We start from the raw sequence: 144179 nt of genomic DNA on the forward strand, positions 1-144179 counted from the left end.
GTCATGTCTTACACATTATTCAAACATGCACTGTGGGCTTCATCAATCTTCCCAGTGATGGAGGGGTTGTTGGTTAGCTTGAAACGCCCTAAACTCGACTTCCTGGAGCCTGATAAGCATGTTAACTTTGGGTACAAAGAACATGTTGTCGAGTAGAGGCAGCGATTTAGTTATTGTGGAAATAAATTCCAAATATCTAATTCATGCAGGCTAAGTAAAGTAAAAAGGAAATACATTTTAGAGGAATGGCTCAGTGCAAATGTTTCATTTATGCGCAGAGTAATGTGGTTTTCAGGGAAGATGAGGCACTTAAATATTGGTAAATTCGATAGATGGTCCTATCCACTGTGGTCCCTATGCGAAACAAAACGCAGAAAATTTAATTACATACTGTAGGTTTTTGTCTTTATTTCCTTAATGTGGGCCTTTAATGGAATTACTTCACTAAGAGCAGGATTTTCATTCATCATTTGAAATTCAGATGGGTGCATTATGGGGAAACTTGCTGACAAAATTGAAACACATAAAAGTGAAACACAAGGCTGTTTCACCCCATTTAATTAGAGACAGCAGAGGAGGACAGAGAGAGAGAGAGAGAGAGAGAGCATAAAGACATTTAGAGTGTGCTTACAGAGGAATATTAATAATTACTGTTTTTTTAATTTAACAATGCTGTGGGAAATTAAGACTAAATACTCTGCTTGATCTCTATGATGTCACTATCATTTATGTTGGGCCAATCGCACACTGGCGGACGAAGCTTTTGCATTTATAATGTCTCAAGCTAATATATTAGCACAATCTAATCATTAAAGAAAAAGCTTTGACGTGGTGATCAATAATGACTGATGAATAATCAAGGATTATTCAGGGTTAATGTGTCTGCTTTTCCCTCCACCATTCTTCATCTGTATATATTTGATCGGATTTGAGTTGATGTGAATGAGTCTCTTTCTGTCAGTGCAGAGTTTATGTATTTAAAACATACATCATCACAAATAGTTACGTCCAAAAATGCCTTTTTATGTGTGCTATTCCCCATATTCACGGGGCCGCCACCTTCCTCTGAGGTCACACCTCTGAGGTGGCAAGTCATACAGACGTAGGGAATCTGACAGATCTTTATCATTTCACCGCTTCCCGATTGATCAGCAACTGAAAAGACAATGGATAGTGAAAATCCGGACGGACATCGGGTCATAAACCAACATAGGCTCTTGATTACCGTTAGGCAAAAGCAGTGGTTGAATGCTAACGTTAGCTGTTGTCTATAACGTTAGCTCATGCATTGTCAAATATGTTGCTTTACCTTGAAATATGGCCTGAATATGGTGAATAAAGGTGAATTCTGCCATATACAAAACAATCCTGTCTCTGTATGGCGGCTAGAACAATAAACAGCGGATGTGGTTATTTATACATGGGGGGGGGGGGGGGGGGGGGGGTTGTTGGATTTTATTTCAAGGCAAATATAGTAATTTAAATGAATAGTTAAAAATAATATCCTATGCATTTTCCTTTGGTCACCAGTGGAAATGACATACTGCAGAAGCACGCTCATCAATAACATGCTCCAAACGATAGCACTAATAATAGTGCTCAACATTAAATCATACTTACTAGACCTTGTGAAACACACACACACACACACACACACAGATACATTCTTCACAGGACAGCGTGAAAACTGATTCTGTTCTGAAAAGCAGTGTGTACGGAGAGCAGCACACTGCAGAGACAGGAGCACTTTGCACACTTAGCCAATCAGTGGACGCTCACTTCAGTTCTGCTCTGCCGCCTGGCACACCAATTCATGGCACATTCTGCAGTCATCTAAGTAATCAGTTAGTACCCCCCCCCCCCCCAAACCAAACCCCCTGCCTCCACACTCTCCCAGAGCTGTATTTAGAGAGAGTGTGCCATTTAGACTCTGAAGAACACAATTACAATTTAAATGTGAAGCTAAACTCTTTGTGCTTCCTTATGTGTCACTTAGTCTTGTGCAATGATCACAGTGATGAACATTGTAATCTAGTCTGAAATCAGTGTTTGCTAGAGTATCCCCCCCCCCCCCAGCTTTGGACAAATCATGGAATTCATCAGATTTCCTCTAAAAAGCAATCAAACTGCAATTATCACAGCTTCATGTCATGTTAGTGGTGACAGGGCACTGATAGGGAGTCGATAGTTGACAGGAAATCCACGGAGATACGAACGCGCCGAAGTTTAGCTTCTAAATGTTTTGTGCAAATATTAAAGCTAATATCCAAAAACGCTGAGCGAACAGTACCATCAACTAGTTTCATATTAGGAGAGTATATGAAAATACACTAAGAACCTTGGTACAGTTGTTGCATTGCTACGTGGTATTTAGTAGTTTCCTCTATGTTAGATGGCATGTATTTCCTCTGTCCACACACGCTATGTGGTGTTTTTTTTTGGTTGATTTCTTCTTCTTTATGTTTTGGTCTGTGAAGTAATGTAACTGCGGGGAGCAGCAATAAACGGATGCTGTGGCTGCAGTAGAACAAACTGAAGCAGGTCCGGCAACATCATGGTTTATCTGGATGTTGTTTTGTTTTTTTTTAATCAGCATTCACATTTTTATTGCGTTGCTTTTTATTCGGTTATTTCTGCGACATCAGCACCATACCCAACTAAAGTAATGATTGAACGGTTAAGGTTATAATTCTTCTCCGTCGCAAATGAACCTAATAAACGTTAAGTCATGAAAGGGAGTTGATATGAGATCCACATAGATACAAATCCGTGTTTCGCAATGTTTGGAGAAATGCAGAACTATAATAGAATCACAAATGGGGTTCGATATGATGTAAATTGTAAGGATTATAACCCGGAGGCATACTAAAACCATACGAAGTAGTAGTGTATATAGTGTAACAAGATAATAATATAACAGTAGTAAAACAACGGATGCTGGTGCTGAACTTGAATGCTTACGGCCTGCAGAAAACACCGACTCTATTCACCTATGATGGTCACACTAATTCCCGCATTGGCACTGAATGTTGTGGCTGGCTGTTTGCCCAAAACATAATCGCTGATGCAGAATAGATGTGAATGTGACTTTTAAAAGACGCAGGGTTTCCTGGCTGAGGCTACAGAGGCAGCCATCAAAAGCTGCAAGTGGCTGTATGCATGCAGCATGTTAACTGTTACATTTATTTTTTTATTTTTATTTTAGATTAAATCAGTGTGTAAATACCTAATATCCGCAATAAGTACTGTAAGTGGCACCAACATCAATACCATATTTTGCTTTTGGAATACAAGTTGAGTTCTGTTATTTTCCCAAATAGATAAGCTTCTGCTTCGTTTAAACTCTTTTCAAATCTGACTTAGATCCTGGATGGAGAGTCTTTTCAACTTGCAGAAACCAAGAACAAAGTAGGGAATGTGTTACAGATGGACACAGCGTATCATCACAAAGGTGTCATGTTTACACACGACGATCACCATCTCACACTCCTATTACTCATAACAGCACGCCAAATTGGCGTCTGTTGAGTGTGAGCGCCACTTCTCGAAGTTTAGAGGGGCCCTGTGTGCCTTTATTGCTGCCTTGAACTGCGAAGAAGAGAGCATGTTTTATTCAGATTTCAGGCTGAGGTGGAATCAGGTTCCCTTCATTTTCATCTGCAGCTGAGAGATAGCCGGGGATTGATGCACAATCAAGGGAGGACGGTTTCAATGTAGTGGAAATCATTTCTTTCTCTATTTTGGTCTCCCTTTCCGTCTTTCTTTTTTTCCCCCTTTATTCATCTCTGTTTCAAAAATCGGCAATGTCCATGTAGTTTCCTACTGCGTGTCTGCCTGTCCTTACCTCTCCCTCTCTCTCTGACTCAGGTTACTTGGGGAAAATGGTCTGTAAATGCATGCGGCTCATGTCAAAAGAAAAATGAATCTAGTGTCTATTACCTGAGAGAGAGAAAGAAAGAGCCTGGGGGTGAGGGTGGGGGGTAGAGTAAGAAAGGAGGAGGAGCGGAGCATGGGAGAAAAAAATGAGAGGACAGAGGAGAAAAGGGAAAAAGGTTTTGAGCGAAGAGGAGGAGAGGAGTGCCGTTGTCCCCAGGGACATAATTAGGTCTAAGAAGGCTAATCATTGGACATAAAATACAACCTCTCTTCCTGTATTAACACATAACCTCCCACTTCACTGCCAGGGGGGATGGAGGACCCCATAATCATTTATCCGGTGTCACATCACTTCCAAAGAGCACTGTGCGGAGGGCTGGGACAAGGCGCTTTGAGGCAAAATTCATCTGCATCAAAAGCTTCCAAGAATCAAATGCATTTCCATGGGAATGCGTAACTGAAGTGCTCTTTCTTTCTTTCCGAGCTCCAGCTATTAGAGAGGGGGGGGGGGGGGATGGAGAAAGAGTGAGAGAGAAAGGAAGGAGAACCCTATATGCCTGGCAAATTAGGAGGCCTCATATGTTCTGTCTTCCTATGAATGAGTTTTATATCTGGCCGCCGTTTCGGTTCCTGCGCTCCCCCGCTGTTCCGATGCGTGGTAGGTATCAGCCATTTGCCAGCTCACCGGGGTGTCTTTAGATCTGTCTCCCAATGGCCATATGGGGAAATAAATGATCTCGGGGCGAGAACATATTTGTAATGATTAAAACATGCAGCGGTTATAAAAGATTCAAACAAAATTTGGGAACTTTCAATCTGTTTCGTCAATCCAAGGTTGTTTGAAGGAATTCATTGATTTTAATGATGCATGGATCGGAGATTAGTCAATAATAAAACGAGCTGCTGTTGACCTGAATACTGTATGCCGTCGGGGGGTCAACATAGCAAGAGAAGTGTAGATTTGACAGAAATTCAGCTCAACCAACATTCAGAGTCTCTAGACAACAACATTTGGCCTGAAACAACCTTAGTCCTATTCCCTTTTTCCCCGCTATCTCTTCGTGTCTGCCTCATTCTCTCCTTCTTCAAATACTCCTCTTCCTCGCTATCCTTCCCGATATCTCACCTCCCGCTGACTCCGTGTCCCTCGGCCCTGTCGCGTCTTTCTCTCTCCTTCTCGTGGAATACAATATTTATCTCAGTCTGTTTGAGTTCACTCACCCTTATCATTGGGTGAGCTCCCCCTGGCTCCGAGGTGGATTAGTCTAGGACTCATTGACATTACATTGGTCATGAAATATGTATATCACGATCAAAGGTGATGGCGGGAGAGATGGCATCTCTACAAAAGCTCACAACCTGGATTTGATGTGCTCCTTGAGACCATAAGTGGAGGGTTAGGGTTAGGGGCGGATCGCGTTGTGCAAAGCCGCAATGTTACGAGTAAATTACTTATAAAAATAAAAAGATCATTGGAGTGGATGGACGTGTGAGGGCTCGTGTGCGCGGAAGGTGACATGTGAAAGAGAGAAAGAGGCAATGAATTGATCTACTTTACCCATACACATGTGCGTAACGCTTTGGATCTGGATACTCTGATTCTGATTTTGATTTAATGGTATTGATCGTTTTTTAACAGAGCTCAGCTGGAGTTTAGTTCCAGTCATCTTTTTTTTTTTACCTGAGGCTTTGGATGGAGAAGCCTGCCAACTCTTTCATTTCCCACATCAAAACATCTCACAGGATGAATAATACATTTGGGGGAGAGCATATTAGGTTTAAACCAACAGGATTACAAGCCAGGGAACATCAATATATACATAAAGCTTGTGAAAATAGTTTCTACAATTTAGTATACAAGAGTTGACATGTAAAGACAGATTTACCATAATAGTTCATATCCCTTTTTCAAAACTTAATACGTGTACAGAATGTTCAGGCGAGATTTAAGCAGTTTATTAAGGAATAATACTAAGAGTTTACTGCCTACACTGGTGCTTTGAGCTTAATGCTAATGTTAGCATGATAACATGCTCACAGTGACCATGGTAACATGCGGATGTTTGGCAGGTATAATGTTTACCATCTTCACCATGTAGCATGCTAACATTTTGTACAGCTGAGGCCGATGAGCCGATGTCATTAGTTTTGCAGGCAAAGGTATTTGGTCAAGTATTGAACAAATTAAAATGAGCTGACGATGATGAAAAGTAAGAAGATCCCCAAAGTCATTAGGACTCATCCTCTGGGCACCATGGATATCTGTACTACATCTCACGCCAATCCATCCAATAGTTGTTGGGGCATTTCAATAAAAAAAGTCAATCAAAGATGGCAAACTGATGGCGGAGCGGGAGGAAATGACGGGATCACTGAAGTCAGGAGAAGTCATCCTCTGGCGACCATGAATGTCTGTACATTTCAGTCTGAACAAAAGTCGTGGAACATTTCTAACCCTCAAAAACCCCCAACAACAGAACCATTATGATCCTTTGATGTGTGCTTGAATACAGACACTTTGTTGGATATACACATCCATGACTGTATTTGATACTTATTATTGTTCAGCTACTCTAGTTTAATAGTGTCACATAAGTCACCATGCAGAAGAGGCATTTTTGATATGTTCACTCTCTCGCTGTGGAGGTGTAGTGAGCACAATGGGGCGACTGTCTCCCAGACATTCACAGACATCCTGCAGAGCTGATTCTTCACTTTGAGGAATGGGTGGGGGTTGAATAAACCTTTTTTTTTTTTCTGAGACTCCTCCGGATCTGTAAACTGACTTCTCACTTCTTAATAGTAAAAGTGTCAATCGGACACTTGCCAGACACGACACCAGGACTTGCCACCCCTGAGAAATATGTCTTGTCAAGATAACGAAGTAACAGCAAGATGTGAAGACAATAAAATGACTCTTTGGATTATTTTTTGCTGGAAATCAAGTCAAAGAAGAGACTGGACAGGTCCCCTCTTATTCCCCCCCCCCTTTCTTTCTTTCTCAAACACACACACACCCTCCCTTTCTCTTTCTCCCTCACTTCTGATCTGATCAAGCCTGTTACAAAACTGATTATTATAAAAAGTGCATTCCTGAGATAACACTGTAACACTGTTATATTCTGCTTTCCAGCCTAAGTCTGAATGAATGTAAACGAGTTATCCAATCCGTAACATGTTCTACTGAAGAATAGTCCGACTGCTTTATGCGAGTGCAAAGATTGAATTTTAAAGTAGTTTATACCACTACAGACATGTTGCCCCATACAGCAAACTGAACCCATCTGTCACATAAGTACGTTAAACTAAAAGCATAAGGCGTTTCTAAATAGTTCTCTGGCAAAGAGCTTCACACAAACAGACACTCCAAACACAGGACATCACAGTTTGAAGTGACAATGTGGGTCCGAAGTGGCTTCATTTAGTCTATTCTAACTTCAGATCCTAGTAAAACGACAACATGTTGCATATACAGGATGTTAGAAGCCACTTGTTCCTGAATAACTCTGAAGACTACATACTATGTTAATGAACCAGTGTCACATGACTAGTCCCTATACATCTGTGTATCTACTGCTGGCCATGAATCTTTCCTGAATATTAATACAATCAAAACATTAAAACAATAACTAATCTTTGCTTCCTTTAGTTACTTTTTTGTGTGCGTACCCTTCAGTAAAGTGGTGCATTGTACTGCGCTGTACTGGCAAAGTGTCTTCATGATTACCTTATCATTACTTACCGTATTTGCTACCCCTCAAGAGTGCCACCCACACTCGTTCCTATGCACTTTAATATGAAGTGTTACCAAAAAAATTGAAATATAAAAGTGATAACCCACATGCACCCATCATGCACCACGGTATTGTTCCCTCAAACAACCTACCAGACACCATGAGTTTAGACTGCAGCTGTAAAGGCCCTAACTCTATTGCCACAGTATCACTTTAGCGATAAAGACTAACGTTTGTTTGTGTGGAAACTCGCAAGATTACCATTTTAAAATCCAATTAAGGCTCATAATGATACCAAGGGGTCCTTGTCTCAGGTTTGTTAGATGAAGGACAGAAATGAAAATATTGGTTGAGGCTCAGAAAGGCAGTCTTAAAATGAAGACTGATTAACACATGATTGGGAGTGTTAAACATTTGTGTGTGGTAATTGTAATTTAGCCCATTAAATAGGGAAGCCTGCCGGTTAACAAAATCGGAAAGCACTGGAAAACTGTACCACAGCTTACTGCTTCTACTATTTCACAACATTATGAGGTCAGAGCCATTCATAAAATAAAATAAAAAAACGTTTTTATCCAAAGCAACTGATATATTTCCCTTACATAGTTAGTAAATTCATTTGTTTATTCATTTACAATATGGCACAATGCAAGTAAAGCTTCCACCCTGGCCATGCAGAGCGTCTCGAAAAAGATTTTTAGAGACACTCTAAGCTAAGCCTCACTTCCATGCAGAATTGCATTTTATACTAAATGGGGCATCATAATGTGTAGCCACAACGATTATGAGTCTACTGAAGTGTTTTGCTTTGTCACCAACATGTAGTTTCAATGAGGTCAGGGCACCTCCGTCAGAGGTGTACCTTTTATGTTGATATGGCCAACGTGTTAGCACACACCTGTGTACACGTCCAGCAGATGCGAAGCAACGTAAGTCCGGCATTCCTTCTGCTTTTAGCTGTGTTTTGATTTCCACCAACTCCTGACGGAGTATATGACTCTTCGGCTGCTAGATGATCCACTCTCTCCACCAGCTAGTTGCTTACTTTGTTTGTCTGGTGTTCTGTGCTAGACAATAAGCATACAGTGGGTTTTATTTTTTTTATTTTTTTTAAGAACACTTTGGCTGCCTGCAGTGGTACAAGCGTTGGTCAGAAAACCAAAAAATAAGGATGAGGGTGTGTTTGTGGTTACTATAGCACCAGCATTTATGTGTATACCATTAATCTGCCGTGTCCAGTAATATGAAATATTCTCGTCCATTTATAGCATGTTGGACATTTTTGAGCAAACAAAGCAATTGGATTCAAATAGAAATAACACAACATAATCACGTCACTGTATAAAGCCTCATATTCTCGGGGTTTTCTCTGAAAAGATAATGAAAAAAAGAAACTCATGATGTTGCTGTAAAGTAACCAGCTGTAATAACTTCCAACAGAGTAGTGTCAAACAAAGATAATCCAAACACAGCCCCATGCATCTGCTCATAAGATTCGCCCTGTAGTCCAGCAGGGCCAAACTTCCTTCATCCCATGAGCTGCTGTGAGGGTACCGGCTGGCTCAGGAACTGATTTAGGTCTCAGCAGTTATTTGGCTGAAACCGAGACAGCGGTGCACCGCAGAAACGGCAGGACAGTTATGGTGCAATTCTGCTGGCTGTGCTGTCTACCAACAGAGGTGCTAATTAATGCTAATTGCTAGAGGGGGTCAATTATACACTCCATGGTGCATGATTAGGACCACCGTGTTAGCGACCAATGAATCAAAACAACAGCTATCCTCTCCTCCGCTGAAACCAGAACGCAAAAACATATTGGTGTTGAATTAAAGGTATAATAAGAGGGATTTCCTCTCCTGGAAGGATAGAAATGTAACTTGAACCCAGTTATTTAACAATTACTTGGATTTGTGCACAGATTGCTGGCTTTCAAAACGTACTTTGCAGCCTGTACTCGTGTGGCTTGGAACAATAACTTTACACGCACTGCAATGCCAACAGTGAAGTTCCTACTGGCCCCAGCCCACCTGCATTTCCACCTGCTTGGAAGCTGAGGATGCTGGGACAAAGATTCAGCATGCAGACACATTGTCTTTCTACTAGACACTTCTTTTGGATTTCTGGTGTAGCTGGCTTCTTTTCACCTCTGCATTATGAAAACCATGGCTTTATGACCTTTTAAATACGGGTTGCCAATAGGTCAAGCGAGGGATGCGAGAGAAGTAAAGTTCTAACTATGGCTTGACTGGATGGCAAAGTTTGCAGGATTAGCTTTGGCCATGCAGTCCTTCATGTCAACGAAAATATGAAAACTGCTAGCAGAATGAATTAGAGCAGCAGCTGCGACCATATGGTGTTTACGTGGTTTGGCGGTTCAGTGACCAATGGTGAAAACACAAGATTGGTTAGACCATTTGTGTGATTCTTTTCCAGTGCAGGACATTTAATGGGCCCCCAAATTCTTTGCCCACTTCACAAACAAACTTTGAGAAAGCCTGCCTTTAATCTTTGATGATTTTCATTATCCTTTGTTTCGAGTCCACTTACTCCACTACATATAGCTGCACCTGATCACTGTGTGTACTTTGATTTTCTTTTGTAGTGATGCTGCGGAACACTCCTTGCAGCAACCTCAGAAGATGAAAGTGGACTAAATTAGACATGTAAACACTGTTTGATGGAACTTAATTAAAAAGTTACAGTTAAGGTTATTCTGCCTGAATAAGTTCAATCATAATGAGGGAATAAATTCATATAATAAAGAAATGGGTTTATTTGTGAATTCTGTTGGGACTTTGTTATTGAGAGGAAAGGTAAGAAGACTATTTGTCTAAGAGAAATTGCACTGGGCTTATTTTTTTTTAATACAGTTATATGTATGTGTTTGTAGAGGCTAATGAACTAGTTTTAACTAATACAAAGCCTTTTTGTGTGCTGTGAATTAGATTACAGATCTATAATTATAGCCATTTCTGAATTCTAGAACACCAGAGTGGGATATGTTGTAATACATTTTCCTATAGAAGGACCCTTGACCCCCCAGGCCCAAATATGACTTCTATGACATCTGGAACCTCTCAGTTCATTTGCAGTTTCCAAGGAGCATTATCAACGGGCCCAGACCAAAATGCCTCTGGACACTACGACCAATCAGAGCAACGAAACATGTGACGTAGCGGTAGGCTGCTAGGCTTGGTAGCTAGTTCCAACATCCAATTCATATGGCTTCTAGTTCAACGTAATACACAGACGTTTGTCATGACATGATTTAGAAGGCAACGCTTACCATTTGTACAAAACGTGAACTACCATCCAGCTGGTTTAATACTGACGCGACAGCTGATTCAGAACGTTCCGCATCAGCAGCAGCCATCTTGGTTATTTATGAAAAACGCCTCAATGGCACTTACATCGCCCCATATTAGATAAACGGTTGCGATTGGCCCAACCTGAATCAGGGCGGCCAGACATCAGCTTGCAGATCTGTATGGTTCAATTCAGTGTCCATTTAATTTGTGCAAACGCGTTTGGTAATATGCATCATGTATTCACAATTGCAACTAAAATGATAAGGACCTTAAAAGAACAGTTAACTCAAATCACAAAAAGATGTATATTGTCCCCCTCACCACAAATGGTATCTAGTCATAGAGAACTGAACTTCATTTGCTGTGGCTTTGAGATTTTTATCATTGAGATATGGGAATATTACACTGAATATGAGCTATTTAAGTGTTACACTGGGAGTACTTAGTACAAATACAATATCTTTTCAGAGGACTATGTTGATTATCTTTACCACAACCAGTAAGCAAACATGGTTGATGAGTGAATGGCTGGTCAGCGGCAGGAAGGAGGGTAGGGAGGGAGGGAGAGTGGCTGGTCGGCGTGGCGGCAGAGGAAGAAGAGGGAACGGACTAGCGGGCAGACTACCTGGAAAGCCGGGGTTCATATACTGTGAGTAGATGGGCTTGACTGTAGACAGGTTTGCAGATAGACGGGCAGCAGGTGAGCGGCAACACGCACACACACACACACACAAAACACAGAGAGGCAAACCGGGGACAAGGAAGACACGGGAGGAGTGGGTGAACACAGGGAACACAGCTTTTTCTGAGAGTCATAACTAAGTCAAAGCAAAACATACCGACATCATACACACCTTGTTACCATCAGTGAAACTGTCAACGGGTCACAGATGTCCATCAAGGATAGATATTAATAAATATTATGATAATAAGTCACACCTTCATCAGATCTTGTCACATAATCATCACGCTCAGACAACTTTTTCTTCTGTACCAGAGTAACCCAGGGGATTGTTGTCTGTACAGATGCAGATGATGCAGTTGTGCCAAAAATGTAATCAAACTATCTTCATTTTCATTGCATGCACAAACTCCTTTTAAAAAAAAAAGGGTTATTTTGGCAGCTTTTTGTCAATAAAAATAAAACATTATTATCAACTGTTCTGTAGTTGATTAAACAGTTAACAGGGAGGTTGGTGAATTGTCCTGAGTAACTGCCACATTGTTTCTGGATCAGCTCTGCTTTTGATTCACTTTGCTAATGTAATGTTTTAATGCTTTGATGAACAAATCAAATTCACTCCGGCCAAAACTTGAAATGCAAAAACTGGAACTGCTGGATATCACTGGAGGTAAGTGGTAAAATATCCAAATACTGCATTATTAACTAAACTGGGGGCTCTTATGTGTAGAGGGCCCATCTAGTTTTGCAACATTTATTACTTTGGTGATGCTGTGCTTACATGGTGCATATTGCTAAATAAATTAGGGTTTAATCAAATTCCCACAAACTAATTGGAGCACAGCAAACCTGGGGCCAGGTAGGTTTCCAGTAGAGGGGGACTCGGTCGGTTTCTGGAGCTTTAGGCAAAATATACTTAATCTGTCATGTGTAGTTGAAGGGGTCTGAGTAAATATGTAATACACAGACTGGTAGAGACAAGGGTTCATGAGGGGGTCCACTGCTCATTTTGCCCTCGCAGCCCATAAAGGGGTTAATCATCCAGCCATGAAAACAGTACAATGGTAAATATGAAAAAAATACAACATGGGGTGCGACATAGCAACCCATGATATCCATATCTCAAAATCCAGAACAGAAAGCGACTTTCTTAATTTGTATGCACCAAAGTTTGTTTGTAATTGATGGCATCTCTGCCAGGCAACAGTAATTACAGTTTCTACACCACGCGAGCCGGAGCCACAGGCCTGCCTTATGAAATCTGGCACATATCAGCAGGGAACAACGAGTGCAAGGTTGTCACCCGAGGGACACTTCCATTACGTGACAAAAGTGGGAAGATAATTTGATTCACTGTTTAGTTAGGCAACCTCTGTCAGACCCGCAGCCATACACAGTAGTGGGGGTGCACGAAGATTGACTACAAATGAGTCTGCTGACCTGCCGGGGTCGCACATTCCGGTAAACAATTTGTGCTATCATTTAGCGGGAGATATCAGTTGGTAAAATGTGTTCCGTGGCTGATTTTTGACTAATGGATCAGGTGCATAAAGATAGCAGCCTCCAGGTTTAACATCACACCCAATCCCAGAGGGCAAAGGCATCTGAAACACCAACACCACTTTGGCAAGTTTGGAAAAGGCACATGCACGTTGCAATGTGGAATCAGACGATAAGACGACTGATATTTCTGATTTCTGTTTCTTTCTTTTTTTTTACATCAAATATATCTAATCTTTGTGACTAGTATCCATATTGTTTTTATTACAAGAACATTATCAAGTAGAGCAGCTCCCTGTCTTAATCATGTGTATGTGTACTACAAGCTCTATATATAGGCATATGTGCAAGTGGATTTGTGTGATTGTGTGCCTTTCAGTTCAGCGAGGCACAGCCGTTAATTGATACGATCAAAAGCTTTTGATATTCATGAGAAACCTCAATATCAGATAAAGCTGAACAAAAGTCTAATCTTTCAACAAGATTAACAAAGAGGAGACAATGTTCAGAAAGATTTGAATAAAAAATAAATAAATAAGAAAAGGCAAGAAAAAGGGGAAATTGCATTATATCTAATCTCCTTTGCTCATAAGAAAAATAAAATAAATAACAGGGACAGAGTATTACTGTAACACAACACCACAATTTACATCCCAGACTAATTAATATAATGAGAGCCTTTCTCGTGCAAAACTTTTATCTCCCTGGGTACATACTCTCTGAGATGGGAATAATAAATCAGGATTAATACACAGTGGTCTCCAATCCTTATTTTTTCCCTTTGATAAGACATTAATAATGATAGGCAGCAGATTAGGTTGTATTAATCTAATTATACAGTGTGTTAAACGAATGTTCAGAATGACATATGCTGTCTTAGATGGGGACAAACTAAGTGACAAGAATACACACATGTACAATGCTTGTGGATTTATTTTTCGGACCATATTTTAAAGGGCTGCGATGTTCTAATCAGTTTGACAGAGCCGCGCAACGTCCAATCCTGAAAGCTATTTGAACAGCACTGTCGGCTATATCCCTCGAAAAGTTGAATTGTCCCAACTTCATAATGTCAAACTGATAAGACATATTCTTAAGACAGCATATTTTCTGAACAAGCAAAACGGCAACTTTTAGGGATGAAAGGTTGCCTTTAACATCAGAAACATTTTCAAGCCAAGGAAAAGCTGCTGGAAGGGGAGAATGATAAGCATTTGACTTTTTTTTCCTCTCCCTGTTGATGTGTTTTCCTATCTTGTTGCTGTTTTTTAGGGTGCAGGTTCAGTGTAAAGCTGTAATAATAGAATGTTGAGTCAAGTGGGTTAAAAGTCCATTTTTTGCTTTCCGCAGCATCAGGAAAGACAGTGAAACAGACTTTTATAGCATACAAGGAGTGCAGGGCCAGAATATGCTAGGTGACTAAGTGAAGAACAGTCTGGGAAATATAATGCTACAGGGCTGCTTTTGTCTTTATCACACTGTTTGATGACGCATAAACCTTCCAGAAGCACTTTTAGAGATTCAGCACAACCGCCCTGTTGTTTGGAGGATCGGTCCAGTTGTGGTTCCTGCTTTTTTTCTGTTGTTGGATATTATCGTGTGTTGTTCGAGGCTTTCCAGTGGCCGTGACTAAAATGTTGTATTGTACCTATTTGGTGTATCCACTCAGTCAAACTGCTTTCACTTTTCTATAAGAAGAAACAGATCACCAAACACCAAAACAGACCCAGGAATCCATTGCAGGGCACACTGCTAACAGCTTTTTTAAAGGGGCAATTTACAGTAGTATTGCACTTCTATAAAGTTGAGGGAATTGCAAGACACAAATATAAAAAAAGAATTCAAGCAGCAGAGGCAGAGGTATCGGAGGTTTTATCCCTAGTATGGGTCAAGCTCCAAAAGCACTGGATCCTACATTTCCCATAATGCAACCAATAGGACATTTTGTTGGTCTCTCCATGCCTGGTAAACTCCTGTGTCTTCATCTGAGTTATTTTCTCAAACTTTAGAAATCTCCCTCCAGAGCTACAGAAGACATTGGAAAACCATTTTCACAGGCTGAGAGGCACTCCTCATAGCAAGTAAACTGACTCTCATGTGTAAAATTGGCCCCTTTAACAGACCTCTCATCTGCATAAGAAAAGCACACCAATTCAGCAATATTTATAAAAATATATTTCACAAAGTAGGAAACAATACAGGGTATCTTAGATTACAGTACAGGGAGTAAATAATTGAACATACACATTTATAAGCATTAAAGCACAGTAGAAAATATGATCTGCATGTAGGACTATTCCATATATATTGTTTAGTCTACCGAGAACTGCCATAATACTGTATCAGTACAAACTGAGTATGCACGCAGCTGTAGTGCCATTGAAATTCTCATTATGTGCAAGAGCTAACGTGCAGAGACAAAACCTACCACCTCATTGAAAGCTAATGACGTTAGCAGTAACTCTATGTACAGTACAAGTCTTTTTTTATTGATATCATACAGTGTAAGCACAATATGCAATATGCACATGGTCTGGATTTGTATCTTCATTTTTCTTGGGCTAATGCGAACTGTGTTCCCTAAATGAGACTTGATGTTTGGAGGGAGTCATGTACTCAGGTATCAATTGGACTATTGTGCTCAGACGCCCACTGGCTGTACCTCAGAATATATTATGAGATATACTTTACACAGAATTAGCATGTGTCAGAAAGGTCCCATTCCTGCAGTCCCAATTAATTAGATCATCTATATTGTTAAAGTAACGTAGAGCTCTTGTTTGCCTGCTTACATCTAGTCTATATCATATCATCTGCAATAAATTCATGGTATGGTTTGGCTGTTACGAAGTAGTGTTCAAGTGGTTGAAAAAACGGCTGAATGTGAAATAATCTAAACACACTCACTTCAAATTGTCAGCACAGAAAAAAATGATTTAAGAACAAAAAATACAAAAACTCATAGAACAATAATGAAGATCTCAACACGTCTCTTGTCAAAAAACAGTAGATTACAATTGTATTTAATGTTGCTTCTGTAAAAAGAAGGCCTCAGAGTTTCTACATTTCTCTTTTTTGTCTTCATGTCAGTCTTTTATAGGCTAGTAACACTTGCGACCCACACGTGTAGCGTGTAAATACAAAGAGTTGTATAAAGCAAGCCGTCCAGGGCTTTAGATAGTTTATAAATGTGGCCACCAGAGAAGATATAACAAATTCAACTTAAAGCCAATACTGGGTTGTCTTTTTGCTTTTTTCAAATCATACATACATTCATCGTTGTAATGTAGACCATATATTGCTTTTTCATTGTCATTTTGTCTCAGATCACCAATCAGCTGGGTGGCTTAGGGACACATGAAACAAGAGTCCCTCTGCAGCTTCTGAGGTCCAGCTTGCTGTCCATGGAGTATGTTGTCCGCTCAGAAAACCCAACGATATTCATTAACGCCTTTCATCGGACAACTACCGGTAATCCCAGGGTTTTTCTGCTACTGGCAGTCACAGCAAATGACTAACACCCAAAATACTGCTAGACACTCCACAACGGAATCTAAGTTACACTCCACAAGAATCATAGATCTCCTAATAAAGACATTGTTTGGCTCAACAATTACAATGCGCTTGACGTAGTGGATGACGACTGCTATACCTCACTCTAAGAAGAATACAAAAAGGTGGCCTCTCTTGTTATTAACAGTTTTTTCTTTTTAAACACCTGTTTCTAAAAGCCAGCAAACCCCCTAGTGTTTAATACACAATTATGTGGACGGAAAAACAAAAATCAGAAAGGTCTTTTTTTCTAACAAACCAAAGGTCAGGTCTCGCGGTCGCTCTCACCCACTGAGTAGAGCTCCCCAAGTCTTCTGAAGCGTGGGCCCCACTCTCTGAGATAGTCATAGTTCTGGTCCGAGTCTGATGACGCCGTCTCCAGTGAGCTGAGGGAGCCGGCAATGGATCCCCGGCCCTCGTATCCGTAGATCTGGATGGAGTCGTAAGGCGGCGCTGTGGGGTCATTGTCTGCCTCATGGAGCCGTACGTTGATGAATTCGTCTACGTCCACGCCGTTTGGGCCAGAGTGCTGGCCCGCCCGGGGCATGAACTGCAGGTCAGGCTTGATGTCCTTGCGTGGCAGATAACCATTGATGCCATCCGGGTTCTGCAGCGTTGCGATGTCGAAAGCCTCCGTGTCCTCCTCGCCGCCTCCTTCGTCGTCGTAACGGATGATATTCTCCCTCACGTCTTCGTCATCCTTTATAATCAGGGGCTCATTCTTGTGTCTCCTCAGGGTCACAAATAGTACTACTATTACTGTCAGAAAGAAACATGGAAAGAAAGGAAGAAGGAAAGAAAGAAGAAGTCTAGGTCAAGCTTTGACGTGGATTTGAAGTGGATTTTCTGTCAGTAAAAGCAGATCATTCATCGAGTTCAGATTATTATTATTATTGTTTTATCATTCATTCGTTTTTTAAGTTTCCATCTACATCTGTTATACAACTTCATTGCAACAATGTCACAATGCAAAAAAGAAATACCTCACCTAACAGTATTATAATGCACGCCAGGATAGCAATGAGAGCTCCCATACTAAGGCCGATGGGTAAGACGTAGGCCTCCACGTTGCAGGACTGGACAATGCCGTCTTTACTGCACCCGCAGACTCGGATGGTCAAGGTGTTGGTGCTGCTCATCGGTGGATTCCCATTGTCCGTCACGATGATTGGCAGGAAGTACATCTCCTGTTTCTGTCGTCGGAATGTATCATGCTTGGCTAGAACGCTGATTGAATTGTCTGTCAGAGAGAGGTAAAGCCAGAGATGATTTTTTTTGTGTGAAAAGACCATTATTATTCATGGTGGCAACAGACTGAAGTTCTATTATTAAATTGTGTGAAGATCAGTGCAGCATGAGGGTAAACTAATTTCGCATCAATCGTCACTAGGCTTTCTAGCACTCTCACATTCCAATGCTTGCAGATGGATTTCAGCCACCTTCCCTTTTCTCGACTGTCCAATTTGGGAATTCTGAAGGAAGGCAAGCCCGAGTTTGCTGTCCCCCTTTGAAAGCTGAGGAAATGAAGGGACCACGGCAGGCGACACTGACTTAGAAGATGGCACATGTCGACCCAGAAAGGTGCCAGCTGCTCTTTGATGACACTTCTGTGAAGCTGTCTGCTCATTAGCTGCCTCTCCTTACCCTGCTCACATTATCAAACACTTGCATTCCCATAAGAATCTACTCCTGCTGATCATATGGAAAACGTACAAGATTTTTGATAGCCTAACCTTTGCCTCTTTGCTTGAGGGTGCACTGAAGAGTGGGGGGAAATGGAGATATATTTATATAGATTTTTATATATATATATATATATATATATATATATATATATATATACGCCATAGAGAGACGGGCCATGTTGAAACATTCGTGTTGACAGAGCAAACTTAATCAAAAGATGGAATGCATCATGATAGAATTATTTGCTTTGTACAATCTGTAATTGATGTGAACATATGCTCAGATTTATTTTCTTACGAGTGCTGCCACAAAGTGGTACGCTGTGCTTTGTGAGCACCAACATGTCCTATTTCATTTGGATCATTCAGCAGTGCATAGTGAGTATGCAAGTATCTAATGTACTGTAGTAAACCATCAGGGCTTGTCCTCGTATACAGGTCATTTTCATTTTCTTGGCAACTATTGATGGTAAAAATAGAACTAAACATTTCCTGCCCGTCAGCCCATCTACAAAAAAAAAAAAACTGTGACTCAAAGAGAAAGACAGCTGTACAGATAACCTTCAAACAGATTGAACTCCGAATGCCATTTTTATTATCTTTTATATATTAGGGCACATTATCGTGCTTCATCAAGTGTTTCACCAAGCGGCTGATGGGTTATGATAAAAAGCGGTGTCCATTGAAATATTAATTGTCACTGTAACAAAAACAAAAGCTCATTTGAATTCATTATTAGCTATAAATAATTGAATGTGGGAGGTTCCAAATGGCAGAAGTGACAGCAGAAGTGACACTTACAGTCGCTAACTTTCTGAACTTCTGAAGTCTCTTAAGATGAGCAACTACACGCAGCACATTCATCAACGTCAAACCAGCAGGACTTGAATGCTTGACAGTAACATAATACCAAAGGACTGGAAGAAGCAAAAGAGGTCATGTTGGTAGATCCAATTTTGTATAGACACAAATACTCGCTATTGTAAAGATGACAATTTGTATCGCTCCTGTCCTACTGATGGAGGAACTTTCCCACCACTGGCCACATTAAGCGTGTCTGATTTCTTCACCCTGCATACTAAATAAATAAATACAGTGTTGTTGCATGTAAAAGTGACGGATGCTGACATTTTGCATTTTTAGTAGGATTTTAAGCTGTTCAGTGTGCTCTTAGCTAACTGGCCTAGCATTAGCGATCCCCTTTCCCTAGATGGCTGTTTGTCTGGTCGCTCGTTCAGCAAGCCAACACAAGACACATCTCCGTGATTGGGAGGCATTTGCTACAAAGCAGACAGTTGCGGTTCTGTGTCTGCGGCTATTTTTGTGTTGTGTCGCAGCTGTTGACTCGCTATTAGTCAGTGTCGCTGTCAACCAGTAATTGAACAATGACGGGTAGTGCCTTATGACTATATGAAGAAGGCATTCGGTGTTGTTTCCAGCAGCAAACTGACTGGCTCACTGTATACCACGGTGGCCCCGTCATGAAACCAATAAATGTGAAAGATTAATTTCTCCCTCCTTGGGTACAGATCCCAGACCTATAGGCTGTAACAGACTCATTTTAAAGTCCAACTGAAATTGAATTGTGGGATTTTTCCTAAACAGCAGCCACAAATTACAATTATGGGATAACATGACGGGATGGGATTACACAAAACATAGTCTAACATTAGCATCAGTAGAGAGGCGTCATAAGGTCACTGAACTGACTCTGTAATAGCTATTAGAAATTTGCTAACATTAGCCACCACAAGGTACTGGTCACACCAGACCAAGTAAGGCTGTAGCTGCAAAACCCCAGAGTGTATTGAATTGAGCAAGGGTGCATTTTGCTAATGAGTTTAACATCACTTTAACTACATTTGTAAGAGGTAGGCTGTGTAATTTCTTAACACAATTATAACGTTAAGCATGGAGTCTGAAAAGAGTTTCTATCAGCATAATTTCATTTTTGGCAGTGTGGTGAATGTGTGTTGTCTCAATTACGGAGAATGGGATGCTCTGCTCTGTTGCAACCCCGCCTCCTGAGCACAGAGTGCTCGATATCTTGCATACAGCCGGTCAGAACCTTAGCCATTTTCCACAGTGTGGACAACCCCTAACCTCTTCACTGTTCAATCCCTACAATTAGACTCATCATCGCAAACAAAAGCAGCACACAGAGGCTCACAGGAGCCTGACGCTCTTCACTGAAGTGTCTCCCACAGCTGCCGATTCAGATAGAAATAGCCACTGAAGTGCTGGAGGATATGGTGCGATGGGCTTCTTTTCTCTCTTCGGAATTAGCAATACCATAGACAAGTGGCTGGTGCGGTATGTCATACATAGAGCCGAGCCACAACACATTTACTTTGGTTTCAGACAAGTGAGAAGAATGCAGACCTTTATGTTGTTTGGACTAACGCAGAGCTGTGCTTAAGGTGGTGAAACATTCCTAGTGAGGGGTTATATATCTGTTATATCATCTTAAGAAACTATTAAATCTCCTCTTAACAAAAGGGCAGGGTTCAGGAACCCGCATGTTAAACAGCTCTTCACTTTTGATTCAGACAGGATTTTTGCACATACAGTATGTGACAGGAAAAATATATATTTCCTTCCTTTAGTTATTGCTTAATGTTGTCAAAAGAGATATGAAATAATTTGCCAAGGCTATTTTTCTGTTGCCTGTGATTATAACACTGGCGTCTCGTGTTTGCTAATGTACCTGTTTCAAAAGTAAAAGGTTTTTATTTTTGTCAAAAGACGGCTAGTCCATTTGATGACCTGATTTTTATGGACTCTTCCTCCGTCGGAGAGAGGTTGCAGTAAGTTAGCCTGCAGCCTCTGCGTCGAAACAGAAGGCCAGTACCATATGAAGATTTTTTTGCCCCAAGCTGAAAGCATTACACAATGTCATCATGAACACAGCCTGTTCAGAGCCAGTTATGGAGGGGAGGCAGGAGAAGAGGAATGGAATAAAGACGGAGAAAAACAGCAAATAAACCAATCAGAGTATTTAGCAAATGAATTTAGTACCATCTGCCATGCGGCAACAGCTCCTGAGGAGTCACCCTACATTGAGCTGCAAGACTACCAGGAAAAGCCATTTGGATCCCATTCATTTAGTTTCTCTCAAAACGCACTGGGGAGTAAAAAGAAGCTGGTGTCCAGACAATTTCACATCTGCTAATTGTGAGCTACACTGATCCACCAGATTTCATCTCGAGTATGGCTAACATGCCGCGGGTTAGAGATTAGACTGGAAAGCCATTGGAGAAATTTGCAGAAACTTCACTCACCCTGCCACGGAAGAGTTACTTCTCTGTGATTTCTTCCGTTACTCACCTTGGTTGTTTTTGATGGTGAAATTGGGGTTGTTGAGCATCTCCGGGACGAGGCGATAGTCAAAGTAGTGGCCCTGGATCGGGTCGTCTTTGTCCACCGCGCTGACAGTCTGGATCACCTGTGTTGAAAACAGAGAGACAAGAAGATATACAGAGGAGGGCTCGAAGCCATTAGAGGAGGCAGCCTATTCATTACTCTGTTTTTGCCACCGCAGATTGCCTCAGTCTAATACTGGCTGGATCACACCTGATGAAATATAGGCCCTATTCATTCCTGGAGTTTGAGATTATTATCAATGAGGTCCTGTCTAGTCTGGCACACTTTCAGGCTCCTGGCTCTATCTGTTAATCTGTCATCATGGGTCTTATCGTGCTGTATGTCTTATGATTGATTGGAAATTAGAATTCAGGCCCTGCAGGACAGTTTCCCTTTTTTTTATTTCAGTACCCCCCCCCCCCCTTCTTTCAATAAAGCTCCCTATTGTACGCAAGCAGGTCCCCTGAATGAGGTCGATTGATGAGAAGGAGAATGCTAAGTACTTGTCCAGAGTTTTTGGCTGGGGGAAGCATTGTGCCATCTGGAGGAGGACATGAAAGACAGTCTTGAATTATGATCCACTCTGATCAATCCTGACTGCTCTCATTTCCCCTTTGCTCTGCACACACTGTGTCAAGGGAGGACTGTTGCAGGGAAAAAAGGGCCGTACTCCCACCTCTGTAGTTTCCCAGTGAAATAAATAGGCTATAATTCACTGTGGCCAATCATTACAGGGGAGGAGAGAGAGAGAGATGGAGAGAGAGAGATAGATCACTGGTTTGATGAATGAGCCACTTCTTTCCTTACCTGTCCAGGTTTTCCATTTTCACACAGAAAGGCCTCGTATTCGGTGGCAAATTCAGGGGCATTGTCATTAATGTCCATGACTCTGATGGCCACAATTGCCCTGGATATCTGACTGTGGTTTCCTAATATACGGTGTGAATTAAGGATAGGTAGAGAGAGAGAGAGAGAGAGAGAGAGAGAGAGAGAGAGAGTAAGGAAATCAAAAAAAAAAAGAGATAAAAGGAGGGACAAGAGCAGATCAATAAGAAAAGACGATGAGCAAAATTGAAAACTGGAAAAAAAAAAACAAGGTTACACATGAAATCCCAGGTAAATTCTGTGACCTAGTTTTAATTTCCTTTGTTTTCCGTCTTTATTTCTCCCTTAATTTCCTGAGCTGATGGGAGGACAGATGATAAGCCACATCAATCTACATTTCAGCCGGCATCAGTGATGCAAAACAGGATTCTAGGCAACAGAAAAGAAAGAAAGAAAAAAAAAAAACCCTCCCATTCTACGTGCTTTTGAAAATCCCCTGTACACTGTAATGTTTAAAACATGAGGGTTAAAACATGCATATTAATGAGTCACTGGTAACTGAAGTCTAAAAAGACAATAAAAGGCAGTTTAATTAGATTAGATTTTGATTGGAATTATTCATCACTGGCAATTGACAGTCCCTTTCGAGAGTCCCCACAAACGGTTATATTTATTAATCAGTAGTGCAAATGCCAACTTTTAAAGCAATTATCTTTTAATGTGGGCCCCAGAGGGCTGTGTCACTGTGGCCAATGACACTGGTATGTTTTTATTTTTTTAATTTTATTCAGGGCCATGCAGTTTGCCCCCTCTTCACCTCATAAGAAGAATGACGCTATGTGACGACAACGGTGAGTGCATTGTCTTGATGTTGTGGGACAGGAACACAAGCAGAAAAAAAAAAAAGAGTCATACAGTCAGCAAATGTGCTGGTTAATGTTGGCCAGAAAGCACATATCTACAGTTAGCTACCACAAGCTACTGGTCATACCAGACCATGTGAAGCTGTAGCAGCAAACACCCTGAGTGTCATGAAGCTAGGCTGCATTTCATTGCACCTGAATTAAAGATTGTGGTATGTCTTCTTTAAAAAATGACATAGTCTCACTTTCACTGGTATTATGAAATTGAACAATTGCCTGAGAAGAGTAACAAAATATGCATTTATTTGCATGAAAATGTCATAGGATTTCTTTTACAGGCAAATATATCAATATAGCCTCTCTTCATTTTGACGTATTTTTGATGAAACATAGAGAGCAGTGGACAGGATGCCCCAGAAATCCAAGGCCAGCAGACAGGCAAAGGAGACGAGTTGAAAAAGAGGTAAGCAGTGAGGAGAGTGGAAATTGACAGTCTGATAGACAGTGATAGATGGATTAGAGCAGAGGGAGAGAGGGAGACAGAGCCCAGCCGCCCCCCCCCCACCCCCACCCCTACAAAAGTGACTTTCCCCCAGCAGCAGACAGGGAATAGAATCTGATTAGTCAGATGTCAACCGGTGCGAGGCGGCAGAACGCGCCTCCGTTTGGGTGGCAAATGGCATCGGGATAGAACTGGGAACACATCTATTCCTCTTCACGCCAGAGAAGACACCGGCTTTCCCCTCCCCATCCGTGAAGAATAGCAAAACTGCCATATTTATTTTGGCAAATTCCTATTAGGTGTTTTCAGAGATGCCACTATCTCGAGCCACAGTTACTTTGCCAAGAGGCATGAAGGCACACTTTAAATATATGGGTGCAAGAAATGACAAGGCAACCGGCTTATCAAATGAGACACATTCAATTCCTCCAACGGGCTGCTATGACGGTGGGATTTGTCTGTGCTGCACGGCCAAAACATTATGACAGCGTTTGGGCTTTCATTTATTCTGACAATTAATGTGTTCCCTTTGATTAAGGAAAGAAAGGGACAGATAGAGGGTGAGACAGGGAGAGAAGGAGAGAGAGATAGAGGACAGGGGGAAAAAAAAAAAAGTTACAAGCTGTGTAAATTTCTATTCCAATAGCTTTAAGGGGTACATTAAGCTTTATCACAACATACAGCCCCCCTGAAACAATCTGTATGCAAATAAAGCCTTACATATGGTTTGAGCTGTTTGTAGCTCTGCCGGCAAGATTTTCTACGTAGTCAGTGAGTTCTTGCGGTCTCGCAGATGTTCTTTAATCTGTAATGGATGCTGGCGTTGGAGCAATCCACTCTGGAGCATGTCTTTAAAACTGTTTATTTGATACGTCTTAATGTTCTTGCACTTCCACAAATTGACTACTGAGCTGTTTAATTCAATCAAAACTCAGCAAATCAACGTATTTAATGCCTCCGTGGATTCAAATGCTAATTGTTTGTGCCATACTCTCGGAGCGATTAAAAGCACCGGTTTATGCTGTTGAACAGAGGATTGCGTGTAGCAGGTCAGTGATTCCTTTGACTGGGACGGCGAAGTCGCTCAGAGGGAGAAGATACGGAACGTGTCTCCCTCCAGTTCTGAGTTAGTAAAACTTGCATGCCAATGAAAGCCTAATAGTGTGTTGATTTCGGAAAGGGGACATTACAATTCATGAGGAAGTGGGGAACAGAGCCAGGAGAGGTCACTTACTGACTTCTGTGGCGGTTACTGTGATGTTGTGCCACATGTCCGTCTCCCGGTCCAGCGGTTTGGCCAGGGTGATCTTCCCATCGTCCACGTTGATGTTGAACTGCCTCTCCAGGTCTGTGTGCCGATCGATGAAGTACCTGCAGAGACAGTCGATTGTCAGAAAGTTTGAGCCACAACTCTGAAGCGACCCCACCACTGCAGCATCTTTTCACAATCCGTTGTGTGTCGTTGGCTAACAGGGCCTTACCCGTCAAGAGAAAGCGGCAGATTAATGCACATTATAAACAGTGGGGAATCAATAATGATCTGAGGAATAATTACGGCCTTCACACGAGCGGCAGGGGGCATTAAAGCCCAATAAGGTCTGAGAAGCCCTCCTCCCAACCAATCACGGCGACGCCTCCCTCCTGCGAAAAAAGACCATTAGCACATGTTGTGTCAGGGTAAGAGATGGGGTGTTGTTAACCCTGTTTGGGATCTGTCAACACTCAATGGCTCCCAAAGGCTTTGCATTAATGAGTTAGGACAGCATTGTGTCACACATGAGATCTAACAATGGGGGGGGGGGGGGTAATGGATGTAATGGAGATGAACCAATGACCGGCCTGTTATGTGTGACCTTGTCTGATCTTAGGCAAAATGATTTTGTTTTCCTTTCAAACCAGTAGCCACTTTTTGGTCCTTGTAAAGCAGCACACTTTTCAAATGAATTAAACGATACACTTGTGAAACGTTCCTTTCCCTGTGACACACTGACTTTTTCCAGATTTGTACAGTCTTCAAAATACAGTGGCAAGACATAAAACTCACCAGGAAAAACTCCAGCTGTGGTTACGAAATTGGAATGCACATAAAAGAGAATTTTCCGATGCCACTTGAAGCTGTGAAATCGCTCTTTCAAGTAGCGACGAGCGCGGCGCCAATCCATGGGACGAGCCCACACGAAACGGACTGAAAAAGAATCTGTCATTATGGGTCATCTTTGGTTTCACATGCTTAACTTGCCATCATGTGTGACTGTCGCAAACATCCTACTCACCCAAAACCCAAGGCCCGCAGTGATTCACGTGAGCTAATTACACCATGTACTGCACAAGTGTTTCCGTGGCTCCAGGACAAACTGTCCCCGCGTCCCCTTTCTCTCTCTCTCTCTCTCTGTCTCGCTCTCACATCTTCCCTCACAATCTCTCACCCACTAACAGTCAGAAAGCTGGGTCTCGAAAGCTCTTCTTAATCCAATTCCCCTATACAATTCTTCGCAGACCCCATACCCCGCACAGACATCCCTCGGCCACCAGGCGCCCCGCTCACCCTGTCTCCCTTCCTTCCTAACCCTGGGTCTTGTAACCATCTCGCAGTGGAAGCGCTCATCCCTACCAGTCCAGACCTGTCGGCAGGAACCCTACGGTGTTTGTACGAGAGAGAGAAGGGAGAGGGTGGAAATGGAGGGATACAGACGGAGGGAAAGAGAAATGGAGAGAGTGCACCAGAAAAAAAGACAAAGTCGCAACAACAACAACAACAATTTATATGAAGGAGGATGCTGCTTATACAAGAATGGTGGGAAATGAAATAAATAAACCACTGGCCCAGATTCCAATTGTTGGGGAGATGTACCGAGCCGTGACATTTCCATTTTTGAGATGAAATGGTGTAAAATCCTCTAGACGCCGGGCTGGGAGAGGTCCATGAGGACCCCCTCCCAACCCCCCCGCCCCCCCCTCTCTCTCTCTCTTTCTCTCTTGCCCTGCAGACGCAGAGCACTTTCAAGACAGGCAGACAGCAGCGAGCCACCTGGGAGCAGCCTCTCTCCCGCAGACTGAGTGGATTCCCAGTCAAACTCTGACAGCCTCACGTGGAAGCGAGGAGACAGACCCTGAAATGTTCTGCCACCTGTCACTCAAGCTGACACCGTGATGTGAAAAGAATTAAAAGCAAATAATAAAAAAAAAAAAAAAAAAAAAGGGAAGATATCCAGCGTTATGTGTGCGCCGTTTTCCTGAGTGTGATGTGGGAATGCTTCGCTTTACTTTATCGCGGGCCTTTAAGCGCCACCGGGCTGACCTCGGTCTAACAGTTAAACATCACGTGCAGGCTGTTCGTGCCAAGTACTTTGGAGCTGTGAAGCATTCGTACAACTGACGCAACATCTACAACCAGATATGTTAAACGCTAATCAAAATTCATCAGTGTGGCAGAAGCTGTTCTGTGCGCACACACACACAAAAAAAAAGAAAAATATAAGATGTAATCAGTGAGAGCATTCATTTATGGTCCTTTTGGTGCATTGGTGAGGCGTCTCTGCGCTGCATGCCTCACAGATCACCTGTCAGTCAAAACCGGTACGGCCATGTTCTCTGTGAGAGTTTCTGTGGGTGGCAATCTTTTGTCTCCTCAGCCACGCCGGCTCTCATTACTCACGCTAACTACCCAGTGATTTCTCTTTTCCTTCACTTGATGCGTGTCAGGCGCCTTTTTCTCCAGGAAAGATGTACCAGACACTGGGCAGCGAGTGTAAAAGGCTTCATCAACTCAATGTACAACAATAGCTCAGTCGGTTACAGGCGCCAGCAACGCAGACTTTTATCTTAAACGTGACGTTACAATTAAGAGCAAAACATATTGAATCAAAAATGTTTTTGTGATTGATCTTGAAACCTCAGTGGGAGCAGACAATGATCCAAGGTGGGAACACACTCACTGTGGCAATCCACATCTGTCACCATCTAACCTCGAGCCATGTTGCTACAGTGTGGCTTCTGTATCACAATGAGACGGTGCAAACAGACTGATGATGGAATCCAACAGAAAAACAGTGAATTATCCAAGAAATCCTCTGTGACCTCCAGGAACATGGATTATTGTCAACAAGAGACACTCTTGTTGAGTGGTTCCTTATTTCCAGGAAATAGGCAAGTACAATTGCTAGTGCATTCAGCATCAAATTGAATTGTACGTATGCATGTCTATGTGAGGGAGACAGGAGCGGCACTCCACAGATTTTACAAATGAAGCTTGTCCGTTTATTGTTAATGTGCTCTGTCACTCTGGGGGGAAAACAACCCTCATGACATCACCAGGGTCATCGGGTCTAATGAAAACGTTTTGGGAGATGTGGGATCTGGTGTTTTTGACTAATCTTGACCCATACTAGGGATTCAAAGTAAGGATATCTCAGTCTCTGCTTCGTCAGTTTTGAACATTCTTGTGATTCCCAAACTTTATGAAAGTGCAATACTAAATCGCTGGAGTACCCCACTGATGTAAAAAAAAAAAAAAAAAAAACTGCACTGTGCTGCATGACCACAATACCAATACTAGATTTGCGAGGGCCAATATCGATATTTGAGAGTTCTGACAATTATACATTTGAGACTATGTGACTTTTGATTAACATCACTGTGGCCACAAGTGACAATTACATGATATGAATAAATGTTAAACACTGTGAAGCCAGGAAATGGACGCAGCGATGTCAGTCACGCAGGGAGGCGGTATTAGCGCGAGTGCGTTTAATGGATTAATGGTGTGTTTTACTGCTTGCGAATTCAAGCTTTCATTTGTAAGAGGGACATTGTGATATAGTATATGTCGTAAGTCAAATGGCATATATGTGACAGATGTACAATATTGACCATGCCAGTGTATCATGCTTTGGTTGGCATTGCTGCAAGGTATGCATCATCCCAAAATTAGAGGCCGAAAGGTTAAGCAGCCCAAGGAAAGGTTTCTGCGTATGTGTGTGTTTTATCTCCCTCAGAGTGTGAGTGTGTGCGTCTGAGTGACTGAGTGCCTGCAAGTTGGAAAGAGAAGGGCTTTTCCGCAGAGAACAAAATGCCTCTGTGACATTCCTGCTTGTTATTAGGTCGGTGATTCCACTGGGAGGATCACAGATGTAGAACTAATTTTTTGCCGTCCCCTGAATGCTGACCAGTTGTGTTTTAACACTGCATTTTATTCAGGTTGGATCCCAGGCCCTTTTAACCGGGAAGGTGATTTTTCTTTGAGAGTCAAACATCAAAGTATCAAAAAAAAAACGAACAAAAAAATAAAGTAAATCCGTCCTGCCCGAATAGGCCTTCCTGGCGTTAAATTCCCATTCATTTTAAAACGACTGCTCGTATTACCATATGCAGCACGTCAGCTGTCAGCTGTGCTAAAACAACATAAGGAAGCCTGCAGAAAGAAAACAAGCTTTACAGAAGGCCGCTATGTCCCTGCAATTTCCCTCAACAATAAAAGAAGAAAAGGAGAATGAAGACAAAAAAAAAAAAAAAAAAATGTTAACCAAACTTAAGCTTAAAATCCAAAGCACATTTTGCGAATGCTTGTCACAGCATCAGTACTTACTGGAGTAAAATACAGTCACAGCTATTCTATGAAATCCAGCAGTTCGTGTCAGACAGCCACAGTGACTGCCAGATGTCACATTGCTTCTTATCTGTGATCAGTCAGGTAGAAAACAACAGAGCACAGGCTCCAGAGAGAAGCAATACTGAGGCATTTTTTCATGGAGTGCACCTGAAATGTTGTTGGTTGGGTGCATTAAGTACAGCTAAGGGGTTGTTTGTCTCCTGAGTGCAGAGGACATGGCAGCCCACCAGAGCACTCGCCCCAAGTGGTTCAGACTCAGACTAGTTTAGTCTGGTCTGGCTGGAGGGGGGGGGGGGGGATTGAGACGGAGAGCAAATTTTAATCAAAGGGGTCGACTGGAGAGCTCGTTCAGATGGTGGTCAGGAGAAAGTCCCCTCCACTGCTACAGATCCACCTTCACTAAATGCAGCTTTCTTTCAGGGCGCCTCTCCCCTCAAACAATTTTTGAAACAGAAAGAACAAGAGACTGCGAGGGGGAGAGAAGAGGAGACAGAAAGTGTGTGTGGGGGGGGGCTTTACACTTATTTCAAGTGTAAAGCTGCATGTGTTACATTATCGTTTTCACAGGAATACTAACTGCTTATGTATTTTAAATCACCTTCAAAGCCCTGTCCATGTCTGGTTCCTTCCCCGTCAGCTGATTAAGCGATAAGTGACATTAGAAAAATAATCAGCAGCTATTTTGATAATGTATTAATTATTTAAATCAGTTTTCAACCACAAACTCGAGCAACTTACAGCCTTTCTCTGTTGTATATCATTGTAAACTGAACATCTTTTGGGCTTTGGATGGTTGGTTGAACAAGATGCCACCTTGGATTAGGTAATTGTGACAGGCATTTTCACATGTTTTAAAGGCCAAATGATTCATCTATTCATCCAAAAAAGAATTGGCAGATTAATCAATAATGAAAACAATTGTTACTTGCGGCCCTGCATGCATTGCGAACAAACTAAGTTTCAAAGTCTAATTATCGAGCCCATCGGCGAGTGAGGTTTTTTCTCCAGATTTCCCACTATTTAGAACATACCTCTGATCTTGTAAGAGGCATTACTGAGGCTCCAGCCTTCTGTCAGCCAGAATATCTGGAGGGATTAAAAGCGTCCATGCTGTAATCATTCTATCAGCCCAGAGCGCAGAGTCACAGGCTAACACCGACCCTGGCTGGAAGTAACATCAAATGGTCTTTGGTGAGGGGGTGATGCATCATATTAAGCCCTCCATGACAATAGTTTGTTTCATCTCACCCCCCCCCCACCACCTAAAAGAAAACACTAGACGTCTGTGACAGATCACGCTCATCTTGAGGATTTGTGTGTGTGTGTGTGTTGGGGGGGGGGGGGGTGCGTAAAAATGTACATTTGGACTTCAAAGAAAATCACATGCTGCGGTGCATCAATTTGTTTAGCGACAAAATGCAAACTGGCAAGAAAGCGTCTGGTGGTGTATGTAATCTTTGAGCAGTTACCCCCCCCCCCCGGATGATCAGTGGCCTTACAGGAGTTTGGCAGATGATTAATACTGTACTCTAATAGCCACTTACTGCTTCTTCTTCTTTCTCCCGGAGAATTAAATTGAAAGTTTGAGAATGAGCTTTATTAAAAAATCTAACAGCTCTTGAGAACATTTTCAAAAGGCTCCATTCTGTTTCTCTCTGACTGCAGTGGATTTTTTTTATTTTTATTATTTTCTTTTTTTTGGCCTGACAGTCACACAAAGCCCTTGAGCAACAATCCATTCTGAAAATAACGAAAATTACTTCTTGGCGAAAATTGTAAAATGGGTGATTAAAAGCATAAAGAACGCTGCGAGTGTAAGTGAATGACCTGAGGGGGGCGCACAAAACATTTAACAAGTGCCAAGACAGGATGTTGATTTCTGGACAGTTTCATAGCAGCAAATGTGTGAAGAGATCATACCAGCAGGGTGCTGCCATTTGCATGCACACTCATTCATTATTTAGTCACTTTTTCTTTCAATAATGATGCACTGAAGGGGGGCGAATAACAAGGAAGTAGGCAAACATAACTAGCTCTAACAGCTGCAAATAATTCAGAGGAAAATGCTATTTTGAGATTATCAAATCCAATGGACTTCTATGCACTTACGATGTAAAAAGAAATCAGTAATTTACAAAACTGGTCTCTGACTTTGTCTCTCTATCTCCCTCTAATCCACATATAAAACAAAGACTTGCTCAACATGACACGAAATAAGGACAGACAGAGGCAAAAGATGCCATTATACGTGAAATATACTTCTCTTTCTACCAGGGGAGGGACATCATGCAACCTCAGGGCTCAATTCCTCCTGGCAATCTCATCACTAAACATGAGGATGCCACCAGAAAAGGGGGGGAAAAAAAGAAGTAAAATGAACCGGCCCTGCTCTATAGCCTCAGCCAATCTATGAAACCCAGCCTGCTCTCCGCCCGCCATGCAATTACACACAACCTGTTGAGTGTTGTCCCGGGAATGCGGTCAGCAAGTCGCTGGAGAATTAATGAAATGCCAAGATGGAGGGAGAGAAATTGCCTGTATAACCTATCCTCAAGGTGCCCTTGTGGTATTTCCAAGATTAAGTCACACAAGAGGAGAAAATATAGCAGCGCCGGTCACACATTGAAAGAGAAAGTTGTGCTGTCTTCAACTCATAATCTACTTTTTTTTTTTTTTTGTACATCTGTGGAAATGAGAGCAATCATCGGATTGCTTCCTCACTGCCAACAGCGCTACCGCAGTCTCCAAAGGTCACAGGCATGAAAGGATTTAATTGCATGCCTCAGTGTCAACCCTTTTATTAAAACAACTCATTATAGCCTGAAAAGACTCATTTGTTAACCTATACTCTCCATCACTTCTTGAAGTTACACTAAAGAGCGTCTTTCTTTTTTTGAGTTTTGTTACTGAACTGCTCTGGTCAGTCAGCAGCAGATGGTTAAGCAGTAAAGGATGAGGTTTTTCCTCAGCAGCTCACTGTTTACTGCAGCCACTCTCTTACCTGACAAGGCTCCCAGTCAAATCCGGATCCCTGGCGGTGACGGTCCCTATGACCGTGTTGATGGGGGCATTCTCGTTCACCTCCAGTAAGTACACTGGTTTGGAGAAAACAGGAGGTTCGTCGGAGTCTTCGACCACAATCTTAACTGTGGCGGTATCCTTGAAGGGCCCTCCGCTGCTGGGCTCAGAGCGGACGTTGGTGGCTTCAACTTTCAGGGTGTAGGCTCTCTTGCTCTCGTGGTCTAAAGGCTGCGGGGAGGACAAAGAGAGACGTGGTCAAGCTTCATTGCCAGGATAACACCCATCCAAATGAGCAACTTATCATATTAAGATGCACTGTTATAGATTAAAGGGGTTTCATTGCGGGGGTATGTAGGTTCCAGTGTTTTTAGAGCTTGACTGACGACAATACGACAACCTAAAAATGGCCATTCTGCGTAATGAACGCGTTTACTTTCGATACTTTAGGTGTATATTGACGAAAATGCTTCTGTACTTTTATTCAAAACAATTGGAAACAAAGGATTTTTAATTGTAAGTCAGAATTATTGTGTTGTTATGTACATATCTGAATATTTCATTCATTTTTAATAGATGCTACACCAAGAAGTGAATTGATTGTGTGAACGGCCACAATTAAAGTCCACACTTAAAGCCCCTATGCGTAGATTTGAAAATGTCTAACTCTGGCGCCCCCAGTGGTAGTATGGAAACGCTGTCTGACAGCAGACTCTGAGCTCAGTGAGCGTCCATACTGGTTGACTAGTTTTGTCATTTTTCTACTAAAATGATTCATTCCATCATAAAAAAAAGACGCTGCAATCGCACACATATTACACCTACAGGGAGCTTGTTGATTTGAAGAGATCGTTTGTGAGTGACTGTGATAATGTCTATGGTGTCTGTCTACTGCGCAACACACAACCCCCTCCCCCAGAATTTACTTGATCATCATTTTGACTTAAATCAATAGAAGTGTAATTTTCAAAGTTGGACAACCTGAAAATATTTCCCAACCTTTATCGGCATGAAAGAACATAAATCTCCCTGCTAATGCTCTCAGTGACAGCAGATTATTAGAGCTTACGTACTGCTATCACAACCAGATCACATTAAATAAATGGCAAAACCGGTGCTTATTCAAGACTATCAACGCAAGGTGTAATTTTCCTAAGAGGAACAAAAAACATTTTGCACATGACATGTCGTTGTGTGACTGACAGGTCTGTTTAAGCGCTACTTTCAGCGGCTATACAGCATTTCCTTTACAGATGGCTCGTCATTAATATTTAAAAAGAAGAGGAGAGTCACAATTTCACTCTCTTGGCATCTCCGAGGACACCCCAGACTGTCACAATTTCATTCTGAATCACCTCTGGTCGAATAATGGGATCAAGTCACTTCCTCGCTCCATAACCAGGATTTATAGGGAAATCAAAACTGGGCCTTGCCGCTTGAGGGGATAGGAGCTGGCTTGGGGAGAGGAGCAGGGCTAAGAAGAAGGGAATGAACAAAACGAGAAATGTATTCAGTTTGAGAAAAGGGGGAGAGAGTGAGAGGAACTGTCCCTGAGGTCAGACAGGGCCAGTGTTGAGAGCTCTGGGGGCAGGTGGGTGGAGGGGTGAGACAGTAGCGAGGGGGGGGGGTGACCTGGGGCTTTGACGTCCACATTCCTACACTCCTGGCATCAGGGCACGAGTAGACAGACCGAGGCCCCTGAAGCCTCTCCAAGCCCCACTCCTCCGTGGACAGAGAAGCTATTTGGAACACTTTCATTATTAACCTCCCCTCCTCCTCCTCCTCCTCCTCCTCCTCTTCACTCCTGACACCAAACCCCTCCTCCATTCCTTCCTTTTCTCTCTCTCTGATCCTACCGTCTGTGCTGAGAAAGTACATAGTGTGGCTGGAGCACGAGCCAACAGATTACACTTTAATTCAGAGGGTACGGTGGAGTAAGAGCCTGTGTAAGACTGTGGCTGGATATTTAACATTTTTATATGGAAATGGAGAAAAAGGAAAGGCCTGAGTTTTAATGTGAATTATTATTTGAAAGTCATTTAGTGGTACAAACACTGGGCTAACTTTACTGTAATGTAATGACTTTTTTTAAGTATGTAAATTAAATTTGCCATTTACATCTGAATATTGTAATTCTAGCCCATTCCCTTGGCTTATTGATATGAACCAATACCGGGCATGGGATACTGGAAATTGTACAACATTGTGCATAATCACAGGAAACAAATGAATGCACTGGCATATCAAAACAAGATTCTTTTTGGGGGGGCCATTTCAGGGGCAGTGGATACAACATTTAAAATACTATCATTAAATTGTTACGGGGAATGTGTTAGCAGTTACATCCAGCAGACACGGAGAAACATTAGCATTCGCTTGGAGTCTCGTTGAGGCAACCTGATCAATTTAAGTCCAACAGTCTCTTTTTTTAGCTTTGCCTTGTGACCTCTGTCTCTGTGGCTGCTGAATGAAAGGTTGTGTGCCCTAAAACAATGAACTGAAAGATGCTAAAATGTTCCATAGCTGAGGGGAGATTCAGAGCCGCACGCTAAATATTAAAATAGTTCATATCAAGATATATAGATGAACGCAGCATTAAGAGTACTAGTATTTTTTTTGGTGACCTGCCTTTCACCTGTACATTAGTTACACAGCAGATATAGCACGCCACATCCACTTCATCCAGGAAAACTGGCTCACATTGCTTTGCTTCTCCCTCATCAAAATATGCCAGTATCATTCCCACTCGACAGCATGTAAAAAAACAACTTATTATATTTGTTTCCGGTGTCCGAACACTGTTGCTGGCATATTCAATTACACCAAATCCATTTCTATGGTTTGGTAAACAGCCACACTGATTAGCCTAGTTAAGTTTGATTCAATATTTGCAATATCAATTACAAAATCAAAAACAAGCATCCGTGCAAGCTGCTCTTTTTAAATACTGTATAACATCCTAGCCATGGAATCAGAACGCAAGCCAATTTTGACCCGTTCAAATTATCAATTCAATAAGCGCACACAGCGCTTTGACTGAGTAATCCAGGGAGAGCCACTTTGATTTTTATTAGTATGCATGGTGGTGCTGTTGTACGGCTACTGTTGATTATTAAGAGATTCAAGAGTGCAGAAGGAAAACAGTAGAGCTCTGTACCAGACATTTTGGAGTCAAGGTTGCACGGCCCGTTTACACTATTCCTGCTGGACAACATGGCTTACCTGAGTGAGGCTGAATTTCTAAACGGGGGACAGCAGACTTAAACTAGGCAACAAAGAGACGTCCTTGTGTCTCCTGTGTTCACCCCCACCCCCATAACCCCGCTGTGTCATTTTTCGGGGTCTCTCTCAAGCGTTAGCATCAAATCAGTATGTACACACAGGCCATTTAGAGACTTCAAAGTTCAGCGTTGGCTGCAGGGGTGAAAGCTCAGCATCCCACTAACATCCCTCGACAGGCCTGGGGGCTGACAGATAAAAAGCTTAAAAACCCAAACAGCAAAGGATCTCTCCCCTGGTTTGTGCCTCTCCAGCCTCAGATAGATCAATGTGTTTTAACCTTGCCGCAAAGAATTTCATATCATTTGAATTCCGCGTCAGATGGCAGTTTATAGACCCGTACAGCTGTTGACAGGGACAGGGTGCGTTGGGGTAGGGGTGGGGGGGGGAGTTACACCGAATCTTTTATTCTGTCACCCCGGTTGGAGGATAACACCGGTGAGGATACAGAACAAACGAGGAAAAAGCACAACAACTGCTTCTTTTAACTCATCCTGACTGGAGACGCTGCCGTCTGGAGGGATGCAAAAACAGTAAGTGTGCGAGTGCCTTGCTACTTTCCCGGCACATTATCATCTTTCTTGCTTTAGTGATGTAGGCAACCGACCCAGGACCACAGAGAGAAGGCTGAGCAGACATGGGAAGCGCGAGTGGGGCCTGCGGAGGTTGCCTAAAAGACTAACACATTTGACATTTGCTTTGTCAACAGTTGGAGATTTTATGACTTTGTGTCGAGTTTGTTCTCCAGCACTGATGTTGTCTTTAGTGGCAGTGAATTGTAGTCCCCGCAGATTGCCTTAGCTCTTATACATTCCACCTCCCACGCAGTTCATTGTTCACACTTTGACAAAGTCACACCACATGTCCTTGGGGTAATGTCATTTTACATCACGACACAATGGCATTCCGCATTTGAGTGATGTATAGCGTTTCTCCGCGAACACTGAGCCAACCGTGACTCAAGACTCAAGAACGCCCATCCATCAATCATGTGTATGATTCAATATATGCGAGCATATTCCACCAAGCAGAGCATCTACAGACTAAAGACTGTGGAATACATACATATATAAATAGCATGTGCTTTGGCATCTTTGATACCATGTGTTGAAATCTCCGTTTGATTTTCAACAGATGTCCTTGAGATACGGCTGCGCCCAAACTTGCTTGCAGGTCACAGTGTTATTAAAATGCATTGCGGTTTTCAAGTGGAAAAATTTCACACTTTCCGTATTGAGCAAAATATGGGATTTGGTTCTCCAAATGTCTACAGGCAAGAAATGATATCCAGGCTCAAACCTCTACAGCTTTTATCCTGGAGGACTTATTAATACTGCATTTGCACTGCATATCTAGAAACATATTACATTGTGTGAAAACCACTGAGATCCTGGGATACTGTCAACAGCAAAGCATGTGGCCAGCCTTTGCCATACTTCCATGTTAGCTGGTGAATACTATGCTATTGATACGAGCACTTGCTTCACCAACGTCACACTGTAGCATGCCGCTATATGCCATTGTGTTAGAGATTCAGGTTTTGTGGCGGTAATGTCGTTAGCTTGCTTTCCACAGGACCATACGCATGGGAATATCTTGATGAACGAGCTTAATGAGCATTGTCTTGTCTTCTCTCAACAGCGACTGCTAATGTTCCCTTGAGCAAGGCAATTAACCAGCAAGTGCTCCACTGCTTTGGGGCCAGCGGTAGAACACGGCGGCTCTCATATGTGGATGTGTTGGCATTGAGAAGAACATCAGGCAACTTTGCGTTCAGTCCATCTGCAATCATGGTGATGGTAAAAAAAAAAAAAAAGAAAGAAAGAAAGTCCAGCTAGAAAACTTAGCAATATATACAAAAAACCAAATGCTCCTTTAGCCTTCAAGGTACTCAGGGGGCAGGCCCCAGTGTTAATATTTAATATTTAATAGTCATACTACTTAACTTAAAAAATGAAGGCAGTATTTGCCCTTACCTGTATAGTTTGTATTTCACCTATTTTATATTGCAGGTTTGCTATTGGTTAACAGATAAAAACGGTGAAAAGGTTAAATTTGCAGCATTTTACAATGCTGTTTTAAGTGTAACTTTACAGTAAATTACTGGCCACTGATTCAACTCACGCAACTTTTACAGCGTGCTGTAATTCTACAACAGCATGCCGTTACATCACATTAATGTGATGTACTGTATGATGTATTGTATGACATTTTTCAGATGTATTGTATGACATTTTTCAATCAATCAATCAATTTATTTGTCACATGCAATCATACAAGGTACAATTGTAGCATATGCAATCCCACCAGTTCCTTCAATTAGTCTATTAAAAAGAGTTTCCAGTAAAGTTCAATACAGTGATGAGCATTATACTGCTCTCTCACAGCTCTATTAATTAATGGCATAGCTGACTGCAAAGTCACAGCATACAGCTGTGATTTTTACTGTGAAAATGGAACAGTGCGTTGCTGAAAGTAAAGAAAACAGCAGCCAGTGCTTTACTGTAAACTTAAACTCAAATATTTGACAGGGAAAAGCGCTGAATTTCACTAGAAGTGGTACAGAAGAGGCAGAGCAATCTGGCCTCATGTTAGCACGCCATTTAAATTTTGAAAACGCAATTTTTTTTTAATACACTTTCCACTTATGTGTTCAAGAAATGAGCTGTAGCAGCTTGATGCAGTTCTAGGGTCAATGGAGATCTTAGTCAAGGCTGAAATCTTTGAATCAATCTGGGGTCATGCGTTGATCGATACATATTGCAATATCAATAATTGCTATATCAATAAATGGTTATTATTATTATTACTATTATCATTATTACTAAACTGCTAAATGAATACCTCTCTGACAACATTAATCAAACATTATATTTGTATAGGTAGAATTAAGGGCTGAGTTGTTGCAGTGATTGCATCCTAATCAAGTGGCCACCACAATTTCATGGCAAACATACTTACACATACTAAATGCTCCATCCAGCTTTGCACAGACATTCCAGCCACTTTGTGTTTGAAACAAGAGCTAATGCGTGAACGGTTATTATTAGCTGCCACTGGACGAACAAACTGGGTGATGTTACGTACTCTACGTTATGTAGGATCATCATTATCATCATTACCAGGGACAAAGTGCATCTGTTGGGTCTTTCAGAGACATTTTAATGTCCAAGACTTTGCGTTCGTAGACACACAATCTGAGCACACACAATATGTGCTGCCAACTGTAACACTATGGTGAGGTCACCAGTTGTTATATTGTTGTGTATATAACTGACTTTCAGAGCATAAGAGCTGGCCTTTAAACTGTAAAGTGTCCTTGGGTGATTTGAAAGGCATTTTTATATATAAAATGTATTACTATTATTATTATTATTATTATTACATGTTTCAAGATTCTACATGTCAGATTTCATATGTGTACTTGAGCATTGGCATTGCCTTTGAGGAAAGAAAGCAGTGGGAATGCTTAAATTGCGCTTGGGCATCGCTGCGCTGCCAAAGTTTTTACTGCATCAATTGGAAGCATGTTATCATATTGTGAAGGACAGACGTACATTCAGGGATGTGCTGACAGCATTGCTGTTGATTTGGGGGGGTCTGACTCAGGACCCTTGGGCACGGATAAATCACAGGCGTTCGCGTCCTTTTGCCATCTCTGGTAAGGACAAAGCTGAAGTAAATGGCTACGACGATATTCAGTTAGAAAGGTAAGAAGTTAGACTTTACTTTTAAACCATTGGATTAACTGAAAACATTACAAGATCATTTATATTATTAGTTGAAGGGAAATTTTAATAAAATGTTAGCTACAAAGTGTCAGACTCAGGACACAGTTACCCGAGCTATTTCCATCCATTACCGTCCTTGGCCTTGTTGTGTTTGACTGCGAGAAAGAGTGCAAAGAGTTGACATTTCCTGCGAGTTTCCAGGTCTTACCCTTTTCAGTCGAAGAATGCCTTCTTGCGTCTGCGTGTCCGTAACAATCTCAAACATGCCTTGGTCATCCCCCTCCACGATGTTGTACGTCGACTTGGAATTCTCGCCGATGTCTCTGTCGTTTGCTTTCACCTTGCCACCCATTTTCCCCATCGGTAGGTCTTCAGGGATCACAAACTCATACAAACCTGGGGAGGGACAGACATAGCTCTCTTTTTGGTTTCCAGAAATGCTGATCGAATTAAACAAAATGATGGGAGCATATTAAAGCACTGCATCATCATTAGCCATTACAACAGTTCGAGGCATTCGTTTCTGAGCAGCCTGTTTGATGAAATGTGCTAAATAACATTTATTTTTTCCCAATTATTACCAATCAGAGAAACACTTATTTAGAGCAGCAGTCATTTGTTTCTCTTCTTAATTCGATTTGGGATGTTCAAGGTCGTGAAGTTCCTTACTTTTGGAGAACTTCGGCGGATTGTCGTTGATGTCCGTTAGCGTGACGGTGACGGTCGTGGTTCCAGACAAACCCCCCATGTGACCTCCCATGTCCTTAGCCTGAATGACCACCAGGTACTCCTCTCTCATCTCCCGATCCATCCCGTGGAGAGCAACTTTTATGGTCGCTGCAGGTTGAAACAGTTCATAACACATTAGTGCAATTATAAACATGACTGATATACTCTGCACATCATTTTAATGACACTCATGCGACTATGCACCAGCAAGCACAAGAAAAAGCGAGGCATGCGAGGTAACCTTCACGCCCACCATACCCACCCACCCACCCCCCCCACACACACACACACACACACACACACAGTTTGCTACGCGCATTATTTTAGACCATGACTTTACAAAACAAGGACTCCATACCAAGCAGAGGTAAAGACTTCCCTGCAGCACAGTCTGTGTGAGCATGGCAAGGTGGTCATGACTGAGCCAGTACCAGCACTGTGTTTGTTTTGGAATGTGTTGTTCCGCCGTCTGCAGTCATTTGTATTCTGATTGAGTGTGAATTATGCTGTCTGTCTTGTATAATCTTGAATATTGTATGCAGAATGGACCTTATTGACTCTGCCACGGCGCTGAATATAAAAAGGGCTCAGCACCGGCATATAGGGATAATCCACTCAGGAAACAGAGGCCCGCAGGATCATCAAATGAATATAAAACCCCTCATAAAAGCCAGGCTTTGGCATGACACCCTGCCTTGGTCCTGAGCCGCCTCAGACAATGAGAATATGCTTCGCTGTGATGAAAAATGTGGGAGGGGTTAGGATGTTGTCTGTGCCTGCATTTTCTATTCTTGAGATAGATTTACCTTAGAGATGTAGCACAGTTTCAGGGTCAGTTTTGCTTTTTGGAGGTCACACACAAACACTGATGATCTAAACAACTAGAGCATGTGAAGCAGAAGCTAAACAAAATTGCTACCTGACCTCATCAGCAAAAACTGCATTGAAGGAAGGAGCAATAATCTTGTTGTTGAGATCATTTAATGAATCGGTATATCAACTGCAACAAGCTTTTTTTTGGGGCATTTTGTCCTCCACCTCAAGCAATACACGTTGCTGTTACCATCATTCCCCTAGCCCAATGTGAATTATTAAACGCCTTCACAGTAACGACTGAGCAGGAAACTTTCCAGACAAACACACAGTGCATTTGGTGACCATGGGAACAGCACAACAAATCGATTTGGACCAGTTGGTCACATTAGTGCCGTAGACTGGTACTCCTACCATCCACTGTCTACCGAGTGTGATGTCCGTGTTTGACCCTAGTTTATTGTTGACACTGGCTTTACTTCCTCATTGTTCGGGGTCCCACAGGCCTCACCGCTATACGCATTTAAATAACAATAAGAATGAGTATGTAAGTGTTAAAATGGTAACCTTTTCAGTTTGCCACGAACTGGGCTTGTTGCGTACGTTCGTGTAGATGATGAAATATGGAAAGGAATGACCATAAACCTATAAAGCATTGATATTTCACCAAAAAAGTCAATATTTCCTGTTTAATATGTTGTATGGGCTATACGTGGACAAATATATATATCCTTTGTTTGCCACAAAGGCATTCACTGATAAAGAAATTGCATGCGGCGCAGTGGTTAGCACTGTCGCACGGGAGGGAAAGCTGGTTAGAGCGGGTTGGGGGTTCCCTTGAGCAAGACACTAAACCCTAAGTCGCTCCCGATGGAGACCAGCACCTTGCGTGGCAGCTCGGTCGCCATCGGTGTGTGAATGTGTGAGTGAATGGGTGAATGAGACTTAGCTGTAAAGCGCTTTGGGAACCGTGAAGGTTGAAAAGCGCTATATAAGTGAGATCATTTCCCATTTATGTTATGTCAGACAAAATCAGGTGTTATTGGCATACATTTAGGAAAAAGCCATTCAATATCAATAAGGAGAGAAGAAAAATCTAACGAAATTATTTTAGGGGTTGAGATTTTGTTTTCGGAGGATGTTCACTTACATGATGCTCAATTTTTGTACCCAGGTTATTTGAATGTCACGTAGATGAATAGATGCTGGGACCGATTGCATAACATTGTGAGTGCAGTAATAGGTAAGGAATCCCAAAACACAGTGACCCATTTTATTTAAAATGATAAATGAACGTCCTCATTCAAAAGGCAATGCAGTGTTAACACAGGGATAGTTTAGCATATTTTTAATTTGACCGATTTTACGACTTCTACTCCTGCGACCAATAATAATAATAATTACAATAATGTCATTTAATAGAGCACTGCACCACAGAGCACCACATGCAGTATGTAGTATATTGACTCACTTGTCCTTGTAAATGCACATGGAACACACAAAGAGCGTCTGAAGGACAGAGTGAGCGAGCACAGATACGCCTTAAAACAAGAAATCGGCCACCGTTTTAGACCATGAACATGTCCAATCAAATTAAGGATATGAATACAACTCATTCTGATTCTAATGTCTGCTCATGGAAGTACTCTACTGTACACTGTATTATGTCACTGGTCCACGCAGTAAAAAAAAAAAAAAAGTGCCTGCTGAGTGTGATTTTAGTGCGAGCTCCGACTGGCATCAGAAAGGTAAGCCTGCCTCTCCTCTAGTCACGCTGACAAATGAATCGATAAATAAAAAGAGCAACACAAACAAGTCACTCATACTCCCTCTCCCACACACACACACACACACACACACACACACACACACACACATAAACATACTTCAGTCATCCTGCTAGAAGCAACACTCTCATCTCTGTTGATCATCGTTAATTATTCAAATTAATTCCTAATCACTGAAAAGGGAGGATAGACAAACACTCATTTCCATAGATATTTGCCTCAACGTTTTTTTGTTGTTGCTTTTTTTTTTTTTTTTTTTTTCTCAACAACTATTAACCAAGTGATGAATTGGGGCATGATGTTTATTTATTTATTGAATGCTTTTTCGTTTCCAATGTGCCGTTGCAAGTGTCAAACGCATTCTAATGGTTGTTTTCCCCCCTCACCTTTTATTTTTCATTAACATTCATTAAAACATCTGGCTCACTTGAATGAGCCATCTGCACTCGCAGAAAGCATGAATGCTAATCCTTAAATTGTCCGTTCAGTGTGTCGTCTATAGCCACGTTCCGCTGCAGATGCTCCGAGTTTGTGACGCCTATGGCGGGCGAGGACGGGCCCCGTGTCTATGTGTCGAAGTGAGCGTTCGCCCTAATTATGCACATAAATTTTGAGACTCCCTTTCTTGAAGCTTGTTTATTGTGCGCTGTTTTCCAAATTGTGAGCAGTCGATTTCCATCTCATTTCTTATTAATGTCATTTCACCATTATTTAATCATATTGCTTACAGACACATGTTAAAAAGTCAGCTGGAAAAGCAATTAAAGATCCAATCTGGAATCTGTTTTGAGATAACTTTATGCATGATGACGCTGCCGAAGAGTTTGCCTTGTGAAAGGAAGAAGTAATTATTGTTATTTTGAATTCATAACGCAATGATGTTACGCAGCAGCGTATGAGCGCTGGCCCATTTAGCATTTTAGGACGACCGATGAGCTAAATGAAACATGCCGCTCAGTGATGTCCAGCTCTGCTCATACGGATCTTATGGTTTTGTAGTTTTAATAAGGACTTTCATGCAGCCCATTGTTGAACCTTACATTGTATCACTCGCATCAGTTGACCTGGCTAAACCAGGACAAACATAATAGAGAAACCACTGCATGTGTGTTGATGCGTCCCACTGATAGAGGCATACTTTTTGTCCTCACCCACCTACATGTGTGGCCTGTACTTCCTGTCGTGAGTATCAGCTTTATTTAGGGCCAGGGTGATTTTTATGAAGTAATATTGTGTGTGTGTGTGTATATATAATACTTTCCATTTGTGATGTCATTAACTGATCTGACAAGCCTGATGAAGGTGAGGATCTTATTTCTGTTTCACTCAGCCTGTCAGCTGTGTGGGTGCTTTTTTTTGCTCATTTTTCTCACCGTGTGGCTGCATTATTTAAATTTAAGCTATACACCCCTCATTTTAGTTATGGAACCCCCCCACTTATACATATTTTTTTAAGCCCCAGCGTGCTGTTCATGTGCATGAGTGCGCAGCTGCAGAGGGAAGTGGTAGAGGAAGGGAGCGAGCCTGGGAGCCTGAGTTAACAGCAGCCCCATGCAGCGATGATCTACAAGCATTTCAGAAAACAGATGGGCTGAGTTACCTGCAGTCCTTTTGTTGTTACACAACTTTTTAAGCATTAACCAACACTGTCAGCTCCCTTTTAGCGTGCATTTGCTAATGTTGTCCCTCACGGGCTTGCTGGAAAGAGGCGAGGTTACATAATAACAGACATTTACATAGTGGTGAACAGCACACTCGTTAACATAGTTGCCATGAGGTCTGCTGAGGAGGTTCCTTTTTCTTTTTTCTTTTTTTACTATAAATCCATTTTTTTTGTCCTTTCAGAAAATGTTTGCATTCTAAGCATAATGCACAGCAACAGAGTGAGATTTTCTCAGATGGGCCAGCAGGTGGGGAAGCTGTTGCAACTCCACTTGCTGGAAACTGTTCAACCTGTAGCACCTGCATGTACATTAAATACACTTCTCACTTACAGCTGTCACCTCACCACGTCTTTCTTTTTCCATTTAAAGGTCCCATATTATCCTCATTTCAGCTCTATATTTTTATTCTAGGACTCCACTAGAATAGCTTTGTCAGCCTGTCGATGTACAATAAGTCGGACCTTTCTAAGGTAAAGATATTCCTCACATTCAGTTGGACGTACTTACCTGGAGACTCAGTCTGATAGCGATAGCCCACTACTTGACGTGAGGTGACTTTGTGAGCTCATTTATCTAAGTTGAAGCAGGTAATGAAAAAGGGACAATGTTAAAATACTAAAAGGCCCTGGCCTGATGTGGCTGGCCCCCGTCTAGAGGAAAAAGGCTATTGGAATAAACCTTAGATGTGATCTCTGTTGCACTGTAAAGCCTGTTTCTTTCCTTTTTGTCCCGTGATGGGCGTGGCGTTCATTCATTACATTTTGTAATACACTGTGCTCTCCATTGGTTGGAAACAGACAAAGGATTTGCACACTGTATTAATAGCTCCCATTAAAATTAATGACGCAACGTTTTCGATCTCACAGAAATCTTCATGTCAGGCTTTGTCAAGGCAAACAATGAATAACAGCACAAAGGGCTTTGTCTGCCTAACAGAGGTGTCCTCCTTTTATGTCTCCTTTTCTCTTTAAGTCATGGTGATCACAACCGGACCTCCAAATTATTGTGCATTTTACTTTGTACAGATCTGCATGCTATTTGTAGTGTAATACTTAAGCAACTCGAGGCGGCCATCCCGCACAGGTGCCCCTTGAATCCGATGTGTCAAACGTGCTCCGAAATGGCCTCCAGTGTGTGTTGCTTTGTCTTCGAATTACATTTGTGGTGGAGGAACACAACCCTCACAGCGTGTGTGCCCACGGAATAGAGATTAAGCTCAAAATCCTAAAACACCAACAAGCACAGAACCGCATTTACCTGAGTTGGGGTCTATGGAGAAATATGGTTGTCCCTCCAGTATGCTGTAGACTAGTTTAGCGCTGTTCCCGTACACTGGATCGTCGGCATCTGTGGCTGTTACCCGGGTAACTGGGGTACCTGTGGGGCAGGAAAGACAGAGTTATGAACTAAAACTCCATAGGCAATCATCTCGACAGAGCTCTGTGCTAAGAAATCTGGAAGTGCTGAGCCAATCAGGATGAAACTATTCTGCCCTATGTGGGGTTGATTTGCTGGAAAATCCGGTCCCATCTGTATCAGACATGCTTGATATTTGCCCTCCCCTGCTCTTCAAAACATGTTGCACTCTCTTCAGCAGACAGGGAAAAAAAAGACCCCCACCCCTTTTGACCCCACCAATCTGCAGTGAAATAATAAACAAATGTAGTGTTTTCGGGGTCTGAACTCAAAAACAACATGATATTTGAACAAGCATGCAGGTACACATGCACACAACTCTATCTTGTACTGTGCAACCACATGCCCTTAATTTGCCTCCTGACCGTGTGTGTGTGTGTGTGTGTGTGTGTGTGTGTGCGTGCGCAGTTCTGCCATCAAAATGCCAATTACTTTAGGCAAATGTGACGTGACTACAGATGAAATATGTTATAAAGGGTGTTTGGCCCAACTGAGCAAACCAGCCGTGTCAGTGTGGATTAGTCGTTTAGCCTCTTGTGATGCTAGCGTCTGCTGGATATGTTAGCTCGAGTGCAAATCAACATGACAGTGACGGATGCGTCGCATGCTCATTGTAACACAGCAGGAGAAAGTAAATGTATGTGCCGGTGGCCAAACTTTACTTTACCATGCTTTTTATTGGTCCCTAAAAAAAATGCAGACCAAAATGTGCGTCGCAAACACTTAGATAGATATTATAAGATAATCAAATGTATCACTTAAAGAGTCTAACAAACAGGAAGGAAACGCTTAACCTTCTCAAATGAGTTTGCCCAATTAAAAGTTTGGCTACATTAATGTAACTGTTGGCCCGAGTATATTTTAAAATGCTATATCACTATTCCTTTAACACTGGAGCAATGTGCCATTACCTTCACCCCAACAATACTCAATGTCGCAGAAATTAAGTCCTTTATTAAATGAGGTTTGCAGAAAAAGTACGCAAAGACCTTCATCAATACACCAACTCTGCCAAACGCTCAAGGCCAATCAGAGAATAGATTAGTGACAATTCAATCCGCCATTCATAGCTCTATTAGAAGGTATCAGGGAAAAACGCACTGAGAAAGGGAATATAAAGAGACTATTAACGCAATTAAACTCATCCATTTTAATTCACAGTGACCTAGCTCCTCATCAGTCTCAGCGTGAGGGAGTGTGTGTGTGCGAGAGAGGAAGACGGAGGGAGAAGAGGCTGACATGCTGACAGTGAGCAACACGCTGGCAGGAAGCTACAGATGGTATGGTAATTGTTTCTGTGAAAGATGTTAAAGAGGTATTGCGACAACAAAGGGAGGCGTCCCTCGTCGCAGACGGCTCAGGTCCCGCCACGGGCACCTCAGTCTGTCCACTGCAGACGGAGAGGCTTGTCGTGAAGACCCGCGCCGAGTGCGAGCGTGGTGATTCAGAGGTTTTTCGGTCATGAATTAAAAACATAAAAAAAAAAAACCCGCCAGATTTGTTGTGTCCCTGCAGCGTCTACAGGGTGTAACCTGCAAATCAGACATCTGTATTCTGCTGGCATGTTGTCTTTCGCTGCCACTGCAGGGACTGAAGCAATCTCCAACTGACCAATGTGCAGCACAGAGATGACTTAAGATACATCTGACCTACAAGAAGTTCAAAACAAAACTCTGGGAATACATATTTTATCTCCAAACCAAAACCAATTCAGCATAACCACTGCAAAAGCAGAAAAGGGGCCTTTTCATAAATAGCTTTTCATGTTTTTTTTTTTTGAGATCCAGTTTTTTATCTCCTGCATCTCCTTCATGACGTCAGCCACACGTGTCAAGCGTTGATTAATGGTCACCGCCGTGCCTGTGGTCTTGTAACAGCAAAACAAAGCAAAAGCCACCTTTGCACTCACAACTAGAGTAGCAGTTCCACTGTTGCAACCCAATTATTTCACAGTGAGAGAGCCTCAAGTGGTCCTCTGAGACAGAGGTGTTCTAGTAATTCATAGTCTTATGATGACCCACGCTGTTGTGTTGCCAAAGCTTACCTTGTAAATTTCACACTGCTTGTTACACCCCATGTCTTTTTGCAGTTTTTAGATCACAGCAGATCAATGAGCTCTCTTTCTGTCTGTGTTTCTGCTTGCTGTGATAGCACTAGCAAAAAAAACAAAAAAACAAAACAACAACAACAACTAAAACAGCATGTTATAACTTGATGTCAGCTGCTGATAGACTCGAAATTGTGTCTACTTGAATCCACTGGTGCTGCCGCTCAGGTCACTTACTCCCAATTTAAATGAAATAAACGGTGAGCGTGATATTCCAGTTATCACATTTCAATGGCTATTAACACTCATCATTGCATTGAGTCTACTCTCCGTAGACTGAATGTGAGATGTTGAAAATGCTCACATTACCTCAAATCTACACACCATATAGGATAACATCATTAGCATGAGGCTATCCCTGTGTGCTATTCACAGTTCTGCCTACAAACCCGGCATTATGTGGGAAACAAACGCGCTTGGTAAGGAAATAAAACATCAAATAAATTGGTTGACAGAATGTAAGGAAACATAATTATATGAATTATATTCCACAGATGTGTGCAATAACCCAAATTGGTGCGCTCATGCAGTAATGCTGGGAAGCAAATTATATCCCGTGTGCCATAGGTGTTTGCCAATTGTCAAATGAATAAAATGAGAGACAGCTAAGGAAATTGCACCTCCTTTTTTTCAGAGATACAGAGCCTTATCTGCCTTAAAGTTAAATTACTACTACTACAGAGGGAGAAGGCAGCCATCTACACATGCCTAATTATGAAAAGTACCTTCGTACTTTTAAAAAGGTGTCTGACTATTGCAAACAGGTTTTATAAATTCAGTTACACTATGGATTGAAGTGGAGGGAAGCAGAGGGTAGGGGAAAAAAAATCTTCATAAAAACAGTGGAACCGGTGAAGCATGAAATAGCTCCTCTTTCTTTCCCTCCCACAGGGTAAAATGCTCCTCACCACCCCTGATAAAAAAAAATGAGGGATTAGGAAAGCCAGTGTTTTGGTCCTGTTTCAAATCAGTGCAGATTAGCTCGTCCTTCCCCTTGATAATGCGCAGAAATTTCAGGGACACTGCAGAAATGGATGCAGCTGTAGGCCAGGCGATGGGCACAGAAACTCGATTGTAGGAGGAATATTGTCTCCGGCTTTCATTTGAAGCCTGTAGCATTGTGGCGATTACAATAATAGCAACACAACACCTATAAACTTCCAGGGATGGAAAAAAAAAAAAGAAGCTGAATGGCTGCAAGAAACAAAAACCAGCCGGGGAGGAATTAGGCATGTAAAAAGCCTACAACGGAAAAAAAAAATATGCAACTGATGTCCTGTGCACTCCACTGCTGTGGCAACTTTCTACCTACAAAACTGTTTCTTACGCACCACTCTTTGTCAAACCTGTTTGAAATGTGCAAGTGGGTGCAATCATGCTACTTCCTGTCTAAATGGATTAGTCTCACTTTTCTCCCGCTGTCTAGCAGATGCCCAGACACTGAAGGATTGCGTATAACCTTTCCCTGGGAAAGCAAATCTCCCTCTGTTGGTTTGGGCAGTAGCCCACAGAGTGACACGCATTAAGCATGTAGGAAAATACGGCCCGCATTAACGGTTGTTTTCCCACGCTGAGTGTAATCTCATTAATCACGTCCCAAAGTTCACAGGATTTAAAACCACACCAATAATTTAAACGCTTCACTCATTTCAAAGGATGCCATTACTGCGTATGAGGCATTTCCGTCAAATTTACAGCTGTTGTTTTTTTTGGTTGAAGGGCGCGCAGTTTCTAAAAGGGCCTCAGAATAAAGACATGGGGGTCTAGCCTCCTGTTTTATCAACCGACAGAAATAATAGGGCACCCACTTCCTATTTACTCTGTACACTGGCTCAGTGATAGGAAATCAATAGGAATCTTCCTTGAACCAGAGAGAGGATAAATTGGGGGGAAGGGGGCGGGGGTACAGCCCCGATGTGACACACAATGGCTGTGGAAGGACATTGCAGCTTATTTATGTAACACATTATCCCGCAACACGGCTCCGTCCGTGTGGCCTGCTTATTTCCTTGGAAGTATTGCAAAGATAATCAGACAGTGGCGGGTCATGAAGATGTGGCTTTGAGCCATCACGAGATGCTCGTTTGCAGACACTTACTGGACACTGCAGGGTGGCAGGAACAGGAAATGAATTTGAAAATGAAACGTAGCACTTGTCTGCAGCTTTGTCTACAAATAGGGATTTTTCATTTTTTTGATTTTTTTTTGGGGGGGGGGACTTGTCAGGAGTATGTCCACCATTCAGACATTTCAGGTGACATAAAGGAAACACGTAAGCAATGAAGTGTCCACAGTGTTCAAAAGTAAGATGTTCATTTACCCCCAGCTAAGGGCATCAAAGACAGCTGCTGGGCGATGACGTGAAAATGAGGAATATTGTATATTCTTGATAAATGAACACCATTGTTTGAAACTGTGTGTGATGGGACTCACAATTAAGTGTCTTGAACAAACTGGATGACAAAAAAAACCCCATCAGACTATTGTACAACTGTATAGCTCACTTTATGAGATATTCCGCAAAAGTGAAAAACACTGCATTGCACAAAACTATTACTACGCCTTTTTTACAATGTTTATATGCGCAGAGGCTCTATTTTCCAGTTGATCTCACAAGAATATGAGCTGCCCCCCCCCCCCCCCCCCCCCCCCCCCTCCACCCCCTGTTGCCCAGAATTCACCCTCAGCATGCTTAGCACAACTCAGCAAACCGCGCCACAGGGAAGCACTCTCAGCGCAAGTACCATCATACCTATAATCACTCGAAAAGAATGTGTCATTACAGTTCATTTACCATTGCTGGGATTGCTAGACTTCTCCTCCACATCCCTCCGTCCAACAAGCATGACAGCTGCGTAACATCTCAGCTCTGCTCGGCTTGGACCGGCTCAGAAGCGTGAAGGGTAGAAGACAGGGGGCATTCATATGTATGCAGGCACTGAGCCATAGAGAAGGGATATCACTGAGGCATGGGGAGAGCTGTGGGCTGCATGAGGCGTGGGGCTAACAGTGCCCTGCTGTGAGCCCTACCCGGGTAAAACAATACTGTTTATGTCTGACTGGCTTTACACCGTGGGGGTCGAGAGAGAGAGGGAGAAATGCAGGGATAAATAGAGGGGCAGAAGTGTGCATGACAGCACATACTTTACTTTTGCTGGTTTTTTGCAACAATAAGGTATGCACAAAGCAAATATTACATATTAGAACGTTTTCTTATATTAGAACACGCCGCACTCTTTTAGCAGCCATGTTTGAGGTCTACAGCTAGTCAACTGACAAAGTAAAATGCTGCCGTCTCAGAAGAACTTAACAGATATGGCTGTTTTTGATATTTTCTTTACAGTAAAAAAAAAAAAAAAAAAAGTTTTATGAAACGTCAGCCTGTTAGCTATAAAGCTACATGCTGCAAACAAAATTGCACACTAACTAGCCGCTAAAAGCGAGCAGCTAAAACACTGGCAGTTAGCTTTGATAGAGAGCCGAAGCCAAAACCTCCCGGGATTTGTTCCAGAAGTAAGAAAAGCTCATTCAAAATCCCACTGACATTTGCAGCGACACTTGCACCGCCTTGGAGCAGAGCCTCTCTCAACAGCGTGTCCTGTGGCCCGCTTCAGATGTCTACGCAGGGGCAGCTCAATCGGGAGAGACTGAACAAATATTTCTTTCACACATGCATGATAAAGATAAGACATGCGAAAAGTCTGGCGATTAGGCCCCATCATGACGGCATCATGTTTTAGTCCCCCCCCCCCCCCCGATGGAGACTAGACCATGGTGGTGGGGGTGAAAGGATGCTGAAGATCTGCATGTGGTGAGGAGTGGTCATCTGATGAGCTCACGTGATGACAGCTGACAGCGAGCGACAGGAGAACAGATTTAGGTTTTGGCAGCAGCAATGTGATTGGCTGATGGAGATTGCGGCAAAATCTCATTGGGTAGTGAGAGAGTAAACGCCCATGATCAGCTGATTAGAGAAACAGGAAGAGGGAGAGAGGGATTGTGAACGAATGAGCAAAAGATAGTCTTCCTGACTGGACTTACGCTGAGCTTCATTTGTTGAAAAATCATCTAATATGGCGGGTTTCTTTAATATTGGCGAACATTTCCCATAAGCCCTACACCTTTGTGGGCTAAACGTCACAACTCGACAAATGAGGCGAGTCCATGTCAAGGGGCCTCTGGCAGAGAGGACTGAACGCTGTAAAGCTTTTTAGACAGCCGAGATCACAACAAAAAAAATAAATGGAATCATTGGAATCACTGTTTGACTTTATTAAAACCAGAAAGGTGTCACTTTTCTCACAGGGACTGCTGTAGTGGATGCTGATTTGTCTTAGAATATGCAAAGTAGACGCAGTCGTGGTGCACCATACCTGCGTCCAACGTGGCGTTAATGCTGCATTTATTGGGATCGTTCACCAATCCCTTTCCTCTCACATTCTCACACGGTTTTATAAATGTCTTACTTCACAACATCCTGTGATGCTGTGCTGGCCCTATCCCCGACATTTCAAAGTCTAGAGAAAGACTGCTGAGCCTCTGACTGCCGTTATAACGTCTCTCATGCGCTCAGGCAAATCTTTGAATCAGGTAAACTCTTCACAACCAATTTGGCTAGTATCAACAGAAATAGACTTCTTGACTGTGATAAATGAATGTGAAAAGGTGGTTCAATATTCAGAAATTGCAACTCACCAGCCAATTAGACAACTGTTCAACTAAGCCACGGAACAAATGATGTTAACGGCGTGCTCGCTGTAGCTGCTCCCCCTGTCATTAAGAATTAGACAGTCGTCCGTCTGTCTGTTGGCCAGTAAATATTTTTTTCTGCTCTCATAACTGTCACTTCTACAACGGCACATTGCAAACTAATGTAATGAACCCAAGCGTAGTGACAATGTAATAATGCATCCCATGGCAATGACTGTTTAAATGAGTCCAGCCTTCACTTAGCCACTGCTCATCCTCCCTCCCGCTTTTCTAGGTCAGAAAGATGGCGTGCCAAACCCTTTTTCTAAAATGGCTGGTCTGTCCCCTGATAGCGCCATTGCAGTGACAGCAAAGTGATTATGTATTGATCATGATCACATAGACACTGGTGTAGCTCTCCCTCCTGTCTGTGGGCAGAGAGGATAATAGCTCATGATCAGACGGGGAGACTGACAGCCCATCTCTCCAGGCAGTACCACCAGCACTATTTTTGGACAGTGCCACCTATTTGATTGAAATGCACGCGCACGGATGGGGGTATAACGCAAGAATTAAGAGGCGATTAGCGCTGTGAGGCAGAGTATTGTCAAACACAAAGTGTAGCGCTGTGCTGTAGTGTGGCAGGCCAAAAGCTCTTGATAACACAGAAACGGTTGTAACGAGGTGGAGAAACAAGCGTGTCGAGGCATCCTTTCATCCGTCCATCCATCCCCGTCCGTCTATTCTCTCAGAGGAGAAGATGACATACTTGGAGCACCGCCAGTTGATTTTCCTACAGTAGTCAAAGCCAGTTTTAGATTCCTGGGCTGCAGATGGGCATTTATGGCAACACCGCAGATGGGCATTGAGGGAAACCCTTAAACAAATAAGCACGCTCATAAACAACTGGCATGTGGGAACTTTTTTGTCATTTGCCAGTGCAGCCTCAAACCTCCCATCTCTTCATTTGTCACCATTTTCCACCAAACTCTCATATGATCTACAGCCCAGGCTGTGACTAAAACTGGTGGCTGTCCTCTACCATGATGCTTTATATTTGTATCAGATGTAAGCATTTCAGATTACAGAGAGGCGCGGTGAATAATTGCGAGGCAGGAGAAAAAATAACTAAATAAATAAACGTGGTCTCCCTAAGCCCATCAGTCTTCATAACGGGACTAAAGCATACCCATGCTAAACTGCCTGTTTCAGCAGGGCCGCCGAACGCAGCGGAGGAACAGGGCAAATGAATGAGGAACACCCTGCGGAGGCTGAAAGGATCGGGATATACGTGTGTTTATTTCAGGCTGTAACACACTTTTCAAAATTGGACTTGACCAAAGACAACATGGGCCAGAGGAGGGCTTTACAACAGGAAGAAATATCAAGATATGGTTGTCAGCATCCAAGAAATTGTTCCCCAGAGCCAATGATGGATAAGGGACGCTGCGCTTTTGAGGAGTAAGGGACCGTCACACTTAAGCACTTATATTGTCATTGTTGTAGTACAATTACTAGTCTTTTATAAGACAGAGGGGGAGCCGTCACAGAGAAACTGGGGACAGTGTTTGTGTGTGTGTGTGTGTTCATGTGCTTGCCTATGTTTGCGTGTGTATACAATACGTGTCTGTGTGTGTGTGTGTGTGTGTGTGTGTGTGTGTGAACATGACATCCCTATTTCAAGGAGTCGGGCTACTGAGTCCGCCGCCTTGACAAGCCGTTTACAGGAACGGCAGGAACAAAATAATTAAGAGGGTCCTTTGTTCCCCACTGATGGCCGTAACATATGCCGCCATTTTAAAGGGTTGTGTCATTGATTCACTTTAATTAGTTCATGGGAAATGTGTGCAACACGCAGATAGAGTTCAGGACTGGAAGTCGAGGACGGAAAATTGGGCACTTCACATGTTTAATTGCTCCCAAGGCATTTACAATGGCAAGGTAATAACAAAGAATAAGGCAAAGCATATTGTCTAATGAACAACTTTATCATGGCTAAATGAACAAAATGCAGCTTAATTTGAGAAGTCTGCCACGGGGGCGAGGGTGTTTAATGTGAATTATGCCTCTTCAATAAAAAAAAAAAAAACAACAAAAAAAACAAAAAAGAAAAAAAAAAAAAAAACAAGTTTCAGCATAATGCAAAACTGTGGTGGGAAATGAACTTGCGGTTAATATTTTTTGCCGCACTACATCAGCACTAGCTCCTGAGAGTAGTAAACCAGAGATCAAAGTTATTACTTAATACCAGAAATGAATTACTTATGTATACGCTGTTGCCAAAATGCCCTTAACGAGGCGTGTAGCCCAATGCGGTTCCAGCTGAGCTGCTCAGTGGCCAACAGCAGACAACTCCCAGTGCGTGTGTTTATATACAGTGTTTCTGTGTGAGTGGAGAGCTGCTGTGCACCACGGAATAACACAACTAGGCGAAAATAATAAAACGCCCCGTAACAGACAGCGACATAGAACAAGAAGGGAATTGGGATGAATGGACTGATAATAAAACGCCACGTCCGGCCCACTTCACCTTCCTATTTTTTAACCCCAAATCGTGCGGCTTTTCAAGTCCAAGCTTCTCGCAGCAAATGTCCCCAGCATCGAATCCCCCTGCGAAACCATCAGGCCTTCCTTGATACCTGGACAGGAAAAACAGACCGCACTGCATGGACGGGGAAGAGGCCCTGTCGGAAGTCGACTAAGTCAGTACATTTTCAATTGCAGTGTTGATGTTGTTTTTAAAGACCCTTTAAAGAGACCCTGTTTTTTTTCTCCAATGGGCTTCTAAGTGTGAGTTTTGGCGTCCTAGGTGGAAACAAAAGTTGGAGCAGTTTTGGGGGATTTCGTGTGAGAGACTTTCTGCGTTTGAGTTTCTGTCCTCTTATTACTGGTTTGAAGTGGGCGGGGCTCAATTATAAAAAAAAGGTGATGTCATCGTTGCCCTGCGCCGATCAAAATGTAGAAATATTTGAATCTAATTCTGATGACTGTTGGTGGGTTGTTTGCTCATGTTACCAGGAACTGTCAGTCTTTCAGTGTTATACTCTTCATAAAAACAAAAAAAAACTAGAGATGTAGTTTTTTTACTTATTTATTTGTTGCTTATTTAGACATTAATATTTAATGTTATTGTGAAAAACTTAAATACTGGATCACCAATACAATGAGGAAACATAAGGTCTGAGTCACTTGACCTAATTAGGTGTGTATATGAAATAAATGAGTATGTTTTAACATAAATTGAGCATTACAACTTGTTGCAAAATGAACACTGTAATGTCCATATTACATCATATAATGATCCACAGTCCTCTCCAAATGTATAGCCTGAGCCTACAGGTAATAGTCAGGGGAGTCCGTCAGCTGTCTGTAACAGAAAAGTAAATTTGCTTTAGGTGCCAGTGTGAACATTCAGTGTGCTATTTTCATATTCTGGGGGCAGCAGCAGCAGCAGCCCTGGGGATGACGTTGCATTAAAAACAAAGGACGAAACATCGCCGTCCCTCATCCTCATCGACGACTCCCCCAGGCTGCTGCAGTGCAAGAAGATGTTCTCAGTAAATTACATGTTTTCCATTCTTACAGCCTGCAGAGATTAAAAAAAAAACAAAAAAACACATACACACACACACACACAGTCACTCTATGACAGCGGTAGCACACAGTCTGTAGCCTGTAACCCCAGCGTTTGGCCTATCTAAAAGCAAGGCGTGACATGAGGTCCTCCGCCTCCCACACAACTGCATTAAGACACTGAACTCCAATGAATCCGGCCATGTGGTTTGTTTCAGCGCCGAGCACCTTCTAAGTAACATTCTCTGTCATCTGACAGCCGTCCTGGATTGACAAGGGTTAAAGTGTTTTTTTTTTTTTTTTTCCCCAGAGGAATGTCGAAAAAACCCGCTACGTGACCGGTGACTTAATGCCTCCGTCAGCCGGTGAGAGCGGTGCTATGCCGCCGCCTGACAAGCAATCCATCACGGAGAACACACAGGCCGAAAGCTGCACGCCGCCACGCGACAGACACGCTAAAGTACACGCCTACAGCGAGCACCTCACTGACGCATGCACGCACGCATACCCACGACGAGATGGACACGCTCACTGTTAAACATGCTGACAGTCATAAAACACAGGAAGACAGACAGATGTCCGAACACAGTCCAAATACTGAGCAAACACCTAACCGACCCCTAAACTGTCAAAGTAGGTGGCCAGCAGGAAAAAAGAAAAAAAAAAAAGGGGGGGGGGGGGGGTTGTTAGAGAAGGAGAGCAATGGTGGAATGTGGATTTACACCCCTAGTAATCCCAAGGTTTGTTTACACTCCCAGAAGTGAAGTGAAATTTTAAAGGGCTATCTCTGTAGCGTGCCGGAGAGCAGATTCACCCAATTACACAGCAGCCCCCAGTGTGACATAGTAAACCTGCTGTAGGATTGACTGTGTGTGTGTTTGTACACGTGGGCTTTATGTGTGTGTGTGTGTGTGTGTGTGTGTGTGTGTGTGTGGACACCAGACTGTGACTGCGGTAAAACCACAAACTGACTAAATCCATACTGCAGTGTGTGTGTGTGTGTGTGTGTGTGTGTGTGTGTGTGTGTGAGAGAGAGAGAGAGAGAGAGAGAGAGCAATACAGCTGCCAATGCTCCAATATACAAATACACAAACAGCCGGAGCAGGGGGAAGGCTGTGTGATGCCACAAATCAGACGGGCCCGCATGACAAGCAAGACAGGAGGGTAAAACACACAGTAACCAGGCCTGGATTTGGTGTCGGGCCCTGTGATAAAATACAATAAAAACCAGAGCGTTTAAAGTAATGTCTGAACAAGAAATAAGACCCCCCCAAAAAAAAAGAAAGAAGGAAAGGTTAAAAAACTAAATTACAAGCAGACCCATAAATTTTGGTGACAAAATAAAAGCAGTAAAAGCACGGCGGGCGAGTCTTCTTCTTCTTCTTCTTCTTCTTTTTTTACTTTCCCTTCATTGTATCAGACAGCTGAGGCGTGGCAGTGAGTGTACCAGCCAGGCGAGGGCTTTAGTTAATGGGGACAGACATCAAGAGGAGGGCCTCGTCCGTACTGGAGATTTGATCCCTTCGTCTTATCAGCCTCTTTTTCAAATGACCTTGCTGTGTGGACTTTTATGCCTCTCCCCCTTTATTCTCCGCCGGTGATTGGATGGGCCTCTCCAGTCTCAAATCTCTGCCACCTTGATGAATGTGTTCCACCCTCATTTATGTTGCTTTGACCAATCCCCCCCCCCCCCCCCCCCACCCAACCCCCTCCCGCCACCAGCTACAGTATGGCACATGAATCTTGAAGGTGTACTCTCACACACACACACACACACACACACACACACACACACGACAAAAAAGCTAATAAAGATATTTGCTAAGCCCTCATTTTTGCTTCGTTTCTCTTGCAGTTAAATCAAGTCTACACAGTCTTTTGTGGGAGCAAAACGTAACTTTGAAGAGTGTTATTATGTCTTTCAAATGGGATGCAATCACTGCTTTTAATTTTAGGTACCGGGTGCCTGCAGCGTCCAAATAGTTATGGTTGGTACCACAGACAATTAATAATGCAGACATGGAGGGATGAGAGTACAGGGTATCCTGTTCTCGCTGCTCGACACTGTAAAATCACCTGAAGCATGAAAAGGGAGCACACACACACACACACACACACACACACACTTATGTTGACTTTTGGCCGCACAGCCACAGAGCAAAGGTTCTTGCTTTTTTTGCAAAAAAAAAACAAAAAAAGCAACGAGTGAGTGGGAATGACGTGCTGCACAACACAAGATGCAGCATGAAGGCGACGCAAAGGAGCAAAGAGGGATGAATGCCGAGCAGGAAGAAGACAATAAACAAAAAAAAAGGCCCAACAACACAACATTAAATATCCACAACTCTCCTCCTGAATAAGTAATAGGTGAGCCACGGCTGTGCGCTGAAGTATGCGTGTTAGAAAGTGTCCTTGGCATCTTAGCAGACATGAGTAAGCATTTGCCAAGTCGGCGAACTGGAGCCCTCCTCATTTTGCCTGTTACAGCGATGATGATGCAGCGAGGACCTCCCACTCACCAGCATGACTTCAAGCAGTCCCTCGTCACTTCTGGCTGATATATGACACAGCTGATAAGGACACACACACACACACACACACACACACACAGGCAGACACACTCGCAGGAAAGTTAGACTACTCCCACAGACCTCTGAAATGGAACTTTTTCCTGAGTGTCACATCGAAGGATTCACCAACAACATCCACAAATGCGTTGCGTCCCAATCAGCAGAAATGGATTCCTCCAGAAGTTAATAACCAAAGCTCTGAAATTACAGAGCTCTGTTGTGCGCGCATAAATAAATGAGGGGACGTCGACAACAACATATATTTTTTTTTTTTTTTAATTTTAAAGTCTGTCAAACGGTGTAAACGCGAACGCGTCGTGAAGGCCGGCAGCGCGGCAGAGAGAAAGCGCAGTGAATGATCCCAGCTCAGTGTGTCATCTGTAGAATGAAGGGGCCCGGCAGGCAATTAGCGAGCAAGTGTGGGACTGAGTGAGTGAGAAGATGACTGTTTCAGCCGAGCTACACCCGATCCGTCTCCAGTACGACGTTCTATGTAACCCTGGCCTAATGAATGCAGCTGGTGGCGCTGGCAGCAAACTCCACTGATCTATTGTGCAGGTGCGGTTTGCAGCCCGAGCTCTCTAATGACACGTGGCTTTTATTAGTGACAACCACACACCTGTTGAGCCCACTGTGTCGTATAAATATTTGGACTTTTTTTTTTTCTTTTTTGTCATGACACGTCAAAAGATATATAATCACAGGCACGGCAACGTGTTTGCCGTCGACACATGTGCAACTTCTGTTGAGCATTAAGAATTATGTGACTAATCTCCCGTGCTGCAGTGAGATACAAAAAGCATGGGGACACAAAGGTTCCACATCTGTGGCTGTGAATTGTTGTATATTGCATAAAGCAACAACAATATCAAGGCCATGCTATATTGTGTGGTGCTGGTGCGCTGGTGGCCATAGAGTCGCAGGCTGTTGCAGATCAGCGCTAGTATAATTCATCTGGGTTATACTGATATTGGTGCTGTTTAAAAAGCATTATATATACTACACAAGCAGAGATGGGTGACATAGAATAGATTAAATCCCTTAAAGAAATGTTCCACCATGTCTTGGTCACAACAACTCTTGGCTGTTTCCGCTCCGCGTCTACTTCCATGTTGCAGTCGCACCCACTCTTGTCACGGTGAGAACTTCACAACCCGTGACAACAGTTGTATAATGTCTTCTGTGGCTCTGGAGGAGTTTGGAGTTCGAGGCCTGAAGAGAGGGCCTGCATTACGGGGAGGTGTGAGATTCAAAAGACGTGGGCATTTACTTGTCAAGTGGGTGGAACAAAAGTCTCCATTGACTTGTATTATGGGAATTTTAAGGATTCCAGTGTTTTCCGGAGCTTGAACCAAATTAAGTGAGAATATCGCCTTCTCCCCTGCATTGATTTTCACGACTCCTTTTTAAAATCAAATCTGTCTCCAAGCCCCCAACTTCATGGAAGCACAACGCCACATTGATGCAGGAGTCATTTAAAATGAAAAGTGCTCATAATAACTGTTCCCTTCATAGTGTGAAATGATTCTTTCCTCGCGCACAAAAGCTGCCTCTGTTACTGCCTTACATCAGGTGAGAAGATTCAAATCAAAGCCAAATAGATACCAAAGAACACCCAAAAAAAAAGCCAGTGATGGTTACAAGGGCTGCAACTCACAATTGTTTTCATTATTGATGAATCCGCTGTTTATTCTCTCAAATAATCCATTCATCAGTTCATATAATAAAAGGGTCAGAAAATAGTGAAAAAATGGCCATTACGATGTCCTAAAGCACAATGTGACATCTTCAAATTGTGTTTTGGACAGCTTTGGTTTCAACAGCGCTAGCTTGTACAAGTCCATCCTGCATCCAGAGACAGCGTGAGACAGCCTGACCGCAAGCCTGTCTACACTTGGACTAGTTTTCAGGAAGTAACTCCCTCAAATGTATTCGCTCACTCGCTCACTCCCTCACACACCCACAGTAAGCCCATCCGCCCACTAGTGGCCATTAGAGGGCATTGCAGTGTCTTCAGCTGACACACTGGACCAGGATCAGTCCCTCTCCTCCCCTGCAGTGCTGCTGAAGGGAGGATGCTGTGTCCTTGTTTTCTCTCCCAGATTGATTAACTGACCTTGATACAATGATCAGCAGTGTGTGACAGTGTGACAGCGAAAGATGAGTCCTACATGCATTTCAGGGCTGCAAAAACTTCCATTACAAACACTTAATTAAACAGGACAGTAACGTGGGACATGACAGGTTGTGCGTTTTTGACAAAAGGCCTTTTTTTCTGTATTGATTCTAACAATTCTGCAGCCTTGCATATATTAAAAAAAAAAAAAAAAAGTCATTCAGCCAAATAAATTTCATTTTTAACCTTTACCTCCCTCATGTCCCATTGTACCACTGTTGACCCTCCTGCATGAAATCCATTTAATCACATCCACTCAACGCGACAGCACAGAGGGTGGCATTTGTGGCAGCCAGGCCGGCAAGGGAGGCAATCTTATGCAGATCACATTGAAGGGCTTCATTACCTAGAAGCCAGCTACTTTTTTTGTTCTCCCTCAAGGGAAGAGTGAGCGAGAGCATTAGCTTAGCAAAAGAGAGCGACGGCAAGCAAAAAAAAAAAAAAAAAAAAAAAAAAGAGGGGGGCGGGGGGTGAAGGAGTACAGAGAAAGAGAAAAAAAGGGTGTACATGAGAGAAAGAGAGGGGGTGAGTTACAAACAGAGTGTGTCTCGGCGGGCTACACGGGGGAGCAGGGACAAATTACACCTGAACAATAGCATCTTTACAACTGCACGGTGGCTTGATGCTTATACGCGCGTTGTGCATGTGTGATCTGCATGCGTGTGCATGAGATACACATGCATTTGCGTGTAGTGTGTGTGCACATATGCCTGCCTGCGTGCCCCAGGAGGCTCTAAAGGGCTTATATTACTGTATCTGGACCAATGACTGATGATGTTACATACATAATTCAGAGGTACATTGGATAATAAATAACATTTGATGAATTAGTAATACGCATTTGTATGTGATATTGAGCAGCTGTGACTGTGCGTATGTTTTGTTGTGTTTTAAATCCTGAACAACATGCGTTGGCTGGGGAATGTCTGACTTTTTCTTACAGAGGCTATGTAATGGCTAAGTGTGAAACAAAGGGATGCTGAATTAGCAATGACTCTCTATCATCTGCTGGGTGTAGCTACAGGCACGAGCAGTGAAGAAGAATGGGAAACGGCGTTGCTGGGTTATTGACAGGTGACAAGTATAAAAGACGTGAATGAGAACAAGCCTACGAATTAACCCACATACACGGGAGCATGCGCGCACACACAGATGTACAAGTGCAGATGCTGTTGCCAAATGAGGTGAGATAGATAGGAGTAGCAGGTTATTTACAGAGAAGCTCTAGCATGTCAGTTAAATCCTCTCTGCCTCGGAGGCCTGTCCTATCCCCATTTAGCACGGCCACAGAAAAGGGCAGGCTGGCATGCACGTTGCCTGGCAGTTAGACAGACCTAAGAGAGTCAGAGCCTTGGCCAGGTTCACTGCTCTGACCCCCTCTCACCCCAGCTCTGCCTGTGAGCCGCCCACCACCATATCACCACAGCCCCGGTCTGGCGCGTCTCTGCCCAGCCCAGGAGCCTGCTCGTCAGATGTGCCCCGGGCCAGCACTGGCCCAGCTCTGGCCCAGCTCTGGCCCAGCTGCCCACTATGTTAAAGGGCCAGGGGCCCCCTGCCACTCAGTCCATCTGCCAAGCTGCAGACCAGAGTCTGGGATCAGAGAAGAGAGAGACACAAACACCAGACACCCTCGCTTTTAGCTCTCTGCTCAAAGCTCAACAGAGAAATGCCAGATAAAAGATGCACTATAAATGTGATTCTTTTACTTATGTGGGTTGCTGTGACCCTGAAATGCTGCTAGGGTTTATCCAAGTTAAACTGCATTTAATGCATTCACACTCATACTTTTCAAGACCAAGATATGTTCAAAATTTACTGGCAGATCAGCATGGTACAATAATATTTTTAGGTATATCAAGGAAGGGGATTTTTATAGAACATCTGGCCCAAGTGGAGCATGAAATGCTCTCAAAATAGCTCAGCTTTCCCTGTATTGATCTGAAAGATACCAACGTGTGGAAAAATAAGTGAAGAGCAGTACGAATCAGTGATAGATAGATGGATAGATAGACAGACAGATAGATAAATAGACAGACAGTCAGACAGACAGACAGACAGACAGATAGATAGATAGATAGATAGATAGATAGATAGATAGATAGATAGATAGATAGATAGATAGATAGATAAGACCCACACACACAGACACGTGCTTTGATGAAACATACAGCAGTATTTCACAGTGTTATCCTTCATGTAGGATTATGTATCAGTGTATCACTTCACAAAACTGTGGGTATTAAATCATCTGTGATCACAGTGAGCTTTCTGCTGTATGTTGGAAGCGTGAGACGATCGGCTCTGATAAAGGTCTGCATCTTGCTCATTTCCATACGTCTCCCCTTGATCAAGTCGGCTCATTTATCGTCCAAATCTGTGATGACAAGCCTTTACTTATTTTCCCAGCTGCCGGTGGTGATGAGAGCGTAATCAGAAACATCATTAAGGCCCTACATAGACGGCTGTGCCTGTTAGTCCCGTTACCCACACCCATAATAACTCTGAAAATGCAAATCAACTCCAGGTAATCTATTAATGTCACTTCAATTTTATGTCTGCGCTCCAATTTAGCAGATCTTGACACATTTGGCGAGGATCCATCCTTCCATACAGGTATTCATTTTGCTCGGGTTCCAGAGAGCACGGCCCGTGCGAAGAGGAGACGGGGCCATCTGTCTACGCGCCCGTTTATTAATCGCCCTGATAATGAAGCACACTCACAGCCTAACACTCCCGGGGCATCTCTCGCATGAGTTCCATCCGGCAAAACAACTTTCAGCAAGTTTGTTTCGCAGTGTAGCAATTATTGTCATTCGCACCCCCCCTCAGTGCAGGGAGGACGGTCTAGCGACCTCCTCCTAATTACCTGAAGCGTCACTTCAAGCAGACTTTGTAATTCCCAACTACATCACAACCCTCTTGTTAGCTGCAGAAGGGTAGCAGAGCCTCATAATTCCAGCATATGGTCGACAGACATACGGGGGGAATTTGTCAGCTTGTACTGGCCTTAAAGTCGAAGACCCCATTAACAGGAGAACAGGATCTACTAATCCTGGGAGATCTGTGAAATCCGTGCAAATGAATTATAACTCTAATCATGGCCAGGCTTGCACAAATAAGCAACGAACTCACTTTAAATTGAAGTGACAGTGAAGCATAATTACATCATGAATATTCCCATAAAAACTAAAGAGTATAGAGGAGATGTGGAGAGATAAAGTATATCACTATATAACTATTATTGATAATGATTAGAATGTTTGTCATTCAATTCAAAGAAAACATCAGAAATGACACATAAAATGCAAAACACATACAACAAAGTCAATCATATGTGGTTAAAGCTGCACTAGCTAATATTTGTAGATTAACAGCGAATCAAAAATGAGTAGGTGTAACGTGCAAAGGGTTGCTCATAGTAATGAACCAACAGGGATCCAACTCTGCAGTTCCCCACAATACACAACCCTGTCTCCCAGGGATCACATTTATGTGCTACTGATTTGAAAACAGCAAATACGTGAGTGTATTGCTAATGTCTCTGAATCATATCATGTTACAAGTGAAAATAACATGTGCTCTAGATATTAATCAATGTGTGTTTTCTACAGTTGCAGTGTGTTGAGCTCTCCAGGCCGCCGCACTTTAGCGTCTCTTCATTCACTGTCTTGGTTTTTCCAGCCCACAACCTCATTTACGGCCATGGCAGGGCCGCTGTTTTTAAGCGTAGACCATTTAGCTTTGTTTGTTTTTTCAGGTGATGGTGCATAGAGTGTAAAACAGAGACAAAAGAACAAGAAGAAGAGGAGTGAAAGTGGACTCACACCTGTCAGGTGGCCAGAAACACGACTCCGAAAGTTAATGTTGCCCTGTGTCTGCTGAATGTCTAAATATGCCACTGTTTGCTAACACGTTCACCATGATAACTTCATAAGGTAATGTGTTAATGGTGTGTTCCACTGCCCTCGTGAAAGTGGCCCAAAAAAAAATGCAGCTTTTAAACACGCTGCTGTTTTCCCTAGTTACTCAAAAGGTGACATTTTAGAGATGCATTTCTTCCCCCTTGGCACCAGCAGCATCTAGTAACACCCATTCAAGCCCGGCGGTCACAGAATCTCTACTGGCAGCAGACTAATCCTGGCTCCTCACGCTAATGAGATCAAACTCCGTTCTGACTGGCCGTCTCTCCTCCAGCACAGAGCCATCACCTTTGCTCTCGACTTTCTCTCGTTGTTGCACTGTACTCGGAGAGACGATCCTCTAAACAATTAAAATGGTATAGTCACCTCCATTCTCATCCATTCAGGAAAATGAAAGTCAGAGAAAAGTCACAGAAAGCCACACATCTTATCCGACTGGCCCTTTTAAAGGAAGAACAAAAGGTCTTCCTCCTTCATTTCCCATTAACCTCTATGCTCCTCCGCACACAGGAAACATGGCGACCCCAGTGGCCCATGTCACATATATCTCATCCGGCTGTAGGGGGCCGCTTCCTATGGGGGATGGTGACATTCAGCGAGGGGGTTTTTCTATCTAGCCCTAGTCCTTGACAGATAAAAGGTGGGTGTTGATATTCGTCCCTGGTCTCACTGATACGGCGTGGATACACTCTTGATAAGCGAGCAGCCGGTAAGACATTGATGAAGTCTGGAGTGGAACTGACAAGCCCTGTAAGTGGATAACATCGTCAAGAGAACTAGCCCGTTATGGTCCGGATTAGATTTGTTGATTATTCGACGCAGGTGGCTTCTCGCGAGGCAGAAATACACCAGCACACTCAGCATTGTCTGAACTCAATACCCGACGTAATGCGGCATCTCTTAGCATGTGGCATGATTACATGTTAATGCTCCCCAGTTTCACTCGAAGATTTGCTCATGTGCAGTCGACTCCACCAACATCCGTTTATTTTCCACTCCCTTTCCTGTGGACTTTTATTAGTTACCCAGTGCTCAGCACACTTCCAGTAATCCACTGAGTCCTGCACAAATTCCCATTTCTGGCGCGATAAAGATGAAACGCCACTGTAAAGAAACCGGTGATTTATGAATATGAGGCGAGAGAGATGAATGACTTATTGTTTGTTTGTCCGGAGCGTCTGATTCTTCCCATAATGCCGCAGCACATGAAAACTTAACAAGAGGAAAAACCAGCCGCTGAAAGGAAAGCCTTTCAAGCAAACAACTGAGCATTCGTGAATGTTTAATTAATCAGTAGTGACAAAAGGGAACAACAATCAACAAAGAGACGCCGATTTCCATTTCTTATGCATTATTCCCTCTGGCAAATCACAGAGTGCTGTCAACTACCACTTTGCTCTCTACCCCATCACTATGGCTGTCCCTGCACTGCACCGACAAAACCCTTGGAGAGCTGCAGCACATTTCAACCGAGATCCAAAACAATGAGCAGCAGGGATCAAGTAACAGAGTTCAGACAACAAGAGTTCACTGTTATTCTGTGTTTACATGGAATCCTTTTGCGTTGTGTTTTGTTCCTTTTTGCTTCCGCCGCCGCAGCAGCAGAAGAAGAAGAAGAAGAAGAAGAAGAAGCAGCTAATAAGAATCGGCGGCAATGATCTTGAGAGGCTGGAGCGGAATCACCGTTACCTCAAAGAACCGACGCCAAGGGTGCAACCCTACAGATGGGATTCACCAAACAGATTCCAATACATTCCGGACGCCATCTGCCCTAGAATGTTATGTCAGCCTTGTGACAGGTAACAAGAGGAAGCTCGATGAGGAAACACAATAACAAGCGCATACCGCCCAGCAACAGACCCTCGGCACCCCCCTCGCTGAGCTCCTCCAATGTCAAAACGGCATAAAGACGCACTCTGATCTTCTTTCTGCTGCTGATGGAAACATTTTCTACAAGACTCCTACTGCTCTGGGGTCAGTGTTAAGGCTCCCCTGAAGGAAAAAAAAAAAAAAAAAACACACACAGTGTACCGATCCACTTTACAGGCCTCTGCCAATCGTAGATGAGCAATACATTTGAATTATGTGATCATCGCGCAGTGGTCATTGAAATGCATGGAAGGAATAAGAATGGGAATATATGAATATATTAGCATACAGTGAAATGGAAAGTGTTTGCAGTGGTTTGTGTACCAGTTTGCAGTTTGTGGGGGACTGAAGAATGGGAGCTGGGGGCAATTAGCATCAGTCAGTGTTGTCGAGCTAAGCGACAGTGTGGCGCTAACAGAGTGTAAATGCAAACTCTTTATGCTTTTACTTGGCTTCTTTTGCTTCCTCTATGATTACACTAAAACGCTTGAATCTTAAATAAAAATAAATAAATAAATAAAAAAACTGTCCATGTACAGATCTTTCTAAAGTGAGGTTTGTTAAGCCTTACCGCCGTGTGCTAAATGCCTCCGATACAAAATAAGGTAGTCCACAGTGGTTTCTGCTCCACAGTTTTTGTCGTCTGTAAAATATTACACTCTGAGCTTTCCAACGTTTTCCATAAATATTTGATTGCGGTGATCATCAGCTTATATCACATAACCGACTGCACACATGGAAATGTTAAAGAGTGCAATAACAATTCCACACATTCTCAAATGGTCCACATTCTAAGAGAAGCGCGGCCCTTGACCTATGCGATGTGGAGGATAGCTTTTTTTTTCTTTTCACGTTTGCCAGAAGGGCAAGTGTTGCAGCATGTCTGAAGTGGGCTTCTGTGTAATTCCAGTTGTGTGTGAAAGGATTTCAGCATGGCATTTTCTGCTTTCCTGATGGTGGACAGAGCTTGCCTTAGTTAGTTGGACTTCTTTCTTTCTTTCTGGTTTTGCAGAAGATGTAACATTAGCATTACGCAGCTTTGCTAAGTGTGCGTTGCGCTATGGGTGAAGTTCTAATGATTTGATTTCGATTCATCATTCTCGTCATTTCCATTTGCCAAGATAATCATAGATAGTAAGCATGCAAATAGGCATTTCCTCTTCTTCTTCTTGATCACTCATTATTTTTATGCAATAGCCCAATAGAGATCAACCGTCTCATTGTGACTCACCGACAGCGGACATTTCTGGAACAGAGGCTCGGTACGGGCCTTCGATGAACTGCGGCGGATTGTCGTTTATGTCCTGGACTTTGATGATGAACTCGGACGGTGGCTCCAAGGGCTCGTCCGTCTCGGCATTAATGACCTGGGCTGTTAGCGTGTACTCGGCCTTCTCCTCGCGGTCCAGCCTCTTCATGGCGTGGATGTCGCCTGTTAATTCGTTGATGGCGAAGATGGTGCCTGCCCCCTCACCTGCTAGCACGTACTTGATGCTCTTGCCACCCACGTCCAAGTCCGTGTGTAGCTGCAATCAAAAGGAAGAGAGAGAGAGAAAAAAGAAAAGAAAAGGAAAGATAAAGTTAAAAAGGTGCGGGAGAGTCCTCAGTTTGATCCCACTGTGTAAACAGAGACGGGGTCGGCTCTAATGAATGCAAGTTGATATGCTCAGCAGATTCTAGAAGTTCTCACCGTGTAAATGCAGATAAGTGTACAGTATAACTGTAATGGGTTGTTTTTTTTTGCTGCTGTGCTTTGCGCCACATAGTGTAACAGGGATACCAAACGTGGCTCAACATGGCCTACACTTTGCTAAATGAGGCCTGCTGGGGACAATAACTTTATAAGTAGCACAGGAAATGGACCTTAGCCTACATTGTTCCTCGTTATACATCGCAAATACATCATACAAACACACATTGTGGGGGATATTGCTCCCTACAGTCTGAAATCCACAGAACGAAGCAGTGCTTTGAATGTGCCTTCCATAACACGGCAAGAACAGAGAAGTATCAGAATCCATGAAAAATTAAAGAGGAAGCGCTGCACATGATGATTCATGCTCGCAAATAACTAGCCCCAAAGTTACTGGACGACGCGGCGTGTTCCTCATTATTTTGGTAATTACAGTTTCATTAGTTCACCAAAGTGGCGTTACGTGCTAGGCTGAGTGGTTGGCTCCCACTCGCCGCATGGGCTGAGTATAACTAATGAGTCTGACAATGCTACATAAGTCTGCTGAAACATCTGTGGACACAAGAGCAGAGAAAACCTTCTGCCGTTTCAAGTTAAAAAGGTAAATTGGAAGGGCTAGGGGAAGCAAGAGTGCGGAAAGAAAAGAGGTCAGGGAGGGAATCGCCGGGGCCTTGACACGAGGGGAGAAAATAAGTTTTGTTTTTATTCACTGATAATAAAAGCGCTTCTTTTTTTTACTGTAAGTCACCTTTCCCATAAGCCTCTTGATCCTCAAGGTGAGTGACTTCCAGAGGGGAGGAGAGCGGCACCGAGTGGAGCATTTACAAACCCAACAATGCTCAGTGCTGCTGTGGCACGGCTGGCAGCCCTCTTCCTTTTTGCAGTTTGTGTTTTTGTTAATGTACGCGCAATCTCAAAAACACACACCGAGCATGCACGCACACACACACACACACACACACACAACCGAGCGCGCGGGCATGCGTCGAAACATCTGTATTCAGCAGCTTTAATTTCATTTCCTGCCACAGTGTTTCAATGGAGATTCCTGTGGGAGCGCAGTTGGGTGCAGAATAGCAAGGTAAAAATCTGTCGGTGAAAATCACGACCTCTATACCCCCCCCCCCCCCCCCCCCCCCACCCCGCAATGTTTTTATAAGCCAGCTTTTATGCATATACTGTCTCGGAGGTGTTGTTTGCAGACACTGACAAAGCACATTCACTTAAATTGTCACACCTTGCACTTTTGTTTTCCTAATTGTGCCATCATTTCACATGAATGATGTAGCTCATTAACACAAATGCCTCGCAACATCCTGCACACTGAGAAACTCTTTAAATGAGCTAAAATTAATGATGGTCTGTCATTGCTTTTTTATCCTATGTGCGACTTCCTGTGTGTAGTGGTATGCCTGCAGCTCGGCACGTATGACTGCACGTTTCCCTCGCAGGGGTGCAAACTGACTATTTTAGCCTGCATATGGGTTTTGGTTGTGCCATATATCACACATGTTTTTAGCAACGCATCAATGATTTAACCCTGGTGCGCTTGGCACTGACACTTCTTCACTTGGCACTAATAGGTGAGGTCACTCATGCACAAATGTATATGTATGTAGAAATAGTCATAAATATGTTCATTCCGGACCACTTTTCAAGGTCAAAGTGAACTGCCAAGCTCAACGCTGAAGTCAGTCAGGGAACGTTTGAACACCTACAGTTCCAGGGCAACTGTGCAAAGGTAAGCTGCCTGATGAGGACCATGTGAGATAGTCAAAAGCTCCCTCTCTCTCCCCTCATTTCCTGTCATCTCTCTACTTTCAACTATCACATAAAGGCACAAAAATGAATCGATTGTGAGCTCAAAAAAGGCTCGTAACTGTCACCTTGAAATGACAATACTTTACCACAGTTAAAATGTGTTGGTTTATTAATGAATGTATTCGAGGTGTCAGTTGGAATGCTTCGCCCTCTATTGATCAATCATTCAATCAGGCTTGCGTTGCACCCTTTATGCAGGGCAGTGCAACTCAAAAATGGTTTACAGGTGACTGACCGGCCGATGGTAAGACAGGAGAAAATGTAAACATAATCGAGGACCAGTGGACACTTACAAAAAGAGATGTAGATAGAACTGATAAAAGCGAAGCGAGGAAACCAATAAGATATGTCAATATGAAATCAAACTGAAGAAGTATAGTATATTATATAGTTAGATATCAGCAACTGAAAGACTTAATGGTTCATACATTGCAAGTAGGTCAGGCAGACAAGAAGGCAGTGTGGTGCTTTATAAACTGGTAATATCACGGCTCTTTATATCCACATACCATGGCTTGGGTCATTTAGAGGCCTTGTACAACTATGAAACCAAGCAGGATGGTCATGTACCAATCAAGCTCTGTGCACACTTGCTTACATGACTGAAAACAACGCCAATGCACATCTACCGCCCAACGGGCTTACTGCTTTGAATTTGTTTAGGGGATTGATTCCTCCTCTTGTGGACAGTTGATGTGACGTTGCCACATTGCGTAGCTGTCCAGGCAGGCAGCACAAGCCACGGGTGCATCCTGGCTGACAAGTTAACAAAAAATTGCAGGTGGATGAATGAGTCCTCCACTTCACATAAATGGCACACTGTGTGCTTTCTCTTAAAAAAAAAGAAAAAGTAATGCAAGCAATCACCACTTTGCTGGAAACTGTCACTTTAACTCTTCACTCCCTGAAAATTGAGCCCAACCGGCTGCAACCAGCTGCAGTTCTCAACGCTGATGTCTCCTCTAAATGCCCGGTCGCCCACTTCTTAGACAGCCTTCGCACTGGAGTGCACAAATGGTCATCAGAGTGTACAATTACTGAAGGAGGGGAGGGGAGGGGGGGGTCTGTCACAGGTCCCTGTCATTAACTGAGTTGCCTGGGCAACTAAAACTGTGGCATTCAGGAAACAAGCAGATAATGGATAAAAACATACTGTAGTTGATTATGTGCCACAACGCAGGCAGGAGTCACAAAACACCAATGCTGAACACGGGGTGATGGTTGTGTGGACACATACATCTTCGTAACAGAGGTCATAGAGTTGTTAATAGCCTGTTTTCCCCCAGCTATAAAGTCTGAGGAAACCTTTACAATCCCTTGAATGACACTGAAATGTACCACAGCCGACATGTGTAGTCCCGTTCTACTCGTAACCAAAGTAAACAGTGCGACTGCATTATTGTATGAATGTAAACAGAAACAGAATCTATCCTGAAGAGGGAACTAATGCCATCAGTGAGTGCAGCGTGTGTATACATACGGTGTGTGGGGGGGGGGGTTATTATCACTCTTGCCTTTGCCGCTGCACTCTGGCTGCTGAAAAGGCCGACATCCATGTATTCTGAAGCTGCGGTTCAGAATGATACAGAAAGCGTTGGTCGACTGACAGAAGTATCCTGTGGCAGTACTTTGCAGTGCACCCCCTGCTACGTGCCAGCACTGTTGTGCACGCCCATGCGCGCACATACACACACACACACACACACACACACACACACACACACACCAACATTTGCCAACTCTCAATCAGGGGCTGCATGGGACTGCTTATCCTGTCAGCGGAGGAGGAAATATGTCAGTTGCTGCTGAAGATGAGCTTTTACGGCAATCACTTGAACAATCACTGTGTCCTAATGAGGAAGATTCTACAGATTCTACTCCCACCCTTCAAACCCCACCACCCGCCCCCGCCTCGGGCCTGGGTTCCACATACTTAAGTGTAGTCCTACAGAGGGAACTAATGATTTTGCTCCTTGTCAGGGCAAATGGTAGATAGGACATGCGCTCCTCCTATGTACGTACCCGCAGGACTGGAGAAGGAGAGGGAGACTGAAGCGAGGAGCGGGAGGGAGGAGACACTGTCACTGTGATGCAGCTTGTCAGCTAGTGTCTGCTAGAACAGACTGCACACAGTACATCAGACTGCCTTCTCCAGACTCTGCCTCGGCTAGTCCTTGGTGAGGGTCAGAGATGGCTTCTTTTGCTGGATTTAAACGTGAGAAAACACTGTTACACACATGTACTTATTATTTGTATTAATACTACTTATCAGTGGAGGAAGAAGTGCTCACATCCTTTACATGTCACCAGTGCAGCAATGTAAAAATACTCTATTATCAGCAAAATATGAGTAAAAGTACTAGAAATAAGGACTCATGTATATATGTATATATGTATATATGACATTATTAGATTGTTACAATGTAACAATGTGTACGCAGCATTGTACTGTTGTGGCTGGTTAAGTTGTACATTGTTTTGATTATTTTATATACGCAATTAGGTGGTTCAGGCCAGTGCTTAACTACCAAGGGGCCAGTTCCCTCCAAAGGGTCACAAGATATATTTGAGGGGTCTTGAAATCCTTTAAGGGGTTGGAAAGAAGATAAAACAAAGTTCAGCTCCATAAAATGCGTATACATTCTTCTGACTTTTGTCTCACCTTTGCCTTTTTCTTTAATTAATTAATTTATTTGTTTTAATGAAATGAAAATTGGATATTTTTTTACCTCTCTGAGCTTGAAACAATCATTTAAATGGAACCATCCGAGACGTTTGGAGGGGAAATGTCTCTTTGGTGAAACTGATGACGACCAACACACATCTGAAACATATAGCAAGGGACGCCAACTACACACTGCCTCGATGCAAGCGGTCACAAGCCAAAAAACGCTGAAATATTCACGCGCTTGTTATGTTTTTTCATGTACAATCTTTAAGTGAAAAGTAACTAGTAAGTGTAGCTGTCAGATAAATGAAGTGGAGTGTAAACTATTAGTAGCACTATATTTCCCTCTGAATTGTAGTCGAGTATAAAGTAACGTAACTACAGTACCTGAGTACTTAGTTACTTTCCACCACTGTTATTTATAATAATATGCAGCGTTCCAGGTTGTTTAATGGAGCAAATGATGCAAACTGGCAGAGACGCAGAGCAGCATTAAAACGTGCTGTATAATGCATCACTGTGTCGGCTCTAAATGTCATGTTTAGTGGGATCCTGATGTGGCGAAGATGGCAGGCTTGTTTAACCCAGGCTGCATGGCCAGACCAGGTGATGGAACTGGAGGGGAATGGGGGGGGGGGAGGGTCATGTTACCCATTAAATATGCAGTGTATTGCATGTTGTTATGTAAAATGTATGTGCACCCCTAGGCCATGCGCTGCGTGGACTAGTTTACACAGCACCTTTTGTAACAGCCAGATGTTAACCTCTCACTAGTCAGTTGTTATGGCCCAGTTCTCCTCATCTGGTCAATGTGACCCAGTCTCACAGAATGAATCCAAAGAATCCGTTCAAGAGGGCTTCATACTGCAATGAGGGATCAACGGGGGGTAATTCATTGCCAAAACTGGTAAAATTAGAGCTACCATTTTTTCCCCCCCATCTGTACAGCCTTAGGCAACTGTAGCCTAAATAGTTACTCCAGATAGATTCTGCTCAAACATGTCTGGAAACTAATTGTAGCTTCCTCCCATTTGTTGGATTTCGACTCTGTTAATTACACCTACATGAATAATCTGTAATTCTAAATATTGCAATAACATTTTGAATGTACGGAGCAGATGGCGCAATGCATGATATATGATACACTTAGCTATTCTTGGGAACATTTTCCCTCCAGTCTGTCTCGTGGCACGTAGCGTTTTATCAAATTGGACAGAAAAAGTTCCCTTCTGGTGTGAGCCACAACAGACTTTATTGGAGGAAATCAGATAGTGAACATCCGTGGTGCTGGAACATTGGCAATGAAAAGTTTCATTGAGAAATACTGCAGCCTAAAACTTTACAGGCTCCTCGGACACAAATTAGGCTAAATTTAAAGGTAAATGCTTTAATAGCTGTAAGATGCGTTCATTTGTACTTCTGTTGGGCGACACATGTAGATTTTTCTCATAACTCAACAATAAACGCCAGGTTATCTATTCGTGTCCCCTTGCAGTGGCCACAAAGGAATTCAATCCATGGGGATTTGTGGGGCATCTGTTGCAATTGAACAACAATCAATATTGCTCTTCTGAGAGGTCAAACACGGTATTCAGGGAAGCCAAAAAGGGGAAAGAGTGCCTCGCATGTTTTCCTGTTCATTTATTATCACTGCAGACACTCTGCCTTCATTGAGACAATGGGGAAAGAGATGGTGTCACGACCCACATACAAGCAAAGGTTACGGTTTGTAATTGAAGCCAGCTCCACTCAGGAAAGGTACTGTAATTACAATCAGTAGAGACTCCCAGTGTTATACCTTCTCCACACTGCCATTTCCCCCCCCCCCCTTTCTTTTTACAGAGAACTGAATCATCCGCAAGCCTCCACCTTCCGCTTTCATTCGGTTTTATTTTCCTCTCGGAATTACTTAATTAATTAATGAGACAAACAAAAAGAAACAAGACCATTTGTTCTGGATTTGTGTGCAATCTGCACCAAGGTCAATCAGGGCTAATGCGTTCTGTGTCCATCCCTGCACTTTGAGCAATGGCACGTGTGTTGCATTCACCGCCACCGGTGCATTATTGCCTTCTGGAGAATAAGTCAAAGTCAAAGCAGCTACCTTTAGTACAAGAGGGCAACACAATTAGATTTAGTCACCCATGAAAAGCCTTTTGTTTGCGAGTGTGGATGCATGGCAGGATGCATTTTAATCATAGGAGGGTACAGTGTCGCCGCCGAGAGAGAGAATGAGAAAGAAGACAAATAAAAACAAGTCTGCATAATGCATCCAGGCTGTCGGCTACATCAGCTCTCACTTCAAGAATGACCTATTGTATGCAGGCAATCTTCAGTATGGATTTCTGCCGCCTGCTCATTACATGCTGTTGTTACAAGAGAGCATTAGACAATCAGCCTGTTCATTGGTGTGTGCCCTCACACCAGCCCTCGATGCCAGAAAACAAAGGTAAATAATGAAAAAAAAAAAAACTAGTTCTGGTATAAAGCATTTTGTCCAATTCGTGGCAGCTCCACATGTGTCCCGTGAAGAGCTCTGCAGCCAGAATTAAGCCGGCAAGAGAAACCAGTGATTTGAGCAAAACAAACAAACAAAAAAAAAAAAAAAAGAAAAGAAAGAAATGTTCTAAACAATAAAGAGACAGAGCCGTGAAAGAGTGTAAATGAGCCCTGGCTACGGGGGCTGTGGCGCACACGCTGAGTGTTAAATAGAGGGAGATTTTTTAGCATTAACCTCGACTACTGTCATTACCCTACCTGTGGGCCCCAGAACTCATCGGTATACACAGCATGCCGAAGGTGGGTTCGTGCGGAGGGGTGCAAAGCAAAACAAGCTTAATCAAGGAGCACAACAGTTTTCTCTTTCTTCTGTGCGGCTGACCTAATCAAATCAAGGAATGAGATTGATTTCACGAGGTGCAGATGGATCCCGTAGCAAGTCTAATTCAATGTGCCGGCTCTCCACTATGATGTGTGTTTTCTCGGTCCAGATGGTGCTGCTCGGGTTTGTAATTCATATTTCAACATTTTACCCTCCCCTCCCCCTCTTTCTTTTTCTCTCACAGCCGTTTTTTTTTTTCTTTTTTCTTTTTGCTCATAGTTTCGCCGCTGAGCAAATGAGTGTTGATGTGGGTAAGTATCACAAACTCATCTGTCAAACATGTGATCCTGTGATCTTGTTAAATGTCACACACGCCGACTGGTGAGCTTCACGGCGGAGATAGTCGTAGCTCGTGTTTAGGAAAGTGAAGCAGAGAAGGAGAGCCCAAGTCAGCATAGAATGAAGATGTATGCTGACTTGGGCTGTGAGGAACTGTACTAAAAGGATTTGGACTGAAGGTACGGCAGGGTGCGTACATTGGTGGCGCGTATTAAAAGCTCCATTAAGGTACTGAGTTTTAAATTGGGGTACATGGTTAAACAAGTTTCTTTTCTGTTCAGTCCCTAAAAGCAGCAGTACCAACAATATTTTCCTAAAGTATCAACAGTATAAGCACTCATCGTGCAGGATGATCGAAACATGTAAAAAAAAAAAACATGTTTTAACTTCAGTTTTTACTTTCTGCGCTGTTGTGGTTGTTTAGCTTATAGGAATCATATTTCACAAGCTGATCATTGGTTTTGTATGTGAAATGTGTATTATCTACTACTTTACTTTAATGAGTAGGAGTAAAACTAATAATTCTTTTTTTTTTTTTAAATAATAAAATGGAAAAAGTAGCATCAAGCTGTTCTTAAGTGCTTGAATAAATGTACTTGGTTACTTTCAACCTTTGAAAACTGGCCTTGCCTAACTGTGAGAACACACATGTGCACACTGCACCACACGTGAGACACTATGGATTGGGCATTCTCCTGTGAATCTGGGATAAATTAAACTTTAAATAACAATAATGAAAAAAAAAAAAAAAGCTAGTATATGAACAATTAGCGAACGACCCTGCGGGGGGAACAAGAGTCATAATTCAGACTGTCTTTGCATTCGAATCAGCGTGTTTTCAAGAGGTGTTTCACATATAGTATATATAGACATGCGCACATTTCCATAATTGGAAGACATGCAGTGCCGGAGCCATTCTTCGGGGCTTTTCCTGTGGAAAAATGCAGATGTACTCCACAGTGCCTGTTCAAGCTGTCAAAGTCATTGTTCTCAACCCGAGAAGACTTGCAAATTAGCCAGTTTCAATGCCAACTGCCAGTGCTGAAAAAGGCATGCATTGCTGGTGTCGGAAAAATTCCTGCAGGTATACAGTAAGTTTCCTGTATGGGAACTTGAATAATTGGCTCCGACAGCTTTTGCTAAGCACTTTTGTTTGTCCTGTAGCAAGTCTCTACTGTAGGTCCTTTCTTAGAATGGTTTCATCAATTGTTAACGCCCCATAAAATTGCGGGTGACTGGTCATATCTGCGTAACTCTGAATGCCAAAATCTGCTCCATCGTGTTGGGACGGCTATCAGATATATGAGCAACTGACGGAGCCAGACCTGTATGTGGAAAACATCTTAAGACTAGGGACGCTGATCTCATCTCGTGTAGGATCAATATCCCGGCTACATTATTTTGACTAAGTGTCTTTTTTTTTTCGTACATCAGTAAGCTTATGCCTGCATCCACACTTACAAAGCGAGACGCACAAAGGCTTCGCACGTATCGGCGTTAGTTTTTCCACATTCAAAGCCAACATACCTCTCTATGGGATACTGCTTTTTAATAGGCAGGTATTGGAAAGCGGTATTTGCGCAGACCAAAGAACAAAAGGCAGTATAAACGAGGGCTTCATTGGCTATATTAATAATCATCTGTGCCTTCTCCTTTGAGAGGCCTGTGATATCGAGTATCATTAGACATGCAAATAACAGCTCCATTTTCCCGTCCCTGGGATTAGGAAGGAAAGAGAGAAAAATGAAGAAGAGGCATGGCTGTGGCAGAAACAATTAAGCCATCCTCCTCGCGGAAGCACTTGGCAGCCGGCTTCAGACTGGTAAGGGGTGAGGGGGGGGGGGGGGGGGGGGGGGTCCTTTGGCTAGGCGGCAACGTCAACATGCTTGTCTGAGTGAATGTGCAGTTGCGCCGAGCATCGTTTTAAGATGTCAGATCACCTTGGAGTGGACGGCAGCTACAAGCGCGAGCACTCCTTCTGTGTGTCATGATGCCACTATACATGTTTCACACTCTGTCTGGGACACAGACCCGGAGACGGAGGGAGGGGGGAAGGAAGGGGGGTGGGAGCGGGACGAGGACAAAGGAGCAAGGAGCAGAGAAACAGTAGACAAGAGAGAGGAGACAGAGTAATCTCTGCTGTCTTGCGCGGCGGACAGTGATGACATGTTCCTTTTATCCCTTCCGCTCGCCCCACACACGGGCGACCGCCGAGTGCATGCCACGTCGCTCGGAGAGACACAATCCCCCAGCCTTCCTCCGCCACATTAGACAAATATCCAAGGCCGTCTCTCGCTTACATAATCCCATCCTTTGGCTAAACAGGGCCAACGTTTACATCCCGTTGCACCACTCCAACAGCACAAAACCAAGAAGCAGCAAGGGAAAACGACACCAAAGCCCTCCTGGAATGCCGCACTTGAGATGAAATACAACTAAATATTTTCATACACTAAAGCAAAAGTGATTTACTCTCCCCTTCGGTGCTTGGAAAGGGGGAGTGGGCATGGAAATTGCCTCTCATAACCCATTTCCCTGATTCCCTTGTTACCCTCATTTCATTTCCAAGCTATCTTCATCTTTCCACTTCTTGCTATCACATAACAAAGCTACCAGAGCTGGGGAAAAAGAAAAAAAAATCTATCTTTGTCTGTTAAAAGGTTACCGAAAGAAAAGTAAGAAAACAGGTTAGGTCTGGAGGGTATTGTAGCTGTAAGATCTAGCGGCTGAATTAAAAGTGCTTTTTTAAGACCAGTAAAAACAGGTAGTTTTTTTTTTCTGTGTCCGCCTATAAAAGAGAGAGAGAGAGAGAGAGGGGTTGAAAAAAAAAATCATTAAAACATGCCAAATCTCAATGAGAGACTGGGGATGAAAGCGCGCAGCCCACTGAGTTCAGTCCATCATCCTGGAGACAGAGACAAGAGAGTGAGTCAAAAAGTGAGAAAGTCAAAAGTGACTCCCTGAAATGCTCACGTCTTCTCACATCTCTCTCTCTCTCGCTCTCTCTCTTTCCCTCTTTATCACTCTCTTCCTCCTCTCCTGCTCTCGCTCCGTGTCTTTTTCTGGAATCGCCCGTCGGTAATGTCAACAGAGATTTCACGGCACAGTGCCGGTGCATCAGCCAGGCTCACATTTCCCCTACCTGTGATTTACATCAGAGAAGAGGCTCATGGGGGATTTTCCATGCCAGCGAAGGGAGGGGAGGCGGTGATGGTGATGGTGGGAGGGGGGGGGGGGGGGTAGTACCCTGGGGCTTGACGCAGTAAGGCACTCTAACAATGGTGGCATAGACCACCCAGCTGAGAGATGCTTTTACTGCAAAGAGAACCTGCATGACTGCATTCAGGCCCTGCTCCTTAAATGTCACCGTCCTCCTCACACAGCTCGCAGCTCGTCGGACTTATTTCCGGCATATTTCGGGAACAGGAGCACACACACACGTTTGTGCTTGTCAGCCTGCATGTTTGCACGCATGTATAAAATGTACTGAAGTTGCAATGTGTGTGTGTTTTTGAAGGCTCAAATTGTGATGTTTTGACCACAGGCACAAAAAAACAGGTCAGGTTTAGTGGTGTTTATTCATATTTTGGGATGGAAAGAACCCTTTCCAACACCATCGAGACCATCATGTAAAAATCAAGGGTGATGAAATCATTCATGATTAACACACATTACAAAACCCCCCCCACAGATAATACATACGAGATTCAATTATAGGGAACACATTCACTATTCTTTGCTGTATTACTAACAGAGGCAACAAGCGTCCCCAAACACTGATTTCAGGTCGCTTTACTACACTCTCCTGTATTTATTGAATTATATTTGAGTTATTTTCCCTTTTCCAGAGAAAATCCAGTAATTCCGTCCATAAAACAATCACAAAAAGGAAAAGTGAAGGAGCCACGTTCAAGCTGAAATGCCGTGCTAAGTTGCTCTTCAAGAATGTTACACAGGCTGCACCCATGAGCTGCTGTTACAGGGCAGGCTGGGCTTCAATTCAGCTCAACGTGCTCAACGTCATTTCAACTTTTTGTTTTTACGGAAAACGTACCGGGACACGGACATTTTGGGGAGAAGTGAAAGATGAAGTGGTCACTTTGATCGGATATGATATCATCACCACCCCTTCAGTGTATATTAGCAACTGAAGTGGACAGTGTTCAAAATAACGAGATTTCTAAAGATGCTCCTTCGCTGACAGGCATAAGGAGGTGTTGCGAATATTCATTGATGGAAACCAGTCAGACACCTCTGGGCTGGAAGTAAGTGTGTGTGTGTGTGTGTGTGTGTGTGTGTGTGGTTTTGAGGTCAACAAACCTCAATAAAAAGAGATGTTCTTGCTTACCTGTAATCACACTCAGTCATGCAGACAGCTTTGGTTTGATTAGATTTTTAGATATCTCTTTTTTCTTTTTTGAATGTAACTCTTCAAAGCTCTGAAAAGGCGGAAGTTAGAATGAAAAATATGTGTCTTTGACACTGACGGGCTAACAGCTATTTAACTGAAATATTTAACCCTAAATCAGCCCGATAAATCTGTGATTACATTTCTGAGCATTTCTCGTGATCGGCCAACACAAAGGGGACACAGTTCAGTGGGATGCGTTTGCGATGGCTGTCATGTCGAGAGCTAACGAGTCGGGACGCGGCGTTAGCGCGACATGCCATTTGTCTCCCGTAATAGGACATGAGAGCTCGCAGACGTTTGAAGGAAGTCAGCATCGCAAAACGACTCCTTCCTGGAAAGACACACAGTGAAGCTTGCCAGGAAAGCAGTCAGCGTGTGTGTGTGTGTGTGTTTGTGTGGATGAGTGTGTGCATACTTGCCTCGTTTACTGGCTCGTGTGTGTGTGTGTGTGTGTGTGTGTGTGACAGATACACACAAGCATCCTTGCTTGCTAAAATTGTGTGGAAAAACACAGGCTGTAGTGTGCGCATGTGTTTGCCTTTTGTGGGCGCGCGCCTGTGTTTGTGTGTCCCTGTTCAAATGCCCCCTCCCCATTACAGCTGACTAGTAGATGGATGCTGGCTGTCACACCTGCCTGACTTTGTTCCTGCCAGATGCGGTGGGGTCACAGGGAAAGCGCCCAAACACTCATCAATCTCACCCATTGTCCAACATTTCTTTCGGCTCCGGCAACAGCTTCCAATATCCATTTAGTCGCTGCAGATGCTGGGGGAAAAAAAATGCTTACGTACACAGAAACGGGGTGGCCAAACCTATTGACCTGCGCTGTCTGCACGGGTGGATGAAAATAAAAATCAGAGGACGTCACGGGATCGGGAATAATCTCTAAGAGCTCGTGACAAATAAAAAGTTTAACTTTGCATTTACTCTGCGAGGTCGTCATCGTCATTAGGCTGGCAGTAAAAGAAATTAAATTTGGTGTGTTCCCAAATGCTGCTGTCGAGTGCGATGCTGTGAGCGAGTGCCAGTACACTCCCCGCAACCCGAGGTCTTTTCATTTAATAACATCAAAGCCAAATGGAGGAGCCCGGGAGTCGCTTTGGGAGGAGAAGCGGGGAGGACCGGGAGGTCTGAAAGGATGCGGGTATAAAACCAAAAAAAAAAAAACAATCATGGGACACCGCCGACTGGTTCCAGGTGGATTTTTGGAAGGAGGCGAAATGTAGCTGTGCTAAAAGTTTGGCACGCACATCCAAAAGCGGAATGTAACGTGCATCGTTGTGGTCACAAACACACACTTTCGCCTTTGTGGAGGCACCAAACTCAATTACATTTGAAATACACTCCTGGCCTTACACTAGCGCTGCGCAAAGAAGCCAGAAAAGTAATTTCCATCATTCTGGCTGGAGTTTTTTTGCAGCTCCCTTGATGGGAAGCAGCACTTTGAGTAGCCAATCCGCTAATGGGAGGGAGGGAAACGGAGACAGAAAGTGTAAACCTGACAAATAAATGTTATACTGCATTTTTTTTTTTTTTTTTTTTTGTTGCTTCCTACCTCTCCCTGAAAAAGTTTGAAATATTTATGGCAAAAATATGTAACAGGAGAAAAGACAGAGACAGAGGAAGACACTTAATGCCACTGAGCAAACACAAGCTGTAATGTCTTTACGCATGGAGAGTCATTCCAGTTGTGTTTATAGTTTGTTGGTCAACTGCTATCGCTGTGGGTCACACTGTCGTATTGGAGAAAGATGTCTGCATGCAGCAGCACATCACTTTTTTTGACGTGGCGTAGTTACTCAGGGTGCTAAAACGCTTCACAAACAGTAATGGTGTGAAAATACAGCCCCCACCCCTTCCTGCTCTGTCTCCCTCTCAGCAGCGTTCCTCTTAGTGTCTTTTCTACATTTTCACTCCTCAGCTCTTTTCTCTCCCTTTCTAATTCTCCCTCTGGGCCTCCTGAGGGTCGGGAAATAATGTACACAAACAAAGCAGGCGAACGGGATAAGCACTCATGTTGTTTACCGGGAGGGAAGAGGAAAAGGAGATAGACAAAAAAAAAAAAAAAACAGAGAGAGAGAGAGAGAGAAAGGAGGAAGAAATCATCACAGCGTGCGTTTCCATTTCCCCGCGCCCACTTTAATTGTGAAGAAATCAGAAAGTTGGGAGAATTCCCCGCAGTATGCAGATGCACTTTGATGCTGTCACTCACACGGTGTGGGGCCTTTGATTAAGGCCTTGTCTGTGCACTGGAGGCTCATGGCCACACTTGGCAAGCAGGAGCCATTAAAATCCCAGCAACTCTGGCTCCCCCCTCCGTCTCTCTCCCTCTCTTTGTCTTCCTCCCTCTCCCAACTGGGTCACCCACTGCGAGAGACTGGATACGGAAGGCAAGCGCCATCAATAGCTAGCGCTCGTAGCACGGAGAGCACGGAGGACTTACCCTTTGAACCCAGTTGATCCCTCAGATACACACTGAGGGAATCAGCGGAGACCTTAAAGTACATTTACTCAAGTACTGCACTTTAGTATGTTTTCGAGATACTGCACTTTGCATGAGCGTATGCAATTTATGCCACTTTGTCCTACTAATCCACTACATTTATTTGACAGCAGCAACTTATTTTGCGACACTAAAATGCAACTTGCACGTTAATGCACCAATAATAATATTCCAAATAATATAACACTCTGAAAGGGGCCATTCCGCAAGGAGACACACTATTGATATTTTAAGTTCATTTTACTGCCAGTACCTCTGCACATTTACTTCAAGTATAAATTTGAGAAAGACAGAGTCATTGGCAAAGCTTTCGGTTTACCAGACGATCTGCGTTCCAACCCTCACCTATTGTCACGAGCTTTGAGTAGTGACCGAGAGAATGAGATCGCAGATACAAGCGGCTGGAATGAGTTTCCTCCACAGGCGTGGTTGGAGGTGAGGGTGAGCCCCTCCGAGATAGGGTAAGAAGCTCAGACGTCCGTAGGGAGTGCGGAGCAGAGCCGCTGTGGTTCGGGCACCTGATCAGGATGCCTCCTGGGCGCCTTCCTTTTGGAGGTTTTCCAGGCACGTCCACCCGGCAGGAGACCCCAGGGGTAGACCCCAGAATGCATACATCTCATCTGGCCTGGGAACGTCTGGAGTACCTTGCTTAGCCACCGTTGCCACCGTGACCCAGCATCCATGGACAGACGGATAATACAAAAAAATATTTTTACACTGTAGTAGTACTGCTGTGACTAAAGTAAAGGATGTGAGTACTTTTTTTCAGTCCCATACAACATAATCATCAAATTTAGACATGTTCTTCGGTATAAAAAGTGGTTTACTAAAGCTACGTGTTGGTTGCTGAGGTGGAACCCACAGCCTACTCACTGACTTCACACTGAACTTGCTGTTTACATCACCTAAAGCATGATGGGAACCCTGGTTGTATAAAAGTACATATTTATCTCACATGGAAATAAAAGAAATATAAAACAAAAGGCGTGACAGGAGATCCTGTCTTTGTTGTTTTAAGAGTATGCCATTTGACGGTAAACCTCTGGACCTTTGTTGCACGTCATCTCAGGGCTCTTTCCCTCCCCCATGTTTCCCATCTGTGACAATAAGGCTAAACAAAACAAAACAAAATCTATAAAAGTGTCTTAGAAGAGTTTCCCTTCATCATACCCAGTCCATAGATGGGATGGCCTTCATGGAATTGTGTTTGTTGGGGTTTTGTTATGCCTCCCAAAGACTCACAATGATGTAGATCGCTCCTTTCAAAACGTCTGCTCTGTTACTTTAGACGTCCTGTTCCGTTCATTGAAAATGAGACGTGTCTACCTTTGTACCTGATGAATAGCTAATTTTTTTTTTAACTTTCTGCAGAGTTGCGAGTCCTTGGAAGGCACGATTATAGTTTTGGACAAGAGAGGATGTGGCAGTGTTTTTAGTGGTTTCACCGCAAAGAAAACACAGCGGCTGTGGTGCGTCTGCATGTGCATCCATACAAGACACAGTGACTGTGTGGAACTATCCACAGTGCTTAGGCTTGGTCTCTTTCTTTTTTCCAGTAGGTTTTGTCAAGTTTAATTTGTACTACTGCCGCTTGGAATAGCAAAAGCTGGACATTTCACCTATTCATCTGTTACTTTTAGCTATCCATTGTGTCTTATTTTCAAGTCTTCTCATGCTCAACAACCGGTGTTGAGATGTCACAAGTGACAATATGTAGCAGTCTTACCTAAGGCATGCAGTCACTATGGCAGAGGCCTGGAGAAAAGGAGTGCCAAAAACAGCCCAGGGTTTTTCTTTTTTAAATGCATTTGTGGGGTCGAACATTTGGAAAGCGTCAGCGAGTGCGAAGCAAAGATACAGCGTCCGTGTGCGACAGACAGGGAACCAGAGACGGAGTGACACTTACAGAGAGGATGACACTTCCACTCTGCCGCCCACTCCTCTGCACGACCACACTTCCTCTCTGCCTTTGCCGAGTCCCGGGGACATCTTCCATGCACGCTGGGTGTCACAGCAGACGGATGACTAGCTTCAGCAGCACCATGCCATTTCCCCTTCTCACACTAAACTGTCACCCCCACCCCCACACCCTCCTCCACGCCTTCCCGGCCTGCCGGGCCTTACTGCTTCTTGGCCCGGGCTGAGATTCACACACACACACACACACATAGACACACACTGACAACAATGAGGGCTCACCCACATCCATACACGCACACTCACACATGTACAAGCCTCTCTCTTTCTCTCTGTGATTTACACTCAGTGGGAAACTGCGTGGCCAGTCACAATCGTCCCACTAACCGGCTCTGGGAGCCTCTCCTCCCAGGCTAAGTGAGTACCAGATTGGATTCACACTGTAATGCTAAAGGTCACGCCACTCGATCCTACCACGCAGCCCTTATGGCTCAACACAACAGCAACTGGTCATCAACGTTGGATTGTAAACTTTTTTTTGTTTGTTTGTGCTAAAGGATAAACAGCATACTTTTTTTTATAAAATTGTTTTACAAACTGCACTCTTGACCCAACATGACACCACAACAGTTTCTGAGGTATGAATGATAGATGATGCAACAAAAAGACTCTCCGTCCTGCACGCACACACACCCTTAAGCTGTGTGCCCGAGCCCACTACCAGTTATTATTATTAGGACAGTAGCAACCACTGCCAGGAAATTATCATAAGCAGCTCATTGCTGTTTCCTCTGCCTTCAAATGATTGGAGAATACACTAAAAATTGGGCATAAAACAATTGCTACCTCCAAGACAGCACACAACAAACTGAACATTCAAGAGAGGGGAAAGCTATGGGAACGGATAAAAATGTCTCGCCCACAGAATTCAAGATTCACCAGTATGAAAGCAGCATGCTCTAACAAATCAAAATTTGCCACCAATTTGCTGTTGTTCAGATTTCTGGAGGGGGCGGCGTTTTGTTTGTGCCCACCCTCCCCTCGACCAGCGCTGCAGAGCGCCGGTTATTCCTATCAAGACTCGTGCTTTCGAGTTCATCTGCAAAACTGCATTAACACCTCTGGTAAAAATCTACCCCTCCACTGTCGCCCGTTTACATCTCTCATAAATCTCAGAGCATCCCTTTCGTCCACCGGCGTCATCGCAGAGAGCCACACTTTTCAATTTCTGGAGTGAGAAAAGGACAGGGGGTAAAAAGCCTCTTCCAGTATTACATCTTTTCTACTTTATTACCAGTCTTCTGGGAAAATGGGGGCAGCTTTGCAGCCCGGCTATCTGTTTACATTTTCTTTACAAGACTATATTGGAATTATAATTGTGTTCTATGGCGCCTTCTTTTGGTGCCTTGCTCTGTTTAAAGGTCCTGTGGACCTGGGGAGATGAAGAAAAATGGACCCCTTTTGAGGGATTCGATTACTGAGGAAGAAAATGCAGCTGCACACTGGCCCTTTTTTCTCTCCTTCCCCTTCTCTGTTTTCCTCCAGGTGCCAATCTCTCGGGATGCTCAATATTAGAGCTGGAATGGCTCTGATGCAAACAATGGTGTCAACGCGCTGGGAAATCATTTCTTGCTGCAATTAAGGTGGAAACAGACAAAAGGAAATATAACTGTGAGGTAGGTCATTATGAATTACGTAATTAAAAAAGAAGGCCGGTGTTTCTGCGACTGACCACGGCTGGATGCTGCTGGAGTGAGATCCATTTGGTTTATTTATAGACTTTGGGGGACTTGTCTGTTTTTGTGGGTGTTTTTTTCCCCCCCCCCTCAAGGTTAGCAGAGGTCACAGTGTTGAAGTGCTGCATCTTTTTTGCTCGCTTTGATGTTGCCTTAAAGTTGAAATAGCACCGTGCTGCAAACTGGCCTTGGAAATCTAAAAAAAACAAAAACATTCAATGCATTTACACAGTTTTCGAAACCCAGCCTTTGATTTATAATTCAACAGAGAGAACCTTGTGCTGAGACAAACTGAGCACGGTGTGTAACCTAAAACACGAAGTCCATCTAAATAAACCCACATTGAAAAGTCCCCCCCCTTTTTTTTTTCCATTTGCCAGTATGTGCTGTGCTGTAACCACAGTCGTTGTTTTCTGTTTCAGCGTGTTAAGACCAGAAAAAAAGAAAAGCTTTATCACCGGCCACAACACAATGTGACAAGCAGGTTACACAAACACAGTGTAAATATTCCATCACAATATGGTTAATTGCTGATATTCCTGCAGCTCAACTACACTGCGTAGTGCAGTGGAGTGAGACAGTGAATTTGTATCCTTAATAATGTTTGGAATTAATTAAAATGCAAAGCCACAAGCCCAGAGTGCAACCACAGGTGGCGTTGAGGAGAGCGCGGTGAAAACAGCCGTGATGAGTGTGAGTCTCCATAACTCATGTCCATTTAACTGATGATTTCTAATTTTATTACTGTTATTCTTATTATTTTCTTTCTTCTTTTTTTTTTGCCGCCGTTTCAATGAGATGGGTTTGCCATTTTATACAACAATTTCCTGTGTAATATCATTCTATCAATAAGTAATTACTTGCTTGGCAAATTGCTGTGCAAAATGTTCATCGGGAGGGGAGAAGATCCATATCAATTGTTCATTTGCATAATGCAAATGAATCCACGGAGAGGAAAAAACAACTTTGCTGCCATCGCTGACAGTTGGATACCAGCGCTGCTGCTGGAAAAGCATAAGTGCCTTCACTGCAGAGCAGCACAAAGGTCTACAGCATTTTGCTGTTAGGAGCAGGAAAGTAAACCGAGTCCAAGCCCCAAGCTGATGGAACAGTTTTTTTTTGTTGTTGTTGTTGTTTTTTTGTTGTTTTTTTTACAGACACAATTTCAACTGGAGGGAGAAAAAACGCCACCAATATTTGACAAGTGGAGCGGGGGGGGGTTTGTGAGCAGTTGTCCAATTGTTGGAGCTCAGGCATTAGCAGAGGATGAGCTCCCCGCTACTCCATTAGGCTCTCCCCTGATAGAGTAACACCATTTTAGCCCCCTGTTTACTTAATATGCAGGATCCGGCCCCGTCTATTTGCTTCTAATCAACTGATAAGACGAAAGGCCTTTTCTACGGCCCCCGGAGGATGAAAACCAAACTCCTAATGGTCATTAGTAGCAATTATGTTCCGTAACTGGCACACCCCTCTTTTTGCTGTGTCGGCTGCTTAGGCGCATGCGGATTCCGGTGTGGACGCAGGGAATCCTGAACGCAGCTCACGATACCCTTTCACATGCTGAGGCTCCTGGATAAGTTTAGTTTCCCGTCTGGTTGCCTGCTGCGGTCGGGATCAGTTGCTATTCGTGCTCACATGTACACAGTATTGAGTGAGTGAGTGAATGTGTGTGTGTGTGTGTTTGCTGGATTTGAAAGCATGGTCACAGCGTGTCAATTGCTGCATGACTCAAAAACACCCCTCCACTCGCCTCCACTCTGAAAGCATCATTAACACAGCACTCCGACTTTACTGTAATTGCGGCGTTGTCAAAGGCATCTTGAGGACACCACATGAGGCTACAGTCCGTCCATTCCCGGCGTGCAGCAGCACCTCCCAATTAGCTAACTCAGCTCCTTTGCCACAGGATTCAGGAGACTTGTGATTTTTATGCAAAAACCACCAAGATCAAACGGCCTCTGCCCTAATCCCCGGAGTCGAACCTGGGGAGTGTGATCCTTATCGACAAAAAGCTGAGCCGATGCAGAGTAGGATCCCATTACATATGCACAGAGACCTTTTTGACATGCATTCTCCCTGCACACCAGTGATGCAACAAAGGCAGGAATCCCGCTCCTGTTTTTGCATTGTAAATGCTAGCACACATATAAAAAATCCTGCTCGACACACCTGATCCGAACTCTGCCTCGATCTGATGTGGTATTTGCTGAAGCAATACAGCGCGCTCAGGTATCTGCTCAGTTAAATCCCTCCGTCCTATTTCCATCTACGTGCTGGACTGGATATGATCCATTTATGAATCCCCTGAGATCATTTCCAAGAAGCTCCTGCAGATGAATGACTAGATAACAATTGGGATATTATTCCTGCATTTGAGCTAAACTGACATATAAATAGAAGCAACATCACACGCCCAGAGACATCGTCTTCATCAGACGTATGTGAGCGGCAGCGTTTTGCTATGAGGACTGCTAGTGCTACTGTGGGATTCAGCCGCGTGGACAGGTCAAAAGAAGAGCCCCAACACACACCAAAACATGCACGGAGCGCTCAGCAGGTGACGAGGAAGGCCGCTGTCAGAAAAACTAATAAAGAGGCAGTGTGTCGCTGCGGTGCGGTAATTACACATCCCAGGATATCAGCGCGGTATTTATAAAAACACCGGGCATCAACAAAGAAGGAAAGGTCATCAAGACAGATATGACATTAGCATTTTGACTGCACGCACGGACACAAACCCGTGTGTGTGTGTGTGTGTGTGTGTGTGTGTGCGTGCGTGCATGTGTGTGTGTGTGTGCCCAGGTACACAGACGAACCAAAAAGATAATGTCATGTTTTCTTATCTGGTCCACTCAATGAGACACACAGACAATGTGTGTTTGTGTTTGCATGTGCATCTGTGTTGATGTGCCTGCGCGTTGCTGTGTGCCGAGAGAGAGAGAGAGACGCTGATCAACACGCCACATCTTGGCAAGCAGCGATTCAAGCGGGCGCCGGCTTCTGTAAACACCGGGAGCGCCGCGCAGATTGGGATGGAGGGAAATGAGGACCTGTGCGACTGCTTCCACCCAGATGGAGGCTACAATGGTTTTGGGGTTGGCCCAGGTCGCCCCCCCGACGACCAACCATTCAAAGATCTGCGAAGCCATTAAAATGTTGCAGCCTCACCACAGCTGCTCCTCGTCTTCATCAGCTAACAGCAGCAACGGCGGCTCGGTGACGCAGATGAAGCACAGAAAGTAACATTAAAAGGGCACTGTGCCATTTGGCAGAGTGCTCCTCTTCTTAGAGGCGAGGAGACTCGGAGGGGGTTTCCCCTCCAAGACACGGCTCCTAATTTATGTGAAATTTAAAGTATCTTTACACTTCTTGTTTTCACTGCTCAGTGCTTAAAGAGAATTTCCTCAAAGGATAATATTGTTGACAATGTTGCATTTTTTGGGATTTCCAATTCGATGCATTGCTCGAATGGCATTCTTAATCGCACACGTGAATAACAAATCAAGCTTTTACTTTGTCTTTCAGCAAAGTCTTTCTTTAAAAGCATGTTGCCAAAAACATACACCCCCCCCCCCCCCCCACACAAAAAAAAAAAATGAATTAATGAAGGCAGCTCAGTGGTGCTGTGTGTTCTTTGCATGATCTCCTTGCGTCCGCTCCAGTGTACGCCCACAGACGCGCAGGTCTGGTGAACTGGTGAACTGGAAAACTCTAAATTTCTGAATTGCCTTTAGGTGTGAATGTGAGTGTGAATGTGTTGTCCTGAATGCATGTTAGCCCTGCGATGGATTGGCAGCTTCTGAGGGGTGTACCCCGCCTCTTGCCCACTTGCATGCTGGGATAGATGCCAGCCCCAGGATAAGCTTAGAAAATGAATTCATAGCCGAGTCACGTGTGCATTTACACATAATTATTGAAAAAAAGATATTGAAATATTCGATTGTGTTGACTTGTGTGCTCTTTTCAACAGGAGGAAATGTAACCTTTATTTATTCGTCTGCAGTGACAGTTCCCGTTACAATAGTGATTTTCGGTTATATCATATATTGTTAGCCACTGCTCCGTCCCACCTCTGTATGTTCATTTGCCATCATCACAACTGGACCCATGAAAAACAAACAGCTAACGGTAGCTGCAACGTGGGGTCAACACAACGCCAGTTTATATTTCCTTCAGTTCGACTTTAAGTCCTGTTAAGAATAACGTCATTGCGCCTAATTCTCGATGAAAGCACTCATCGGTGGTTAAATCTTGCGTGAATTCATAAGCAATCAACCTACACCTCCCCACCACGTTCAAAACACTCTGACAGCTTAACTAAATGTTCACAGTCCTCCAGCATCACACCCGTCCAGTCTTTCATCACACTCATCTGCGATGATGTTACACTAATTGGATGTTCTATTATTCATAATGGCAGAAGTTTTTCTTGGAACTCTTTCATTAAAGCACAATAGAGAAGACCGGGTGTTAGCAAAGATTTGTTAATATTTCATCAGATGGACCATCGGTGCATGTCCAATCCACAAGCACAACAACAGGCAGTTGCGGCTGGGATAAAGGCAATTAGCCAGACTTCGATAACAGACGGCCTCTACCCCCTAAAAGCTTTTCACATGTTTCTGGCATCCTCCATTCAGCGTCCCTCAACACCTCATCTCGTTGCCATCGAGAGAGGAGAGAGAGGAGAGAGAGCGCGGCTGAGAGGGGCCACGTAACGCGCCGTGTCCCTCGTTGTGCACGTGGCAGGCGACGCACACACACACACACACACACACACACACACCAGGATTCTTTGAGAACAATTTCAACATCCTGCACGCTCGGCCCTGATTCCCATTAAGCATTCATGATTCATCTGGATTTTATATTATAACGTTTTGAATTTTTCATGCATCTGCCCCCCCCCCCACCCCCCACCACCCTTTCTTTTTTCCCTCCACTTCCCACCCCCTTTTCTGATCTGACAGAGAAAAAAAAGAAAAAGAATTAATCAAACATTGGAGGAGGAAAGAAAAAAAAACAAAAAAAAACTCCAAAGTGTCACTTTCACACACACAAAGAAGTATGTGTTTCCATCAACACCACCTGCTTGTTACATCTAGGGTATTTTTTTTTTTTTTTCTTGAAGTCAGTTCATTTATAAGGTTCCGGCTAGATGTATCACATGCACCTTGGAGACACAAACACAAGGAAGAGGCATTAGAGGGATACAGGTGTCTTCACAGGTAGAGTGTAAGTAAGGTTGCAGAATAAAGTACGGGGTGTGTGTGGGTGCTGCCCTTTTTACGTTCCCCGCGCCCCCCCCCCCCTCCCCTGGCTATTAATTCAGCTATCTTTTTGTTCTTCCCGCAGAAGGGATCATTAAACCGAAATAATTCATTTGTGAGAAAGGTCAAAGCCACAGTCTGTTGGCACCCAGATACCAGAGTTAGGAGTGGTTGCATTGAGACAGAGAGAGAGAGAGAGAGAGAGAGAGCAAAGGACGGAGCCATTGATTCTCCTCGTGTGTGTTTTTTATTGTCAACTCGGTGATTGAGGTGAGCAACCCTCTGCCTCGCGCTCAGCCGTGATGATAATCATCATCTTTAATACCTGTTACAGGTGAAGACACCGATCTTCATGTAAATGTCACATCCGCTGTTTACTGAGGCCGCTTTGTTGTTATTGTGTTGCATGAGGCGGGTGAGGAAGGTAGAGGGAAGCTAGGGGAAGGACTGAGGAGGGGAAGTGAGGAGGTGGAAGAAGAGGGGTTGAGGACTGTCATCTTTTAAGTGCCAGAAATAGGAACTCATCCACCCCCCTCCGATTCAAAACTCCCTCCCCATTGTCTTTCCTGCTCCAGCCCACGTGTGCTCCCAGCTAACTGTGGAGCCAAATGCACATCCAGTCGCACAATAACAACATCCATTCTTAACAAGATTACTCCGGCAGTCCCAGTTTGGCTGATGGGACGTGTATGGGAGCAGAGGCGCAGGGATAAGCCGCCTGCGGACGCCTGCAGCATTTCACACACGCTGGGTCTCGATCCATAGGAGAGGAGCTGCCTAGGGAGTTGAGCCAAACATCGAGCCCACAAGAGCACACTGGCACGGGGAGCAGGAATCTTTAGCTGCTGCTGCTGCTGCTGCTGCTGCTGTGGCTTATGCCCACAACTACTATGTCAGAGGCAAGGGCCAATTAGCAGGTTTCAGATAATCATAATCTTTTGATTTGAATAATCAGATTTGAATAATTGTAACCTAATTTACTGCTCCTGAAGCTGGGCCAGCGTTGTGACTGGAAAACACATCCAGATTCATAAGTAAGCAGAATGTCCGACATCAGGCTCTTTAACGGTGCCTTAATTTAGTCGTCTATCCGTGCTTTTGTGAAAACGTGATTATCCACGGCCCTGTGTTTTGTCTCAGAAATCAACAGTCATTTAAATGTCAGCACAAGACAAAGACCAAGAGGCTTAAGACTGTTAAATTGCCAATGCATGTCTTGATGCTTTGAGAGAGATATAATCCAAACAAAGCAAAATCCCCTGTTTTGAAAAGAAACTAGACTAATTTAGCCAAAGCGGCGCGCAAGCCAAGCAGTGGAAGTGAACCTGCTTTAATTCCTATAAATTAGTTAGAGCAAAGTTCAAGGCAGAGTGCCAGATGATTTAGCCTGCTAAGCGCTCCACCTCCGCACAGCCAGTCCAGGCCAAGCCCGGTGAGTGTGAGGGAGGCAGGATGAGGTGAGAGAGGAGGGGAAGGACTGCAGCCTAAAGGGGGCTGGGGATGGGGGTCGGGGAGAGTTGGACTTTTCACTGGAGTTTGACACCGTTGACTGACAAACACCGACATGGGCGAGAGCTAATGGCAGCGACGCAGTCCAAGGTGAAACCATAAAGAGAGCCATTTGCTATGAATTAGCACCGGTGTAGAAGCTCGGGAAAGAGGCCCCCGCGCAGAGCTACTCACTGTACAGCATGGATTTAATCACGCTGAGCCACAGATGTGAGTGATAGCAGCAAGCTTGTTATTTTGCTCGGGGACTCTGAAGCCGTGTGAATGGATGTGCTTTCCTGTTAAATTATAATTGCAGCTGATGCATGTACACAAGAGAGCTTCCAGGGATCACGGACGAGACGCGTCATGTGCCTCCTTACGATACACTGAGCTGAAACATGATTTCAGCTCCCTCGTGGGAAACGCACGGGGAGAAAATGCAGCATGTGATTTAATGCTAGGTGCATGCGAGAGGAAAGACGGGACATTGTGAGCCGCGCATGGTCCATGATTATATGTGTGTGGGGGCGTGTTTATGGAGAAGGAAAAGGAAGACAGAATGAGTGATATTTCAAAAATGACACATCTGCCCTTGGTAAAATTTGAACAGACTCTACAGTACTTCCATTAAATGACCACTGACAGGCTGATATATAAAAAAAAAAAAAAATTACTTGGCAATAACATTTAAGATACAAGCAATGACAATACGCTTGCTGGGAAAGTAATAATGCCGGTTGAGGATGAGGTCACCTGTAGATTTGAAACACCGCAGATTTCAGACTGCCATTTCTGCTCAAAACACAAATAGAGCAGTTTGGAGAGAAATCCTTCACATATATGACTGTGCTGACACCCCCGGCAAATGTTTGCAAAGATACACCAGCTATAAAACTACACGGACACACTGTATTTACCATTGCACACATAACCCTCGTGTCTAAATATACTCCATCCAAGCATGCGTCCGCTCACCTCATTTTAGTCCATAACACTCCCAAATAGACTACCATACGACACACACATGCACATACACATGCGCGGCTTTGTTAATGGGAACCAGGACGACAACACAGAGCCATAGACAACCTGTCAAGCTCTTCGAGGGCAGCACTAATGTGATCCCACAGCTCTATCAGAGCCACCGCTGGGCCCAGTGTTTTATTACAGACCGGGAGGGACAGACAGAGGGAGAGATTGGAGAGGCAGAGGGAGACTGTGACCACGGTCCATTGATATAATGGCCCCGCCGGCATTAGTGATATACTGTACAGGTGAGCCTCGGGGAAAGAGAGGAGCGCGGTAACAGAGCGGGGAAAGGAGGTAGAGGCAGAGGACAGAGGCATGTTAGCATGTTTCTTTCTAAATTACACAGGAGGAGGGAATAGAGATATAAGGGCTGAGAGACTGAGGAGCTGCCGCTAGACTGCAGCTCAATACGGATCTTTGTGGCGCTGCCTGAAGAGAGATTACAGAGCTGTGTATTCCAGGAGCCGTTGTGGGTGTGAGAAACCGAATGGAATGAAACGAAGTCCAACGAACACTGATAGGCTTTCCTCTCCTGGATCCAATGACAGCTTCTCGATTCAACCCTCTCACTACGGCACTATGTCTAATTTGGGCTATATTTTGGAATTTATTATACCCGAGCCAATGCTTATAATTTATGTGTCAAATTGGCCATCAATCACTGGCAATAATTCGGCTAATATTCTCGTTAACTCCCACTCCTCATCCATCAATCAAAGGCAGTGCCAGATATCCGCTCAATTGTTGGAGCCGGGGTAAATGCAGATTAAGGTGGAGGGATCCCTGCTAATCAGAGGCCACATCGGCACGAATGAGTCAAGAAGGGGGGGGGGGGGGGGGGTGCTGTTACATTTTGATCTGTTGTAAGCCAGCCCCAGTAAGGCCTCTGGCAGGACCAGGACTCAATCTCGCCTTAGCTTTGCCTCGCATTGCCAAAGCCAAACACTTGGAGAAATTTTAACAATGTCGTTGTACCACACCCCGTCGGCCCTGGAGGCAAGCTTACTCGGGCTCAAGAGTCACTCTCTCCATAATCACCCCGTCACAGACAGAGAGAGAGAGAGGGGCGGAGGTGGAGGTGGGGGACAGAGACGAGAGGCAATCCAGCCGAGCAGAAGTAGCTCGCATCAGTATTTATAGACTGATGTCCCACATCTTGTACCAGCAGTCCAAAGTGCAGAAAGCAACAAAAGCAACAAAAAGGTCTGAATTGAAAACTCGGAGAACCATCCCACATAGAGGTGGTTTACTCAAGTCCAGATCGAGGTGGCAAACAGACATTTAAAAAAAAAAAAAAAAACCTCCAATCTTAACTTATGTCATAGCGGGTCATGAGAATTTCACTTCATCAGATACACCATTCAGCACATAAATAAATACATACTAGAGGGCTGCCTTTTTCCAAGGAACACACTGAACCAATGAGTCCACGCTGTGATCTCTTCTCAGCTTCACCTGAATGTACCTCCAAAGGGGGAAAATAAGAAAGAAGGATTGAACCATTTCAGATAGGTCCGTACTCGCAAAAGGTCTTCAACTCTTCAACAAACATCACTTATATTGCAGAATATCACCTCTGCTTCCAGCAAAACGCCCTGTGGACTTTCATTACACCACCAATCTGATGCTGCTGTGGCTCCTCTTGTTGGGAAGCCTGTCAAACAGCTTGTTTGTAAGAATGAAGCTTGTGTTTCTTTCTCCCAGCACACACAAAGTCAAAGCTGTTTTATTTTATTTTTTTCTTCCACAGAACATGTCCGCTTTCTTTGCCGAATCAATAATCAAAGCCTTTTTTTTCTTTCTGTGTGGATGTCAGTCCTTGCAATCTTAGGTTTCAGCCTGAATTGATGAATATTAATGGTTGATTATCAATTCTCTTTGTGCAAAAAAAACACATACAATGCCGTGGCGGATAAAAGTGTTGGACAAACGGGACGAGGGATCAATTTACCACATCTGCACTGCAATTCAGCAGACCGGAATCCATCATTATGAATCCTCACACACCATATGCTAAATGATCGCCAGGAAGTACAGGAGTCTAGGAAAGTTACTTCTGAGGCTGTGAGATATTCCAGCGCTAGCTGCCATCAATCTGCCTCGCACTACAAAGGAAACACATTCTGATTTCTCTTTTTGCTGCAAACACAGCAATTTGTTCACTGTTTGTCTTTTGTTCTAAAGGCAATGTTTTGCCTTTAATGGCCTGATGTAAATGAGTTGCTTCTTTGTGTGTTTGAATAATTGAAATGGCTTTGATTGAAGAGGCAAAATGGCAGACACCGCAGAAGGTTTGGATGGGCCTCGTGCCAAAACGAAGAAAGGTCTTCGACAAGAGTACAACAACCAACAGAACTCTCGTTTTATTTTAAAACCCCGGCTACACTTTTCCATTCTGGTTGTGCAATGGCAAATCAAGAGATGCTTTGCCTAAAATTACCCTCCGCTTGCCTTCCAATGGTCTACATGAGAGTCTTTACTCGTTGAAGTGGTATCTCCCACTCGCCGTCAACAATGAGCAAACGCCCGTCCCCGAGCTCAGTCCGTGCGAGCGATACTTTCGAGCCTATCTACCTTCACACTCCATTTGCCTATTGCTATTCTTAATGATGGGTTATTTCTGAACCGTCCCTGGCTCATGATGAGTAATCCTAAAATCCCTTCCAACACCGTGTTCGTTTTAAGCTACAGCCGAGCAACAAGCTTTTCACAGCTGTCTCCCCGGCTTCACTTTAACAGGTACTGCATGTCTGCCTCCCCGACGCCAACGGGACTGACGGGGGCTGACGAACGCGCCGCTCAGTGAATCACAATGTCAAGAAACGATGCGCTGAAGAAGAACAGCAAAAGGGAAGGGTGCTGTCACGCCTTATGGCCGTCCTTCTCACTCTCTCTTCCACACCTCCGCCTCCCCAACCCTCCCTCCCTCCTCCTCCCCTGCCTCCCTGCATTTATGCTAATAGTCTCTGCTGAGAGAGAGAACACAGAGAATGACGCACCGTTAAAAAAATCTATGGCACAATCTCTCTCTGTCTCTCACCCACTGTCGGTGTAGTTGAGGGGAGCCCGGTCGCAGACAGAGGTTGGGGATGCACGTGTAATTAAAACTCATATAGGCCCACGACCACGGACACAGGCTGTGAAATTGTGCAAAAGATGGGTCTGTATGACCCATTTGAATCACACCTCCCGCCCATTTGATTCATTTTTTTAATTAAGCGTGAGAAACACAGGGAAAGGGGAAGAAAAGGAGAGGCAGGGACCGAGAGGGAGAGAGATTTATCGTCTTAAACCAATACAGTGCCATCTTGGTTTAACATAGGACTTATCTTAGCACTGCCAGGCATACTCATGAGCACTTAACCTTGCAGTGAACGCAACCCATCATCATCGCCTCGCAAAAAAAAAAGCAAGCCAAGTTCTTCTTCTTCACCCCACCCCCCCACCCTACCCCGTGCCAGATCCTTGCGTGGCCTTCAACAGGCGGATGCTTACACTTATGACTAACCTCTCCTACAGCCATGTTTGTTGCAAAGCGAAGTGAGGCCTTGAGAGAAAGCATCCGTCATGACCAGGAACACAACTTGATTTTGCGCAACCAACACTCTGTTGACAGTCTTGAAGAACATTTCACTCTCAGGCGAAGGCACACACCAGCACCGGTATTCCAAACAAGAGAGTGTGTGTGTGTGTGTGTGTGTGTGTGTGTGTGTGCTTGGAATTATGAACTCTTGTTATCCCACTTATCCCCACTATTAAATGATATATTTGGCATGTGTGGCTTTTTTTTTTTCTTTTTCTTTTTCAAGGAGCGTTTTCAGCTTCAATATCTATACATGTAAAACTGCTTGTCAAATCTTTAACGCCCAACATCTCACAGCAGCGATCTAACCTTCAAATTCCACGCTCACGTGGGGGTCACTGTGGCCCCCCGCGTGAGCGTTTTGTTTGCTTCAGCATTCTGATGAGCAGCCGTTGTCAAACCCGGCAGAGGCTGCCTAATTGACTCGCTTGAAAAATTAATGCATCACTTAACCGCATTTTTGTGTTCGTATGGTATTTAGAAAGCACAGGTGCAAATCCCACATGGTGGCAAATGTTTAATTGATGCAGCCATATGACAATGCTTGGGAAGGAGAATGAAAAAAAAAACAAGAGGAAGTGAAATTGAAAGTATTTACTCGGGCCACAACTGACATATTTTTCTTGTGCAGCAAAAATGTAACCAGCCTTTTGCTTTAGCGCTGTCAGGTCTCACATCTGAGGGTTTGAACAAAAAAAAAAATTATTCAATGGCAAAACCATGGCAATATGTCATAAACAAGAAAGGCATACCCACCAATTATCAAATATTAGGCACTGAAACACTGTTTGCAAAAGCTATTACTGAACAAGATCAAATATTATGCTTGATGGCATGCATTCCTGCCCATGCCAGAGTGGCTGGGGGAAGGGAAGCGAGCGTGGCTGCCAGGCTGACTCTCCCCAGGTGAGTCCCAGCAATGAGCTGTGAACAAGCTGCTTTGGCTGGGCTGGCCAGCAGCCTTCCCCTACCCCTGAAACCTGCCTCCGACACTTCCACGCAGGCCAGGGAGCAGGTGGCCCTTAGCCGCAGGATTAGCCCGCAGTTCTGTTCATTACGGAGCCGCAATAGAAAAACCAACCGTAGCTAAAATAGCCCTCTCTTATCCGTGTTATGCACAGTGCGTGAATTGTGCCTTTACAGGAAGGAATGGGTGTGGGCGAAAAATTGGTGGATTTAAACTGAAAAAAGAAAGACATCCTTTCTCATGCATCTGTACTCTGTATGAAAGTAGTAGTAGTAGTAGTAACTGTGGTAAAAAAAAAAAAAAGAAAGTAACATAACGTAATAACATAACATAATTCTGTGTGTCTGCTACACAATTTCTCGGATTTCAAGGACATCCAACACAGCAAGAAATGTTGCCACCATTATTTGATGGGAGTTTAATTATTTCCAAAAGCATTTTTGTGATCGCCACCCCCCCCCCCCCCCTCCCGCCTTCCTCCCCCGCCTTCCTCCCTCCCTCCCTCCCTCTCTCTTGTCCCCATATCTCTGCTTCCCCTTGACAACTAAAACCCTCCCACTGCCCATGGGAAGGAAAAAAAAAAAAACGGAGGGAGCATTCAAATGGCCGAATTAATGTTTCCACACGATAAGCAAGCTTAATATAATGCTGACAATCACAGCACTCACCCTGCCAACTAGAATTGGATCGGGTCCAGAAAATTCCTCCAGCACAAACATTTGATTCCAAACCCATCCTCTCTTGGCGCGGCTCAGTAATCTTTGTCCTTCGCCAAGACCGCTCGCCACCGCTGCGGACCCACCAGTTTGTGTAGTTTTGGACTGGCCTATGATAGGAGTCATAGACACGCAGGGAACACAAGTAATCCACACCAGCAGCAAGGACATCCACAGATCCACGAGCATCTCCTCGGACCGCTTTGGCATCCTGTCGTTGCGTGTTTGTGTTTTCTTTTGTTTGTTTGTTTTTACGAGACTCTTCTCTCACGGTCTCCCCCCCCCTTTCCAACTCCTGTCTTCAGATCAACAGCTCCTTCTTAGATAACAAGAAAAGGTTACTTGTGTCCTCTTTGAACGGCAGAGCTTGCATTCATGGTGCGATAAAGGTCACTTGCATGGCTTGGCATGCCTCCATAGCAGTTGGTGAGGGGGTGAGGCGCTCAGCACAGCATCCATTTGGCGTTATTCCGAGGGGGAGACCTATAAGGGAGCAATCACAGTTTGTTAGTTGTCTTTTAGTGTTGCGAGGAGTTGTCAGGAGGTGGGGAAGGAACGAGGGAGGCAGGGATACGAAAGCAGAGTCAAATAAACATTGGAACAAATCAGACGAGACAGCCAGAATGAGAGAGAGAGAGAGAGAGAGAGAGAGAGAGAGAGAAGAACAATCTGTTTCTGAGGAAAGCAAAAGGGATAAAAAAAAAAACATAAAAAAAAACAGGAAGTAAATTCTCATTTTGGTATAAGAAGTCAAGATGTCACTTCATCATTACAAATGATCTATCTGTAGCAGCCGTGACCCTTTATTCCAATCTTGTTTCCACATTATCCTGCTACAATTGAACAAATGGGTACGTCTGTACTCCGAGGCTATTCAGCCCACAACATCAGATTGCCGTGCTTTAATCTGTTGTTCTGGGGGATTATCCTGGAAAGATTTTGAGCAATTACATGTACCTTATGATGAATGCTTTGACAATACATTTTCGGGTGGAAGTGCTGCCAAAGACTGCCATCACATTCCTTGAGCATCCGTGCACGAGGGCACACAACAACGGTGTCAGCTTCAGCTAGAGAGGGGTGGCTGCAGGTGAGCTCTACAATGTCAACAGCGCTGCGGCTCACTGATATCACAGTAATCCAGAGGAGACGATTGTGAAGGTATTCAGAGACGCGTTCAATCATCGAATCAAATATGTAGCCATTACGTTGGAGCTGCTGTTTTCTGATAAGCATGGACATGAACTTTTATGTTTTTTTTTGTTTTTTTTGTTTGTTTTTTTTTAACAGAAAGACAGGGATCAAGTAGAAATAACCACGTTAATCACAACAGAGTGTGACACAACTGTAAAACAAGACAGAAAGGATGCAGCCTGGTGTAAATTCTGTCTTTTAATCAGAGACAGTTTTAGCTTTAACACCCATTTCGACCAGCTCAGTCGTTTCAGTGCACAACACACACATTCATTTTTCACCAGAATGCAAAGAACCGGATAATAAAAATAAAATTAAAAAAAAAAAAAAAAAAAAAGCACAGACACACAAGGGTTGGCTTTGACTTGTCCTCTGCTAAGACTGATGCAGGTGGACATGCTACCACAGCACCGAATGGCTGGATTTCAGCCACGGTTATCAGCGTTAGTTCTGGGTAACTTTTTTTCTGTTTTCTCTTTGAAACCACACGCAGCATGTCACTGTGGATGACCCAAGGACGACAAACAACAACAATTCCACCTGAAGCCAACTGCAATATCACAAAGTGTGGAGTGATCCGAGTTACTGTGACATTCTCCAACTGGAGACTAACAGATGCAGGACCAGGTTAATAAAAATTAAAAAAAAAAGGGAGGGGGGGCACGGGGAAAAAAGAGCAGGAGGAGAATATAAACCAGTAAAAATGCAAAATTGTAGACTATGTCAAATTTAACCATAAATAACTGTCCCCCCCCCCCCACTATTTTTTTTTTTTTTAGCGCGTTTTAAGTCACTGTGGTGCGTGGTGACTAAGCAGGCGGTTTCAGCACCACGGGGGTAGGACAGCTCCCCGCAAGAAAGCAGCCGGTCCAGACAGCTCAGCCGAGAACCGAGGCGCCGGCAGCGGAGGAGCTGTCCAAGGTAGACCGTCAGACACGGGGGCTGATGCATCTTTCCCCGTGTCTGCTCACCAGGTGTTAGACAAATACAAGCCACGAATTCGAACCCGCAAAGTTTGGAGCTGCTACTTGCCTTTTGCGCCTCTGCAATAGCCTGCACCACATACCCCGATTACCCCAAATTCGCGGCCCCCTCTCTCTCTCTCTCTCTCTCTCTCTCTCTCTCTCTCTCTCTCTCTCCGAAGTTTTACCCTATGAGGAGACACGGTCCATCTCCGGTGCATCAGATTTGGCACCGGAGCGCACAAGCGGTCCGATTTACGGGAAAGACACCACAACAACAGGCGGCGTATGCGCGACTCCTGCCGCGACAGAGGCAAGTGAGATGTGGATAAAGAAGGCAGCATAAGTTGCGAACCCCCTCTGTGGACTTGCTCTGTCGCTCCTGGAAAAAACAAAAAATGTGCCGGGTACAAAAAAAATAGAAAAAATAAAACACCGTATAGATGGAGAAAAGGGGGCTTTGAGAAGTCTTGTTTAACCCCCTCCACCCCCTCCACCAAACACCCGGTGTAAATCAGCAGTACCTGTTAGGTCTGTATATCATGGTGGCGGGGCTATACTTACTCGTGAGACTTGCATCCTTCCCCGCTGCTGCATTATTGCTCTCCTTCAAAACAGGCAAAAGAAAGTCCAACGCGTTTCGTGCGAGGCGGCGGAGAGGGGCGAGGGGCGAGGGGTTAGGGTGGGGGGAGGCGGGGGGGAGGGGGGGACAGCGAGAACAGCGGAGAGGGCGAGCGAGGTAGAAATCCTTCCTGCAGTTTTGTCGAGGCGGAGTGACTGAGTGTGTCGGGGCGCTGGTTGGGAGCTCCGACAGGCTTGCCGGCCGACTGGAAAAGTGAGGAGGAGACGGAGGAGAGACGCACGGTGGCGAAGAGAGCCTCCCCTCCGCGGCGCTCATTGGGCTGATGAGGGGCCGGGTCAACAGGCGCGCAAATGAACGCACGCCGCTCCGCCCGGGAACGGACGCGCAAAAGGTTGTCGTCTCGCTATAGCCGGAGATATTTACACAGGTGTGTGCAGGTGAAATGCTCTCGTTGCTATATATTTTATTTCCCACCCATCAATATCCTTCTTCCTTTCTTTTGTTGAGCCAAACGACGCACGACTTGCCCCCCCCCCCCCCCTCCTCCTCCTCCTCCTCCTCCTCCCGGTTATTAGTGAAATGAAACAGGTGAAGCGATCAGTGTAACCGAGGATGCTCATTTATACTGTCATTTGATAGGGTTAAGCAATGGACAGATGGACTGTGAAGAAATTCTGTGCATAAACCCCCCCCCCCCCCCCCCCCCCCCCCAAAAAAAAAAAAAAAAAACTAAAGCCTAGGCTATTAAAAGACAAGGAGCAGGGAGAGTGTTACACGGGTCTTATTAAGACGTTAGTGAAAAGGCCATGCTCATCATTGCATGGCTGAATGTGAGTGTGTGTGTGTGTGTGTGTGTGAGAGAGAGAGAGAGAGAGAGAGAGCCTTATGAGTGACAGCAGAGGGGGCCCATGCTGCTGTCCATGCAGAGAGCCCTCTAGTGTTTGTCCGGCTACTTGGCAGCAGCCAGGCAGGCCTTGGGGGAGCAGCCTTCATTAGCGCAGCAGGAGAGGAGGATGGTCAGTGGATATACTGTCTGACACACATGGCTTCTCTTCTGATACCACCAGCTGTCGAACGCACCCCTTTGTTCCAACGACAACACTTCCAGTGATGCTAAGTCTGGAAGAGTTTGTTCCGTGAGCGCATGGCTTTAGTCCTACCTTAACACAACAGAGCCGTTCCTCCTATAGGCTTTGCCTAGCGGAGGGCCCCTTTGACCCAAGTGCCAGAGATCCCAATTAGCAAAGACATCAAGTCTACCATTATTTATTTCTGTACCATTTAATTTTCCTCCCACTCGTGCTTTGATGTTGCAGCTGCGTTTCAGATGGGGATTCTCCAATCATCTTTTTTAAGACTTCTGCTGCATAATACATTAGACTGTAAATGTTGAGCCATGTTTCTCTTGCTCGATTACGAATGAAGACTTCACAGACGGACACTCGGAGCACATCGCACATGTGTGGATAGAGTTAAATGCATATAAAAAAAGGACTGCTTGGGGGGAGGAGGGGGCTGCTCATGTAGAATCACTGTCAATGTTTAAGCAAATAAACAGCCAAGAAAGCACGTGACGTTAACTGAACCTGTTGGCATGGTGTATGCCCCCCCCCCCCCATCTCTCTGCCACACACACGCACTGCCTAACACATCACCAAGTGTCAAACTTCATGCTTAATACAACCACATGTACTGTTCTCAGACTGTGCATTAATGTTATTCATGCCACGTTCTTTTAAAAGGTAGGGTAAAAGCTCCATTGACATCAGGTGAATCTGAAGCTAACTAATCATTCAAAACCTCCTTCTGTGAGTGGAGTTCGGAGCAAATGAGAGGGTTCCCGCTTTAAATTAGTGATTAATTCCACTGACGTGGCCCCTGCCAGTGATCAAAATATCAGATGGCTTTGAAAAAGGCAAAGTAAGTGAAGGGGAAATGGTCTTTAGAACCCAAGCATCCTCAATCGATCATTAGTTACTGCTTTGTCAGTGGTATTAATCAGAGAGCTGTTGCAGTGTGCGCCGACTTCCACGTCTGGAGCTCCGCACAACAAGCCCACCACCGCAGGGGCCGTTGCTATGTGGAGATTTGGTTGCTTGATTGAGATTTTCTTCTACGTTATTTGTTCACTGGCCAATCATTTAAAGCCCACTCGTATGGACATTTCGCACCGGGGTGTCCTCAGCTGCAAGTATATCAGCCTGTTAAAGCAGGTGCAAATGTCATCAAAGACACATTTTACCAAATAACCCCACCACCACCACCACCACCACCGCTGCTGCCCCTGTCCGACTTACAACACCTATCACTCATTTTGATAAGCAGTCTGCCTTGAAACAGCATCCAGGTAACCACTGAGGTAACCAGCAACGCTTTTTTTGCTTGATGTGCTTGTGCTGCAGAATATTTCAAGGGGAAAACTGTCAGAACGAGAACGCTTCAGTTTTTCTGACCAGCGACCCCCAGTGGCCATGCAAATAATGACTCTTCTCTGAAACCGAGAGGTCATTTTTGGCTCCCAGATAAAAAAACATCTGAAGTCGGTTATTCAGTCCTGTCAGTTTTAATGAATAAACATTGACAACTCTTCTTATCTTTCCAACAGCTCAAGCAAATCACACATTGTTTTGTCTCCTCACATCTTGACTGTTGTGATGCGCTGTGTTCTTATTTAAGCCAAAGAAGCTGTAGCACGTCTACAAGCAGTTCATTATTCTGCCGTACGATACTTATTACAACTCCACGGTCTTCCCATATTACCCCGCCGCTGGTCAAACTCCTCACACAGTTTGGCTCCTCCATATATCAGTGTGTAGCTGAGTCCATATTGGTCTACTTGATTAAAACTGTTAATGAAAAAAGGTTCGCATTCTGTCCCCCAACCAACAGTCAGTGTTGCTGTCTTTGAACCATGGCCTCAATCTTTCCCTAACCTAAATCAATTAGACGGCAGATCAGAAAACGCTCACATGAATCTTCTTTCTTTTGTTGGACACGTTGGAGGCCTTCTTGGTCCTGTTATTGAGGCATTAACCCGCAGGATCGGACACATCCTGGACCTGTGTAATATAGCTTGCTCATCTGGCGCCACTTTATTGTTAAAAAAAAAAATAAAAATAAAAAAAAATCTCACACTGCAGCTTTAAAGGAAGTGGGACCTTTGGGAGCAATGCTCATTCACTTCTTCCTCCCAGGATTTCCCAGGAGATCAAGAGATTGAAACTACTGTAGTTTCCCCCGCGGTTATAAAGGTGTCTCGCTAATGTTTGGGCTACTGCAACAATCATTAGGGCAAAAGAAAGGTTACAATGACAATATCAATGAGTTACAATGCAGTTCAGATGTTAGGGTGATGTGGGAGATGGAGGTGTGGAGGGGGGGGCCTCATTGTCTTTTTCCTCCTCCTCCTCTTCACCTTGTACCCTTGTCTTGGTCACTAAAACATTAAAACAGATGGATAGCAAAAGTGCTCAACACTCAATAGGCATGTGGCTGGTGGACATGAAAGGCTCGGCAATGCTCATTGTTCTTCATTGTCAAGTGCTGCCCTCTCCATTTGACAGTGTAAGATTAACAGCACAATCGAGTGCCCAGGCTGGCTCCTTCCATTCGGCTCCTTCAACGCCCCCCCCCCCCCCCTCTTTTTTTAGCTACTCTGAATTGTTTAAAATGTCAAAATATGCAAATCACTCCTGAAATCAAACTTTTATTCGAGTTGGGTATGACGAAAATATGAAAATAAAAAATCCCTACCGCTTAAACAGTAAGTCTTCCTGTCCAGACAATTTCAAACCCCCCCCCCCCCCCACCACCCCACCCCAACACTTGAAGTCGCAGAGAAATTTTGGGGTGACGTCTGTGTTTCAGCAGGCCAAGATATAAGTACAGCATGTGGCACATTAGCATTCCAAAAAGTCACACTTTAATTGGTTGCAGATTGAAGTTAATTGATTTAGCTGATGGTTTTAAAGCTCCCGAAGATAATTAAGTGCAGTGTTGAGAATTCTGATATGTTGACATTTTGGGGAATGAACAACCTGTAACGTGTGGGTACAACATAACGTTAACTAACATCTTAATCATGCAAATTGAAAAACACGGCAGATTTAATTATCACCGGTCGAATCATTGGTCCTCATTAATTACATTGGGCTTATTTATTCACATTCACATATCTATCCCACTTACTTCCCAATTATGCAGGACAGTCCTCAGACCCCCGCTGATATAACAAACAGTAATTCCATTCCTGCTTCATTAGGGGATGCTTGTAATAAGACGCTGAGGGGATGAAGGGACAAATGAGTATCCAAGGTTGAAGAGCTGCAGCAACAAGAATCCAGGACATCAGCCTTTCTTAATACTTACATATTTATACATATTGAGTCTGCAGCAGAGGTAATGAAATGTGTGACGAGGAGCCTCAACTTACATCTCCAGTGACACACGTGAATTATCCCACATTACACTCAGCCCACCCACAGATATTAAAGAAATAAAGTTAATCTGCTGTTGTTACATAGCCAGTTGACTCCACATACCGGGCGAACTTGATATAACAAGGCTCATCAGCCGATGTTAAATTAGGCCACGTAAAGCATGAATTAACTGACTAACCCAAACATTTAGAGACAATTAGGTCAAAGGGTTCAAAAGGTGATGCAAAAATGCGCACTTTAATATCACTGTATGAAACCAGGATTGTCATAACCTCCAAAAGGACTCCAAGAAAGTTAAATACTAAGGCGGTCCTGAGAGCTCAGCGCACTGCAACATGCAACTTGGCATGTTCATCAGCTTTTAGTGTCCCCTGGAAACAATTTCCGCAGTCCTCTAATTTGCTCGTGTTTTGTCTGTTTGCATGTGTTTTCTCAAGTTGCAGTGCACTCTCAGGGCCACCGTGAAATACAGTGATGGGCACAGTTTTGCTCACAGTCAGGACTCCACTTTGACAATGTTTCAAATCTATTTATCTCCACCGTTCTTCTGATATGGCTACCACAAAGTAGCGCCGGCGCCTGTGACAGTGAACGTTTTGGTAATACCGTATGGTCATTCAACTCAAGATTCCAAGTTCGAAAGTAGCTTTTCAGACAGCACCTGTAAGTTGAAATGGACAAACCCATTAGTACACATCGATTCAATCACGGGAGCACTTTTGTTTCGCTGAACTTGAACTTGAACATTGAGTTTTTGAGGCAGTTCTTCATGGAAACTTTACATGAACCGGCTCTATGTATTAACATCAGGCTGTCTCTCCATATCCATCAGCCTCTCTGATCGCTGTGATGATTTATGGGCATGGGGATACAATAGCAAAACGGAATGTGGCGAAAAGGAAGCAATTTGACATTAATCTGGTGTAATGTGAGAGGGAGGTTATAGATGAAGTGCTAGCAGAAGAGTTCTATGATTAGATGAAGACAGACATCAATAGACATTGATGGTTGTAATGAATAGACAGAGTGCTGCGGTAATGACACTTTACCTTTAATAGTGCTCATTAAGAGGACTAGCCACTTGGTTAACGAGGATGAGAGATGAGCTCTGCCATTTGTCGTCAGGCCATAGACAGAAGACAGGTCTTCTGAATTTCATTGCTGATAAGAGGAAAAAAAGAAAATATAGGAGCCAGAAGGTTCTTGAAGTCAAATGTAAACCAGGAGCAGGTCTACAACATTTTTGAATGGGGGGGGGGGTGGGGGGGGGGGGGCCTGACACTGTTTACAGGGAACACGAAACTGTACATTATTAGTAGTTCAAGACGCTCGACTCGCCTGAAGCACTTTCGGGCAGCCGCACGCCACTGTAGTCCCGCCGCCGTTAGCTTAACAGTCCCTCAGGGCTGCCACAGCAAGCGAACTGTTGTAGCTACCTGTGTAGTTCTCAATTTGCACGTTATAATTTCTTCTCTGATATGCTACTGTATGAAACGATGAATCTATCTCTCGCTTTACCGCCAGTTTTCCTCACACTCCCTCACGTACAAATACAGTGGCAGAGAACTGAGGATGAAGTTAGGAAATGATCACTGGACCAACGTGATGTCAATATTGTATTCTGGTTGTTGATTGGTAAGGGAGGACAAATGATTAAATATAATAATATTATTCATTTACTTCTGATTTATAATAATGATTTATTTTTGTTTCAAATTTGGTAATTCATTCCAATTTGAAGCTGACAGTTGAGAATTGGCGCAGCGTCAGGCAGTTAATCAGAAACAACTAAAATCTCACTGTGTGTATATACACCTTATAATATGAGTAAAGATGTTTTTATTTATCTATCTATACATCTCTTGTGGATACTTGGCAGCACACCCTACATTTGAAGACAGACTTGAAATGGCTTGCAGCTTGGCAACTATGGGACTACCTAATTCTTTTTTTTTTTCTCGCACCAAGACGAGATCTCAGAGGGATTTCCAGTTTCTAATTAATAATTGGTATATGTGGCTGACACTCTGTGAGATTATTTGAAGTCATTAGAAAACACCCCCTTCCACTGAATCTTAGGAGAGAAAGAAGGCGACCAGCAATCCTACAGGGATCCCACAGCCGCACCAAAAGTGTTTTGTTCAGGAAATTTAATTGCGGCATCTACAAACTTGTTCCTATGAGTATTACAAAATAATGACTCTGTTCCAACATGAAATTAAAAGCAAAAATGTTTTTTTTCTCCAGGCTGGAATAATCTTAATGGAAAAAATATTAATGCTTACACCCTTAGTCCTGTTGTTCTCAGTGACTTACTTCATTGTTTGATGATAAATTGCCACTTGTCCCGGCTCTCAATCAAATTCCCTCTGTGTTTGGTTTTCCATATCTTGTAGCTTTCACAGTCCAAAAAGGCTTCTCCCTCGGTGCAGCATACAGAAAGTTCCCTTTGTTCTCTATAAAATTAACCAAAACAGACAGCCAAGTGTGAAGTGGTGTTTGATGACAAACACTGGGAAATACTGTGAAATACTGTATCATGACAAATTAGCAGACGGCACAATTTGCAACAGCTTTTAAATCGTGTCTAACAAATTAGTTGAAAAAAATAAGATGTAGGAGAAGAAGGGGCGTGGATATCCAGAGGAGACGTGTCGAGAGTAGCAAAAGGAGAGAAAGGTACTCCAGGACAGGAGCGCATGGAAAGGGCTTGAGGAGAATGGAAAGCACCAGGACAAACACATCTAGGCTATCGATTTATTGGAGGGTATGGTCTTAGAGACGGGTGCAAGATTGATCAAATGGAAGGTTATCCTTACTCACAGAGGCAAGCTGTTTGCCAATATCCATCACTGGAAACTCAAAATGGCTCAAAGGATCCTTGACATTCCCCAACACTGCGGAGGCAGGAGCTGGCCAGGTTAGGAGATCCTCTGTGCGAGGAGGGATTGCTTTGGACTTCTCACCGAATGAAAGGATGTACAGTATATCCTTCATGGAGGTAAAACCAAGGCCAGGGCAACTGTCTTTTTTTGCATCAGAGCAAAAGTTAGTCTTGTCTGGAAATACATTGTATACATACATATAACTCTACATATCCATATTCTTTCATTCATATCTACTCTAATAATGCATTATTTATTTATTATTTGCATCAGTTGATATACAGTACATAATTATGATGATATAAATGAACTCGATATTTCTGTTGGGATCCCTTAGTAGTAGATTCAGAACCGTTGGGAATTGCTGTATGAGCTGCTTGCATATGATCTTTTTAAGTAAATGAATTGTACAAAAAAAAAAAAAAACTCTTACAACAATTTGTTGAAATGTTTGCAGCCATTTATCTCATATCTTGGTTGAGGTACTTTTGGCAGGGTTTGCAGGTACTTTAATTTCTAACCATGTGAATAGATCTTTTGTGCCTTTTTTCCATTAAAAAAAAGCAACGCAACAACACGATTTAATTGCTGGTTGTGCACAGTGTGTGTGTGTATGTGTGTGTGTGTGTGTGTGTATGGGTGTTTTATTGGACAATTGGATAATGAAGGTAATAAACTCAGCCTCGTTTGCACAGATTTTCACTAGAGTTAATGAAGCTTGGCCATGTGGGGGCAGCGGAAACAACAACACTGACCTATTGCCGCTTTTTCAGTTGCTCAGGCTAACTTGTCAAGGCCAACTGGCAAACAGTTGCTTACGTACGCATCAAGCAGACACAGACCACCATTAACATTCCATTGGCGTTTGTGTTTTTGGCCACCTGATGAAAAGGAGGTCCATTATTCACTCTCCTTTTAGTTCTGTTTTGGTCTCCACCAACTCCTGAAGGAAATATCTGGCTCTTTAGCTGCTAGATTTTCCACGACGCTCGCTAGCAAATAGCTGGTAGCGGGTAGGTTACAATTGGATTTTAGACCTTACTCACTGAAAATGAGAGCCCTGAAGATAAGTTGGGGCCCGTAAAACCACAATTAGCTAAAATCAAACCGCTCCATAGAGCTGAAGGGAACTGCTGATTCGGGTGATAATTATCTTTGGCTTTGACCGTACAACCTCTTTCACGTACACAAGTCAGTACCCCTGCCCTGTTTAGGACTATCTGATCCCTTTCTTGGCCAAGGTAGTTCCACACCACTGATGTCCTGCTACTGTGCCTAATTTATCCACTATAGCTCTTTACATTTAAGGTTGCTGTGACTGTGGAGCTGTGGTGTGTTTAGCTATTTCAACCAACGCTGCTGTGTCTGCTTTGGGAAGGGAAAGGTCTGTTCCTGCAAAGCTGCCACACAGTATGGTCGGTTAGAAACAGCTTTGTTTCTGTGACGCGATTGGTTTTTTGGGACCCTGTCAAGGAATGTTTCGATCGCAGTAAGTGCTTACTATCCAGGGTTTCTATCAAATTAGTAAATTGGAAAGTAATATGGTGCTTGTCTAGTCTACTAACAACAAATACCAGTTAACAGGCACTGTCCAGTGTTATCATTTTGAAATTTCCACCAATGAAGTGAAGTGAAGGAACAGAGTTGTTTTGTAGAGGTTGCAGTGCACGTAGAGACATGAAGCTGATGCATGCGCTGTGCGCAACACTTTGACCCCAACTGTGGGAACAAGTGAAGGAGAAAACCAACAAAACAATGTTTTAGTGCTGCAACGCTGAAAGGGCTTTGTGCATATCCACTATATCCTGAACCTGCCCAGACTGCTCGGGGAAGTTATGGCCTGTTGAGCATGTATTAATTTGCATCTGCACTCGTGTTGACAAGAATCACCACCAGGTTTACTGCCCTGATTGTTTCATCTGTCGGGGCAGGGGAGTAAAATGAGACACAATTAATTCCTGTGAACCAAAATCCACCCTGTCCATTAATCTTGTAATTGTAACCGAACACGGCAGCGGAAGCAGCAGTGGCAGCTTGTCAAGTGGGAAACGTGAGGTGAAGGAGATCCAGTCATCCTGCAGACTGACTGCGGAGAAGCTTTAGCACACCGGTGATCTTCCTAAAGACGTTTTAGTTCATCACTTTTTGTGGGTTCCATGTGAATGAAATCAAATACAACATACAGCAGTACATGAACTCAGGTTTATACACATTCATTCTGCAAATACATTGATAGGCTGCCTAAAACGACTAATTCTTTTTAATTATCAATGATGCAACCGATTTGTCATTGTTTTGTCTGTAAAAATGCAATACGTTGCATATTCTTACCACATAGATGCTTCACAAAATGAGTTAAACTACATTAATAAACATCACATGTCTTTATAACATACAGTGTGTTAAAATAAATGTTAAAATACTGCTTAATGGATTATTAAAATTGTTAAAATATTTAATTAAATGATTGACCAACTAACGAATATTTCTTCTACCCGAAGTTGCTTGTTTATTATTATTCAAAACAAAAAAAAAAACAAACAAAAAAAAAAAGAGACAGAGAGAGAGAGAGATGAAAAGTACAGTATGAGGATGTGTAAATATATTTCATTTAATTATATTTCAATATTAAAACAATTTGATCCTTTGAAGACACAACAATTGTATTGGCAATGAAAATCAGGTTAGAACATTTCACCTGACTTCCGGTATAAACCACGCCCAATTCCGCTCTTCTATCCAAAGACAGATACACATAATGACGTCTCTGTACACCTCTACTATTTACATGCATTACATTTTCAATGAAATGCTGCCCAGATTACATTTTTTTCAAACATATTCACAAGTATGAAACAGTGTCAAAGACACCCTTGTTGAATGCAAACTTTAGCTGTGTCCCAATTCTATACGCCATACTAATTTTAAACAGGTTATGCAGTGTTTACACTGGAAAAGAGCCGCAAATTAAGTATCCTAAAAAAAAAAAAATCATTATGCATACTAAGAGCATTTGATTTTTAAAAGTGCTGTTGATGTATGTGATGAATGAGCTGTTGACTATTCCCACAATGCAATGCACAACTTTCCTGTCATTTCCTGTTTGTTGATTTCTTGTAAACCAACTGCAAAAACACATTCAAGATTAGCAAGTAGTACATACTGTAAATAATTAGTATGTAAAATGTGCTACATGTATTCCACGTTGCCGATGAAGATAAGCCACGAATGCCAAGTAGTTGCATATGAACATAGTTTGAAAGGCTCAATGGATGTGCAAGGAACTGTTCCTTAAGGGGAAAAAAAGGAGTTCCAACTAACACTGTCCTCTGTGGAGCACCCAGAGTAACTGGAACACCGTTTCTGGAAGGATACACTGTTGTCGAGTCTTTCATATGTAATTTTCCGAGGCTTTGAGCACCACAAACAAAACTCCAGTCACCTCCATTGCCTTTGGGGGTGGAGGCATAAATCTCAGAGACAAAAATCTCAGCACACAAAACCAAAATGATCTGCTTGGGTAGATACCACAAAAGGTGAGTGGTGTGGGTGAAGGGACCCTTAAAAGAGACAGTGTTGTCATGGGACATCTGCTTACAACCAATGACATAAGGATTGAATGCTTCATATACAAGGACTCTGTTGATTTGCGTTAGGGTCTCTGGTCCACAGTAGATATAAGCTGACATAAAGCTGCATGTTTGATTGCTTTGTTACCATTATTTTGAGTCATCTTTGAGTTGTTATACTTACTTTACCTGCGTATGCTGCATTTGATTAAATTATAATTCCTCTGCACCCTGAGTCTCCTCTCAAAGAGGAGTGCCAGGTGTTTCACAGATAGTGTGATTTGTCATCTGGTATGTTCCGTTGGTGTGTAGGCCGCTATATCATAGGAAGAGCCCCCCTAGTTTCCACTGCAGGCGCTTGTGTCACGCTCATCACGTTTGACAGCTGTTCAAACTTCACCGCATCTGCTTATTTGGAGGAAAAAGTCTGCTGCTATCATTAGCGCATTTACAACATTGCCATATTGCCCCCTTTTTGCATCTGTTCTCAGAAGTAAACTGTAACTGATGGTATTATCTAAAACCGTGATTCAATAATCTGGCTAATCCTTTGGGACTTCTTAGAACTGGATGCTGTGGCACTGAACACTTGCTGTGCTCTTAGAAAAGTAGGGAGCCTTAGAGTCAAGAGTTGATGTTATGGTGTGCAGGATAAAACATTTTTATTTGGGATTAGGAGTATTTCATTTGGAAAATTAATGAACATACTCCCCAGAAATGGGGGGAACTTTTATGCTCGCACACAGACGATGAACACAATATGAAAACTATGAATGATCAAGGACTGAAATAGGTGCTTTATTCCACATAAACTTAAGATTGCTCCCATTAAACACAAACAGCAGCATTGCAGTGTGACAGCGATTAAAATGCATGCTTGTTTGGGGGATGCACTGGATTGGAGGGCTCCATTGTATGTGGAGTGGGTCTATGTTTAGACTGGAGGAACACTAAGGTCATAAGAAGCTTTGGGGTGAAAAAAAAAACACATACCACCTCCTACCCTCCATCCCTTATTCCTTCACACTTTACTGCAAACCCTGCCATTTCAGAGATTTATAAATAGTATTAAGCCTGTTCTTGGCTCTCTTGTCGTTATGGGCCGCTCAGTTTGAGTGGCGGTTGTCACAGACAATTTCTATCATACTTTTATAGAAAAAGGCTGTTCACCGAGGAGTAGAAAATTCCCTTTGAGGAGGCAAAGTCTTAGTTGGAAGAAAATTGAGCACAACAAATGCTGATCTATTTTGGCAAGTAATTGTGAACGGCATAAATATTCCAGTGTGGCCAAAGGTCTCCGAAAGATTTCAGGTAAACACTTTGACTTCCAAGCAAATCATTTCGAGTGTTAAGACAACAGAGGAGTACGGTTTGATAACCCGCAGCCATTCTAACCTAGTCTATATTCCTTTACATCTCATGATTTTTGCATTTGCAGACGGGACTCCCACAAAGAAACAGGAAAAAAAAGTTCCCTGGATTAAATTAACTAACGTATAGCATGTATATGTTGTTAGCTGCAAGTCAGTCTAAATCATGTTTACATTTCACCTCTAATTGGGCTGCATATTCAGAAGGAATGAGTGGAGTCAAGCCTGGCTAGATACGTCGTGTGCCTAATTGCCAGGGAGGTAAAACAAACCCTAAACAAAGCTGTAATGTATATTTCAGTGCTCCGTTGGAAGGGTTTGGGCCAGAAACTCAATGCGCAATCTGACAGGCATCAGGGAATATCAGCAAAAAAAATGGCAAATCCCTTTTAGACTCAGAACTGGGAGAAATAAATGATGTAATTGGCAGAAAATGTCTCGGGTGTGAAGCCTTGTGTTTCGCAGGAGTTCTCCACTCGTTCTGACAGAGGAGTAAAATTTATACACATACTGCAATAACTAAGAAATAGCCCTGACTCTGGGAAGGTTGCATGGAGCTGTGCTCTGTTCGTGAAGCTCTGTGCCCTCAGGTCCATGAGATGCCCCGAGATCTACCATACACTAAAGACATCTACTCCGCTCCTATACTTTTCAACACCTTTTGCCTGCTAGCTCAGTAACAACGCGCCTTGCTTCACTGCTTACATTAGTCTCACACTTATTGTAAATGCGGTGTGTCGCGCGTATTTCCAAGGGTCTGATGCGATCGCTCAGGAGACAAGCAGCAAGATGAGCCCTTTTTTCGTGTAATTGTTTGAAATGAGTTTGAAGCACACAGTAGCATGCTGCTTTCGCACCACAGGCACTTTACGTTTACCTGCTTCTGGCAGTTTTGAGGAAGTGCCTGGTATTCTCAGGGCTGAAGATGATCCAAGTCTTGATGCGCTCCCAGTAGAAAAGCACCCTGCCTTACTGTCATTATTTTCTCTCCTTGTCAAATCTTATGAAAGCAGAGGAGGGCCTTTCAGAAACAGTGGAAAAGTTTGATGCTTCACCAACAGTAGAGAGTATGATGACGGAAAAAAAAAAAAGCAGTACCGGGCTTGGACTGTCCCAGCTGAAATGAATGGGAACTTTTTGTCTTGTTTTGTTACATTAAATGTACATTAAAAGTGCTAATTGATCGTTCGTTATTACATGCAGCACGTATGCAGTTTACCGTGACACTGTGGCAGATCTACCACTCAAAATGTGAGGTAATCATTGAAACAGTGGGTCAGTTAACAAGAACTGAGTTGGTTGACATGGAAAAAAGGAGCGGCATTGTTTGCTGCAGGGTCAGTCCTAGTATAATACTAGAACTAAAAATAGAATTACAGTGTCATTTTGTTGTAACATGGACACGGACAGCACAGAGGTCAGATGTATGCTCTTTTGTTCATATTTTCAAACAATATATTTCACTTTTGCAAGAGGAAGGGCTTCGGGAATGAGGACTAACCACCGAGTTTGAGAAACGTAATGTTATTTGGGGTGAAGAGTTTGGCTGGAGTTGCAGGAGTGTTAACTTTTCCAGTCCAAAAAAGAGAAGGACCGAGCTACTAACGCTCCCCAAACTCTGATTGGCACCCAGGACTGGAGTTGTCGGTCCTGTATAGGGATTTCTTTCCATAACACATGAACGTGGTTAGCTAATGATATGCTCCTAGGCTTCAGTAATGCCTGGTACAACTGTAGCTGGGGAGCTAGTTGGCCTGCTGACGTTAGCAGCTTATGTTAGAGAAGATAAACACACTGTTCAATCCATTACCTACACTTTTGCTCTTGTGTTTTGTAGTTTTGGAAAGGGGATAAAGAAAACTTTTCCAAACTTTTTCAGATGCTGAGTATCTATACATACAGCGCCACGCACGCCGCCTCATCATGTTGAGAAAGCTCGACAGACCTGCTTTGCTTGGTTGCGGTTGCTAAGCTTTGATTGGACGAACGCGGTACACAGAACCACCCACCCAAGGTGAGACTTTTAAGTATGCTGCACCATTCTTGGTCATTGCAGTACTGAAAATACGTTTTTCTGTGTCTCTTAGTTCAGGTATTCAGTGTGTTGTTATGCACCAGACATAACACTATGGAGCATCATTTGACTGCATCAGTTGTACAATTATTCACATAGTGTTTTGCCCTTTTGACATAGATTTCCATGTCCACCTGAGAACCCCCTCCGAGCTCTGAAGATCAAACCAACAACAACAAACTGACAAATGAAGAAAATGTTGTGCTATGTTGCAAACTAGAATAACTGATAACCCATTCAACTTTTTGGGCAAACGTGGAATTTAAATTCAGCAACAACGACACAGAATTTAATTGCCATTCATATATGAACTATCTTGAAAAGGATTTGACATTTCACTGTCCTGCCCACATTGTTGCTGTTCAACAGGCAGTGACAAATCAATGGCACCGGCTCCAAAACTATTTGCAGCCGACTTGCCCAGGTCTTCTTCCTACTGTGTCAAAACAACAAGACCAGGAAAATACTAAAAATATGTTGACAAGGGCAGACTGCCTACGCAGCCTTCTGACAAAAGAAAAACTAGAGGAAGAAAAGGAAGGAAAAACTTGTCTTCACCTCCCACCAACCCTTTAGAGTCTGACCCCCCTCCCTCTCCATTTGGATCACTTGCTCCTTGTTAAAAGGACCCAGCCCTGGACGGAGCGGGGGTGGTGATACCCCTAATGAAGATGAATATTCAGCTGCTTTAGAAAGGCTCCTGGAAGGCTGCCCAGCCTGCACTCGCTGTTCCAGTCAAATTGGCGGCACGACGAGGGAGGGAGGGGCCCGACGCATTGGGCTGAAGTGGGGAGGTTGGGTGGAGGGGGCCAGTAGAGATGATTGGGGTGGCAGACAGGCAGGGGAGGCATGCGTGCCTCTGTGCTCGCCTGGCAAATGAGCAGAAAGCGAGGCATAAACTGTTTGCATATACATACATGTGGACAGCAGCACAGTCCCATATCAGAGGAGTGAAGCTGTAAACCTAGTGTGTGTGTGTGGGGGGGGGGGTGAAAGGAACCTGACCCAGTGTGGTCTTTTCTCACTGATAAGGACAGTGAGCTTGAGGGAAGGTTTTGAGGGGCAGTTCTGTAGGTTTCACCAGGTCTGGAGCCAACAGACAGAAAACACACCTTCTTGGTCCTTATAGAGCAATAAAATAAAAATGCATGGAATAATGATGCCATTTCACCCAGATTCCACCCACCCTACACTATCCCACCATATGTAATAGTGCAAGTATGGAATGCAAGAGAATTGGCAGAGAACATAGAGTCATGCAAAATTAAATTATTTTGATTTATATATTGTGTAAGCTGGAGTTATGCTTCTGCGGGCTGCATGTAAGCGAACGTACACAAATGTTGCGTGTTTATGCTTGAATATGAATTGGAAGTATATCGTACAAAACACAGAAGACACCAGGAAACGAAAATCTATTTTACCACCGTCAACAGTGTATACTTGCCAACTTGCCGTTGTCACTTCATGGATGTTGCAGAGGCCACAGTTCCATCTCCGTTTCAGGACCAAAATGCAAAAGCCACACAGAAAATGAAAATTGAGGTTCATAAAATATATTGAATTATATAAAGAAACAAGGGACCATATGTACAGTGTGTTCTAATAAAACTTTTCTAATGAATATGTCTCGTTTTCACCTATATTTGTTCTACAGATGTGTAATTTTATTAAAAATCTGGTCTGGAAAATCAGATTTAAAAAAAACACCATATGTCATTACCATTTGTGAAAACACTGTATTTGATCTACTTCTAACTGTATTCATTTTGAGGGATAACAAACAGTTTGTTCTTCACTTTCTGTTACTGGAAGCGCTTTCTGACCTGTGTTTGTTGCACATGGACCTTGCTTATTGTATACTGCAACCTACAGGAGGTGGGGGGGGGGGGAAATGCATTTAAACTAATCTGATTCTGTAAAAAAAGACCATTTATATTGCAGCAGAAAGTGTTAAAAGTAGAAAAAATCTAAATGATGACCCTCATTTCTAAGTGGATGGAGATGATACTGTGTTCATACGCTCTGCGCCGTGCCATGTGCCGTCACGGTTCAGGCTACCTTTGGCTGTGGCTGCGAGCACACTCCTTTTGCCAGGTGGAGAGGGGAGATGGCGAGAGCCGGCGGCCATTAGCGGTGTTGGCTATTGGAAGTGAAAAGAGGAAGAAATGTGGGGCAGCTTTGCCACCCGTTTGAAGTAGGGACAGCTTGTTTGTGAAGTGGAGGCCGAGCGCTTGGCTTTCATGTCCTGCTCTCACGTGACATGGGGAGACCTGGACTTCATAAACCATATTGACTATATCGCCTGGGAAAAAAAAAAACAAAAAAAAAAAACACTCTGACACAATCTATTCCAGCACTTATGAGGCTGTGAAGCCCGGAGCTTTATGAAGTGAGATGAATGAGAGAGCGCTGGGAGTTTCAAGGCCAGCCCTTGACACGACTTATGAACAGACAAACATTGAAATGTTCTCAAGTATTGACTCATTACCTGAGCAATAAGAAAGGGGTTTTAAGGGAATGATGTGACAACTAATTTCAGGCTGCATAACAATACCAACGCTTGTTTCGCGACACTGTCACTCTCCATCAGCGCTCACTCCTGTGATCCTGTAAACAATTGTGTGATTAAACATAAAATTAAAAGTGAAACCATGAAATTGCAAGTCCTCCCGCCACCTTCCTCAAAGTTGAAATCTTGTGCTCTTAACGGGAGTTTCTGACACAACTGCTGATCCAGCTCTCGGGGATGAGGGCTTGGGAGACTTAGACCTTTTTTTGTCGTCTCTGCATTTCTCGGGAGGGAATTGGCAGATTATTTGGTCAACCTCGATCAGTTCCACCGCAGCTTAGGGGGATACATGCTCGCTGACTAATATTGCCCAGAAATCCATCAAAGTCGGAGGGCTTGTCCCCCCTTTTAAAACGTGCGTGTTCCAATCAAGCGCTCGGCGAGTCAAAGCCATCACAAACAGAGGCCACACTCCGCCTGTAACTGACGCTGACGGATCCCGATGAAAATAAATTATGCTGTCTCTGAGCATGAAAGTACCTACTGTAATGTCGAATGAGACGACAGTTAAGTTTAATCTTCAAAGCGCTCCTACAACGTAATGCAGTTTTCTTTGCTGGTTTAATATCCCCAAAATATGAAAGTTAAGATGCTTTTCACACTCTCGAGAGTTTTGATGTAGGACACAAAAATGGCTTTTTTTCTGTCATGGAGTTTGATTGTTAGGCATCATCGGCTGTGTAAGTATGCAAGGCATGTATCCCAGGACTGTCGGTTGAACTCTGGAGAGGTGATTGCACTGAGGAAATACAGCAAGTCGGGGGGATACACTGATAAGTAGGGTCACTCGGAAACAGGGCAGAGGCAATGTTGCTGTTTCGGTTTCAAGCTTTCGGTTTCGTATTAAAACAATCATAAGAAGTAGGTGTCAGGGAACAACACAGAGTCACAGAGGCGGGCAAGACGCGGCAACACATGGAGACAAATAGGCGCCAAATGTATTGTCAATTGGAAGGACAAAATTATAAACGAAAAGAATTTGAAACTGAAAGCTGAAATTGATCCTGAATCCTGAAACAAAAACATAACCAAACTAGAAATATTGTATTTTCTTTTTTTTGTTTTTTCAACTCAAATGTAATTTTGATTGATTTATTTCTGGAATTTCTTTGAATACATGTAATACATACATTTTTTTTTTTTAATTTCATATACATTTCATTCTTAAATCCCTAAATTAGTTAAATAAAAATAATTTTTCCCAATTCTATAATTGTCTTTTGTTATGTTTTTTTTTTGTTAATTTCCTGACTTTTCCATTTTATGCTAACAGGAATGTGTAACGCCGGACGTCAATCAAACTGTGACTTTGATCTGGAGAGCACAAACTACGTTTACGTATTCTATTTGATATGTTGTTGTTTTTTTTCTTTTCCTAGATCTTCCAGGAGTTGTCTCACCACCACCCACAATCTATTTTATTGGTGACACTTTACAATAAGTTACAAAATATTAAGCAGTTATTAAGGAACAGTAACGACCTGACGGCTGATCAGTCGTTAATGAAACCAGCCCCTGAGTGGCAGAAGAACTAGTAACGAAGTAAAGTGACGCATCGTATCGTATCGCACTACTCAGCATGTTGTGCCACCGTACTTGAAGGGGCACAAAAAGGCTAACTTATGTTTAAGTAATTTATAATTATTGAGTCGTTGTTAGTTCTGTGCCACACCGGGATAATCACCAACCACTCCTTATGAACTAATCATGAGCTAATTATTAATTAATATGGTATCTCCTAGCCTGTTCTAACACATCATTATCTACTACATAGTCTTCAAATCTGAGATATTCAGGAACTATTAAGAACTGGCATGTGGTATGGACTTGGGACACAGCTCAAGTGAGCACCCGACAGTGGTGCGCATGAACACGATTCAACATCATGTAATTCAATTCAAGCGTCTAAGTAATGTCGCGACTTGACACCTGGAACACTCGTGAAAAAGATGTTCGAGCTCCCGTGAACAGTGATCCAAAGGCTGCTAAGAAACCTAAGTTGTTTTTTCGGTGATGTCCTATCTCTCAAGCAATGCAGGCCTGTGACACCATCAGCCTAACTGACACACCTACCAGCTCCTCGTGGTGCTTCAAAGTAAAACTGAGAGTCCTTTTATTGGAGTAAATCTACTCAGTTATAATGTTGTAATGAGTGTTTTGGATTTTTTTTTTCCCCCTCCCTCTAACAAGTAAAGACAGAAGGTTTCTCTGGACTGTAAGGTGAGCTTTAATGTGACACAGTGACACCTAAAGGATCCATTGGTCCTTTTTTTGGGGGACAAATTCTAATAGGAAGGCTTTTTTTCTATCACGACACACACACACACACACACACACACACACACATTTTAGTTTGAGAAAGAAATGATGAAGCCAAGGTAAAATACACTGTATTATAGATCTTTGCCTTCCCGCGTCTCAGATACATTAACTATTCTCTTCTGACCTCCAGCCATTACAAATGTCAGCATGCTCTGTTTTGCTCAGCAGGCCCTCCCGACACATAAGCGCATGTATGCACAAAAAACACACACACTCGTACACACAATTTCACATTCCTTCTGGTCCTCAGCTGCATCACATGACAGAAAAACAGTTATTCAGCACAGGTCCCACGGGTTGGCTGTCTGCTCGTTTGTTAATGACAAGCATTTGGGGTAACCATCGATTTCCTGTGGCACTAATTAAGAGTAGACTCATTAAAACGTTTGCAATACATCCTGTGTTAACTTTGCAGGTTGTTTTGTTTTTTCTCCCTCTCTCTCTCTCTCTCTCTCTCTTTTCATTCCACTTTGATCGTTGTTTGTCTTTTCTCTTGTCGAGGCCAGTGCTCATACGTCTACGGAGAGACTGATCCCAGGGAATAACGGGGATACTACGATCCACCACCCTCCCCCATCACTCATTTCTCGTCCAAAACAGAGGCGGTTGAGTGTAGGGGCAGATACATATACGGATCGTAGATGTTTAATATGCTTCAAACATTGACCAAGTGTTCTTAACTTTTGCCTTTAGGCAGAGTTTGTTCAGTAAAATTTGGCATAATATTTGTAAACAGAGCTAATTTTGTCTGTTTTACCCCAAATATTCATGCACCTGAGGGGCAGCACAGTGCTAAGGGTTTAATACGAGTGAGAGATAAAGACTCTTGGCTCTGATTTCAGCTACGCTGACTAACACTGGGATGCATTTGAGCAGACGTTCACATCCATTTAGGAGTGCAATCTGTATTAAAAGCCCACTACTTCTTATTCCGAGCAGCCATATTGATCCGTCCAACTGTCCTCCCTGTGTGTGTTTACGTCTGGTGCCAGGTCGGATATCTGTTCCTGGTGCCTGCTGATGTCCATGTGCTGCCGTCTGATCGCGGTTCACAAGGTCATTTTGTCGTGCTCTGGTTATTTAGCTTTGTAAAAAAAAAAGAAGAAGATGCCTCCTCGCTCGCTCTGCTTTTATGTGGCAGAGTTTTTAAGACATTTCTTCCACCTCTGAAATTTCTGCAGTTACGCTAATAAAATTGAGGTGAAAGCGAGTTTGTTTTGTGGCACTCAAATGTTCGTAAGTTGTCAACAGCAGTGTGTCTTTCCAGAAACAACGTCCCCAGCTCGCTGCCGTCAGTTTTCACTGGAACAACTATTTACCAAAGAAGTAGTCCCAGAAGACCAGGACATTGTTTTTGGAAAGACATGTTGCTGATAGTTTTTAGAATGTATTCTTTCACTCCTTTGAGCAGCATAGAAAAAATTCAATTTACCTCCAGTGCACTTGCAGTGGCCGCATAACTTTCTGAGGTGAGTATTTTACAACCTTAGCACATACAACTGAAACCATCTGCATTGTTTTAGATACCAAAAGTGAGGAAATATATCATTTAAATTTTGTGTGTGTGTGTGTGTGATTTGGGCAAAATCGCCCTTTAAGGACTCACTCTCTCTAAAGCGAGCAAATGCTTCTAATAGCAAAAAAGTTGAATTTACTGTTTCTCATGCTACGGACTTACTCTGTCACGCGCAACCAGTGGCTAACATGATGAATGTTTCTGTGTAAATGACTTCATTTAGCAGTCTGCTACTCGTTCATTGGTTTGTTTTTTCACGCTCTCATGTTGGCAGGATGGAGAGAGCAGGAAAACCTCCCATTATTCCATCATAGTAACGTTCATGCACTATTTCAAGATGGTTACCCCCCCCCACACACACACACACACAGTTCAGGAAGTGAAACCAGACACAAATAAACAGTGTATTCCTTTCGGATTAGCTGAATCAATTGTATCAGTGTAAACATTGGATTTTATTGGATTGGTTTTGCAGCCATTTTGCCACCAGTTTGTTGACAACCAGGAGGCTGATGTGGATGTTTTCCCCCTTTGACTACACATAATTATGTTAACATGGTGGCCTACATAAATATGACGTCATTAAAATTACTGATTTAAGAGAATGTTGAGCAATTGATTCTGCCATAATCCTGTAAATGCAGTAGCGTGTATCACCACACCAATATTGCATAGGCTTGCTTTAAATGTGTTATTATTATGTCAATTTATTATCTCACACATAGTGGGGACCGCAAACATGTTTCCCCCCCCCCCCCAATGCAGCCAAAGAAAAAGGATGTACTTGTTTTAAGAGCTCTTCTTTTCCTGAAAAGTATCTGGCTTGTAACTTTTCATCTCTGAAGCACCTTAAACCAGAATAATCAATCAGCCAAACTCACACAAAAATAAAGCATTCTTAATGACATAACACCTTTTCACAGTCTACATGATGAACTGTTTGCTCCGTTGGCACTTTCTGAACACAACATTTGTCCCATTAAAATGGCAGGCACTCTCTCTTCGCTCTTCAATTGTGCTCTGCTAGTGGGCAGCATTTGGAAATGTGTGGAATGAACAGCCTGCAACAAAACCAAGCGTTCGCAGTCAACTCAACACAAAGCTAATGAACCATAGCAAACAGCTTGTGGGGTGTAGCAAGAGAGAGCAGTTGCATCAAAAGCCCTTCATCGGCGGCTTGAGCACCCTTAAGTGAATAAACTATATCCTAAGGCTGCTGGAAAAGAGACATAATCCATTGACATGTATACAAGTCAAAGTGAGAAAAGAAGCAGGCGGCGTGGCACTAAAGAATAGACGTCACACGTAAAGATTCCACTCCATTGACTGTGGAGAGGACTTTGATTTTTGCTCTTCATAAGAATAGTGGCATGTCTTTAGGGTTACGTTTATTGTATAGCATTAAGAGGAAAAACCCCGGACATGGAGCGATCTTATTTCAAATTAACATGAACACCAACTTTTAGTCGAGATAGCACTGACTGGATATGCAGGTTTTTTTCTTTTTATCAGAAGAAATACGTCAGAATAAAAATGTTAGACAAATCCAACCACTTTGGTTAAGGTCAGGGTGATAACTATTGCTTCACTCGCAGAACAAAACTTTTCTTCGAGTCAAGAACCTAGGGACCCCATCCACCCTGCCAATCAATTTCAGTGTCATACTACAACCTGTTTGTGTAACGATCAGGTTCACAAGGTGGAGGACTCAAACGCTCGACACGGACCGGCGGTAGATTGAAAGCAAAAACACAGTCTTTGCTTTACACAGGCAGAGTTTGGTACACAGGTAAGCAGTCAGACAAGGCAGATAAATCCAGTAGGGAGTAGGCAGAGGCGTAGTCAAACAAATGGTGATCAAAATCCAATAAACCAAACACATGAGACACTTGGAATAACGCTGGAACGCTTATCACGGAGGATAAAGACGAACTGGCACAGACGGGCACAACCGCGAATAATGTTGCCAACGCTTACGGTTTTGCAGAAAAAGGCCTACTGCCTTCACATTGAAATGATTTTACTGTGAAACTCATGCAAGAAGTAACGAGAAATAGTTGAGCAGACCTAAATTAGCATACAACATACATCCTAAGTGGTGAAAATATGTCCGCAGCAAATACACTATTTACCCCTCTTTAAATGTTGTTTGCTGAACTTCACAGTGCCCACCTATTTTTCTATTTTTTTTTAAATTACATAGTTTTTTTCGAAAATATTAAACACTATTTGTGACCCACTTTTGAAGATTCACAACCTCAGTTAGAGAAGAAACGGGCTTAGGGCTGAGTGCCCCAGACAGGGGAGGGACTTTGCAAAGTACTTGAGACCGCATTTGTCTAAATAAACACCGAGGTTCTTATGAATTTGCTGCCTTCTTCTCCGTCACCGTTGTGGTATTCAGACAGTGGTATTAATTAGAATTCATGTCCTGTGACTCCTCACTGTGAAAAGTATCTGCCCTAGCGTTGTGATCCTCAGCTAGTCCTCCTCGCCACAAATCCTGCCCCATTTCCCATGCAGGTGTTGGACTCGCGATGTGAATGGCAGCATGAATGCTAATAGGCCGTTGTAATAAGGTCTTTGAAGTATGCAATACACTGTTGCAGAATCATAATGTGAAAATCCCTCTTTGAATCGGGAGACTCGGCCCTGCTTGACACTTGCGGGCCCTCTCTCTCTATCTCTCTCTGTCTCTCTCTCCCTCTCTCTTTCCAGCCCCTGTCTTTCACATTGCCCTCCCTCCTCCCCATCTCCCCTACATCTTTTAATAATCACTTCTGACAGGAAGACTTGCCTTGCTCTGATAGGTCTTAGATGACAAGTAGGGTTTCCAAATACCAACATGTGGGATGTAGCAATCCGTGGGAAAAGAGAGAGGGAGTGGACCCAACAGGGAGGGGACTGGATTATTGGTTTAGGAGAGAGAAATAGTGGGGGCTTAGGAGGGTGATAGGATAGGATGGGGTGGGGTTGGTTGGAGGAGGGGCGGCTGCTAAGGTGCATTACACGGGTAATGTTCCAGTTAAGGATGCGGTGGTTATACTGTAAATATCCTGATTACTTTCATCATTTTCATCCACAGTCGATTTAGGCAGTTCAACTATGAATAGGGAAAGTCAAATTTCCTAGAATTTGAAGCAGACAATAATAATAATAATAATAATAATAATAACAATAATGGACAATTGATGAAACAGACACCAAAAGCCACCACATTGAAATGCTTGGTGGCTATTGTACTGTATCTATTTGCTTTGATTCCATTCGTTGGCTTTCCTTTTCATGACCTTGAACGGATTTGAGAGCTTCACTTGAAGACGGTCTGTTATTGTGTGTGTGTGTGTGTGTGTGTGTGTGTGTGTGTGTGTGTGACCTCAGAAGTTCGATCATTGTGATGAACTGGAGCCTAAAGCAGGAAGTCATCACGCCACTTGAAGTCCTGCCTGTGATTCAGTCAAGACCACTTCAAGTTCCAAAAGGCATCTTCCCCAGTTTTCAACAGAGTGATTGTGTTTTATGACATTGTGGACATTTTTCCACCAGGCAATAGGATATTTAATAGAAAATAAAAATGATTTGATTTTAAACCTCTATGATACAGCTAATTGAAAAGAACTCTATCAAAAGCCGATGTTGGGATCATGCACAGGGCTCTTCACACATATTCTGCATTTAACATTTAACATTTACACGATTGTAAAGAAAATAAGTTCATTCAAGACACCGAACAAGAAAATGAATTTCCTGCTGTAAGCCAGTCGTAAATCGCAGTCATTTGTAAAAGTGAAAATTGCACCTGCAATAACTGATGCTTTTGGCCACAGCAGAAACAATCTGTTGACACCACACTGACATGTAATGTAACTCCAGTAATCGCTCTCCTTTTAGCTCTGATTTGATCTCCACCAACTCCTCAGAAAAAAAAAATACCTGGCTCTTTAGCCGCTGAATGCTCCACTCTGTTCAGCAGCCAGTCGCTAACTCTTTGTCTGCTGTTTGGTGCTGAGCAGGTAGTGTACAGCAAGGTTTTTAGAGCTTTTTTTCCCCCCTGGAAACAGCTGCCTGGCTGAAACAACACTGCTGTTTCGGTTCACTCTCAAAGCTCCGGTAAAGTTGTGGGTCGGAAAACAAAACAAACAAAACAATGTGCTGAAAGATGCTAAACGTACTCCATAGAGCTGAGGCGGAGTTGTTTATATAACAGATATCGATTATAGCCACTCAAAATAAAACTCAGTGCTTTATTCCATGTTGAGAAACTGCTACTCAACGCGGACGCTTTAAAATATTTCTGCAAACTTTTTTCTAACTTCTAACTCTGCGTCGGAAAATGTTCTTCTCCTAAATTCTTCTTCTCCACACGAAGCAACTTGAAGTGCACCAAGAGCAAGGTGCTCCCAAAAAAAGAGTGAAACATGCTTAGAATCTGGGCAGAGACTGATGTCAGAGGCAATGAAACTCATATTTAATGACTGTGGAGTGGAATCAGCTGCACACTCTACTTCATGCAAAGCAAACACATTTCCTTGTATCCGTTTAAAGTGCAGCCATATAGATCATTAAATAAGATAATGCTTGTATATAAGTAGGTGAAAAGCACAACACACTTGCACACTAGCTTGGATCTTTATACGTTTACCTATTTCTCTGAAATCCAGTCACTCCTAAGTTGGATTTTATATCTAATTTATTTGAATTTTTTTATTATAAAAAAACAAGTTTAGTGCAACTTATAAAGAACAGGAAAATGTGCAGCACGTCAATAGGAGTGAAAACATTTTACATCCCCTCCACCCTGGAAACAATTATTCTGGACGAGTATTGATGACAAAAAAAAGTCGCGAGGGATTCACTTGTCGTACTTTCTCTCGTCCTCCATCGTCTGCATCCACTTCAGTAAGTGAAATTGTACAGAAATGTGTTTTCGACAAGATCTCGGCAAAGGGCTCCCCTGTGCTGTGTGCACGTAGGTGGAGAGAGCGATAACAGCGGCGGCAGGATGGGGTTCTGTGGTGGAGGAACAAGAAGCGAGAGTAGACAGAAAAGCACTGCTGTAATGTGTCATGTTCAATTGCTGTAATTTAAAAAAAGGTATATATGTTGTGTTTTTTGGGGCTCGGGGCTTTCCGTTAAACTTCTGCCATATCTTCCGTGGTCTATCTGCCTATTTGCCTCCCTGCACCGCTCATCTCTGCTCTCCTTTCCCATCCATCTCTGCCGTCGGCTTCATCACTTATGCCGCTGTCAATCACCCCCCCCCCCGGTCGTGCTTATAAAGCGGCTGAGTTATGAAGTGCTTTTTATTTGCCGGGGAGCGCCGTTGAACTTGACCCGTGATAAAGCCCTGACAGGGAACGTGTTAATGATGAAGCCCCCGCTGACTGATGTGCAAGCCATACAGGAGTCAGGAGGGGAAGTGGTGAGAGCTTGACCTTTGTCAACTAAATGCATTGTGGGCCTCCACTCCTCCGCTCACTTGTTGGCCCGGCGGAGTATCGACCTCATCGACGTCGCCAGCAAAATAATTACAGCCGTCATCGTCGCCGCCGCGTGTCACCCTGTCTGTTTCTACACTCCTCTCTGCTGCTTTCTTCCTCACCGGCCGCCCTCCCTGCAGGTAGCTCATTCTCCTCTCCGCGTCTCTCGCTCAGCGTCTCTTTAAGCGCCCGCCTATTCCTTCTTTTATCTCTTCAAACAGGTGATTCTCTGTCTCTGCTTTGCTCTCCTTGCTATCTCTCAGTCGCTCTCATTACAAAAGGTGATCACCCATTGTGCTCATCAACCCGGAGTGAACTCCCTTCACCCGCTGACTGATGAGTCTGAGAAAAGGGGGGGTGGGCGGGGGGGGGGGGGGTTGTCGCCAGGCTGACAACTTCTTCTGAGGAGAAACATATTAATGGCTCCGCTTCCGACTGAAATGCTACGCGCGGGGCCCCATCCCGTCCCACCCACCCACCCACCCACCCTGCCGATACCGTGGCGCGTTTCTTCCACTGGTATTTCTTAAATGCCAACGTCAGTCACGAATAGGTCAGGACAACAAGCACTTAAATAAGGCTTTGTCACTGATTAATGAGAGGTGGGGAGGACTGGGAAGGCCTCTGACTGCCTCGCGCAGATAAAACAATGAATGTTTTGTAAATAGCCGCGGGTGCTTCTCTCCCTCTCTCTCCCCCTCTCTCTCTCTGTTCTCTCCCTCCACCGGTGGAGAGAAACATCACTGACAGCCGCTCTGGGGATGGCAGAAACACATGTTCCCAGCCCGCAGGACTCGGGGAAATCCAATCAGATCCCAGCGAGCCTACGGTGGCTCAATTTGCAAAAAGCCAACAGGCCTCTTACCAGTATTGCTGTACGGTTTGAACAGGTTGGATCCCAGCCAAGGAGCACTATGGCAGCAACATGCTGATGTTATTGACTACTTATCCATAAAAATGCATCCCTTCTCACTGCATTATGCTCACGCGTGGCACAAATCGACTAATCTGAGCAGATTAAAGTCACTTAGAGGAGATTGGAGTTCACCCATGGTTTTATTAAAATGCGCAAATCTAATCAGAGGCGATGTGTAAATTGGCTGGCTAAAAGGCAGAGATGTTACAGGGCGTAAAAAAAACGTGGCGAAATGAAAAGGATGTTTATTTTGTTTCATCTTGGCTATCGATCAAAAGCAGCGCAATCAGCCGAAAATCACTGATTTAATCAAATAACACAATCAGGGTTTTTGAGTTTTAATAATGCATTATAAGAATATGAAATGTGTCTGAATGCAGTGTCTTGGAGTTTTCGAAAGACTCCTTATTTACAAGTTAGAATAATCCACACACAGCAGCAAACACAGAGCAGTTTGTGCGATCCATCAGTCGGTAAGTAGTGGTGTTCCCTCGGTACAGACCTGGCTCTCACACTCTGCACAGATGCCTCAGAGTTACATTTTGTTTTTTTCTTCTTCTTCTTCTTCTTCTTCTTCTTCTTCTTCTTCCTCTTCTTCCTCTTCCAAAGTAATTAACTCATGGAAATGATTTACCCTTGAATGGTTGTCAGATCAATTTCTCATTGGAGGTCTTTGTAAACCTGCCGTGGCACCCGTAGCCTGTCAGATCCCAGAGCCACCGGGCACATCATGTCCCGCACGAGCGGTTTCAGAGTGCAACCCAGCAGGGTGAGCCTTAAACAAAAGACTGCTCTCCTGCAGGTTTGAGAGCGACGATTTGCAAATGACGCGAAATATCGTCAGGGTAACTGACGGTGAAGTTTGCCCTGTTACAATAGAGATATATTTTTAAAAGAAATTACAGAATACAAACAAGCTTCAAAATAAGTTGTTCAGCTCTGAGTTTCTGTAGACGTCTGGTCGATAATATGTCAGCGACATTAACACTATTGCTAGAAGAAGTTTTGCACCGACTCCGACGGACGTGAAGTGAAACTGCTAAATTTAACGCAAAGTGAATAAAATATTGTTGGGAGTTATTTTGCCCTTAAATCCAAGGTGTTTTCAAAACACGTTGACAGTAGTTCAGATGGTAATCAGATCGTTTTGATTTTACCTGTATATCCTTTTTATGACTGATGTATCCTGTGGCTACCAACCTTTAGCCTCATTCACTCATCAGTCCCTCAGTATTTAAACCGGTTATCCAGTTTCATTCGCTCCTCCACCAGATTGCTAGATGTGTTTTTCCCCAGCTCTCCGGCTCCAGCAGGTTTGCCTGACCTGCCGGTTTTGACCCCGTTTAACCCTTTGGATTTCCCAGCCTGCCCCTTGTCGGATTTATTTGTCTGTTTGCCTGTGTGATATCCCGGGTTTTGACCCTTGCCTGTCTGACCCAAGTAAACTGAACTCGTGCTTTTTGGGTTCCTGTCTGCCATTCATCCAGAGACTTCACAATGGCTGCTAGTAAATAACAACCCTATCAACCAGATTTCATTCAACCACCGTTTTTTTTAACACACAAAGCCAAAGTTTGTTGTTATATTTATTTATTTCTACAATATTTACACATGCAAACGACAGTGGGGTTGAGGTTAGGCAACTTCAACATCGGTCAATTCTAAACTACAGATTACATTTATTAACAAAAATGTTTTTTTGACGTTGAAAAAACCAGTAGATTGTTGCTGTGATTCTGAATGAGGCTGATGCGACGACACGAACCCAAAGTCCCCCAAGTTGCTGGTCTGTGTCTTCTAGTACGACACATGGAACTGTCTATTGATCTGAAGCTCCCATCACCAGGGTGATATTATCCCCCTGTGCCCTCCAAAACCATTACAAAAACCAATCTGTTTTGAGGTGTTAAGTAGTTATGGTTTGGTATGACGCAGCGAGTGTCGCACAAATACGATAGTGCTTTGAAAAATGTTGTTCAAAAGACGTTGAACAGCGATCTCCCACGTTAAAGTCTGATGTTTTGTTGACCCCTCCATCCACCCTGACCCCCCTCCCTCAGCTGACTTTGTCGGTCTATAATAACGTAACCTGACTTCCTCCTTTTGCCCCCATCGTAATTACTGCGCCCGATAGAGGGGTTTGTCGCAGCGTAAACGTCTGTCGTTTTGGGGCACTTGTTGAAACTGATGCTGTCGTTCTTCTTCTTCATTCTGTAGTTTCTAAGAAAAACAGCAGCCTTCTACACCCATCTTCATAATTACAGCATATCATGATATTTAAAATGCCGTAACTCTGCTTGGACAATGTATTGCACGTTTATATATCGTTTGTTGATGGACAGAAAATGAGCGCACTTTGTCCTGTTATGATTAAGCTTGCCAACACGTCCTCCTGTAAATACCTTCTGCAGGGCCGAGGAGTCTATTTTCAGACCCATGAACACCGCTTCATTTGACAATTCCACGGCTGTGGTGTGAAAAGTAATTGGTCATATTGGGTGGAAGTGTCTCGGCAAGATGGAGCCAAGGTCTTTCTCTCATCCACATTACCCCAGTCTCTGATTCTCGACTGAGGGGTACATGCTTAAAGCGCCTCCGTTTCTTAAATACAACGCGCTGCCACAGATAATTGCAAGACTCGACTGTGTGCTTTTGCGTATGTGTGCTTGTACCTGTGTGGTCCTTTTATTATGAACAGAATGATTTAGTGCGCTATGGCGTTGAGACATTAGGATGATACTCCTTGCCCTCTCGCAGTCTTCCTGGCAGCCTCCCAAGGACAGGCAGCAGAAAAGCAATTGCTATTAGTGCACATATATAGTTGGAGCAGATAAATATAGGCTGCTTTTAGCAGATGAGCAACAGTGCCATCAATTAAGATTAGGGCAAGCGCTATCACAGTCTCATGAAGAACAACAAGACGGCATTCTCTCAATGTCAAAGGTAAGATGAACATGTACAAGCCGTTGGGAGGAATCAAAGAGAACCCGATAGCTCATATACATAATGCTCACATTGACAAATAGCTATTGATGTTTCTTCATCAATGGGAGTGACATGGCTCAAACAGCTTGGAGGGGATCCCGATCGAGCACTGAAATGAAATTATGCCGAAATTTGGCGAGGATTAATCAGATTTATCTATTTCAGGCATCAGTGTTATTTTTCTCCCGGGACCAGCGGGTGGGAGGGCGAAATCTTGGACTCCTTCGCGCAGCTCGGGGAACACTGTCTGATGAATCCTATTGTTTGAGAAGAAGACTTGCATGGAAAAACATGGGGCACGGAGAGAACAGAGCAGCTGGTTGTGTGTGTGTGTGTGTGTGTGTGTGAAAATGAGAAATGGCAGGGATGGAATTCATCTCATTGCTCTGTTGTCCGATCACAGTCTGCGCCCGACCCTGGTGTTGCCCGGTGTTCTTGTCTCGTTCCCCCTGTAGCGTCCTCTTTTTCTCTGCCCTGGATGCAGCAAAGACTATGGCAGCAAATCTCCATGCCAGGCCAGAGGGACGTGGACAATGTGTGTGCCCCGCGCGACTCTCCAGTGGTTTCCAAGTAAAGGCCATCACTCTCCCTAATTAGCTGGTCTCTTTTGGGCTGTGACTAAAATCACCTCTGTGGCTCCTTCCTCCATCGGATCACACCTAATTTTAATTAGACCCCTCGGAATATTAGCCGGGGTCTTTGTTCCGCTTCCTCTCATTAAGGAGCCAGACAAATGAGTCTTTAAAATCCTTTATACATTTCCTCTACAACCCCCCCCCCTTTCAGTATTGTACTCATCATTTTCTTGTGCACGCTCTTACTGTGATGTACTGTATATAATCAGCCCCCGGCCTAGCTAAAACCATGTGAGTAGTGATTGCCCATTCTGTCCAAATATCCCAGCAAAGTCAGGCCACAGATAGAGTTTGACACGGACCATACAAACCTGTAGATTACAGAAAACTGAAGGACAACAGCACTGACAAAGCGACTGATACTCTCATAACTGATTTTGGTGGGATTCCATGAGCCGTTGGCAAAAGAGTATAACTAAGCTCTGTTTTGGAGTGTTGGATTTTTGATATTCTAACAAATTGATGCACATTTAGGACAAAGTTTATTATTGATGTGAAGTATCATCCACATCGCGCAGCTGCGGTGCCAACAGGTTCAACAAGTCCTCCAATTGCCCTCTAAAACAACACATATAATCATTTTCTTTATATGGCACCCCCTATCGGCAGGACAACATGATTTGTCAGTGCCTTCCCGAAGCCATTACAAATCACTTTTGAAAACAGGGTTAGGATAAATTAAAGACTGGTTGGGTTTTGGCACGAGACTTATTATGAGTACATGTATGCAAGTACCCTATGTGGAGTGTTTGATCCCTAATTGTCCTATGGAGCAATGTTTTAACGAGCGCATGTGCACAAGAACATAGCACTGGCGGCGTTAACGAGAAAACGAAGCATACCGAACATTATTGGGCAGTTACAGCTGAAACGACCAATGCTTTCTTGTGTCTCCAGCAGTCGCAGTTCTGCAGTTCAACCTACATCACCTACTAGAATAGAAAGCAACAGCTGCTGCAGGTTTGAACCACGCAAGCTAATGTGCACCGACAGGCAATTATTTTCTTTTATAGCTGCTTTGTGATTTTATGTGTTCCATCTTAAGCCTTCAAATGTCAATTTTAACTGAATAGAGAGTGAAGGATTCAGCCCCACCGTGTCCTCTGTCCTTTAGGACTGCCCTAAAAGTAACATTAAGACTCTTTTGCCAAAACGACCAAAGCAATACAAGAAGATTTGCAATGCAGATTGCTCTCTGAAATTCTGTTCCATTTGAATTTAATGCCGTCGTTCACATTAAAAAGTAATAATACGTTTTAGTTAACAGGTAACCCTCAAAGCCCACAAAGAAAACAGCAGTTACAAAAAAAGCCAAAATCTACTGTCTGCAGGCGACTCAGCTGTTACAACTGGCTTAAATACAGCCGATATCCAGCCATCATCAGAGGATCTGCGCCGTTCATAACCTACTCATTAACGCCGTTTGTCCCTTTAAGTTTTTGTTTTCCAGCTGTGGGTTGTTGTCGTGTACGTAGAGCTAAAAGGAGCAACAATCATAGCTCATTAAGAAAATATGAGCATTAAGAGAAAACACGGCCGTGGCTCTGTGCCCCAGCTCAAACTACAAAAGTGCATTTAGTCTGTTGTGGCTGCTGGAGAGATGTGTGTCTCTTGTGTCTTTCCTTGCATACCTGTTGAACAATGATGGCTAACGCAGTGCACCCTGGCTCGTGGGTTCCTGACCCTAAAAGTTGACTTTTACTGTTATGATAGTCCAGAGCAGTGCTTCCCAGCCTTTATGCATTGTGGCCCTCTAAAATGATGCAATGTCTACTTGTGACCCCTTATCACAGGTTATACCCAACCCTTTTATAAGGCCCAATACTGCACAACCTGTCTACATTACAGTTTAAACATTTCATCACTACTGTACACCAGTCTGCCTCAGTATTATATTTTACATTATTATATTTTAGTTCTACATTTTAACTTCTGCACTATTATTGTCTTATTTTACTTGTGTGATTTTCTTTTTGCACATTCTGTGTGAGCATTGTTGTGCAAATGAGAAATAAAGAACTTATCTTAAGAACTCATCTGGTGACCCCTCAAATTGGGAACCCAGGTTTTGGGAACCACTGTTCTAGAAATCTCTCTCAAAGGCCGTTGAAGATTGACTTTAAAATATCCGAACGTGATGTAACATTGTCTATGTGCTGACAAGAGTCGGACTCTGAAATGTGAAGTACATTAGTGAATCAGGAAGGAGAGGGATGTGGAGAGGCAGGAGAAAATACTTAGCAGTGAAATAGTGCGAATCTTGATCTGTGCCATCCCAGGAACACAGACAGCCTCAAGCATGTAGCGCACTTCCTCTTTATGGCCCGATGCTGTTAACAATGGGCCTGTTGACTCCCCACCAGCTGCCAATTTTTTCTGATGGCGGTGGCACCTGTAGGAAAAAAAAAAACCCCAACAACATCAACCGTCAAAACACATTAGTGTCTCCCAGTGGCAACTCACCCGAGTTCAAGTTCATAATCTTTCTCACTCACAATATTAACATCTGCAACCATTTAGCCCAAGTGCATTTTCCAGGCTTTGTGTTTGTCTTTGTGTGTGTGTGCACGCACACAAAGACACATGCACGTGTTTACTATTTGTCTATGTAGACCTAGTGTGAGGATGCACTCATGGGTGGTTGAGTAATAGATGCTGGTGCTCTGCCAGTGCCACACGCCCTTGTTCATGAATTATAAAACCAAGAGCAATTATGGCTTTTACACAAATTAACCAAAGCATGCTGGATGCAAACTGTAATTGGGTCAGTGGTTATTTCCTGCAACACACCTGGGCTTGCGGTAAACGCTGGGTATCAATTATGAATGGCTCTTGCCCTGCCCAGGGTGTGTAGCAGACCATGGCCTAACACAGCATATACAAGTGCATTAGCATGAGCATGATGACTGTAATCGTCTCCATGATAACGCCTCAGTGTCTCTTAGTCATATTGTATTAGTGTGTCTCTGCGTGGATGGATGCTTTGCTCTTTTTAAGTTCTCATTTTGAGTCACTTTTATTATGTACAGCTAGGTCATTTCTAATGCATTATTTCCTCTGACTCATGTGTTATAAAAGTGGATTGTATTCATGTTGAATTACCTTGTGATTGTATGCAAAGTTGTCTCAGGCCCAAGAACTATTCAATTTGCTCATAATCAGCTAAGATCAGCTTAAAAAATCAAGACAATGGTTCAAACCCGTCTTTCTTTATATTCAGCAACAAAAATATCTCAATTAAATAAGGAATGCGCAGTTCAAACATTTGCAAAAATACCCTAAAAGAATCACGATCCAGGAGACAGATTGCAGCCTAATCTACAATCAATCTCTCAATCTGTCAATCAACTTTCACAGAAAGAAACATCACCTATTTATAGGTTATCTTCCGCCGAAATTCTGTATTTCCTTATATAGACACATGCACAAAAAGCTGAAACATTATTCGTGATTTAGAAATATTTCAAAAGTCTATCAGCATCGGTAGAAAGAAAGAGATGAAAGAAAGATGGTTTTATTTAAAAGCAGCGATGCAGTTTTAATCGTGTTGTAATTGATGATGTCAAACTAAACAACGAATGGAATTATTGGGCAGGTTGGGATACAGGCTTTACTTACAGCGGCAGTAGAGTGCCAGGAGAGAAAAACACCTCCAATTGTGATATATTGCCATGTTCGTGGGATACTGGTCATTTCCCACCTGTTTCTTATGCAATTTGTGCACTTAAAAGCACAAAAGGTTTGTGTCCCACCCCAGTGTGAGTGCATCTCATGTTGACGTTGCTTGTATCGGAGAAACCCATCCTACCAAGCTATGTACCGAGCACCAAAAACGAGATCTGCAATTCATAGCCGAGATTACATAAGAATACACGTGGACTTGCATTACAGAGCATGTAGCATCGCTTGCTCTGATGTCGTAGCATTTGGCTGCCTGAACTACACCCACAACACATTATATCTGCAGCGTTTTTAGCATTCATTTATGCCTTGTGGAGTTACAGATCATTTAATAGTTGAAGTGAATGTCTTTAGTAATGTCTGCGTATCTGCATGTGTAAACACCTGCCTTGGAAAAAAGAAAAAAACAGTCTGACCCCAGGCTCCGAAACAAAATTGTCAAATACAGCCAGGAATTGTTCACCTAGCAAGTCAAGACCCTGAGGAAAGTTTCCATATTCAAATTCATAATTTCATTCTCATTTATAAAAGGGCTATTAGACAATCCTAATGTGCTGTGCTCCCTAACTAAAAAAAAAATTGGATGCTTCAAAGAACTACAAGCACAAATAAAAAAAAAAAAATTTTTTTTAGCGTCTGAGAATCCGAGGTTTATCAATGTCATAGCCTTTGGTGCTCAACCACAATAACAAATGAGATGTCACTGTGGCAAAGAACAACCCAGGCTGACATATGTGTTTTTATTGCTATTAAAAGGGGATCAAGTAAAAAGAAAAAGTAGTTCCACTTTTTGCTTTAAACAACATAACGAGCAGACAGCTAAATGAGCTGCAAAGCCACAGTGTGCCGGATTTTCCAAACAATTGCTTCAACACTGCTTGTATTTTCTGGATAATAGATAATGGCAATTAGACTGGGACATGAGTAAATGTTCTTAGGTCTTGACAAGTAAGTGAACCATACTTAAGTATGTTCTAATTTGGGTATTAAAACCGGGGCTCTTTGTAAGACATTCTTTGGCAGGTCAGTGTCCTCTGCACATGGAGATACACTTGTCAATTGTAGTGTGTACATTTTAGGCAGGTATTACCAACACTGTGTCCTATAAATTATGCTTATATAATCCTATAATCCTTATCATAAAAAAAGTTGGGGTTCTTTTCCCAATTACCTTGATGATCGGAAACGTTATTGCTGCCTGGATTGTGTTCATGGGCGCTTTATTTTGTTTTGTTTTGTTTTTGAGTGGCGGCGTTTCGCTTCCTATGAAACGTACTTGCTGTCGTATATAAATATTTAAACGAATACATTCCTAGGAGACAAGGTTTCACTGGCATTTTGACACAATTATAAAGCCTTTCTCCTAGTCTTGTTTCAGGGATGCTGCAGTATATATATATATATAAAAAAGAGCGTATTACAGATTTGAATCCAATATACAAAACACAAACATGCATAGATAAGACAGAAACTAGTGTTTATGGGAAAAGTGGTTGTAATTCTGTGAACCTACCTCGCTGCTGTGAAACAGAAGCCACCAGTCGACCGTATAGTCTCATTTGTTCACCGTAATTAGGCCAAAGTATAACGAGCAGCCTGATTTAAAAGTGATACATTGATGTTTAAAATGTTACAGAGAATCAGTAAAAAAAACACAAAACTTTGAATATATAAAATAATATAAGTTTAAGTTTTTTTTTTACTAGATCTACTGAACATATTCAAGCCCCTGTGGGCAGTGTTAATTGCTGTGTCTGATATAAAATCATATGATGTAACTGGACTGTAGCAGGTATAACATGTAAAATTAACAAGCTGTAAAAGCAAATGACCAAAACTAACTTTTCAAAAAGCAGCCGTAATGAAGTGACAAATTAGCTGTGTTGATCCATGTATGTCTTTATGGCTCATTACAGGTGTATCAGGAGCTGTTCACCGATGCTGCTCTACAGTACAGCCGTACAGTACTACTATAAGAAAGTGTATGGAATGAGCCGTTAAGTCGCATCTTAAAGACATGAAACTACTCTTCTTTTTTTTTTTAAATCTGAACTGGAACAGGGAAAACACTTTTGCTTGCACGTCTAACATCTAACGTCTGTGCACAGGGAGTAAACAGGCTTTGCTGCAGATAAACTAGGGCCGAGACCTGTATTGGTTTAAAAGGGATCATGAAAACTTAAATTCAGTTCTAAATTCTAGTAAGCACAACAAACCACAAGAACATGCCTGGAAGTTATTACTTTTCTCTCTCTGCTTCATATGTATTGATCGGGGCTTTCACAGGCAAAAAGAAAAAAAAACTTTTTTTTTGTTTTTTTTTTAAAGTGTAAGAGCTGGATTGCATAGTCGTAACTGGATTGTAGCCGTAATGATTTTGCAGCCACAGATCCCTGTTGAGCTGCAGTCTATTCTATCGCCAGGTAGTCCCATATGAGGCCTCTGGCAGAAAAGCCATTGTGCCTTCTCCAAAAAGCTCATCTACTGCTCTGCAGGTGCGCGAGTTTAAAACTGAGCATGTTTTCAGGTCAAAATGAACCAAATAATTCTTCCCTCCGACAGCTTTCTTCCCCTTTTTTTGTCTAACATTGGCGCCATAACCTCGGTTTTACGTTAAAGATTCACTTACGGAACTTAATTAAATCTACTATTTCTCCTTTGTGATCCCAACTCTACAGAAATACATGACATTAACTACACAGGCTATTATCCACATTTTATTAAAAAGGTTTGGCTTAAAAATGGTGGCATTCCACAAGTTACTGAATCCACACAGTATTACTGGGGAGAAAGCCAGCGGTGACGCTCTGCCGTGCTGATATGACAACAGCAGTAAAGAAATTTTGTCCGATGTTCCTGTGCCAACCGAACTGATGTCAAAGTGGCTGCAAGAGAAGACACGAGTGCAGGAAAGGTTGCGCCGCAATGAGGCGGCTAGATTATTTCCCTCCTAAAGATTCAAGAGAGCCACTGTCACAGCTGAGAATTAAAGTTAAAAAAATAAGGGGCCAATATGTATCCACAAAAAAAAAAAAAAAAAAACTCATGCAGCATTTAAATTCCCAGTTATTCATCCTATATTGAAAGTGACAAAGGTTCGGCTCTTGTACAGAAGGCTCAGACAATGAATATTTCAACCCAATACATTTTTATAAAATGGGCAGTCGTTTTCAAAAGGAGGCCCCCTATTTAAAGCTGTCCCTAAAAGGCACAGGAAACACGATATTTTACCTGCCGTGTTCTGTTACCGACGGGGGCAAAAGGCAGCTTCACATTAATAAAAGAAGGAATAGCTTCTGTCTGGCATTTCCTCATTCCTACAGTCCAAGGTCTTCACTGGATTGTGTTGCAAATATGATGTGCTCGTGATATTATGCCTTGTTGATAGTCAACAAAAGTTGATAGTCTTTTCATAACGACTTGCTTTTGTTTCTTTTGTTTTTGTATTCATGGATAGATAAATAAGACATTATGAATACAGAGTATAATCTAAATGATTAATTAATCAATTTTCATCATTCTCATTTTTAACAATCTCTTTGCAACAGAGTTTTATGTATTTCATATTTTGTTTCATTATAGAAATGTTTAATTCACCATTGCATTTTTCTGGCCTGACAGTGATAATCGAAGCTCACAGGTCAACCTGGCTGAGTAGCTGTGTAGCTCGGAAGCATCTGTAGCCTTGTTGAGCCAGAGAGGAGAAAAGTAGAGGTTTCTGTGCAAGGCAGTTTTATTTGCATAGCACCTTTCAAACACAGAGGCAACTCAAAGTGCGTTACACAAGCAAAGGAAAACATTAGAAACAATAAGCAACAAAAAGAGTAAAATCACTTATCCCTTAGAATGAGATCAAATGAAACACAATGCAGTTACAGCGCAGTAAGAAGTTGCAAAGGCACCGGAGAACAGTTTAGATCTGAACGTGGCCAGGGGTTGGGGTGCATGTCAGATCATCATTGTAGCTAAAAGCAGCCTCGCCGCGTGCGGTATCTGACTCGAGGTACGACCAGCTGACTGCTTCCTGAAGATCGGAGAGCCCTGCTGGGTTTGTATTCTTCAAAGGAGGAATATTTCGGCCCGCGATTATTGAATGATTTGTGAACGAGCAGCGGCACTTCAAAATCAATTCTATAGGTAACTGGAAGCCAGTGTAAAGATTTAAGAACAGGAGTGATGTGCTCAGTGCTCTCGGTTCTCGTTAGAACTCTAGAACGACTTCAGCTCATTCAGAACGCTGCTGCCAAACAAAACAAGTCTTTGCGGAAGACCAGACAAGAGGGTGTAACGAGTTTCTCTCGACGAGTTTTCTGGACATGAGAAGTGTTCGAGATGATTTGTTTGCACTGTGTTTGTTTGCAACTGCAAAGTGGCTTTGGCATTGTCGTTGCTCTTGCACACTGGAGCTAGGTGGCTACATTTGGGAGCAGTTGCAAAGCCAGTAGGGAGAGCGCGTGATTGGCTGCGGGGTGAGAGACAATTCCACTGTCATGAAAAGGGATGCTGTGAAATAAAAGTGCCATTAGGAAATCAGGAGTGCCACAAGGGGGCATTCTGAAATAAAAGTTTCCGCAATTCAATAAATATAAATGAATAAAACTCTGTTACTTTGAAAATATCCATGATGATGATAATAATGAAAAAACATTTTGTAATAATTATTTCAGTTTCAATAATTTATTTCCCAATTCTTTGGTTCATTTTTATATTTTACTCATTTCTGTATGATTTTTTTTTAATTTTATAATGTCCTGAGTATTTATTGATTTATTTAATATTGAACACTCTTCGGGAGTCCATACAAGGCTATGGCTTTCATGCGCAACAGTACAATAGGTACAATCATTTTTACCTTTTGTGAGAGAGAAAACTGAAATACTCCTCTGACGCGACAAGAGCATAACAAGCATTTGAATTCCGGCCTTTAAGTTATTTTGGTAAGCTCTAAAAGCATCGTGTGTTTCCATGGCTTTATCTATTCACTGCGGGCACTGTGAAATCTGATGCTCCGGGCCGTATGGACCGACGTCAGACTCTTAAGTGGCACAACTGCCGACAGATTTGGAGGACAGAGAATGAAACACGCTGTTGGTTCACCAGACTCCTCCCTGCAGGAAACAAGATCTCGGATCAGCAGGGGTTCTCGGCTATGTGGGTCAATCAGCTTAAAGAACAGTGGAAGCATAGGATCTGTGAATCACAGCGTTTCGCATTTCCAACGGCATGATCCATTCTTCGCAAATATGATGTGGACTTGTGGCACCTCTGTTTATGTTACTGAGCCTTCATCACAATGCACAGAAACTTCAATTATGGATTAGTGTCCAACTTGCAGTGAGGGAGAGTGAGTCCAGAAGCATAAACCTTGAACTAGAGGATGAAGCCATCTGAGACATATGGTAAGCATGCATATACTTCAGAATGCGCCTTGGCTCTCCACCTCCACAAAGCATTGTTTCTCTTGCTCTGTTTTGAGAGAAGCTTACCTTGAGCTGTTCTTCTGTTTCTATGGTGATTCTGCTTTTCTCACGTTTTTTTTTTTTTTTTTTTTCTTTTCACTTTTTATTGCCGTTAGGTTTGAAATACTTGGGAAGTTTCTGATCAGCACTGTGCAGGTGTTGATACTTTGGATAAGTGGTAATTAATATATACTTTCCAGCACATTAAACTACTTTCAAGTCATTTTTATAGGTGAATGAACCCAACTGACAATTGGCAAAATACAGAACTAGTTTTGTGTGTCTTTTCAAAGACGATCACCGCACACAGACCTCTAACGGCGCACACGCACTATAAAACTGCCAGGTGGAATACATACAGTGGACCAACACATCATTTGTAATTACATAGCAAAATTCAATGTCTAAAATAGCACTTTTGACTTTTTTTCTAATTTCCATGTGGGCTGCATTTATTCAGATTTCTTTCTGCCTTAGGCAGCCTGCGAGCAATGTTCTAGAGATGAAGACATGTTAATAAGATGGAAATCACTGGAATATCCTCTATGAGGAATACTGTCTTTAGTGTCATCATCATTCTCTGGGTGTCATGTTGGGCTTGCCAGGAGGTCAGTTTAGGTTATGGGGGAGAAATGAAGGCAAACTTAATCTCATGCAATGACTCCAAATAATGAATATGTGAAGCTTACGACTGGGGAAATAATGGAAACTGAGACACTTAAAGCTAATTCAAGCTTCAGTGATTCAATTTATTGTGCAAGTTGAAATAATTTAAAAAAGTGTTCATCTGGATTACCGCTGAAACTCAAAACCTTTATCAGTGCATCAGGTAGCTGTCACTCAAAATCCAGTCAGAACTGTACATGCTGTCTTGAACACATATCCCTGAGTAAGTTAGCAAAATATAATTTGGCAAGTAGAGAGTGACATTTTGCTTAAAGTTGCAAATATATTATTTAGAGTGCCGAATGACAAGTGTTTCTCAGAAAATATCACTAACTAGAGGTAAATACTAGTAGTCCTACTAGTCTACTAGTCCTGCTAGTAGGACACAAGCCTAAAACAGAGACCTGAACTTGGTCTGTACCCGAGAGGTTACAGACCCAAGGCTATATTTGAGCTTTTTTTCATCCGTAACTTGAAGGTACCCTGTAGAGATTTTGGCCACTACTAGCACTTTGGAGCAATGTTTTTTAAGAGTGGGTGTCTTGTGCACATGGTTGACATATGACATGATATGCCGTCCTGCCAATGATTTCAGCAATTAGACTGATCAACAGACCCAAACATTATGGGTTAGGGATACACAAAATGCGAGAACCCACTGTTTGAAACAGTGAATGTAAGCATTTCAATGTTTGTTTACTGAAAAACTCCCCAGGATACCTTTTAATGTTAGCTCACCAGGCTAATGCAATGCTATTGTCTCTTTCCCGCTCCCCACTGGGCGTTGCGTATCTACTTGCAACACATGGCATGGGATGGATTCAGAAAACTGACACAATCAAAGAGAGAAGTGTTAATAATTAGAAATAGAAAATAACTAAACAAAATGTACCGGGTCAGGTAGGAGAACTCTAATAGGCGACTCTTGTCATCCAATTCAAAATATAGAATATAAAGTATTTTAAAACACTGCCCCAAAATTATTAATTATTTTAATCTGCTAAATTGCTGGCATTGAGATCATGTGACTCAGGCAGGGGTAAAAATGGCAAGTCAAGTTGTGG

At 43.2% G+C, this 144179-nt stretch overlaps 1 protein-coding gene across 2 annotated transcripts; it reads right to left on the reverse strand.

The window, feature by feature from the left end:
- Positions 1–16917: 16917 nt before the first annotated feature.
- On the reverse strand, positions 16918–100017 carry cdh8 (cadherin 8). 2 transcript variants are annotated; one of them, XM_070909233.1, is made up of 11 exons: positions 99760–100017; positions 68071–68365; positions 45777–45896; positions 40196–40363; positions 39735–39922; positions 32500–32747; positions 25125–25261; positions 22508–22629; positions 21665–21782; positions 17641–17892; positions 16918–17411 (listed from the first exon to the last, which is right to left on the reverse strand). In XM_070909233.1, exons 1-11 carry the CDS (start codon positions 100015–100017, stop codon positions 16918–16920), a joined length of 2400 nt encoding a protein of 799 aa, XP_070765334.1. The 2 variants fall into 2 exon arrangements, with proteins under 2 accessions (XP_070765334.1, XP_070765327.1); XM_070909226.1 differs by having other exon boundaries at positions 22496–22629.
- Positions 100018–144179: the final 44162 nt, after the last annotated feature.

Source organism: Enoplosus armatus, chromosome 1, assembly GCF_043641665.1.
Source record: "Enoplosus armatus isolate fEnoArm2 chromosome 1, fEnoArm2.hap1, whole genome shotgun sequence".
In the NCBI taxonomy this organism is placed as follows: Eukaryota; Metazoa; Chordata; class Actinopteri; order Centrarchiformes; family Enoplosidae; genus Enoplosus; species Enoplosus armatus.

What these genes read in the sequence shown, in the direction of transcription:
- cdh8 (XM_070909226.1), bottom strand. Translation starts at nt 100,017, where the DNA reads ATGCCAAAGCGGTCCGAGGAGATGCTCGTGGATCTGTGGATGTCCTTG. An exon ending in TCCAGAAATGTCCGCTGTCG is followed by an intron (nt 45,897 to 68,070) that starts GTGAGTCACAAT and finishes CCTGCCCCACAG; the next exon opens with GTACCCCAGTTACCCGGGTA. An exon ending in GCATTCTTCGACTGAAAAGG is followed by an intron (nt 32,748 to 39,734) that starts GTAAGACCTGGA and finishes TCCTCCCCGCAG; the next exon opens with CCTTTAGACCACGAGAGCAA.